This window comes from Excalfactoria chinensis, chromosome 22, assembly GCF_039878825.1.
Source record: "Excalfactoria chinensis isolate bCotChi1 chromosome 22, bCotChi1.hap2, whole genome shotgun sequence".
In the NCBI taxonomy this organism is placed as follows: Eukaryota; Metazoa; Chordata; class Aves; order Galliformes; family Phasianidae; genus Excalfactoria; species Excalfactoria chinensis.
In genome coordinates this window covers 2437399-2553877 of record NC_092846.1, presented here as the reverse complement: position 1 = coordinate 2553877, position 116479 = coordinate 2437399, and the positions used below count along the sequence as shown (strand labels likewise).

Below are 116479 nucleotides of genomic sequence, written 5' to 3'. Positions count from 1 at the left end.
CACCCCAACGGCTGCTTACATTTGCAGGTTATTCTGCTCGGTCAGACGTGGACTTTTTTGTTCTGAGCCATGTTTCTCCTTGGGCAGCCAAACCTGTTTGTTCTCTGCATGCTGCTGTTGTCCTGCAGGCAGCTGCTGCCTTCGTGGGATCTGAGCATCCATGGGAAGGTTTCGAGGTGTCTCCTGGCTATAAATTGAAGACAGCTGCCCTTCTCTGCGCTCTCATCAGCACCGTGCAGCCCTTTGAGCCCACCATCCCTCATAGCTGCCCTGAGCTCTGCAGCTTTGACTTGAGTGCATTTTCACGCTGTCTACGTCAGCTGGTGGGCAGCTCGGCCTGCCTCTGCCCTCCTGACACAGCCCTACCCTGGGAGGAGTGCTGTGATGCCCAGCTCTATAGCAAGGTGAGTGCTGGAACCTTCACTTCTTGTTTCTCTGCTGGAAGTGCAGTTTTCCCATAGGAGAAGGTGCGACTTGCAGTCTGTGCTGTGCTGGTGAGTTGCTGGGAGTTGCTTTGAGCTGCTCCTTTCTTCTTGTGCTGGTGTTAACATTTGCAAAGGAGCAAAGGTGACTGATGTGGGCTGAGCCAGCAGTGGGGAAAAGGAGCATCCTACTGACCTGAGCTCTGCATGGCACAGCCCCTGCACTTTGCATGCAAGTCCTGCTCCTCTGCCTCCTCCCATAAAGGGTTTGTGCTCTGATCAGGCATCCTGTCTGATGTAGCATGCAGCCTTCGGAGCACCAAGTTGGCTTCCTCCTATCTAGGTGGTTGTAGCATCAATGCCCACTGATGGTTTTTATGGTTGCTGTGAGTGCCCTTTTTGCAGCAACACCGATAGCAGAGGTTCCCCCATGTGCAAAGTGCCAGCTGCTCCTGCAGCTCCAAGCAGCGTTTCCGCTTCTCCTCGGGCACACAGGGATGAGCTCTGTGTTGTATTATCCCTGGCAGGAGCACAGGAAGCTGTGCTATGTCTCCGTGTTACCAAGCAGGACCACACAACTATTCAATGAGCCTCCCTGGATGGTTTTCACACCGTTTCAAACTCCTCTCTCTTACGGGTGGGATTGAAAAAGACCAGAGGAGAGGCTCTGATGTAACCCCCATCTTCAGGGCACATCTCTGCTGCTGGCTGGGGGAGGCCTCGCTCTGTGTTCTCATTGCAGAATGCCCCCAAGCATCTTCATTTAAGAGGCAGCACAAAATTAGAAGCTTTTTTTTCTTTCTTTCTTTCTTTCTCCCTCCGTGAAACAGATTTGTTTTTCCTTTGGCTCGTGCTGTGCACCACGTGCAGAAAGAATGCACCTAATGAGCGGCTGGAGCTCAGCAGCAGAGGAAGGGGGAGCATGGGGGGGAAACTAGGGGTTCCTACCTCCCCTTGCACAGCTGGAGGGGCACATCTGCTCCTGTTGGAGCTGCACATGCAGCCTCAGGTAACGATGGGTGCCCAAGGATGTGGCACTTCACTCCTCCTTTATGTAACTTGGACACTGTCGGAGCTTTCTACTCCATTCTCAGGTCTCCAAAGTGATCTGGGTCTCCAAAGTGATCTGGGTGATGGGGAAGGAATTAATGACACCTTCAGTTACGGAGCACGTCGGCTTTGAGTCAGAGCTCTGTTTTGTGCTGTCAAGTTTTGGTGCGTGACGTGTTTTATATCCAGGCAGTTTCTCTTATAAAATGTGCATGAGGACTTTATGTAAGCAGGGCAAGGAACAAGCTCTGTGTTTTAATCTTGCGCAATTATCTCCACGCCAGAGCAGCCAAAGCTTTCCTCTTGCCCTGAAGCCAGTGCTTGTTCACATCTATTTATGATCAGATGACATGAAGCACCCGGAGTGATGCACCCTGTTGTGATGCTGCTGCATCCAGAACATCCTGAAGTTGGATGTGGAGCTTCTGATCATGGAGCTAAGTTTTCTTTGAGGTGGAGGGGGGGAAATAAAGTGTTTTTGGCTGCATGGAGGGTGATAAAAGCGGCTCTGGTTGCATGCAAAGAGTTGTAGTGGTAACCAGAAGGAGTATAGCATACTGGTGTGCTAAAAAGCCTACCAAATAAGAACTGAATCTCCAGCAGGTTGGAGGCTCTCAATGCAGCAGGAGCCACTCCTGAGCATTTTCTCTCATCCAGAGCTTGTTCCCAATGCCCATGGGTGCAGCTGGAGCTGGGTGGGTGCTACCCCTGCCTCCCATCAGCTCTGCACCCATGGGTGGAGCTGTGATGCCTTTACTGTAGCACCCAGAGGAGCTGAGGAGGGGTTTGGTGGCATCCTTAGGGCCAACAGTATATTGAGGTGGTGGTGAGTTAGCAGTGGGGGTGATGCTGGGTGTGCTCGGGGTGCCCTGGGACCAAGCACAGCTCTGCCAGGGCAGTAGCATCTGCATCCCTTTAAGCAGCCACGTCTGGTTAAGATCATCTGCTGCTTCCGCCCGAGAGAGATTTAGAATAGGAGACCTCCCCTTCAAAGAGGTGGTTTTGTTTAGCAGTAAAATTGATGAATTGCTGGAAGGGATAAAGAAAACAAAGCCTTGTTGATCCTGCGGGGTCAGCCCTGGAGAGGCAGGGACTGCAGCATCTGCACCTCCCCCTGCCTCCCAGCAGCATCTTCCCAGGGCACAGCCAAATCCCTTTGGGCCAGAAGGGCTCCTGCCCCATCCTGTGGGGTTCCTGCCCAGCTTCAGGAGCTGGAGAAATGGTGGCGATAGGAAACATCCCACAAAGGGCTTTGGGGGGCTTGAGAACCTTCCATTCTGACCCTTTCTTGGGGGAGGGTGCTCTGTGAGGATGGTGTTTGCCATCTGAATGGGTGCAGGCATGCAGTTGTTTGCTGCATGGAGCACCAGCTGCTGATAAGGACAAGAGCTGCATCCTGAGCCCATTCCCACCAGACACCATTGCTTTCTGCTTCCATACCCAACCTCCACACCCAAATGGGAGCTCAGGTTCAGCAGGACTCAGGGAACCAGTGCTTGAGCAGTAGAATGTTAATTATTTCCATGCCTATTAGAGCTGCACATTTAATTGCTCTGATGCCCCATTAGCAAGTTTGTCTCCTGCATGGCCCCAACTCATTCCCTTGTTTGTCATCCAGACCCTGCTGCTCCAAGCACTGATCCGAGTTCTCTGCTTAATGTGATGTCAAACCTCTTTGCTCATCAGATGGTCCGTTCCTCCTGGACCATTCTGGGATGTTAGGAAACCCATTTTGCAGCAGTTAATGCCAGAAGAGCTTGAACTGCTGCCTTGGAAGAAACCCAGTCTTCTTGAGCCTATTTATTTACTTCTTCAGCAGGAAATCATCCCAAATTTCATATCACTTCTGTAAGACCAACAGCTCAGAGCTGGAGATCCCCTTCAGTATTGGAGCGTTTCTTCCCAGGAGTCACTGCTCTCATTGCATGGACTCCCCACCTCCCCTTTGGATCTGCAGATCTCCTCCCCATCTTTTTTTACCCTCTTTTCAGTTCCCCATCCTTGCTTCCATCTTCTCATGGCTGAGATCTCCTCCTGAATGGAGGACAGGGAGAAGCTGCAGCTCCGGATGTGCTCCATCAGCAGGGACGGTGCTGCTCCTCTTTCACTACAGCCCCCAGAGATGCTTCTACTGCCCAGATGGACTCCTTGACACCTTTCAGCTAATGCTCGCACTCAAGCCTGCCTGCAAATATAATCAGTGGTAAATACACACACGGAGTCATGCTGGGGAGGAGAAGAGGTGCTGCTTAGCAGCTCCTGCAAAGCATCGCTGTGAGGGGTTCTGAGGAGGGTTCCCAAGCCCCAAAGTGCTGCTGAGGAGGAGATGGGTGAGCTGTGCTGGTGGCCGTGCTGCAGCAGAAAAGCCCACTACATAACTAACCTCATTACAGTATTTTCCATCACACCACAACGCCGACGTAATTACTACAGGATTTTCCATTGGCCTGGCCCTAACTGAAAACTTACTTGGGGGGGAAACAGCATCAGGCTGCACACGTGAAAGTTCTCCCTTGTTTTGTTCCAGGACCCCCCTTCTGAGTTGATGCTCACTTCCAACAGCCTGCCCAGCACATCAGGTCTGCGCTGCCGCCCCTCCTCTGCTCAGCAAAACATCTCCATTCCCCAAAGCAGCGCATGGCAGTCATCTCCAACGGGATTAGTGATGGTGCCTCTCATGGCTGTCATTGCCTTTATGCTGGCTGTCACCATCCCAGGGCTCTCAGTGCAGTGCTTTGGCTCTCATACCTGGCTGAGCTGTGGCTGCCTCCAGCCCTGCACTCCCCACGTCCTGCTTCAGCTGCTCTCCCTCTGCTTGCATCATGGAAACAAATCTCTGCCTGCTCTCTGGCACAGCCCCACGCAGCCGCTCGCTGGCCCCGCTCCTCCCCTGCCCTCTTCCTTCTCCTGATGCTGCATCCCTGCGAGGAGGAGAGCAGTGATGGAGCTCCCACTTCTTCCTCCCTCCTTCCCTGCCATCCGCCAGCAAGAACCGATTAAAGCAGCCGAAGCTCAGCCCTTCCCTGCTTCCCTTTTAATTTCAGCCCCTTGGCAAGAAGGGACATGATAAAATATGGGATTAAATGCCTAATACCAAGGATTTGGGATTACTGAGGCTGGGCTGGATGCTTCGAGGGAGAGACGTCTCAGTTATAGGGCGGTTTCTGCTGGCTGCTCCTTCAGGTGCCACCTCTTCCTGCTCTGCTCCTGGGAGCTGCATGCTTGGTGTATGTGCCATAGAAAGGATGGACCCCCACATTCATGCCCCAAAGCTGTGCTGGTGTGCACAGGGATGAGGTTTCTGGGTATCAAACGATCCTTACCTCAACCCAAGAATAAATCACCCTGAAATCCCACTGCTCCATATTCGGTCCCGGAGGGTTTCAGGCTCTGATGGCTGCGAAGTTGCTGCTAATTTATTAATGGCCACTTCCCACACATTAGCTCTAACAGCTCCATCCTCGTGTAGCAGCACACCCCGCTCCCTGCCCACCATCTGCTGCCAAGGTCGGGCACGGGGAGATGCCAGAGCCCAAATGTTTCCTGGTTTCTAGATTTCCTTCCCTGCCACCAGGAACCTTTGGAACGGCTTTGAGTCTTTTCCATGCCCAATTCCTGCCCAACCCTGAGGCCACAACTGGGCCCTGAGATGTTGTTTAGGGACAAGGGAGAGATGCTGAGATGTGGCCTATGGGTGAAGGAGGGGATAAAGGCAGGGTCAGCACTGAGACACAGCTCAGCATCCCCTGACCTCACTGCAACAACAACTGCAGAGCACAGAAGGAGGCGATGGTGAACCCATGTCTGGGGTCCCCTGCGGTGCAGGGCAGCACTCTGCATCCTCCCTGTTGTGCTGTGCCCATCCCAGATGATGTGAAAGCAGAGGCCGACCCTGCGGCGTCTGAGGGAGGAGGAGAGGGATGGAAATGACAATTGTCTTCCCACAATGGCTGCGTGGAGCTGGAGCCGTTATGGCTCGTTTCTAAACGAAGCGGCAATCACCGAATATTGCCTTTCCCTGAAATATTCCATCCCAGCTTCAGCTGAAGCACTTTGCTTCGGCTGTTATTTTTCTTACCTCCACATTAGCAGGCGCTAATGCTCGGTAATTTAGAACATAACCTAAATGCCAAACCAAAAACGTTCTGATGAGTTTGCTGTGAAGTTCAGCTCTTCTGTAAAACCTCCGCCTGCCCCGATGTGCACTTTGGGATGGAGAGAGTCTGGAGATGATTTTCTATGTGCTGTTCCCTCCTGCAGCAGGAGCTGTGCCTGCAATGGGGCAGCATTGCTTTACATGGCAACAGAGCAGGGAGCCCATAAATCAGCACAGGATGCTCCATGTGATACCACCAGGGGTGAGGAAATGGGGCAGCGTTGGCAAAACAGGGCTGTAAAAATCACAGGGGGATGAGGCCTAGAGTTAAAGCTTGGGAATGCATTGAATTGGCTCTGGAGCTGATGGTGCAGCTCTTATCCCCTGCACTGGGAATCCAGCACTCTATTTGAAGGCCTGTACCACAAAATACATCTGGAAGGGCTTTGGGAGGGCACAGGTTCCCTCCTGCGCCTTGGAGTTGCTCTTCATGCCTTCCCCAGGTCTCCCCACAGTCACAGAATCCCACTCTGGGAGCAGATGGGAGCCTGGATTCTCCCCCAGGCTTCCAGCCATGAAATTCCCTGTCTCCCCCCAAAACGTGGCATGCAGAGCTTCAGCAGTGAGCGTTGCCCATCAGCAGCCATCTTCTACTCCCCACAGCCAACCAGCAGGTAGAGCTTCTCTCTGTGCCTCAGTTTCCCCATTGCTCAGTATGTCCATGCTGTGCTCGGTGCATCCTTGTGGCTCCAAGCTCAGGCTTGGCCATGGGCTGGGTGCTGCTGTGCTGTGCAGAGGTGCTGTCCCCATCCCATCCATTGGGTCAGGGAGTGACATACAGACCCGGCTCCTCTCTCCCTTCTCTGCTCACAGGGAGGGCTCTGCAGCCTCAGTGCTCGGTGCCAGATCCCTCTCCAACAGCTGTATGTTCTCCAGCATGAGTCATCCCACCCCGAGCTCTCAGCCTCTCCATAACAACATTCCTTCTCTCTGATCTAAGATCCTGGCTGTGATCAGTCGCTGTCTCCTTCCTCTGGCCACAGGGTTGCTGTGCCCAACTGAGGCAGCACAGAACCAGGATGCTGTGCCAGGAACCACCAGCCCCCAGCACTGTATAAAGGTGACCTGCAGTTCCCTCCCCTGTATCAAAAGCCAGGTGCCCCATTACCACGAGGTCTGTGGTTTTTTCCCCCTCTCAGACAGTGACATTGATTTACTTATTGTCTTTCTGCTCTTCCTCCCCATTCCTGTAGCAGTTCTCCAAGCTCCGGTCCTGCTCATTTCCCACCCCACAGTGAACTCCTCCCCGAGCTCTTCCTTCTCTATTCCTGGTGCCCCTTTGCCCCCTCTGCATTACTTCCTTCTCTCCTCTCCACTCCTCCGGGTGTTATCACACTTCTTGTGAGAAGGAGGAGGTGTTGGGGACAACGGGAACACCCACCTCCCTATGATGTCCTCCGTGCCTCCTTCTCACACCCTGGGTCATGTTTGTGGTGTTAATGACACTCGGGGTGCCAGGGGGTGATCTGGATTTGGAACGTTGCAATGAAGGGGGCTCCAGTTGGGAGGGATGGAGCTCAGTGCCCCTTCTGGCAGCTCGTGCTCCAGGAGCTGAGCTCTCATCGCTTCCAGCTCTTAATTCCTTGGCTGGCTCCACCTGGCACAGGTACAGCCTGGGGATGGAAGTCAAATTTTGCTCAAAAGCATTAATTCCTTCTGGATCAAGGAGAGCCCGGATGTTTTCCAGCGCTAAGAAAGGGAAGAACAGGCTGTTATCCTCCCTGGGATGCTGCAGTAACGGGGTGCAGGATGAGCTCCCCAGCTCACTGGGACAGCTGTGAACTTGCAGCTCCATCCCAGCCCTCCCTGCTCCAGTTTCCCCAGTGCTGCTTTACCTGAGCCTCACAGTGGGGAGGGCAGCATCACCACCTCTACAGCATAGTCCAGAGTGGGGGTTCTCTCTCCCTTGTGATGGATGCACAACCTGAGAACCCTAAAACCCTTTGCTGGGCAATGCAGTAAAACCAAATGGATGGAGTTTGCATTTGCTTACAGGCCAGGGGATGCTGCTGGTGGCTCAGAGTCACACAGGGAACAGTGGAGCCGTATGTTGTGGAGTAAGCAGGGATCTCATTTGATGCTCTTAGATTTATCCCAGCCATGGTGAAGAAGGGGAGCGCGAGTCGGGTATGTTTGTATTAAACCCTGACAAATGCAAATGGTACCAGAGCAGAACGGAGCTGAATCTCGGTGTGGTGTGAGTGTGTGGGTGACACCTGGGCACGTGGCTTTAAGCAGCGCCTGCAGGGGGATGGCTGGAAAGTGAACTTAGAGCAACGCTTTCGTTCCAACAGATGCTGTATGGAGAAAGGGAGAAAGCAAAGAGTGAAACAGAGAATCTCGCTGCTATAAACCCATTCCCAGCCCAGGCTGACCCGACAGGGCCGGAACTTTGTGCACCTCGTGGGATACGAGCAGAACGAGGGGCTCCTTCCCGGACCTCGCCTTTCTCTGGCTCCCACCACGCTGCCCTGGGCTCCGTGCTGCAGGACGGGGGTCGCGAACCCCCTCCCGGTGCCGCAGCGGCTCCACGCGAAGCGGCCGTAACTTCTCCTTCCTCCCCGGCCGGGTCGGGGCACGGTCTCTTCTCTCCCTTCCCTCCGCCCTCCTCCTTCTCCTCCTCCTCCTCCTCCCTGGCGATGCTCCGGGCCCCGCGCTCCGCCTCCCCGCGGGGCCGCGGGCGGAGGGCGGGGAGGGGACCCGGCGCCGGGCGGGACGCGCTGCCGCCCCGAGCCGAGTCGAACCGCGCCGAAGCGAGCGGAGCCGAACCGCTCTGCAGCCCCTCCATGGCCCCGACCCACAGAGCTCGGCGGCCCGGGGAGAGCGGCCACGGAGGGAGGCGGCCGCCGGTGAGTGCGGGGTTGGGAGCGGGGCGGGAGCGGAGCGGATCCGGAGATGGGAGGGAGTGTGGGATCGGGGCAGCGCTGTGAGCGCGGACGCTCGGACTTAAGGACAGACATCAGACATCAGCCCCGGGCACACACGCGGGCTTTGGGCACCCACGGACACGCGTATGGATGCACACATATGCGTGTGTGCACCCACCATCGGAGCCGGGTGCTTGGAGCAAAAGCAAATTCACACGCACGGATCCACACGCACACATTTACACGGACATATTCACTTGCACATTGCTCACACTTGCACATCCACACGCACACACACACACACACACACCCGTGCGCAGCCAGGACCCAAGACCCAAGGAAGGAGTGCTGCTGTTGGAGCCAAACTGCGGTACTTTTTGCAGCTCCCCATCTCCAGGTTGAGCCGAGGGGGGCTCACAGAGCGAATCCCCGCACAGGATTTGATTGAAGCGCTCCGGAGAGGAGCGGTGGGTGGAAATGACCCCTGGAGCTGCTGCTGGGGGGGATCAGGAGGGCCTTCCTGCAGCAGCAGCACCCTGGGGACCCGCACCTCTGCTCCAGAGTAGGTTTGAGTTCCTGCTCATGAGCAGAAGCTTTGCATTCGTGGCCGCAGGGCAGAGCAAAAGTAAAGCAGGGCACGGAGCGGAGATGTGAGCGTTCGGGTGCTGGAGGGAAGAGTGATCCCAGCTGGGAATACATTGGGAACGCCGACTGCCAGCGCTGCTCTGTATGTCAGGGATCCCTGGGTCAGGGAGGTGTCAGCAGCACCGCCGGACCCCTCACTGTGTGCTTGAGAGCACCGAGCTCCTGGCAGCCCCCGCATCCACTTTGGCAGGGACTGTTGGAGGAGAGGAAGGAAAGGAGCCAAACTCAAAGAGTTCGATCCCAACTCCGTGCAGGAAAGCAGACCTGGGGGATTCCCTTCCTATTCTCTGGGCTGCTTTGAGGCTCCTGGCTGCAGCCCCCTCTCCTGCACCCTGCAGCCCTGCATTGCTCCATATAGGCAGGAATTCTCCTAGGAAATCCCCCCCACGCCTCCTCCCTCTCCAAGGTAGCGAAATGCTGACATCAGAAATCCTTTCCCCCCCCATCCCTGTTTAAATTTAGACGCCTGCACCATCTCGGATCCGGGTTCACTAATTATTGGCATCTGGTTCCCATCAAAAAGTTGAGCAATGCAGATGTCCTCATTTCAGCATCAGCTCGGAGGGGCCGCGTTGGAATTCACCCTTTGTCATCTCATTGCACAACGGGTTCGAGTCCCTTCCCAGGGCCTGCCCTGAGCTCAGCTCCTGTCTACCCCTCAGCATCGCCTCGCTCCAGCTGGATGCAGCTCATTTCCCCGCTGTGGAGATTAGTCTCATTAGCAGAGCAAATCTGGGTAAGGCGAGCTCCGCTAATTAGCAATCACTGGGATGTTTCCACGCAGTTTCTTTGCCTTAAGGGGAAGGAGGAATGGAGAGGATGGCCCCATTTTGGGAGCGGGGAGGGAAGTTGAGGTGAAGGGGTTGGGATGGGTAAAAGGGGACAGAGCTGTGTGTCCGCTCACTGCTGCCCCGTGTCCTGTTTCCAAGTGACACTGGTGACCACAGTGCCTGCAGGGGTATTGGGAACCAGTGAGCTGTCACCACCTCTGGGCCATGGGCAGAGACTCAATGGCCACAGCTGGGGGCTGTGAGTCCTGACAGCATCTCAGGAGCTCAGCTAAAGGTGGGACCCCAAGGGCCGGAGCTGGGACCTTCACACCAAGCTGTGATTGTCACAGAAAGCATCCACGGGGGGAGCTTAATTAATTAGGATTGATTAATGGTTGGTCCCAGCAACAGCTGGAGGTGGGGAGGTGGGTTTTGTCGCCGTGCTGGGACGTGTGGGCAGAGATTTACACACAAGGACTGAGCCTGGAGGGGGGGTTTGTCCTGGTGGGATGGTGAGCGGGGCTGGGGGGTGAGGAGGGATTTCTTTTGCTCAGAGAGCCCCAGAAAGATGTTTTTGCTGCTGTCTGGACACCTGTGTAGCTTAGGAGAGAGATTCAGAGGGAGAAGAATAGGGAAGTGGGAGGGATGTGACTGCGAGGTGTAGCCAGGCTGGGAGTGAGTTCATCAAGCCCGGACTGCTGGAGTGAAAAAAGGCAGCTGGGAGCAGAAGGAGCTGGGGTGAATTGCTGGAGAGCAGCTCTGCCTCGAGGCAGCTGGAGGTGAGGAAGCAGCAGAGGTTGGGGTTGGACCCTACAGTGCTCTGGGCACCTGCAGGTGATGCTCAGGCTCAGCAGCCACGATGAGGGCTGTGCATGGGAGCTGGGAGGGAGGTGAGGGTGGGAGGAAGGCTGGCAGCAGGCACTGCTCTGCAGATCCCAGTGCTGGGGTAGAGCTGGAGGTTACACTGATGTGTGTTGTTTTGAACCAGAGCAGTTTGCTCCTTCGACACTCCTCACCTCTACCTGTGTGGAAGCCCCTGGGGTGTGCAGTGACCCACACATCCCTGCACCTATGGGGCTGTGCTGCCCAGCTGCTCCTCTGCTGCACAGAGGGCCTTTGAGGGGGGCTCATCCTCACAAGGCATTGGGCCCACAGGAGCTGAGAAGTGATCCGAGCTGTTTTTGTTGCAGCATGTGGCCATTAGTGCCGTGCAGGCTCTGGGAGGAGGGTCCTGCTGTGCCCATAGAGGATACTCAGGGTCCTGGGGAGGCTCAGAGCGGTGGCACAGCCTTTAAATGGGCTTTGCTGGGTGATGGGGTGACAGATTTCAACATCGGCTCCTTCTGAAAGCCGGGCAAGCAGCACTAAAGTCTCAGAATGGTGATTTCCTGAGCTTCTGCTCCCAGCTGAGCCCCTTCCACCCCCCTTCCATGCCCACAGGGAACACCTGGGCTGTGCCAGCCTACAGGAAGAATCACTAAGAAAGGACAGATGCGATGCTTGGAGGATCCTGATGTCTCCCACCTGCAAAAGGCAGCAGCATCTCTCCTTCCCACAAGGGCACAGATGGCACCTTCCCCATCTGCTGAGGGTCCGTGGTGCGTTCCCAGGAGCTGGGGGTGATGCTGATTCTATGCACGCTGCCATCCCCTTTTGCACACCCCTTGTCCAGAGGGAGGTTTGAGGACTAAATATGACTTTGGATAGACTGTGGCATGCTGCAAATTCACATGGACAATGTTGTCTCAGGGCAGAGCATCCCAGGGCACCCGGCTCCCTCTCAGGGACTGTCCCTTATTGTCACTGTGCCCACAGGACAGAACTGCTGCAGTTTGGTGCCCAAGTTTTGAAGCATCTCCATGCAAAGGAGGGAGAGGAGGGTTGGGATGGGAGGGAGGATGGAGCCGGCGATGTCCCTTTGTGGTGGAGTGGGTGAGAAAAAGAGGAAGGGAGCCCTCAGCACAAAGCAGGTTGGGGAGGGATGAGGTGGCAGGGTGGGGGGCTGCCCCACATCCCCTGTGTGCCTGGGTTGTGCTCCCCCAGCTGCGCCACCACGACCCCCATTGCTGCACCCAAATGTCACCCAGCTCAGCCCCTCCGCCGCATTAACACAACTGTGGGAGCGTCGGTGTCTGCCAGCTCCTGAATTTGATGGCAACGCTGAATTTTTATGTTCAACCCCCCCTTCAAAGAGCTTATATAACCTTGGGGATTCTATTAATAAAAGTAATGGTTTTGAACTCTGGGAACAACCATCTCCAGCGATGCTGCACCTTCTTGAACGCGGGCAGCTGATGGGTGGCACAGAGAGAAAGATCCCCACAGAGAGAAAGGGTTTGATGTAACATTGGAGAGGTCGAATTTAGGACCGTAACCAACAAAAGCTCAGGTGGGAACCTAAACAAGAGGGCTCAGAGCTGCAAGGAACACGGGTGACTTTTCCTATGGGCTGAGCATCCTTTTGGTCTCCTCCATCGACATGTCTGTTGTGCTTCCCACCTCGTGACGTGGGGCTGCCAGCTGGTTCAGAGGAAACACTGAGCTCTCACTCAGCTGTGGGTTGTGGGGGGGGGGTTTGTTGTTGTTTGCTTGGGAACACACTGTCATCCTGAAACTCATCTCTTTAATTCCTTCCCGGGCACCTTAAGATGATTAAGGCTGGAAAAAGCCCTCGTGTTTGATTTTTCTCCTCCCATTCGTGATGCTGTTTTGCTGGCTTTTGCTTCTTCATTCATCACAGGGAGTAAATGAGACCCATCCTCCCTCCCCCCTTCACCCTGTGCCCTTGTGTTCCCAATCAGTTTGACTTTTGGCTTCTCATCACGGTGCTGTCGGGCTGTGCTGGGGTGGATGCACAGCATCTCTCTGCTGTTGTGTCACCTTTGGTGCCCATTTTGCACATCTGGAGCTTCGACAGCCTTTTGAAAGCCATTCTACAGCTGCCCATCTCCGTGCCTCAGTTTCCCCATGTCTAAAGAGTCTCTTCCCTCAGTGCAAACAGGCAGAGCTGGCTGCTGCCACCTGGTTGCAGGAACCACAGGTGGCTCATTTGCTTTCATCTCTATGTCGGTGCAGCATGGGGTGCAGTGGGGTTGTGGCTGCCCTGCACAGCTTGGGCTTTGTAGGGCTTTGGTGGGACTGAAGGAGCTTTTCCACCACCAGCAAGCAAAGCTCCCAAGCAGGGATGGAGAAATAAGCAGAGGAAAGAGGGCAGTGAGATAGGAGACCAAAACTGCTGGACTCTGGCATGGCACGGCTTGTGGGCTGAGTGTCCCTTTGGTCCCCGTCCTCCTGGTGACCCCATGCTCCTAATGTCCCTTTTCCTTTCATGTTCCCAACACCCCTGTTGTCTCTGTGTCCCTGTGGTCCCCACGTTCTCAGCATCCCAGTGTCCCTATGATCCCCATGTTCTCACCATCCTCATGCTCCCAATGTCCCCGTTGTCCCACTGTCCTTACATCCCCTCCATCCCATACACCCGGACCTCCCTTAGATCACCATATGAAGCTCATAACACCTTTCTCCCTGCAGGAAGAGCAGCCAAGGCAGCGACGATGACTGCCGAGAGCACCGAACCCAATGGCCCCATGCGAGAGCCAACAGTGGGGGGCACAAAGCCATCAGCCCCCCCTGCCCCACCGCGGCGCCGAGGCCGAAGGCTACGTCGCAAATCACTGCCGGAGGTGGCGGTGAAGGGACAGCTTCGCATGCGCTCGCCATCGGGAGCCTTCGTCATGGTGGGCATCTCGGTGGTCTTGGTAGGCATGACCATTGCTGTGGTGGGCTACTGGCCCCATCGGGGGCACGGAGGTGCTGGGGTTGGAGCGGGGAACACCAGCACGGCGGGGGACATGAAGAGGGAGGTGGTTGCTGGGCGCCCCGCGCCCCACAATGAGAAGCTGAAGCTGATCGGTCCCGTCATCATGGGCATCGGGCTCTTCATCTTCATCTGCGCCAACACCATGCTCTACGAGAACAGGGACATGGAGACCCGCATGCTGATGCAGAAAGGTCTCTACTGCATGGCCACGGATCTCCCCAAGGAGACCAGCCCCAAGGATGAGGACACCCAACTGGCACCCAAAGCCAGCCCTGAGTGCTTGGAGGGCTGCTATGAGGTGGACCTGTCCTTGGGCAGCAAGTGGGCCGATGGCTTTGGCCCCAACAGGCTGCAGACCGCAGCTGAGCTCATGCAGTGCCCAGGGGCATCCCCAGCAGCCTCCCTCCTCAGCCTCCACTCGGAGGCAAACCTTGGGCTCTCCGCCACTGTTGGGGCCTTGGCGTTGCCCATCATCAAGCTCAACAACCGCTTGCTGGATGCCGCCTCACGGGGGGCCAGCGGGATGACAGAGGGAACCCCCCCTCCTGCTGAAGGCCCGGTGCCCTCCTGGGCCCTGCTGTCCCCCAGCGGCAGCAGCGTTGCCCCTCAGGGCCTGGAGCACCGCAGCGGCCATGTTGTCATCAACATGGAGGACGGTGGCCCCATGGTGGATGTAGGCCCCGACGCTCAGCCCCACAACACGGGGCACTCCAAGTCTCTGGACCTGGGCCGGCCGGGGGTGCTGCTGGTGGCTCCCATCAAGGACCGTAAAAACCGGAGTTGGCCCCGACTTGACCACATCAACGCGGTGGCTTATGCCAAACTGGAGAACTGGGGAGAGTCCTTGGACCGGCTCCTGGAGACCGGTGGGACATCACACCATGCTGAGCCCCGGCCCAGCTCCTGGGTGGTGGGCATGGAGGGGGGATCGCGGGTCTGACAGCCTTGGGGTTGTGGGTTTGAAGTGGACTTTTGATGCTGAGAGGTCCCCGAGCCTGGGGAGGGCTCCTGGGCTGGGACCTTTGCTCCTTCTCGCCTGCCTCCTCTTCCTCACCACCTTCCTTGGGGATGCTCTCAGCTTTACAAAGCCCTTCTGCTGGCAGCCTTCCTGGAGGAGCCCTCACTTGTAGACCCAACCGTGGACCATGGCATGGGGTCAGGGTGAGCAAAGCACAGATGGGTCCCCTTGCCCAACCCGAAGGGAAATTTGCTTGAGCAGAGCCTGACAGGGCCATTAAATGTTACCTTGATGCCACGCAGTGCTCCCTTGTCTCATCCTCAGGGTGGTAGTGTGACATCCCCAGCACTGTGGCTCCGGGCAGTGCAGGAATGTGTGTGAGGAAGGTGGACAGGGAGACAAACATCACCACTTCACTGGAGCCCATCACCAGCCCTTGCAAATCTCTGCTTTCCCTGAAATTGCCTCAAATTTGGGTACAGACCCAACTCACGCCTTGTTCCTCCAGCCTCTGTGCTCAGAAGACTTGGTTTCCTATAGGGAATGCCAATGGAGGTGGTGTGGATGGCGTTGTCCTAAAAGCAGAGGTGTTCATCGCGCCGGCCCTGTGGGCTTTGTGCCATGGTTGTACGGTGCTGCTGGTTGCTCTGGTGTTACTTGGTGCCATTGGGTTGCAGGATGGGCACTACTGAAGGGCATCACGTTGCTTCCATTAGGACAAACCATTTTGCAGCTCACTGCCTGATCCTGCTGCTGCTCCAGTGCTCAGCAGGGCCCTCCCACCCCCCCCCCATTCTTTCCATCAGCAACAATAGGGGACACATCCCCAAACCTCCCAGCCCCTCTGCAGTGGATCCCTGCTCAGAGCTGCTGCTCTTGCCAGCGACCTGGGAGGCACAACAGCACAGCATTGCTGCTGGAGCTGGATCCCTGCCTCTCCCATCCCAAGAGCAAAGCTGTGGTGTGGGGCTGAGCGTCAGCAGCTGAAATATGTCTTTGTTGCATGAGATGTTTTTGTTTTCTCCTTTGATCCCATCCCCATGAAACAAGCGCAGAGTTTTGGACCTTGGGAGCTGCAGGGCAATGTCTTTTCTTCAGCCCATCCCATCACAAAGTTAAAGCAACCCCCCAAAAGCATCTCAGCGCTGTGCAGCAGTGAAATGCTCACATCTCAGTGCTCGGTGACTGGCTGAGGTTGCTCGTTTTGTTGCAGCCTTTGTAGGTTTGGGGGTGTCCCATGGGATCCCTTTATCGGTAGGTCCCATTGGGAAGCCAAGTTCTAAAGCCTGAAGTCACCGTCAGCTGCTGTCAGCATCCCAGGTTGTAAGGATGGGAACCTGGGGCTCAGGGGTCTGTTCCCACTCCAATAAGGCTCACCTGGAGAAGCTCAGTGGGTGGCTGGCACTGTGCTGGTTCCCTCCTTTAGGACCCTTTAACTCCTGGGTGATCATTAACCTCGAGGCTCAGCTCAGTGTTAACAGCTCAGCTCCCTCTGTTCCTCCAAGCAGAGGTTCCAAATACAAACCTTCCAGAATGATGGACTTAAAAACATCCCTTTGTGCTTTCCTTCCCCATTCTGAGCCCCCCTGGATGTATCCCATGGCACCGAGATCACACTATCCCCAAGAAAGGGACCGAGGTTGGGCTGCTCTGTGGGTTTTGGAGGAGGGATGCAATGTTGATGGAGTGGACCAAAGTGATGTCATTACGTCTGAGAAGCACAGTGTGAGGCAGCAACTGGGCTGTACTGGTGCTGTGTGCCCCAGGCTGAGCCTCCTGGTGGTGCTCTGGCATGGGGGCTGTGTGCTGTGCAGAGCAGGAGGGATGCTCTGAGCCTTGAACCTTGCTGATGGGAACAGAGACCAGGCACTTATGGGGGCACTGGAGTTGCAGCACCCGTAGGTGCTGGTGCATGGAGCCCACAGATCTTGATAGGGCTGATACAACAGGGGAGTTTCCAGCCCCATCCCAACCACTGGGATGCAGGGGTTGGGGTGCAGGGCTGCCCCAGTACCCCCTTGTGGCTCCTGGGCTGTGGGTGCTGGGTGTCACAAGTGACAGCGCTGACCCTGCCCACAGCAGCCACGTTCTGGCTCCCAAAATGGCATCAACAGCCTAAAAATATCCCTATCTGGGGATGTGGATGGGAACGTTCTGCTCCTGATGGGACCAGGAAAGGGGTGGGAGTGGGGGAGCAGAGACTTTGGCTCCTCTAAATGGATGGGAGCTGTAGGATCCTTGTTGTGGGGGCCCCTCAGGTCAGCTCTGGGATACGGGTTCGGTGGTTTTCCTTTTTATTGCAATCCCTTTACATTTCCACGGTGTTTGTTTGCCTGTTTTTATCTCCCTTGCAGGCAGGCTGCGCATGGATGGAAACAGAGGCAGGGGTTAAAGGGACGCAGGGCCAACTCCTCGTCTCACCAGCTGAATGCTGTGCCAAGTTTTGCTCTTTCTACCCCAAACTCGTGTTTCTGACCCCTCTCCATCTCCCCCCGTGGCACAGGGCTGCTCCTGCAGCCATAGGGTTGTGCACTTCGGCAGCCCTCAGCCCTGGGGCAGGGTTATTTAAGGAGCATTTGGGGCTCGCTGGCACACACGGTGATCCTAATGGGGTTGGACAAAGCTCGGAGCCTGGGGCACTGCTGGCTCAGCGACCCGATGCGCTTTTCAGCTTGGTCTTTGTGCTGGGTCGAGGCCGTTTCCCAACTATTTGTGGCTGATTTCTATGGCTCTCTTTTTAAGTTCTGCCTGCAGCGGGTTGCAATTGAAAACGTGGAGCAGTTCAAGAGCCAATTGGCCCCCAGCCCCAACAGCCTCCTGTTGTTGTTTCTGCTGCTCTTAAGGATGCTGTGGATGTCAGACAACATCTCTGCTCCGGTTTGGTCACAGCCATTCAGGGCTTGGCAGTGGTTGCTTTATAGAGGTGCTCACCTGTTAAATGGTGACGCTGGGGGGGGGAAGCTGGGCACTCAGGATCTGCTTTGGGGGGTTCCCATCCCAACCTGGGGCTGCAGAGGGCATGGAGTGAACCACAGGGGAGCAGCGCTGGGAAGAGAGCTGGTAAGGAAAGCACCTGGGAGGCAGAGATGTGGTTTTGTTTGAAAATTTATTGAAAAATGCAATACAAGAAGCAATACTGAACACTTACGTCTGTCTAAACGCTACGGCAACTTTCCCTTTGATTTCACTATGAAAAGTCCAAAAGAACAGCTCCCATCACTATCCAGTCTCTAAAGATCTGCCAATAAGTTCCTATTGTTATAAAGAGTGTGACCAGCTAGCCTAGCCAATTCACCACTGCCTTAAGAACTTTACAAAGCTCCTTCATATCTCAACTCATTCCTTCTCTTTGTGTGTGTGTGTGTGTTTACAAGCTCCATCTCTAAGCTGAGGGCTCTCCCACCTCTCAGGTCACGGTACAACTAGGAAACCAGCAAACCACAGTTCGTTAAACCAGAAATGAGGCAGTTTGTGGGCAACACCCCAGAAATGGCTGGTTGGTGACTGGAGCCAGATGTAAATGGATGAGCGCGGGTCACGAGCTCCGCTCCTCCTATAAAAACATTCATTCATATATAAATAGCTTCCATATAATGTATATTATACAATCAAGACAGTCTCTGGGTGAATTTGTGGAGTGGGAAGAGCTGGGAACATTCATAAAAATAGACTTTAGTTGCTTTGTCCTTAACAGGGTGAGCTTTAACAAGCTGGTGCAGGAAGGGGTGCGGGCTGCACGCTAGGGCTGGCAGCTGGAGCAGTGCTGCACAGAGCAGTGCTGCACAAAGCAGTGCTGCATGGAGCAGTGCTGCATGGAGCAGTGCTGCATGGAGCAGTGCTGCATGGAGCAATGCTGCACAAGGCAATGCTGCATGGAGCAGTGCTGCATGGAGCAATGCTGCATGGTGCAATGCTGCATGGAGCAATGCTGCACAAAGCAATGCTGCACAAAGCAATGCTGCCCAAAGCAATGCTCCACAAAGCAATGCTGCACAAGGCAATGCTGCACAAGGCAATGCTGCACAAAGCAATGCTGTACAAAGCAATGCTGCCTGTTGCTGCCTTCAGCCCCATGGGCAGGAGCTGCTCGGTGCCCAGCAGCACTGTGCTGCCCAAAGCCACCCCAGCAGGAGCTCTCACCATAGGGAGGAACTCTGTCTTGTTTGAAGCGCTCGAGGTTTCAAAAGGGGGAAGCGTGAGGATAAAAGAACCACCCAAAATGCAGGAGGAAAAATAGAAAAAAAAATAAAATAGGAAGAAAAAAAAAAATAAAAGATAGGAATAAAAGAATGGCTATTCTATTCTGTGACCTCTCCAAAAGGGGCATGTGCAGCTGTGTTAGTGCACACTCGTGCAGCCTGTTGGGTAATGCCTCTCATGACTGCAGGTTGCCCATTGGCCAAGCACCACCAGCCTTGCATGGCACTCCCCTCAACTCTAGTGACTGCTGAGTGTCTCTTAAGTGCTTAATCCACCACTGCAAAGCTCTGAAAGGCTCCTAATGTGCACCCAGTTGCTGGCCAACAAGATGCAGGAAGGCAGGAGCAAAGAACTCAGCTCCTGGAAAAGAGATGCTGCATTACGGAAGGGCTGTGCTGCAGGGAATGCAAGGAAGGGGCTGCTCAGGTGGACATAGGAAGATGGGACCTAATGGGCAGCATAGGATGCTCCAGGAGGGCACTGAGCCCTGGAACAGCCGGAGGGGATGCTGCAGCTCAGCCACGTTCTCGGTGTGGGCTCCCATCAATGCTGACAGCTTAAGAACACGTGCACCTGAATCTGAGAAGTGGCAAGGAGCCTCAATGCAGTCTGAGGGCTGTTTGCTGTCCCAGTTAAGTCCAGTGACTTCAGAAACAAATCGTTCAAGTTTAAAAGAGCAAAGAGCAGGGGCTTTTTTATTGCCCTTCTCCATCCTTGACTGGGGAGCAGCAGCAGCAGAGCACTGCACACCTTCAGCTACCTCTGCGCCACCCTACTCTGAATACAAAATAATACAACATTGCATCCTCCAAATCTTAGTGCTCACAAGCGTTAGGCAGACTTTACACAGCTCTTATTTGTTCATGTTTAAATGCTGGAAGGAGAAACCAGGGCACGGTGATGGCATTCCCATGGAGCTCAGCAATGGGAGCCATGGAAGGGGACCAGCAGTGAGTGCTGGGTGGCATCCACTGAGTGGGGATGGCCAAGGGTGCGATTGGGGTGCCTGGGGCTTCCACAACTAAACTTCACGTTATGTGCTTTTCTTTCTCTCTCTTATTTCTGTACATGGTCTGTAAGCTCAGCCCGAAGATGCAGATGGAGCCCTGGTGTTTCATTCCAGCAAGGCAGCCACAAAAGACAGATCCTTCCCCCAGCATACAGGAGGGGAGGCAGCACTCCCAGAGTGCTGCACTGCTTTCCACATTGGCTTTATTGCAACCAGCAATGTGACATCTCCTAAGGTTCCTTCTCCCAGTGCAGCCCGTTGGCCTGGGGAAGGATTGTCTATAGGGTTTTAAATGAAATGAAAGCAGGATGCAACACCTTGCCCTGATACGTGGGTAATGTGTTCAGCTTTAAATAGCACCAGGAGGGGGGGGGGGGGGGGGAAAACAAAAACAACCCATAACAAGGGGGAAAAAAAAACCTCATTTAAAAATCAAGAACACCAACAAGTGAAAAACTATGGACACCAAAAAATCAGTCACTGTGAATGCTGCATAAGACTATCTTAATAGCATCCAGAGTCCAAATATCCTAAACGCACACTTCTAAGGGCTCTTCAATTTAATGACATCTAGAAAACACAACCAGGCAGGGAGCATTCAGCAGAGATGCATGGGAGGAGGGGGAGATATCTACCACAGTCCTCTTAAAGCTCTATAATTCACAGTATAAGGTACTCGAAGCAACTTCCAGTATTCCTTAAGCTAGCCAACTAGGAGGATGTGTGCATACGTTACATCACACAACCCTACTGCATTCAGACATTGGGGGCCCAACACCCAAAGGTGAAGAGACTCCAAAGGATGAGGGTTGGGTGGGCATAGGGGGGGGATGGTTGGGATGGTGATCTGAGATTCCCAACCTTAATGGTTCTATGAAGCTCACGGTGAAGGTAGAAGCCCTGCTCTGTGCCCGGGTGTTCTGCAGGAGTCTCACACTGCCTAGAGCTACAAATGGAGGTAATTAATTGGAAATGCTGCACGAACTCATGTTTGACCTTTTCAAGTGGCTCTTCTGGCAGAAGGACCCATTGCTTTCTGAATGTGTGCACCAACCCTGCGCTCAGGGGATGCTCTGATGCAGCTCTATCTCCACGACGCCTAACCAGGCTGAGGGAAGAAGACTTAAAAACACAAAAGAAACCCCCCCCCCCCAAAATAAACAACCAGGAAAAACCCACTAAGCAACCCTAAGAGCCCCACGGGTTGTGTCTGAGCCTGAGCAAGAAGCTGTGAGAGGGAATGCAAAACTGAAAACCTGTAAAAATCTTTAGTACAGTTAGAAATATGGCATACTGTTCATCACTATATATATATATGTATGTATATATATATATATATGTATATAAAAGAAACAACCAACAAACTATATCCAATAGGATCCAGTGCGTTCTGGACAATCCCAAGTTCAAACGTCAAAGCGTAACTCCTGCTAAGTGATATGAATGTTCAGTCTCTGAGGGTAAAGTCGTGTAGCTCTGAGGTCTCTGTGCTCCAGGCAGTTGTTTTGTAGTTCTGCTGCATTTCTTTTTTCCTGGTGTCATCTGGAAAGAACCCTTCCTAGAAAGAGAAACAGGGTAAGTTATGGCTCTTCACAGCCATCTTCCTGTAGAAAGGAATGTGCTTCCCTGAAGCACAACAATAATTTTCCATACATTTTGACCACGTTGAGCCAAACATCCCCTCGCACTGAGATCAGCTGCCTGCCCTGAAGAGCAAACAGCACTGTCCTTCACAGCACCTGGTCTCCCTACTTACTCAGCCCTGCTATTCCTCTGCAATCTCAGTCTCCTGGTGCACAACCACTTTGGTCACCGACATGTCCGGGTGCTGCTCCTTCGCTGCCTTTATGGCCTGAGCTAGGACCTGCAAGAGAGCACACGTCAGAGAAGGGCCATGGGGAGCTTAAGGTAATAAGAGCCTATTTCTAACTCTGGGCAGAAAGAAAGGAAAGCCAAGCTGCCTGGCTGCAGTTTGGAAGGAAGCATGTTTTAAAGGCATGGCAGGAATCAATGGTGCACATTACACCAAGCAGACAATTCTCATGTCCTGAAGGCTCCTGATCCCAACAGGAGCACGAGGTGATGAGATGCTGGAATCATTAAGTCAGACTGGATCTGTACACACTGCTGTGCGAGTCAAAGCTTGGCCAGGAGCTTCATGCAGAGGAGGTGTGCACGCTCCTTGGAGCTGGGCAGAGCAAGGCTTTCAGTGGCACTGGGCTATTTGTTTAAAGGCAAGATGGTTTTCTAAGAACACATCACATCTCTTACATCACATCTCTCAGCTGCCCCTGTTAGAAGATGGATGGAAGCAATTAAGCAAGCTCTGTTTATTCTTCCAGCAAGCATGACTACAAGCTGCAGACATTCTCAGACATTTGCTGTCAGAATTAACTAACTAGTTCTTGCTGAACAAGTGTTTGCCAGGCCCGTGATAGCTGCAACTAAAATTAAATGTAACGTATGATTCTCTGATGACAAAACCATCACTTCCAACACATGCTGCAGGCCAGAGGGGCTGACTCATCAGAAAGGCTCTCGCATAAAGCCTGTGAGATTTAATGCAGGCATCTCTTCTGCAGCGGTGCCGAGTGCTATGAAACAACTTCTGGCACTACACTGCAGCAAATCTCTCTTGTGAGGTCTGAGCAAATTAACGCAGATAATCCAGATAACAAGGAGAACTTCTTTCATTTTCTTGCAGGTTGATTTTAAGTCGCCCTTTTCCAAAGCAATTCTATCAGAACACTGCTGCCAATACCAGTTTCAGAGCAGAATTAAGCTTTGCTTGTCCCAGTTATGAAACTGCCTACTGTCAGAAAGGAATTTATGATCGAAATCAGCTTTAGAGCTTTATTTTTACCCCAGAAAACAATCCCTAGGTTGTTTTCTGTTTAAATTATCTTCAGCAAGGCAGCATGGCTGCAGCCTGTGCCAATGCTGAGAAGCTCTTCTGAACTGCATCCAGACTCCTACCTGGTCATGGTCCACATCTGCATCTCCCGTGATGACGATCCTCTTTTCAATCCGTGTCTCTGAAATGCCACCTTTCACAGTCTGCCACAAAGGGGAAAACTGCTGTTAGCTGAGAAGTGAAAAGGAATTCGAGTGCACTGGGGCTGCCTGCCTAAAGATGGTACCCAAAAATAGGATTACCAAGTACTGCTGTCATACCAGAGTATCAGAATCACAGAGGAAAACTGCCACTGCTCATAGACAAACACTGTCAAGCATTCAATGATCTTTTCTTGTAACTGTGCCAGCAAAGAGCTTTGACTCACAGTGCATTTCTTTCCTGTCGTCTCACAGAACAGATACAGCCAACATCCAGACCCGACTCCAGGTCATACATCACCTATAGTTTTAATACAGCACAGGCAGTTCTGGGACCCTCAAGCTTCACTTCTGGTGTTAATCACAGTTTAAAGGAACAGGAATTTAAGCTTTTTTTCCCCCTGTTACTCAATTCTGCCCATCTCTTTATCGTGTTGTTGCTTTACTTTGTTGTTCCTGTTGTCACAGCTCCATCTCATTACCTTGGTGATCTGCGTGGTGGTGGTGCTGCTGGTGGTCTCTGATGTGATGGTCTGAGCGGTGAGCAGGATGCCAGGGTCCAAATCTCCATTGCCACCATCTGTCTGTGGGAGACAAAAACAAACACCATTAACCTCTGTGGGCAGCGAGGATGGAAACAGGGGCTTCACCTCAACAGAGCAAGCTGCAATCTGAGGACAAACCCCACCTCAGAAGCAGGCTGCAGGAATTAAGAGACAAAGTGATCCCCTCTGCAGCTGGCTGAAGGACTCTCAGCTGCACAACAAGGACTTTGTGGGTCCCCGGAGGCTCAGCACAAAGCCCAAGGACTGGAAACATACAGACCCACCACCTCAATACCTGTTTCAGCATTGAGGACTAAAGGAGAATCTTCAAATGTTTCCAAAAGTGTTTATAAAGAGAAGAGGCACAAACAACAAGGAGAACTGGGGGAACCAAGCCAGCCCCTGCACAAAAAAAGCCAAATGCGCACAGCCTGATCCGCATCCCAGAGCTGAGGATCAAATCTGTTTGCATGCACGTCTTGAAAAGTAATTGCACACCTTGAAGAGGTAATGATTCTTCAGGGATGCTAAAAACGCTGCTACTCCAAAATCACTGCATGCCCCAAGTATCAAACACAACCTCTGTGCTGTGGGCTCAGCTGCTCAGAGGAAGGCAGGCAGCACCAGGTGGTGCTGCAGGATCACCCCAAGGAGCTGCACATTAAGATGGGTTTAATTAAGCTCCTGGAGAATTAATCAGAACACACCTTACCTGTGCAGCTTCGTAGGTGATGGTCTTCGTCTCCGTGTGAACAATGGGAACCTCTTTAGTTGGAATTTCACTTTTGACAGCATTGGACACATCCGAGATGGTGACTGTCTGTGTCTTCACTAGGGGTGGCTGTGAGACAGGTGTGAAAGAGCTCAGTCAATGCCCGTCAGCATTTCCACATCACAAATGCGGTCGGTTCTGACACTGATCTGATAAAAGCTCTGTGGGAAGCAAGGTCAGCCTGGAACCTTCACTGCTAAAGCCTCTGCTCCAACACACTTCAACAAGTCAAAGCTCACGGGTAAGGATTTAACAGACAGAAATCCTCCACATCCCCAGATACCGTGGCACCAACCCAGCCCAACAAAGGCAGTAAGGCTCCAAGCAGTGTCACCATGCCATAAGGAACATCAACCCTGATTACCAACTTTCTAATGACTAGAAGCTCCCCGGCCAGCTGCCAGTAAGAGATGACCCTCATTTACTGATACGATTAACAACAACCCCCGGACAAATGGAGACTTGTTCAGAGCTGAGAAGTTTCGTGGACCATCTCATTAGAAACCCTCATCCCATCGTAGGCCTTTAACTTTTATTAAATCAATGTCAGACAAAACTGAAGCGTGACATCTCAGAAGAGAAACGGGGAGGAAAGAAATCAGCCGTCCACCACCTGATAATCATTCCAAAGAAGAGTTAGTTCAGCCCCACAGAGTTTGCCCCAATCACTCCATTGCTGTTTGCTGTCCCAAATCTGACCACTGCCACCACAGTTGTTAGCAGGGGAAGCGGACGTCTATTGGAATGGAAGCAATTCACATTCAGGAACACTGAAGCAGGCAAAAATGCCTCTGAAGGTGGGGAGGAGAAAGGGATGTCAATGCCCATGTCACATGGAAGCACGCTTGACAATGCATCCAATTTGCTGTACTGCGCTAAGGCTCAGCCTTGCAGTACAGGAGATGGCAAAAACCTTAAGCCTAAATGCTCCTTTTTTGGGGATGTCAGAGGACACTTCCACTGCAGAAAGGCAAATGGCGTTGTGCTGAAGCACATCTTGTGTTTAGTGCAGGGATCAATTGAGAGGGGCTGGCGCACACCAACTGCAGGACATGGACCGGGTCCTCAGCGCCAAGACAGCACCCAAGCCAAGGAAGCACAACTCCTCCTCATGGCTCTGGGGCACCTGCTTGCTGCAGTGTTTGGGGTTCCACTCCCAAGCCGGTCAGTGAGGTGTGGGGAGAGCAGGGCTACCTGGAAGCAGCGAATGACCACAGGCAGCTCGCTTGCACTGCTCGGGCCATGACATTCGCCATCGAGCTCTCCCACCAATCTCTCTTCTCCAGCCTCTGCCACCTCCGCTCTTCCCTGGGGCTGCAGCAGAGGGGCAGCAGGGACTGCGGTGGGCTCGGGCAGCTCAGAGCCAGCCAGCAGCTCTTCCATAGCTGCACAGGGGCCCTGGGCACGGCTCGGCTCCTCCTCGTGGTCCTGGCTGCTGGCGGGGGATGCACCACGTGGAGGAGGCTCGGAGGCGTGCGGCACTGGGGTCTCGCTAAAAGCTACCGACTGCTCTGGGCCCTCCCATTCAAAGCCAGGGTTAACACTTTTCCTCTTTGGCTCTTCAGCCACATCCTCTCTGTAGAGAAAGTCATTCGTATTCTACAAAGAAAGGGATACACAAGAAGGCCAGAGAGAGAGAGAAAGGGTTAGGAAGAACAGGAAGACATGAAGCAAAACATTGGTATCTTACAGCATCTCCATCAGTGAGTGCAGCAGCAGTGGATTCTGAACATTTAAGAGCTTGAAAACCTTTGCAATGTGATGGATTTACTGACACGGTTCTCCTGGTAGGTCAGCAATCCATGCAATGACGGTGTAATGCATTGAGATTAAAACAACATTAAATGAAGAGCCACCACCTTGTGTTCTCTGCCTGGTTTGGAAACAGGAATAATTGCATTGTAGCAAGTGGAGACCTTTGTACACAGACAAAACCACCAGTGACACTACAGCTGGGCATCAATTCTGCTTTTAACTCCTTGCAATAATTTACGCTGTTTAAATTTGCACGTGTTAAGAGAATAAACCCAGAAGGACCACGCATCACCAACGTGCAGAGCCTGTGCTTTGCTGGGCTCCTTGCATTGGGAATGCCCTGCACTCAGTTTGCTGCTGGTCTCTGGGATAACAGAAACCTTTGCAATAGCTCAACCTCCTGCAGGTGCAGCATCATTGGCATCGGTGATAGCGTGCAGTAGAGAAGACCAGAACAAAGCAATGCAGCCTTCCAGGGAACAAGCAAACACATCTGTAGCACCTGGGATATTGCAGAAGACTGTCACAAGCCAGAGGTGCTTGTGCTATTCTGCCACTCTTGTCACCTTTAACTCTTATTTTGGTGATGGCACAAACAGAAACCATTGCTTCACCTTCTGTTATGAAGACTCTCTGGGCAACCAACAAACTGTAACTTGCACTTAAAGAGTGACGTCTGAAGCCCATGGGTTATTTGGTCCATCTGTGATCCATCAGAAGCTTTCAGCCTGACTGACATCATCTAATGGCACAGCTCAGTAGTATTTTAAGAAGCATAACTGCTTTGTGTAGAATAGAAGCTTATTTTAGTAGGGCTCCCAGGAAGGGCTCCTCTCCCATTCCTCTGGGGTGTTCTGCAGTGCCCAGCTTCTTTATGGAGCAGGTTACCTGTAAGATTCTATCCATTCCCATTTCCAGCCTCTTGGGGCTTCTGTTAAGTTCCTGGGTATTGCTTAGGGAAACAGGAGCAAAGTGATGGTGATCAATGCTGCGATGAGCAGATCAGGCTGCACACATGTGCTGTTTCTGATTACAAACCTCTTCTGTATGTGCTCTTCCAGAAGGTGCAGATCACAGAATCATTTGAGTTGCAGGGGACCTTTAAAGGCCCCATTCTCAAGTTGTGTAACAGGAGATATTATACTGCAAAGCTTCACAAAATAGAATGCAATCTTAGGTTGGCAGATTTGAATGCCAACGACTTAATCTTGCTTTAAAACCTGGATTCATACACTGACATCTCCTTAATTTTACATTTCAAAGCTTGCAAAGTAATCGTGGCATCTTGAGATGATGCAGTGTTATCTTCTGGACTTTAATGGGAAGTGCCTTAGAAGCAAGATTCCTCCCATACCAGACGGGGCATCCGTTCAACCAAAAGGAGGAATGTAATCCACAGTTAAAACAAAGCAGATCAAGCAGCCACGCAAACACAGATCCACTGAGGAGACAAACATCCACATACAATACAAACAACCCCTTTCACATAGAGAAGAACGAGAAGCATCTCGCATGGTGAAAGCACAGGAGGGCAGGAAAGCTGGGATGAACTCTATGGTGTGGCCATACACATCTGCAACAGAGCACAGTGCAGCTACAGACATGCAGGCTGAAATCCTGATAAGATCAACTAAACAGAAGTACTTTTATTCTCGCCTTCCTGCACCCGCTATGAAGAAGGCAGGCTAATTAAGAGCTATTTCTTTCTATAGGTAATTAACTATTTGTGCACACCTTTTCTTTTCTTCAATATGACTCTGTTTGTTCCTGTATTTACAAATGAAGTTTGCACGTAGGCAAGAAAACATCACCTTCATCCCCAACCAAACCCAACAATCCACCTCGCTGGGAATTTGGCCATCTGTTACACATTCTGATCTTATCATGATTTTGCTTCACTTTACAAATGCAAAAAGCATTCCTGCTTTCAGGGCTTGGATTTGCACGTTCTCACGGAGCCCCACAGACTGCTTCGCCCCGCAGGCACAGAACCAACCCCGGTCCATGGAGCGCTTGCAGCCACACACAGCATAAAGAAAACACAAGGGGGGATGCAGTGCCCCAGAAGAAACAAATTCAGCCACACACAGACGCAACTAAAACGTCACCCTGCTGAATACAGACCTCTGCACACCCGACTGTTGGCAAGAAACTGAGGACAGCGATGAATCTGAAAGCTGCGGTGTAAGAAGTGACACGGAATAACTCAGACTGGGGATAAATTAATAACAGGCTTTGACACCAAAGGCTGAAAGGATTATTTCTGAAGTGCTCTTTGTGCAAAGTGATGCTTGCTTGCGTTCGTCAGAGAACCTGCAGTTCTGGCTCAGGACACAACCACGTGCAGCAGCCATCCCAGCTCCTTGCACTGCCTGGGATGAGCACTCTTTGCTGTCTGCACCTTTCCCCTACTGGAATAAAACTCCTGCATGAAGTCGCAGTGTCTGCCAGCTCCCTGTAACAACCCCTTTTCGTGCTCTAAATCCCAGTGCTTGTTTCCCACCACCTCCCTGCTCACCCTGGCATTGCAGCAGTTACCAGGTGCATGTTATTAGGTTATCCCCAAACAGATGCACACAGGCCACCGGTGTGAGTGATGGCTACAGAGGCATGAGCAGATAATGGTGCTTTTGCAGAGAACCACACTCACCAGTAAGAACTCCCAGATCAAATGGCGAATGCTCAAGCCCACAGCTGTGAAAGCACTACGAGTAAACATTATTATAAAGCAGAAAACAAGACATCCTTCTTTTACAATACCTCCTGCATCTTACACAGCTTCTCTGCCCTAAAGATGGAAAGTTTAGAAGCTGTTCAGAGAAGCTTGGAGTGTGAAAGCGACTGCCATTCCTTATGGATTCCAATTTTTGGACCACTGTTTTATCCACTGCCATTGCTGGAATCACAACATCCTGACCAGCCTGCTCAGACAACAGCAAGGGGAAAGAGAATTGGACCCAAGTGAAAGGCAAAGAAAATACACAGCGTGCTTTAAGATGAAGAAAAAGATCAAACGCTGTCGTGAAGCAGAATCCCAAGGTATTACCAGATACACAGCAGCCGCTCCCAATGCACTGCATCAACATTGCATTACCAAACTCAGGCTGCTGAGGGAGACAGTTCCAAAAGCATTTCCTCCCCCCACACTCTGCTCCCTTCCCATCTCCTTCAGGCTCCAGCTCCTCTTCAGTGCTGTGCGTTTCTTATTTCAATTGCCCACTGAAGTAAGAAAAAAAAAGCCATGTGTGGCAATACAGCCACTGCATTAGATTCAATTCAGCAGCAACAGAAGACAGAATGCGGACACTGTCAGGGTTTATGACCAACACATATCAGCTCCATGATGGGTTTAACCCCAAATAACATTACTCTGGCCACTCTGTAAGCATGCACAGCTACCAGCAACAGCCCTCATGCCCCTCTGCACCGCAGCATGAAGCTGCACCAGCTGTTTGCAGCTGCAACTGTGCCCAGCTCATGGACCCACACCTGGATCCCACTGCATGAGCTGCACGTGCTCAGGGGCTGCTGGTGCTCAGCAATACCAAGGGTTACCTCAGCACAGGGCATAGGCCTTTGGTGTTAATAAGCAGTGGAAAGTAGAATCTGATTTGCAATAACATTTATTAATGGTAAATGTACATATTTACAAAGAAAAAATCTGAGAAAAAATACAAAGCCAAAAAAGTGTTCCAAAAGAGAGCATTGTAGTTAAAAAGAAAGTAATCTTAGTCCCCACAAACTGATCCAACACTACCGTGTACCACTGCTACAAGGTCACAGAGGGGAACAAATCACCGCCCCAAAGACAGACAGCCTTAACCCAGAGCCTGCAGCCCTTCCCTCCAGTGTTATAAACCAAGAGATGCCAACAGGGATACGGGAGAAGGCAACACATCAGGGTCTCTCATGTCACCAGCACGAGGAAGCTGAGACATTTCCAAACAAATCAGTGACACCCCCCCCTGCTTTGGGGTACATTTTTTCTAGGCAAGCATCCTACCTCAGCCTGCAGATCACAACAGGCACAACCAACTCAAAGCCAGTAAACAAGAAAACTGCATGGAAGGGAAACTGCTGCTATCCTTAACTCCCAAGTCTCAACACAGTCTTCCTATAGAGAATGCTCAGTTTGTTGTCCATTAACCCGCTGGGCAAAGCAGCACACAGCGGGATGTGCAGACAATACCAGCTGTCCCTTTTAGTAATGGAAATGGAAATGTGGCCACTCTAGGTTAAGCATGAAAGCCCAAGAAACTACTCTGCCATTTATCTGGAGATCAGGGTAAGAAGATTCAGAATAGAAAGTCAGCACAGAGCTGACCACCAGCTCCAGGATGGAACAAGACAAAGGGGCTGAACCTCAGCTGGTCCCTTAGTGCAGTCATTGGGACCCACACGTGAGCACCAATGAGTCCCACTGCAGCAAGGCAGGCTGCAAAGCACTGGGAAAGTCTATTGAACAGCAGTGCTGCTGGCAGTCCCATAGCAGCCATGTTTCTGGCATGGCAGATGTTACTTTCTGCAGCTCCTCGTGCTGAAGAATCAGGATTTCCCATGCAAACAGGGATGAGGTTACCTGCAGATATTTTCAGCTTCCTTTTGGAAGAATCACACGGGCTGTCAGTACTTTGCAGCGTGTTTGTTCCTGAGGAAGAAGTGAGCTCAGTACACCTAAGTTCCTTAATGAAAACCTGAGACCTCTGCCCTTGCACTAAGCCAGATGGCCCCCCTGAGCCCTAAGCCCTGCAGTCCCCCTGCAATGCCAGGCCTCAAATGGATGTCCAGCAAATGCAGTGAGAGCAGGAATCACCCAGCACAGCACAACGCGTGTCATACACACAACACATGAAAACAAGACCCTGGCAGGTTGCCTCAGGGCACTGCTGTAGCTCCATCTGCCATAGAAGCAAATGGAGAAGAGGAAGAGGTGGCTGGCAGAGCACAACGGCCCGAAGACCTTCCCAAAACACACCCAGCATCAGCCAGGGGGTATTTCTGCTCTTGATAAGCTCCCATCCTTACCTGAGCACTCTCTGAATGTACAGTTTAAGGGTTTGGGGTTTTTTTGTGCTGATGATATCCAGCCATATCTCAAGGTTCAACAACAGAAAGCGAGAGAGAAACCATCTTAATTACAGAATTGAGTGGCCAACAGAGTGCAGCTCTCAGCACTCTGGAAGAAGATCACCCTGAGCACTGTGCTCAAACACTGCACTGGGCAAAGCTTTCAGACTTCAGGTCCAAAAGCCACTGCTGTGGCTTCAGAGTATTTATCATCAGTTCAGAAAGACAGTGGGCAATAACCCAACCAGCACGCATTGATCCATGCAATGGCTTTTGGAAGGAAGCAGGAGGTGTGTGGTTAATTCTTCTCCATGAAAAACGGACAGAACACACAGAGGAAGAACAGAACGTTCCCTGTCCCCTCATGCTGTGAAGGATGAACGGTTCCCACATCTCATTACATGAGAGCTTTTTGGAAGGCTTCTTCCCTCCACCATCTTCTGCACTGCAGGAGCACCGCATGGCCTGGCTCTCCCACCTCTCCTCTCCAAGGCCCACTTATCTCAACACAGTGCTCCTCCATTTCAGCCACGTGTACCCTGAGCTGTCTGTCCTCCTTGGGGCTGCTTTCAGCTCTCCTTTGGGCTGTGGTACACCTGAACAGATTTCCTTCTGCCATTCCTGCTGCTGAAAGAGGAAGACTGTGTGTTAAAGGCAGTGTGTATTGTCACGGGAAGGATACTTTCCAAGGAATTCAGCAGAAAACTTAAGTCCTAAAGGCACAAACTGGTGAACTAATAGGAGCACGTTACAAGAATCGGGGAGAGCAGACAGATCAGAAGGATTCCTGGAGATCAGACGGAGGGTTTCACTCGTAACCCACATTTCTGACACAGCATCTAGAAAGCCTCAGCCTCTACACACACAGGGATCCTTCAGATGAGCCAGCACATGCCAAGCTGTGCACACACCTAGTTTGCCTTGCGCCTTTTTCCTGTAAGCATATTTGCTAGCTTCTTAAATCACACTGTTCGCACAGGTACGGATCTACGAAGGGTTATAAATACAGGTATTTTTATATATATATATATTCACATATTTTGGCCCCTGCAATAGAGTTGTCCTCCTTTCTCTCCTACGTTGTTGAAGCAGCTGCCAACACTGACGGCACTGGAGGCTGTTCTCAGACCTGTTCCTACACCAACACTCTACGGAAAGCAACATCAAGCACGCTGCTGCTGCTGAAGGAGAAGCAGGTGGCTCAGCTCACTCACAGAATCCCTATACACAAAGAAACCCCATGGACACAAAGCCCCATCCAGCTTGCAGACCCGGTTCTGCCCATCTTACACAGTTTGACCATGTTTGCTATTGAGTTAACTTGGATAAATAAGAGCATCACCCAGACAACTACACGGGTAGGGAGCAAACAACAAGCAGCATGCAAGGGGGTTCTTTTTGTTGTTAGAGAAGCCAAAACAAAAGATGGCTTTAACATTGGAGCTATGGCCTGAGCACAGTGGTCTTATTACAGTTCAGGTAAATGGAAGAGCTGGAACATCAACATGCTACCAAAGGCGACACGCGTTAACAGTGGGTTATCCCATTCCTGTGACTTAAACAAACATGCTACAGTCAGTTCAACACAAAAACAACCCCACACAGATGTACCAAGACCATAAGAGAGAGCAAAATGATTGACCTATGCTTACAATAAACATTTCCTTCTAATGCATTTTCTCCTGCAACACGATAGATTTGCTTTGAAATGAGAATACGGGCGCAAGATGGAAGCTGTGATGCTTTGCCAAGGGCTTCCCACTGGGAGAATGAGAAGCTGTCGGTCCCTATCTCTAAGTTAACACTCATAGCAGCACTGATGATCAATGCTGCTTATTTCAATGCCAGTCTTAGTTTCCTGGAGAAGGAGTGGTTATGGATTAGATTTGGTAGGTTGCTGAAAAGCCTCTTTAGGTTTTTGGATCCCCATCAGACGTCCTGCTTGTGAACACCGTACATTCAAAACAAGCCTAACAGCACATCTTCAGCAGTGGCTGCATGGAGGGAGACCTCCTGCCACACGTTAGGGCTGTCAGCCTGCCCTCTTACAGCCGAAGCATCTGCAATTGGGATCACATATTTCTGAGACCGGGAGCCATCCCCACATATCTGTGGCAATCCATTACCACTCCTGCCAGGCCCCACAGATCACAGCCACAAGGCGAACAACAGGATTAAAGCAAGTGTCACAGGGTGTTCCCCCTCCCCCCCCAAGGGGCAACGAGCTGTGCAGATCAGAGCCCAGGACAAGGAGGATGCAGCTGATGCTACGGCCAAGAGATTCAGGAGCTTTGGTCTTGAGGTTTCTGCGTGACCCTGTTCCCGTTCAGAGAAAGAGCAGCCACCAAACAGTCAGTGCTACCACCACAAGAAAAGACATCATAAAGGGGAGACGTGGAGACGGAAAAATCCTAGAGTACAGCTGGCACTTTTTGAGTGATTTATGCTCTTCAGGAATCGGAATAGAAACCTTTGGGAGAGTTTCTTCGCTTGCTTGCAGGGGAAATGTTGTCTCAGTTGGGATCTGCTGCTTTTTTAGTATGTCTTCATCCTGCACTAACAGAGGACGTTCCTGTGTCTGCTTTCGTGGTAGAAGATCAAGAAAGACAGAGAGAGATGAACAAAAATGACAGATGGGAAGTGCCCAAAACGATACTTGGAGGTGTGCAAAGTGTTTGGCCAGTCCAAATGTCAGCGTGGAAATGCACTGCTATGAAAGCAGTGACCCAGGGAGCTCAGCTCACACCCCCAGCTGAGCTACAAAGCACAACTCTACCTGACAGAGCTCACGGGTCTCTAAGTCATGATCCACGTGTGTTCTGTGCCTGCCCTCCAGGCAAAGTGTATGGTCCGAGCCTGTTACAATGGGTTTGGAATTGGAATGGTCCAGGATGAGAGTCTGCTTTTGTGGCATTACAAATAGAAACAGTGCAGACAAAGGACCACGCTTTGTACAACTCCCTATTCTACAGTGCCCTTAAAAATAGCATCTGTTAAATAACGGCGAGCATTTATACTTCAGTGCAGGTAGAAAACGTTTTGTTTTTTAATTTAAAATTCAGGCAACGGTATCAAAATCTCCATCGCTTTGAAAATTCTGCTGGAAGAAGTGAAAAATCTTTACATGTTCGAAATGCTGAGCGTGGAACGGTTCCAAACTCCTTTCTATTTGCTCTGCATTTCAGTCCTTTTGCTCCTGGATTCTCAAGAGTGTAAAAGAAAAGGAGTCAAGTCGTCACACAGGATCATGCAAGGGCTCTGGTGTGTTCATGGAAGTAAATAAGACTGTGGGAATGCTGCTGTGAGCCATCCAGGCAGCTCTCCATCCCTTCCATTCAGCTATGAAAGGAAGAACTTGGCTCTGAGCTCCCTTAGCTGAGCCAGCCTCCTCTGATCGGTGTGGTATTTGGGGACCGGCTCTTTGCACACCCCTAAGTGATGAGTATCAGGGAGAAAGTAGCTGGGAGACTGGGCAGCAAATGAAAAGATAAAATGCAAGAGTAACATGATCATTAAAAGAAAAACGGAAAGAAAGACAACATGAAAAGAACAGGGGTACAGTTAAACTTTCATCATTGCTTTTCTCTCCGAATACATCGTTCATGCAGCTTTTTTCCAACCAGCCATGCACCAACACAAGCAAACCGAAAAGCTGCAAAAGCTTGCAGCAGTGCACAAAGTCCTCTGGGTGTTAAGTTGTGAGTTATGAAACTACTTCATGTTGCCAAAAGAAAAATGCTACTTAGCAGCTGCTGTTGAGTTGTTTTTTTGCTTGGTGCCATTGCAGTAGCAGAACTCTGTTTCAGAAGCACATAACAGCAGCTTTACCTCGAGCCCACCAACCAACCTGTCTCTCAGAAGACAGCACAGTGACTTTCTTTACCTGGACACACAAAGCACGTAGGGTTCAGTTGCCTTGCAGCAATATGGGAAGAGCAAAAAACAGCCCCTGGCAGAATAATACCCTCTTGCCACCACCACAGGGTTAAGATACCACCATGAACAGTACAAACGGGACTGCTCTGCATTATGAATTCTCTGCATTACTTTCACCATCCCCCGAGCTTTTTTACACTGATGTGCAGATCAAGTGAATCACAGCCCCAGGAAGTGCCTTCTTTGTACATGGCAAAGAGGCATTTCTGGAATTCCACAGCAGAATGCAAACTAAATGCATTCCCAGAAATGCAAATCAAGAGCTGACATCAATCTTCACATCACTGTAGACCACTGCAGCCTTCAACGGGTAAATCCACACCATCCAGTTGCTGTGCACAGCAGCCCCCCAAAGACCCCACATGCAACCACCACTGAATAACTTCTGAATAACTAAGAACTGCATTTCTGCACTGCAGCTGCTGAGCTGGAGGGCCCTGCTCTATTCCACCTGCATGTGCACAAAGCAGCAGGCCAAGCTCTGCAGTGCTCTGCTCTGCAAACTCCTGCAGAATTTGGACTGAGACAGCAACCAAAGAGCAAAGCTCATCCATAAACACATGGATAAATCCAAGCATGACAACAGGTTCGTTTTGGTGGGGGTTGTTCTGCTTTTCTAACAGGAAAAAAGACCTGTGCTGGCCTTTGTTCATGCTCTGAGGAGCCTGCAGTGAACTCGTCCACTGAAGCCCTGTGCTTCTGCTGATAGCCCTCTACCCACTGCAGAATTACTTCTGTTTAAGGAATACCACCAGCCTTGCAATGGCATGAAGAGCAAACAGAAGTCTCTCTGCAGAGCAGTGTGCAGGAAGGGCAGAAGCTGAGCTTCATCTAGGAGAGATTCTATGGCTGCCTTCACTGCAGCCAGGATTCAACTTCTTCACTTTTAATGAAAATCTCATTCGTTATTGAAGGGACTGATGACCAGCTTCATTCACAAGCTTCAAATCTGAGCCAGGAAGCGCCAGCATTATTACGAAGGGAGAAGCTTTCTCCATTATCCAAGGAGAAACAAGCTGGCAGACGTTGCTGCTCCATCTTGGTTTCTCTAAGAAGTCCCTTTTATGAGGAAATGAGCAGGGAGATTCAGATTGTGGCCCTCAGCATGCAGACACAGCTTCTGCAGGGACAGAGACTGCTGTCTCAGACAGCCCTGCTTTCACCACAGCACACCTACATGCACTAGCAGAGCTCAGTGCAACACTAAACCCAGGGACTGGATTAAGTGGAGACTGCAGTGACATCTGTAATTGATGCCATGCTAGTGTTTGCCCACTGGATTCCTGCAATATTATCTCCATAGTGCCAATTCCATTTCATTTAGATGTGGGTTGTTTCTTTGTGTTGTTTAATATATTGGGGAGATGCATTCTTTGGTACTAAGAATAAGCCAAACCCCAAAGGAGCCATGCAAAGTGCACTGTCGGCACAGACGACGCTACGAGAAGCAAAACCATGTGAACAATGCCCATGTTCCTTCATCCAACTAAATAAAACCCACAGCTTTAGGACACTAAAACGAAAGCACTGATTCCCCCCCAGAGCCCACATAACAGTCACCCTGAATACACCCAACCTCGGGGGCAGCTGGGGCTTGACCTCAGGTAGCAGAGCTGTCCCTGGGCACCCTCCTGACCCCAGGTACTCACTCCATCTGCTCCCGATGGAATCTGCCCATTGACGTTGAGCGTTCGGAATGGGGAGTGAGTGGACAAACGTTTGTCCCATTCACTCGGACGAGGCTCGGGGACAGACTCCATGAAGTTCTTCTTCAGCTCGCTGATGTTGGCGTGATGCTTCTTTATTTCTTCTTGGGTCTTATCTAGATCCTAGTGGCGGAAACACAGAATAAATGAGGAGACAGAGAAACAGGCACCTACAGTTTGCCTATGCTGCCATAAAGCAAAGCTGCGCTCAGCAGAGTTGTTGCCAACTCCCATCAGTGGTGCTCACACTGTAAATGTACCTCTCCCTTCTTTCTGGTCTTGCATTGAGCAAACCACACTCAGAACCATGCAGGGTCACCTCCAGGAGCCAAACCTGCCATCAGCTCATCTCCAGGTGTGACAGCTGAGGTGGCACTTCATGGCCTTCCTGCACATGGGGCTTTTTAAATTGCAAGTCTAAGTTTGGTTGGGTTCTTTCATGCTTTTCAATTTGTTTCCTTTTCCCTCTGCTAGCCTGAGTGTTCAAGGATATAAGTGTAGTTCATGTTGAAGAAACTCCTTTCCAATTTCTTCTCTTCATACCTATTCTCTCTTGCCTTATCAGAAGTTATCCTTGGTTCCACAATATCCCATTACCTTTTTTTTTCCTCTCATCCCATCTAAAGCCACCATAGGAGCTTTAGATTTCAGAGCTGAAGATAAGATGCAGACCTCTAAAACTTAGCTGAGCGATTACTTCATACTGGATCAAGCAGGAAACTCCTGCTAAGATTACTGATATGGAAAGGGCCAGATTTCTTCTCTGCAATGCCAGTTTACAGCATAAATGAACAGACTTTAAGGCAAGTCAGCACCGTTCAACTAATGTGTTTAGAAATAGCCTCCCCTTGCAGGCAAACAGTTAGTTTAACACAAAGCTTTTGCATAAAATAGGCTTAAGCCAAACAACGACTTTTCTGGACAGTGCCAGAAAACAGCAAGCCTCACTCTATAGAGAAGGAGAAAGTAAGGTCAGGAAAAGCACCATTGGCAAAATTCACTCCTTTTATGCTTTGAGTTGGTAGCCAGCCCACAGACCTAAGAAGATGGAAGAGCAAGAGCTTCCTGAAGCAAACACCCCCCCCAGAGGAAGACGTCCCACTCTGGTACCTGCATCCCTGCAGCATATAAGGTGGTAGACCCCAGTAACCAAGGAGAATCTGCTCTTTTTGGCACAGTTCTGGGGAAACAAAAGCTCTGCCATCGGTCCCAGCTAAAGCACAGGGTTTGCTTATGGGAAGTGGCATGGAGAGGTGGGCTGAGGGCTCCACGTGAACTGCATCTGGGCATGGGGTCAGGAGCCCCACAGCTGCCTCTGACTTAGAGAAGAAGAGCACCTGAATCCCTGCTGCTGCTCCCAAGGGCTGATCTGAGCCTGCAGAGAGGTTACAGCCACAGAGCTATGTAGGAGACCTCAGCTGCTCTTAAAAGCATCTTAAGGAACATGCTATGACCACCAAGCTTTCCCTCACATTCTGCCTTTTTCTAAGTCCGCAGGGAGCAGCATACGGAGCACTGAGCATCAAACAGCCCTCAGTGCAATTAAGCAGCAGCTCCTGGAGCATCTCTCTGCCAGCAGCTGTGAGGTCTGCTGGAAACCACCTGCTTTGCCACGCACACAGAGTAAAGAGGAGCAGAGGGGTGAGCCACTGGAGCACCTGCAACAGAACCAGTGGGAGGGTGGGGGGAGCAGAGCCTGGTCCCTCATTAACAGGAGAAAGCTGTTTGGAAGCAGGGTGTGGGTGAGAGCTCTGCTTGGACTTGGGGAGGAGGAGCCACTCAATTGGTCTAAAGGAAGCAACAAGGCAGTGTCCTTGCAGCGGTGGCCAAACTCTGCCGGTGGGTGCATGTGTCCAAAAGCTTAAATTGTAGCAGTCATTAAAAATAAAGAAAAAAAAGAAAATCCCCCAAAGCTGCAAAACTTTTAGAATTCAGATTAGGAGAAGGCAGTTAGTACACTTTGCTTTCAAGAGATACCAAGAGGAAAACCCTACTACCAGCTGCTGGTGCTGCAAGTCGGAGTAGAAACATATAACACAGGAACAGAGGATCAGAAGCCACAGAGTCTTCTGTAACATGGTGTAGGGGAAAATATATGATCGGCATGTTCTGTTCTGAGATTGTGTTGGGTGAAGCCAGGGGAAGGGCTCCCAAAGCCAACGGGAATGGATGGGTGGGCATCCATTGCCACCAGGTCACTGCCAGCCCCGAGGGGATGTACTGCAATGCAGGCTGTCCCAGGGCATGTTTCCTTGTTTGCACTGGGCTGCATTTACCCACCAGAAATAACTGATTTCCAGCTACCAGGAACTCATAGAGGAGCCTCCCACCACGAGGTCCAAGAACAGAGCAGGCTGAGAGCATGGCTCTGCCAATCATATATCTTGAGGAGCATGAGAGAATGAAAGTCAGAAGGGGTAGAAGGCAGAATGCCTGCACATCATCATGTTTACTGTCAGCATGCAAAAGCCTACTTAAAAAAAGTATTTCATGCAGTAGCATGCAAAAAGAAAGGCAGCAGCAGCAGAAGAGGAAGAAAAAGTTGAGCACAGAACACAGATCTAGGCAAACGCAACTGAAAAAAAAGCTTTGAGTTCATACAAACCTCCAACATTAAATTGCTATGCCTGATATAAATGTTTTCACCATCTAGCCTCTTTGATCTCTTCTGTGAAAATGAAAGAAAAAGGGGAACAAAAACAAAAAAAGAAAAAGAAAAGCACAAAAAATTAAAAGGTTGTTTCTTGCAGGATCGACAAATTGGCAAATTAAAAAGTGAACTCAATGAGTGGAGCGCAGCGCTGTGCCAGTGAGGGATGGGCCACAGTCACCACCAGTGGATGGAAGGTCTGGCTCGTGGGGATGGGAAAATGCAATGAGTGCAATGAGTCCTTTAAAGAGACAGCTCCCAGGGTTTCATTGGCTTTTGCTTTGATTGGCGGCGCCTCTCTGATATACAACACGGGTCATTTCAGCCACCAGACTTCCAAATCAAGCATGGGATAGCTCTGGTTTGCAAAAAGGAACATAAAAACCCAACCCAAAGTATGCGTTAATTGGAGCACTGTCTTTTTAAACGGGTCAGGTATGCATGAGTGATACGGCAAATTTGTTTGGTGAAAGCATAAAGTGGCTGACCTTCCTCATTCTTATCAGCTCTTCCTCTTTCTCTGCAGGCTGCTTCTGTTTGGGCCGTGATAAGAAGGGGGGGGGGAAAAAAAAAAACAACAAACAAAACCACAAAAATAGTTGGTTCATTTCACTGCGTCGAACCTTAGAAAACAGTGAGCATCCTAACTGAGATATTGGCACAAACCTGGGGTCGGCCACCAGCCGTAGCGGGTACGGTGACCTCAATGTGGGTTTTCCTCACCTACATTCAAGAAATAAATGGGTAAAAACATTTCTTGTTAGTAGCTTTTTTTTTTTAATCTCGAGAGACAATTTAGTTTCCAAACGCAGCTGCATCGGGTTGGTTTTGAAATGCTGGGTGCGCATGCAAAAACCAAGATGCAGCCTTCCACAAGGAGTTAATGACACCGCAGCTCACTTGCAGTCTGTTAGTTCATTTCAGGTTGCTCTTTCAGCTTGAGAGGGACGTGCATTTGCAATAGTGCTCTCTAGTGCTGCTGTAGGCTGCCTTCCTGCTCATCAGCCCATGTTTTCAATGGGTCTTTCCCATGAAATCATGACCGAAAGCAACATGTTCAACATGAGCGCAGATGGGACGCTGTGGGATTTAATAGCCAGGAAGAAGAGACCTACCCATAAAAATGGGCCTAATGTCACAAATTAGGGTATTTAGTGAGCATGAGCAAAGAGCCCAGATTGTCTTAATGTTTTAAGGAAAGCTAAAGGGAAACTGAGATGCTAAATACTCTGAAGGTGAAAGCATCTGTGTTAAAAGAAGTGTGAGAAAGTGTTCTACGTGTGAGAAATGGCACATTTGATGTGTTCAAATCCACCATTTCCCCCAAAACCATGTTTAAAGGGGAGAAAAAAACCGAATATTTAAGCGTGTAAGGGGAAAAAAATAAACCCAACAACAACCAAACAGAAAAACAACCACAAATCTGTAATAAGTGAAATGGGATAAATAAAATCTACTTAGCCTTACTTTAAAGCTACAGGGACTGAGTGGGGTAACAGGAAGAGTGATTCTCAGATACACCCTCCTGAGGATTTCCTTTGGTATTTTCATTTAGCAATTAGCAGTCACACAGGTCAAGAAGTTTTACTATGCAGCTGCCCTTCCTCCACCTCCCAGCTGTAACTGACAGGGAATGTGTCAGATGAGACCACACGTCTCTCATGTTGTTCATACCAGACCACATACACACTAAAAACTGGCTCCGGGAACAGCTGGGAACAACTAAACATCTGGGTTGACATGGAAATAGTAATTCCTATGGAATGTTCTTGAAAAGACCTCCATTTAAATAATAAAGGCCCCCAAGGTCTGAACAGCACCGTTCACTACTAAAAGTTCAGAAACATCCAGAGAAAGTAGATAAAATTAAAGAGCATTTGCATTCTGGTATCGGGCTGTGGACTGTATCCAGGTCACTAACGGCACCAGAATTGTTCACGCCGTCCTATCAGGAAACAGCAGATAAAGTTTAGCAAAGAGTGAGCCCTGGATTCAAGTTAACACAAACTCAATTATTTGTTTGCATGCAATTCTTGTCAACTTTTCCAATGCGTCAGCCCATTGTGTTTAGTTGCACCACAGCTCCCACCAGCCAGCCCTGCTGCCTCCACCTGGCCACCCCCTTTCCCTGTGCTGTGGTCAGGGCTGGCATTTCCCTGCTATCCAGGTCCTACCGTTCCCTGCCACCCACTGCCCAGGAAGGGAAGGTGCCCAGGGCTGCAGCTCCAGCCTGGCACCAGCCTCTCCCCAAGTGATGTGGACTAACATACCTTAGATGCCTCAGCTTGCTCTGCTTTGGCTCTCTCTGGGAGGATCTCCTCACGTTTCGTCTCAGCTTTCAGTGCTTCCTTTTCTACTTTTGATGCAGCGACGACTTCCTTGGCAGCAGGTTTAGCTGGGGCTGCTTCAGCCACGTGGCTCTGGGCAATGGCAGGAGCAGAGGTGGGCCGGGGGCTCCTCTCAGGTGTTATCACTGCCACAGCTGAGGGGACACAGACAGCACAAGGGTCAGAGCAGGCAGCACTTCTGCAGCTCCACGCAAAGGGTTTCCAAATTACAGCGCTGTAGTTGTAAGGGGGGAGGGAGAAGGAGGCAAAAAGGGAAGAAGAAATCAAGATGTCGAGCAAAGCAGCTTTTGCATTTAGTATGGGGAAGTTGAGATTATTTTCCTGATGGCTGGAATTAAAAAAAAAAAAAGGAAAACCCCACAAGAGATGGTTTATAAAAAGCAAGCTTGCACTCCGCAGAGAAGCCACACCAGAAAGGCTAATCTATGTTTGACATCGTGCCATTGATTTCTGGGTCCTTTATACAGAACTCCATCAGAAGGCAACCTTTAAAATAGCAACACTTAAAGCTGCGGTGAATTCTGGATCTCCTTTGCATGTCCTCCATCAGAAATGGGTGGTTTCTAGAAGAGCAACCCAGGTTTTCCCCCAGAGCCCTGATCTCTCCAGCAATGCAAAGAAGAATAAAAAGGAAATACCCTGACAAGCTCTTAGCCATCAAACTTCACAGCAACTTTCAGGTGGCTTCCAAAGCAGACTCACGCAGTGTGCCTGAGCTGGATATCTCCTGCTGCAGCACAAGGCAGGTCTGCAAGGAGATATCCAGCATCTCCAAACCCGTGCAAGTGCACAAATGAACAACATGCTTGGGGAAAAAAAAATCGGCCTTTTGAGAGGATGACTCTGAAATGAAAGCACTACGTGAGCACAAAACCAACTGCCTGCTTCTTCCTTTGAGTTCTGACTTCCCAGCCAGACCCTGAGCTCTATAAGCCTGAAACGTCCAGAAATATTCAAGCTAATGCTGTGCAACAAAGTGAGCCCCAATTAAATCGTGGCGTTTATCTACAGGCACAACAAACTATTTAGTTCTCCCAGTGTTGCCTTTGTATGACTGTCTCACTAAAAACATCATATACACGTGGTCAGGAAGAGTCACAGCGCATGGATTTCTTCCAAGCCCATCCAGCTAATCAAAGACACCATCATTCTGGAATTAAAGAAGGAATGGTTGCTTTAAGTGGCTCCTCAGTGAGAGTTCAGGTCACACCATTCACCGAGGGGATAACAGCATTTCACCTGTGCCCAAAAAGTGTATGGAACCGAATATCCACGGGCCAGCAACACAGGAGGCAGATGGGTGAAAAAGCCAGACTTTGATCACTGAAGTGATATCTTTAAGACCAACTCCTTGACACAGGTCTTGCTGTAACTCACCCTAGAACCCCAGTTAACACTAGTTAGTGCTGCTGTCGCTGTGCCTCCTCCCACCCTCCAAGCACAGCAGTGAGTCAGGCATGCTGCTGTCCTTCCAGGGATACATCTGCTCCAGGACCTGGGTGGCATTTGTGCTTTAGAAGCGGTGACAGCTGCCCGAGGAGTTGTATGTGGGGTTGTGACATGGCAGGCATGGGAGATAAAGCTGTCACGGTCGTACCTGGCTTCTTCAGGGCTGGTTTTAGCTCTCCCATCACCACCAATTTTTCTTCCTCCTCCTCCTCCTCTTCTTCTACTGGGCATATCTCAACAGTGCCAGGGGCACGTGTGGCTAAAAAAGTTATGTGTGTGTTAAATGCCACCTCAAAGGTTAAACAGAAAAGGAAGCAGTGCCACCTGTAACTCTACAAGGCCAGCTCTCCTGAAGGACCGGTGCTCCTCACACGGTGCCTCAGAGCTCCAGGACACACAGCAAAAACCACCGAGCTCCTCCTCTGCCTCTCAGTGATGAGATGCACTCCATCCAGAGCTGTGGTACTTCAGGTTTGCTCGATTAATGACCTTTAACTATTTAGATATACTATTCCAGACTTAAACACAATAAAAGAAATGCAACTCCAAAAGGTTTTAAACATCAATCATCATCACCACCTTGGCCAAGAGGATGGTACCTACTGGGAGCAGAAGTGTCATGGGGAGGGAAAGGTGACCTCCATGGGCCCTGAGAACACCACCAGGTCTGAGGCATGGCACGTTGCCCATGGAAACTAACCCTACAGAAAGGGACAGTGGCACACAAGTGTTAGAAGGCTGTCACACACAGCTGGCATTAGTTCCAGTGCACCAAGCCACATCAAGGCACTCCACTCACAACAACAAGGGCTGGCATGCTGGTAAAGCTGGTGGTGATTTCACCAGCAATGAACACCACTGCAAACAACGCAGCCTGCCTTACAGCATCACTCCAACCCAGCAGTCCCAGCACAGGTGACTGCAGTAGGTACCTGAGGTGCCATGCACAGCCGTGGTGGTACCTGACTGCTGCTGCACCAGGTCTGGCAGCTTTGGCTCAGCAACAGGAACCTGAGCCACCTCTACCTTCTCTTCCTCCTCCTCCTCCTCCTCTGCAATGGGTTTCATCTCAAAACTTTCAAGCGTGTGCTTGGCTAGAAAGAGGTTTGCATGCATTAATGGAGCGTTTGGAGACCCACGGGCACACGGCAGTCACTGCAGCACACAGACAGGGATTGGAGGTTCCTCACCAAGGCAGCCTCAGAACAGCAAAGAGTTTCCTAAACCAACGTTGCTCAGCAATAATTCTCCACGCTGCAATTGCCTGTCAGTCCTCCTAGCTCTGATAGTCCCAATAGGATACTGGGGAAGAGTTAAATCCAAAACCAATCAGCTCTTTGGGTTCTGTCCCATTGAAGGCACAGCTGAGCTTTGAGGGTGGCATGAAAACTATTCTCGAGCACCTCATAAGATCATCCATCCATCCACCCTGCTGTCCTACATGCTAACTCCATCTTCTGCTCTTACAGCAGAGGGCTGTGTTGACTGCAGGAACAGAGGGGAAATGTGCCACATCACTTTGTGAAACCTTGGGCTGGGTTTCAGACCTGAAAATGAGTGACATCAAACACTCACTGTAGAAACCTCATGGTGGAAGAAGGGAAATGGAACAGCACACAACGCACATGAATTATGCAATGTATCACAAGAACTGCCTGTTTAAGTGAGGAAGAAAGACATCAACCTCCCCAGGTTGCTGCCTAGCAGGGTGCAAAGCAAGAGCTGAATGAGAAGTGGGGCTCTCCCAGGCTGCCTGTCCTCTGCCTGCAAAACTCTCCTTGAAAAGAAGCAAGAAAGAAAGCTGCCAGGCTCATCAGGAACAAGGATGTAAAGGCATCTCAGTGGGGAAAGGATAGCAAATGCACTGCAGAGAGTTGTAGCCACCACAGCTATACCTGGCTTCTCTCGGAACTGATCCACGGGTTTTGGTTCAGGAACCTCAACCACCACCACCTCCTCCTGCTTCTCTTCCTCTACGGCTCTGAACTCAACTTTTTGAGTCGCACGTTTAGCTGAAGAAATGGTGCACATGTTAACAACTGCCCGCACAGCGGATGGAAAAAGGCAGCAGACCTCAACGGGGACGGAAGTGTTACGTTCATGGGATGCTCCTTCTATGCCCTGACATTGGGTTACAGCATTGCAGCTGGGAGTCCTAACTTTACAAGCACCCCCTGACTCAGATCCAGGATAGCAAACTCTCACCGCTCCCCCTTTCACACTTCACCTCTCATGCTCTGTCTGCTGCTATCAGGATCCTTTAAAATGGCCAGGAAAGAGCCCATCTGATGCATGTGCCACAAACTTCAGTATTAGCATCCCCTTAACAGACACTGACCAAGATTCAAGCAATAGTGGCAAATCTCTCCCCCTCAAGGAAAGCAATGTAACTTAAGAATCTACATTCGATGAACAAAGAATCATAGAACGGCCCGGGTTGAAAAGGACCATAACGATCATTTAATTTCAACCCCATCCTATAATGCATCAACAACATCCTACAGTTCTTCATCCCCCAAAAGGAAAACGTCTTGAGGCTGAATGCGGTTATACCAGAACTTGGCAAGGAGCCTTCAGCACCAACATCCACAGCTGTTTTTTGACAGTCAGTTCCTGGTGGTACTGCTATAGGGTTTATCTTTTACATGCAGGTCTTGCATTAAAGTGAGAGGTTAAATAAGTTGGTTTTTTTTTACCAATAAAGAAGCAAATTCTAGCAGCATCCAGGGAATAGTTTTCAAAGGGATCAAAACCCTTCATTCATCAAATCAAAGCAAAATCAGACACAGCCAACGAGCTGAATCCAGGCAAGATGCTGTAGGGGCACAAAGCAGAGCTGCCCACTAACCTCCATCGAGGCTCCTGGAGGCCCTCTTGCTTGCTGTGCGCTCAAACTGGGGTGCAGGTCTGTCGATCATGGCACTCGCCTGCCTGGTCTGTGCCTGCGTCCGCCCACTGTAACGGAACTTGGAGCCCAGAGCCAGGAACCTGCTCTTAGGGATGGCCTCAGTCGAAGTCAGCCTGGAAAGCAGACATGTGAGTTAAAAGCAAGCCTCCGGATCTAGGAAGCGACACACATCAACGTGAGAAAGAAGACCTCACACAGAAGCTGCATGGAAATGCATTGCTATGTAAGCATTTCATTTCCCTGCAATCGTTTCACTCCAGGTTTTGCCGGAGCCTATGGAATGCTGAAGTTGTGCTCATTTCCAGCTGCTCACCTACAGCATTAATCAGTCAAAAGAAGCCTATTCGATTTGGAAACTCACCTGAAGAACGTGTGATGTTCAACACATACTTTCCACAGCTTCTTTGCTGCCCGGTAACTTGGTAGCTTGAATCCAATTGTACTTTCATACTGCTCTTGCTGTTGGAAACATAAGTGATTTAGGTTTGGCAAGACACAACTGTTCCAGGAGTGCAGCCCCAGCCCATCTACCTGTCCTGCCCAGGAGCACTAAGTTCACTCCACAGACATGCAGGAGGAGCTCAGGTGTGAGAAAAGTAACGGCCTGCCCCATATCTTGCCACATCTCCAGAGGAGGAGGAGGCCCTCTAACAATTTCAGCTGCGCATTGCTTTCAGCCTGGATGTGGGAGTACCAGAGTGTGCCAGCAGGTGGTGCTGGATGACATATTAAAGTTTTCCTCATCTCTCTTAGCACTTCAGCAAGGTTGCTGGGCTCTACTTGAAGAGCCGAACTAAAAGTCAAGTCAGTATCAGAAGCATAAGAGGATATAAAATGCCCCCTCAGTAGGAAGCTTGCTTCCTTCCCAAAGATATCAGGAGATAATTGAACTTAAAGCCACAACGTACCTCCCCTGGGCGAATCTTAATAAAGAAGCTGCTGCGTTTGTAGGAAATCTTCAGGACTTTGGGCCAAGGGAAGCGGTTGATTCTCAGCTTATCTTTGTAAACAAGAAGGCCACTGGAACAGACTCCCAGAGTGATATCCACTCCTTCCAAGTCCTGAGGAAGCACACGTACATTTAAGCACAGACCAGAGTCAGAGTTACACCGCTACAGGGTGTCCTCCAAATTACTCCTTTAGTCTTTCCCTCAAGCTCTCCATTAATCTCCACACCTCCCACTGATTCTCACCTTGGCGTGGTGAAGGTCAACTCCATACATAGACAGTTTCTTTGCATTCTCAAGGAATTCCAGGTCTGCTTGGGCCGGAGTCATGGATCTGGGGAAAGAGAGAAAGGGTTTGGTAATTCCATAAATGCTGCTTTAATGAGGAGATGCATCAGACCTCACAAAACCATTTACTTGTTAGACATTTTGCTTTGAGCACAAGCAACTCTGTGCCCAGATGATGAATGTATTAAGTTGCTCTGAATGCAAACATTTGCATTTTGAGACACCCCCATAAAACAGAAGCATCGTTCTTCAGTTGAGCACTACCAACACCAGGTTAGAAAGTAACTGATGTGTGAAAAAAAAAGCATGGCACAGGGTACAAAACTCGAGGTGGAGAACACTCCAATTCAGCTTGAAGGCAAGGAGTGAGAGGTACCGTGCATGTCAAGAACGGCCTTCCTAAACCCAGCTATTATTTGAGGACAGCTGAAACCACGTCGCAAATAAATATCCCTGCTGGGGCAGATGAGATGAATGAGACATTTTCTGGGAACAGATGGTACCATCTGCAGGAAAGGCAACACAACAGAACTTTGCTTAACAGCAACATCCTGATAATGGAAGCTATTATCAACGTTACTGAAGTGTCCCTGTTAATAAGTTTTAGTTGTGCAAGGCGCATTCAGCAGCTCAGCTGGAAGAGTATTCAGTTGCACGCGCTTCATTTTGTTCTCTGCTTTGATGTCCTTCTTGCTGAGCACTCACATCCATGCAGTGTGCAATGTAAATGGGGGTATTTAGCAGGGTGTAGGACAAAGAGCACTGCAAGGACAGTGTCCTGCACAGGACCTGAGAGCAGTGACTGTTTCCAACACACGCCTTTGCTCCACAAATGAGAGCAGGAACACTTTTCCACTGGAAATCCTCCAACAGTTCATAGGACACGGACCAGAGACGAGATGCACACATCATATACATCCTATTGCACACAGAAGTGCATTTAAATAAAGCTATATCCCACACATAAGTAACCCTGTAACAAAGACATGAATAATTCAGCAATACGATCTGCTGCTTCTGGCACAGCCGACGGCCTTTGACTCCAAGTCAGTCAGTGTCAGTGGCCCAGTACTTATTGCCCCTCATTCCTCTCTGTGCAAATGGAGGGGAATCAAGTTCAAGTATTGATTTGCAGGGTTGAGTGAGGCATTAATTGTAGCTGTGGTGATAGCCAGGGATGTACGTCCACCCCCACGGCTGCACTTCAGTTATTGGTTTCCACATGCTCTGCTCTCACCATCAGTGTGTCAGAGCCAGCAGCTTCCTACAAGTCAGGGGGCTGCTAGTGCAACACCTCCACAGCACCTTGGTACCTTGGAGCACTTTTATAGGCTTTTTTCCCTTAAAATCCAAAAGTATCACTGGAACTGTGCAGCCGCTTGCTGGCTATGGATGCTCTCCATGTCACTCCTCTGGGAGCACACAGCTCCATGGAGCATTTGCAACCAAAGCACTTGAGAGCATCTACAAAAATAAGGTCAAGATGGGAAGTGGAGGAGGGTCTGTCACTGTGACCCTTAGATCTGATATCAGAGCCCTCCAGCCCCACCAGAAGAAAGCACATCTGCCCAGGTCACTAATGCATTTGTGGACACGATGACAGCATAATGCATTTCTGTCCCCTCAAGCATTACCTGGAATAATTCCACACCATAACGCATTACTTGTAATGTACGGCAGCAAACTCCAAGCACGCTGCAGACCACAGCACAGACACAACAGTATGGGATCTGTTCCAATCAGATCACCACTCAAAACTTGTGTAAATCCCAAAACAAACACACAAAAAGACAAACAACAAGGTTAAAGCAAGGAAATCTGCATTTTGGTATGAAATAAACCCCACTTTCACAGCTATATTGTTGAAAAGGAGCACTCATATGGTGCACCTGTCAAAAAAGAACAATCCACAGACAGTTTTTAGGTGCCATTGCACTTTACCTGTACGTTTTATGAAGTTCCACAACCTTCTCTTCAAGCTCTTTGGTTTGGTTTGGAGCCAGTTTGAATTCATTGATGTAATCTGTGCTGTGTAGGTCAGGATCGTAGTCTCCCAGCTCGGACTGCACTGTGTAGGAACCCAGCAGAGCCAAAGTTGCAAAGGAACAAGGCAGCCGCCCTGAGATGATGTCTTGTCGAAGCTGGAGACACAAGTAATACCTTCGGCAGGAAAAGAAACATCAATGCTATTTACAGAGAATGCAGAGACCTGAGGAAATTTGCTCCCAAGCACTGAACAAAGTCATCACTTTGCACCACTGTGAATTAAGAGCAATGTTTTTTCTCCCATGTATTTTCAATTATGGGATGATCATCACACAGTCCTACACAGTGTGGAGGACAAGAGGACTTAAGGTCACCTCTGCTCTGGAAAAGAAGCAAAGGATGCTTTCTATTTCTAAGTTCCTTTTAAAACAAAAGTGCACTTTCCCATATAAAAACACAACTACAAAGACATTGTTTTTTCAGCACATGGACTTTGGTGAAGGGAGGGATCATCCCCATACATACAACCATTCAATCCAAACAAACAGAACCCCTCCAAACAGTTCTTCAGGACGTCATGAAGGATGGAGCAATGCTTCGGTATTAAAAACTTCTGTTTCAGAGGATCATGGAATCTTATAGAATGGCTTGAGTTGGAAGGGACCCCAAGGATCATTAAAGTTCCAACCCCTGCCACAGGCAGGGCCACTGACCTCCAGATCTGGTACTAGGGCAGGCTGCCCAGGGCTCCATCCAACATGGTCTCAAACACCTCCAGGGATGGAGCATCCACACTTCACTGCAGCTTCCTGAAGGTGCTGCTGAGCAAGCTCTCTATCTGCTAGCAAGATGAATGGGGTACTCACCTCGTTATATCCTCCGTCAGCTGAGCAGGATCCGGAGGATAAAACTTGACATTGAAAGTAAAATCCCAGGGGCCTCCTGAAAACACAAAGGGAAGTTTTAGAGAAATAAACCCAATAGAAGAGCTTGGCAACAGCCAACTATCAGACCCAAACAGGAGCTCCAGCATTGCCCCTCACACAGCTCACTGCTGCTGAGGCAGATGGCAGAAGGTAGAATCCCATTTAAAAGAACTAGGATACACACACAAGAAAACAAAGCAGGGCAGATGAATACATGTGAAAGATGCCACAACTAGTGGGAAAAACAATTAGATTCAAGCCCAAGAGGCTAAATGACTCAAATACTTCTTCACTGATTAAAAAAAGAAAGATTCATGAAGAGAGGTCAGACGTGCTGTAGGTTAATGAATTAGTGTTTCATCACTCGACCCAATTTTCAGACGCCTCCTAAGGAACAGATGTGCTAATTCACTCAGCAGCCTAATGTGCTGCGGCCATGTGGGCAGAGCACACTTCAACACAGCACAGGCATCAATCTGGAAGGAGCAGCAAGCATCAAGGCAGGAAGAGCTTTATAAGAGCAAGCTGTGGCAATAAAGCTTGCAGCAAACTCCATACAGCACTGCTGCACGCATTGCAGCGAGGAGCCCCGCAGCTGTGTTGAGAAGTGGCATTATTTGTGGTACAATTACAAGCTGTGGCACTTGTGTGTGCTGCCCAATGCACAAGCAAAGCAACTCCTAATTGCATCACAGAGCAACCCTGGAACTCCCTTCTGCTGTGCTTTTTAGTAGTGCAGCTCCAAAAGATCTTTGCTTCAGGAAGACAATACATGCTTGCTGCTCACTTGCTAATATTGATTAAAACCTCAAGCAGGGAGGAGTCGTGCAGTGATACGCTTCATTCTGTGCCCCCCCAAACACACCCATAGAACAGCATTGACTCATGAAGCAGTCACACCCTAGGCTGTCCCTGAAAGAAAACAAAAGCCTCACAAGTTTACTTAGCGTCGACACTGCCCTCATCTTGAATGAACTCAGAGCTAGAAGAGCTTACAACCCTTCAGGAAGCATGTGGCATCTGCGCTGATCCTGCTTGAGGCCTTTGTTTATCATTCCAGTATATCCCTATTTGGACCTTAAAACCACCTTGGAGCTCACAGTGCCTCACTCCAGCACACAGCTGGGCTCAGCTCTAACAGCCACCTCTTAGATTTTATAGGGCAACTGCTGACATCTCCCTTTCCACCCTATTTAGTAGCAGCAAGGAGAGCATGGCTTGCACAGGGCTAACACACTCCAAGCTATGTTTCTGCAAGGAAATGACACTTTCCTTAGGTGTAGAGCATAACTAAATACTTAGGAAGAAGAGAAAGGAAGCACAGACAGCTTGAACTTGTGCTGATCCTGCCCAAGCATCCACCCAGCACTCAGGGCCACACGGCCAGAGCCACATGTGTGCAAGGAAGGGGAGAAGGCACACACACACACACACACACACACACACACACACACACACACACCCCTGATAAATCCCATCCACTTACCATGAACTTGCTTTTTTATTTCTTTGGTAGGATCCAGCCACGTCTGTAAGGAGATAAAAGCATCCACAGTGTAACAGACATTACAGGAACACCAGAGCAAACTGCGAGTCATTAACAGTGCAGCAAAAAGACAACACTGGGCACGGATGTGACCACAGAAACTGAAGATGGAGAGAACGGTTTCAGAAGTTTTACTCCAGTCTGCAGCCTCAGCACATGAATTTCCAATCCAACAATGAATATGAATGTACAGCTTCCAATACGAAGCTGTTCTGACTCCTTTGAGATGACCCCATTAACTCAGAGGCTCAGCACACACAGCTGACAAGCACCCTACACCACGCAGGCAGCCTTTAAGGGGTTTAAAATGAATGAATTTATGCTGGCTCCTGAAAACACAGCAACAGCATCTGAGGGAACTCTGCACAGCACATCCTGCTCTGTCAGATCCTTTTTTCACTATCTTTTATAAAAGCAGCGTATTAGAAAAGGCTGCAACTGCATCCAGCAGGTATGGTCTCAGTCAAGCCCAGCCAAGGGGAGCACTTGTGCAACACATTTTTCCTCAAAGACCTTTGAAAACAGACAAATCGTGTGCCTGCCTTCTTGTTATGCCCCTTATCTGCCTACTTACCCTCCTCAGAACAAAGATTGCAAAGACCTTCTATTATTAGCTGTGTTCTTTAATGACCTAATCACTAAAATGGGAGTGAAAACATCCAGCAGCTGGAGAGCGTGACATAAACTCAGTCTCTTTAAAGTATGACTCAAGTTTCTAGTAATTATCTCAGCTACAGATTTAGAAATATATCCTTCTTTCCCCCCCCCCCGTCTCTGTAATTTGGGGTTTTGTGGGATGATGGTGCAACAGAAGCCTCAGAACAACACTCCTGTTTTGGCCAAGCACGGTGGGAGCAGCTCCCAGCACTCCTGTCTCTTTGCAAGAGAGGAAGATTTGCACATCTGGGTCTCCTGAGGTGCAAGAACTGACACACTGCAACCCCCGCACCAATCTCTCTTGACTAGAAGGTCTGTTAGCTTTGTGGCAGGGAGACAGCAATGCTTACGTGTAATCTTATCTTTTTATATGCTGGCCTCCCTAACCTGTAAAGCTGGCGATAGAAAACCCATCTGAGAAATAGGCATGCTGCTCCTGCACTTGCTTTCTCCCCATCTATCTGCTGGCATCGTGGCTGCTTTGGTGCTAAGCAGTGCCCTGTAAAACCTGTACCCTCTGTAATTCCTACTCTGAAAACACCCATCTCCAGGAAGGTTTCCTGCTTATGTATGGGAGAACCTGCATGCAGCCTTCTCCCTGGCCATGAGCACAGGCCTGCATCTCCCCACTGCTCTGCAAGCTGCCAGGAGGTGAAGAAGCACAGCCATAGACTTTCTATTGAGATCAGTTCCAGCAGTGCATCAGCCACTTGGTGGCAGGTCCCCCATCAGGATGAACCAGGCTTCAAGCGAGCAGCTTCCTCTGCACTGGAGTTAAAGCATACATAGCAGCTTTACCTTCCTGCACTCTCAGCCCTGATGCACTGATCTGACAGAGCTATCTGTTTTCTGTCTCTACGGTTAAAAAGCTGCACAAGCTCCTGAGCTCAGGTCAGGCAGCACCCAGAGCCAGCAGGGCAGCTTGCTGCCTGTGGCACAAACACAGCTTTGTTTTGCCTGCCTATTAAAAGTACATACTTTCAATTATTTAGTCCTTTAATAACAAATACATCTTGAAGCCGTTGCAAACTGGCCCAACAGGGATGCTATAGGTGAAGCAAGGGAACAGTCAGAGTGTGGACTGATGAAACTGCTCTGAAGGACATAAAAGTGGCCCCTTGTTTCCAATTTAGCACATTTCTGGCTAGCTTCATTAAACAGACCTTGAGTAATTGCTCCAGTTAAAGTGTAACCAGGGGTTTAAAAGATAAGACACTGCTCCGGTCCAACCAACCAGAGTCCTTAAACCAAAACCATTTGAGGAAGAATTCGGTATGAAAAGGCCTCAATTCAATCCCACCAAATGCTGACAGTAGTGCCAAGGCAGCCAGCTGGTGCTCTGTACCCCTGTCATGTTTTCCCTTTTCAAAGGCACAGCACTCGCAGATAAGGGACACACATACAGTTTGCTGCTGCAATTCCTAACAGCTCTTAGGGATTTGTGACTTCCTGCTGGGAATATACCAAAACAATTAGAAAAAAACAAACACACACCAAAATCCCCAGCCTCAAATCTTAGCCCAGGAGTCCCCCCAGGCACCACCAAGGGTGTGTTTTAGGCTGGCACATTGAAGCTGAATCTGCGCTGGGAACCAGCAGCTGCTGCAAGTTCACCCGCTGTACATTCTAAGCCTTGATTCACTCCCACTCTCCTGCCCGTGTTCCCATCACAAAAGTGATAAAGCTACCAGCATAACTCAATGTTATCATTCAAAGAATGCACTGAACCACTCGTTATTAACAGTGGCTACATTTGCTGGTGCTGCTCTGGAGGAGGAGGACACCAAGAGTAAAATAAATCCAGCATGAATTCAAAGCCCGGGATTGTTACTGAAACAAGAGGAAGAGGAGTCACAAGTCAGAGGAGGAACAGGAAAAACAAACCCAAAGCCTCTGAACACCACAGCCCAGCTCTGCCCCTATTTAAATGAACTCCATGCAATGACTCCTCTGTGCCCAAAGCAAAGCAGTCACACTCCTGCTGATAGCTCTGTGCCTTCCATGAACACAGGCTCAAGGACTGAAGTGCCCTGCAGTGTGTCAGCGTTTAGCTCCATCTAATACCATCTAAGCAGAGCTAACCTCCTCCTCAAGTAGCAATACAAAAAGCCCTTTTAGTCCTTTCTCAGCGAGGGGATCAAAAGTAGTTTTAAGAAGAGCATCAGCAGCTTATGCATCCCCACCTCCTTGGAGGATAGCTTTGCAAAGAGCTGAATCCACCCATAAAAGAGCAACTTCTTACCCTGGAGGTAGGCATGTCCCATATGGCCAAACCAAAATAGTCTTCTTCCAGGAGATTAAGGTGGTCACAGACTTTTTTAAGCAGATCCTGCCCCTTGGCATGTTTCTGCAAAGACACAGAAGAGACACCATAGGACAGGCTGCTTTTTGTCTGCAGAACGGCAACAGAATCAAACAGTAGACACTACAAAGAAAGGTGAAAAGCGTCGACTAGCTTGAAATCAGGATCTCAGACAACCAAGAGCTGATTAAACCTCAGCCAATGTGAGACACTAAGCTGCCACAGCCCTCCATGACAAACCCCCCTTTGGAGACAGTCTGGCTCAGCAGCTTCATGAAAGACTCAGTGGCTCAGAACAAAAGGCCATCATTTCCACAGCCATTTCCTCAGCCCCATCTGCTGATGAAACCTACCTTCCCTGTTTTTTGCCTTACGCACCGAAAGCTGCTTTGCACTCAACTCCTTGCCTCCAGAAACACTCTTTGAATATCTCCATCTACTCTTTTTTCTGTTTCCAAAATCCTACAGAAGCCACGTGAATGAGCTGGCCATGGGAACTGATACCCTTTTAGTCCAAAGCGTGAAGAAAAACATCCCTAAAGGCACAAAACTATGGTAACCAAAAGCAGCAAATTCTATTGGAGGATCTGGTAAAAGAAAGTGCAGTTCCAGTGACGCCAAATAAGCTTTACTAATGCATCGCTTGTGCTGGCATCTCCCCTTTTAGTCATATTTGCATGGCAACTGATCAAAGACCACAGCCGGGTTTTATTCCAGCCCTGTAAGGCTGTTAGCACACACACTGCAGCTCTACAGTTAATGCACTTCGTGTGTTAGCCTGGGATATTTCTCAAGGAACTGGCACTTGAAGACATGTTGGAATTAAAAGCTTTCTACGGCTGTCAGCTGGAAGGAACGTCTGAAAGCACTTATTCTCTTCGAATAAAGGCACTGGTGCTGGCCTTTGCCTACACTTTTGCAATTCCTTCTCAATTAAGGCTTGAATTCTCAACATTCTAGATTAGAATTACAGAATAGTTGGCTTGGAAGGCACCTTACAGCCCCCCATGCCCCAAGCTCTGCTGTGGGCTGGCTGCTCCCCAACAGCTCAGGCTGCCCAGAGCCCATCCAACCCAGCACTGAGCAGCTCCAGGGATGGGGCACCCACAGCTCTCTGGGTCAAGGCATCACTGCCTGTGGATTAAGAAATTATCCTCCCATCTAACCCAAATCTCTCCTCTTTCAGTTAAAAGCCATTTCTCCTTGTCTGCCTGCGTGAATGGTCTCTCCCTTCATTATAAGCTCCCTCTAAGTACGCAAATGATGCAACGAGGTCTCCCCAGAGTGTTTTCCAAACAAGCCCAGATTCCTCAGCCTGTTGTCTTTGAAGGAGAGATGCTCCAGCCCTCTATGAGATGATACAGGCATTAAAGCCAAGGCGACTCGTGTATTCACGAGCTGCTCATCAATAGCAGCCACTGCCTATCCGCTGCTCTGAGCCCACTGCCACGCTGTGCACATGCAACATGGCTGTGCCACACCAGCACAGCAAAGGAGCTGCCAGCACCACCCTGGCAGACAGCAGGTGTCTTTTTTGGGGGGGCTCCACATGAAATCCCCAACAAACCCCCAGTGTCGCAGCAATGCTCCGTGCTGATCCTGCTCAGCAACAATGGCTGTGCTGTTACACAAACCGCCAGCACTGACCTACTTGCCCAGGATCACCCGAGGTGACGTTCCCACAAGGAGCCCTGTGCCCAGATACCTTTTAGCTAGTGGGACGAGGAAAACAAGCTGGTGGATGAGTGCTCCACTGGTGAGTGCCCTGTTATTAATATTCTGGGCGAGCACTTCAATACTGAAATAGGCATTTCTGCTCGCTTTTTATTGCCCTGACAGCAAGGCAGCCCAGCGAGAGAACGCACAAAATAAAGCAGAATAAAAAGCTCTTAGCACTGCTCTAAGTCACCATAATGATTTTAAATTGTTTACTGCAAACATATTCAAACCCTGAGCTAAATGCAGCTTGTTCTTCTTTACATCCAAGCTACGGGAGATAGCCAGCAGCCTGATAGTCAGAGGCACTGTGGGTGAACAGAATAGCACAGATTAACATGACAACACATTTTATTCAGATGAAAGAGGCAGAAGATATTTAGACAATCCCAACGCGGCACAATAAACTGAACTCTTGTCTGGTATGAAAGTGAGAGAGAAGATGAGCAGCAAGAGGGGTAACATTCGTCTAAACTTCCTCCCACCTTTAACAACGAGGTGCCTGGAAATCACAGAAGAAACAAAACCAACTCCTTCATAACACACTGAATAAGTTATCACAGCTTACAGCAAGATGGTTGTGCAGTAAAAGCTGGTGTGCAACTCACTGGCAGCAAATCAGATCCCCATTAAATAGTGTTGGTGGTAGTTTTCAAGGAGAGGAGAAGTGAGAGGGAAACGAGAGGAAACAAACTCTGCATGTACTTACATCCACAGAACACTCAAAGATGGTGTCATCCAGCAAGACAACTTTGCAGTACATGTTTCTGTGTCTTCTTACGGATCTTTGGGCAGCTTTCAGATCCTTGTCTGCCTTGGGCTCTGCAGCCTCTGGCTTCAGCTCTGCCTTGGTGCTCTCCTCCTTCCCTTCACCTCCTTCCTTGCCCTCGAGGTCTTTGCTGTCGGGCTCCTGCTCCTCCCTCCTCTCCTCTTGCGCAGGCTGAAAACCCCAGCACATGCACACAGCCAGTTAGATGGGGCAAACAAAAACCCAGCCCGTGAAACAAGCACTGCACCCCTACGTTTGTTATCAGCCCAGATGCATAAACCCACAACCTGGAGTGAGCTGGGCAACAAGCGCACTGAGCAATGGTAATTTGTACAGCGCTTCAAGTCATTCTCTTCGTTTAACAGATGATGTAAAAACAAAAAGGGGTCGATTAGAGAAACTGGGGCAGGTTAGATCATGCCAATTTTCAGGCCACCAAAAGGGGAAGTTGCCTTTTGGCCCTGACAACCTCTCCCTTTGCCCACTGAAGCACTTTAGGAGCCAGTTTAAGTCACTCAAGTAGCAGAAAAGGACACAGTTTGGGAACAGAAGAAGGAAGGAAGTGTTGTTTTTTTTTCTTAAGCAGGTTAAATGAGTCCACAGCAGGCTCGGACAAGTGCTGGAAGTGCCCCATTGCAGCAGGAGCACGAGGCTGTGATGGAGGAAGGGAAAGCCAAACCCTGGTCTGAGCCGGTGGTGAGCTGTTAATTCAGCCCATGAAATCCCAGCCAGGCACAGCCGCACGCAGGCACTGCTGGCTGTGGTATTTAGACACTCAATAACGTCCACAAGCCGCTGACTTCTGTCCCAGCAGGGCTGGGATAATAGGGAGCAGGGAATCAAAGCCCGTAATGCCCGTCGGTCAGCATTTATCAAACAGGCAGCACCTCACAAATGCTTTCACGGCAGAAATATCTGCAGAGTGTCACAGTTCAAAAAGCCACCAACGTCAATCTGGAATAAGAACTAAAAAAAACACCAACAACCCAACCCTGAATGCTTCATCTGAAACAGCTCTTGCTAAAGGAAGGCTGTGGGTCTGCACTGTGGTCCCGGATTTTTTGCAACTCCAAGCAGCTACACTGGTATCCACAGAGCTACATCCACTCAAGATCCCACCAAGAAGTAAGAGAGGCCAACTGACTGCCTAAATGAATACCCAGCTGCTGCTTAGTGACTGTCTCACCCTCTCCCTCAGTTCCTACCATGCTCTGGCTGCTAGGGGCTGGGCTCAGCACACGTGCTGTGCAGAAATCCCTGTCTACACGATGCTTAAGTAGAAAATACTTGTATTTGGCAATTGCAGCAATGGCCCAGAATGAAGAGATGTCCCAAAATGCCACAGTTACCCCTCTTGGAGTGCAAGAAACCCTCCCACATGTTCACATTCCCTTGCAGTTCCCACCTTGTACCATTAACCTGCTTTTATTCTGCACACACCGAGGGCATCCAAATGAGAGATGCTGAGAATGATGAATTCAAACCCAAGTTGTTGAGGGAGTTTCCACACCTCAGCAGAGCACTGAGCCAGTGCAGGGTGTTTTAAGATCACTTTGAAGAGTGAGTAGTTGGCAATATGGTTTGATTGTGGAGCATGCTATGCAACACATGGAGATGACAAAGACACTTCTCAGCATCTCAGGGGTTTTTTTCCCTCTAGCTCACTGTTAATAGATAATAAATGTTCTATAATTCTGCCTAAGCAGACACACTGCCAGGCCAAGCAGGGTGTTTTACCTGTGTTTCTGCGCTGCTTAAGGAGTGAAGGTCAAGAGATGGATCAGTCTTCAGCTCCGGCTCAGGAGCTGCAATCGGGGCCTTAACCAGGATCTCCTCCTCATCAAGGTTGGCTCCTACCCCCGAGTCCTTCTGGTCCCCTCCGCCCTCCTTGGGCACATCGGTGTCTTTGTCCTCCTCAGACACCTGGGATTTAGGCCTCCTAAGAAAGGAGGAGAAGAGACGGGAGAGACCCCGGCCCTCGGAGGCACGGCGCTCTTTCCTGCCCTGCTCCTCAGCTGTGGGTGTGTTGCCGTTGGATGCCTTCTGCTTGGGCCCGGACCCCTGCTCTGGGGATGCTTCCTGCTTCTGTGTGTTGGCAGCCCCTTCCTCCTCCTTTGCCTGCTGCTGCTCCGAGTTCTCAGGGTCTGCCGCTGGGCTCTTCTCTGTTGTCATGGTGGTGCTGTAAGAGAGGTGTGAGAGGCGTCAAACACTGCAGACAGGAGTAATAGACACAACACTTTACCCACCACACCGCCCTGTCCTGCTGATTCCAGCCTACAAAATAAGGCAACAAATAACTCATTCAGCTTGTTTTGACAGAAAGCAGCTCTGTGGCTGCTCGCCCATGTATCCTTCACCACTTGGACACCACATCTACAGCAAGAATGGTTAAAATCTGGGAACAAGGCAAAGGGGAAGCAGAGCCCACATGGTCATCCTGAGGTCCGCTCCCTCGTGAGTCCCCTTCCCCTCTTGCACAGTGCCTGGATGCACAGCAGACCAGGACACAGACGTGATGAGATGTTCTTCTTCCTACCAAGCCATGTGAAAATCCCTCATGGCCCACAGGGGCTCACAGCACTGCAGCATCCCCCTACCCAGCTGCTGCTTGAGACAAAGCCCACCCAGCCAACAGGAGCTGTTTTTAGGTCAGGAGTTTCATGCCCACCTGTGTTGCTCACACAGTCCCTGAAACGGGCTGCAGAACCTCAAAATGATCTAAAAATGGGGGTGGTGCACAAATACTTACAAACACCACCCTGCTCGGCACAAGGCAGACCCAAAGAGGCCGAAAGCACTTTGGGATTCATGAGACCTCTGCGTTGCGCCATCAAGCATCTGAAAAATTTAAGACTAAAAGGCTTCCAAACAATCTCCATAATGGAGAGCAGATTTCTTCGGAGCTGTGTTATTAAGCTGATGCAATGTTTATTTCAACTTTAGCCTGGGCTGTTGACACAGAAAGATGGAAATCACATGCGGGGAATATCTATTTAAGGTATAAAGAGGCCCTAAAATAATCATGCTTTAGAGAGGATAGAACTAATCTTTGTGCGCTGCATCACATGTATCTGCAGCAATAAATTGCCACTGCTTACGCAGAGCAAATAGCATATAATCCAATACGCCTCCCAATCCCCCCAGCCCAAACCTCAGCACACAAACATTTCCACAGAGCACAAACTTAAGAAACACGTTAAGATGTCGCCTTCCTACATCTCGGTGCAGCCAACAGTTTTAATTCAGCTCTGACCAATTGCCAAAATAAACAAGAGTGCTTAAAAGACAAAAAGCCCTCCCAGCTTTCCAAAGCTCCCTAACCCTGCATTTAATGCAAAAGCTTAATGTTATTGCTAAAGCTGTGGTTTATAACAAAGCAGCATTAGGGACCTGCTCTGGCTTTCCTTCCCCAGTAATGCACAATTCAGCAATGCTGCTTTTCCATAAGGGAATCCTGGCAGCCCACTGGGCCTGTGGGCAGCAGAAATGTAACCGTGGCATTTGGGACAGGATCTCTAAACCCCCTAAATTCCATCCCCCATTCCATCAACCTGAGCTGGTGACCAACAGGTTGGCCATAAGACATCAGTGACCAAGAAAACCAATGGGATCCTGGGATGCAATGAAATGAGTGTGGCCAGCAGGGAGATGATCCTCCCCCTTTACTCTGCCCTGGCCAGGCCACATTTAGAACACTGCGTGTTCTAGTTCTGGGCTCCCCAGTTCAAACAAGATAGGGATCCCCTAGGAGGACTCCAGCAGAGGGCCACAAAGATGATGAAAGACCTGAAGCATCTTCCTTGTGAGGAAAGGCTGAGCGACTTGGGTCTGTCTGTTCACCTCTGAAAGAAGCCTTGCAGGAGTTTGTTTTTGGCTGTTCAAGAAGGCCGTGGAGTCCCAATGTAAGGTCAGCCAGCTCCCTGCCATGCTGCAGGACTGCCCCATGCTAAGCACGCAACAAACAGCTGTGCACCTGCTGCCCAGTTGCTGCTTCCCTCTGTGTTTATTGTGAATAAATGCATTTATAAGCACCATTACCAAAAGACACATCTGAAGTGCTCTGCTGTCTCAAAAAGAAAAAGGCAGAATCATGGCTCTGGAAATCAGGAGCAAAGGAAGAGGACAGCAGAAGAGAAGCCTCAGTAAGGTGGTAAACAAGACAGCCTCCAAACAAACACTTCCTCTGGATGTAGCTTTCTCTTTTTAATCACTAACATCTCTGGAAACAGCCCCTTTGACTGCCTGGCTTTCAAAGCAGCTACAACTGCTCCCAGCGTCTAAAGGTGGGACCGGCCAGAGCCCAATAAACATCCCCACATCTTTCCTCTGTCCCCCAGGAATGGCGTCAGAGTTCAGCTCCCCTCGGCCAAATCCCCCTCCCAGGGCAGGGGATGTGGAGATGGGCACGTAGGAGCACTTCCCTTCCCTGCCCTTCCCAATAAACATGGAATCGTGGCAGTGAGCCACCAGCACCGCTAACCCAAGGAGTGCACTCGAGCATCTTGCTCTAAGAGCTGAGCCCTGCCTGGGCTGGCAGCAGCCTCCCTCCCTTTCAAGTTGGATGCTCAGAAATGCTCTCAAGATCTCAACCCAAAGCAACGAAGCGAGACACACAACCAAGAGGCTGCTTGAGCCCATTCCTTCTATATTTGCTCAACGGCATTTCGTTCCCATGCAGGATATCTACAGCAAGACTGACACGAAGAGCCCGGTTCCTGCTCTGCTTATTTAGGCAAAAAGTGGGTTTTAAATATATTTTCTCCATTGCTGTTCCACCAGGTTTTCCACCTTTTGTGTGACACTGGATGCAGAAGGACTCGTTCCTTCTGGTTTTGCATTCGGAAGCACCACGCTGCTCAGCTGTTCTAACTGCCATACTTGTCACTGATGGGTTTGGAGGGGGGTTTCTGATCTAGTGGAAAAGGGCATTTTATGCGACAGAAACACACAAAGCACAGAAGAACTCAGACATGGTCCCATGCTGCCTTTAGGGATTGCAGAGTAAATGCCTCACTAGCAAAGCATTCACGTATGGATCTGTATTTGAGCATTTCTAAGTTTATCCAGGTTTTGATATGATGCTTGGTAGCGTTTGGTGAGCAGAGAGGGGGTATCCCCCATGCAATAAATAACTGCTCTTGCAAAACATAACACCTTTGATTAGAGGCACAGTTAACACGGGCATCTCCTATCTGTTGGCTTCTGGTGCTGATGCTTTGGGTCCTGAACAAAAGGGATGCCTGCAGTAATATGAGATGGGGGGGGGATCTGCCTGGGAGCACAGGGAAAGCAGCCACAACACAGATGGCACATTGGAACCGCCCGGATTTAATTCTCACCAGACCAGCCCTCATAATCTACTGTATGTCAGCAGCACCGTTCCCCTCTTTCATCTTCTGGGAGCCTAGAGCTTTCCTATTTAAATGAGGGCAAAAAATAGTAGCTTACCATCTGCTGGAAGCAAATCATTTATGTCGAATTGAAGACCAGGCTTAAACAATGACCTGACTAAATGGAGCAGTAAGTGCATTACAACAGAGCAGAGCTGGAGCCCCTCCCCTATATCCTCAGAAGCCCTCCCAGATGCTGCAGCCCTGGACGTCACCATGCAGGAAGTCATGGGCTCAGCTCATCAGCAAAGCACTGAAATTTAAATGAAAACACGTGTGTGCTTCCTGTCAACAGGGATGGCTCCTGAAAGGCCGCCCGCTTGGGATGTGTTAGGGGAAACTCGCTTGAACTTGGAAGAGATGGACCAAAAAGCGAGCAGCCTGTGGATGGATTCCTTGCAGAGGCCACCAGCACCATCAGACTGCTTCCTAATGCTGCAAGACATTAGCAGGTTGGCACCTTGCTAACAGAACTGATGCCATTCTGCCTTGAGTGCTGCAGCTCGCCCCACGCAGCAGCAAGTCTGCAAAGCACCCAATCCCCTGCAATGGAAGCAACCAGCACAGCTTGGGAGCAGCTGTTGCACTGTTAACCCTGCAGCCCTATCTGCCAAAGGAAGGGAGGGGCTGAGCACCCACCCCCACCCAGCACAGCCCCAGCACCCATGCCTGTGCCTGCAGATAGCACCCAGTCCTGCAGAGCACGGCACGCACTGCACGGGGCCAGAACCCAAATCTCAGCATATAAAAGCACCCTGGTCTCCCAAAGCAAGTTACACAGAAATGAGCAGAGATCTCCAGTGGCTGAATAGAAAGGTTTGCTATGCATTATTCAAGAGGGTTTTTCTTCCCTATGTTTACCACAGAATGGCTTAGGTTGGAAGGGACCTTAAAGACCACCTAGTTCCAAACCCCTCTCCATAGGCAGGGCTGCCCACCTCTAACTCAGGCTGCCCAGCAGAACACTGCTCATTCAAACCCTGCACTGTGCACTCCCAGCATCACAAAGAGCCCAAACTTAGACCATTTCAGAAGGACACTGCCAACATCGCTGTTACACACTGTGCATCCTCAGCACACACTCAGAAACTCAGGGCTGCCTCAACAACACCCACCCATACCGTTTGTGATGACCCAAAGTCAACCCTCCCCATAGGGTGGCTTCACAAACTGGAAAGCACAGAAGGTCCTGCTGGCATCTCAACACCTCCTGCACAGCGTGACCCCCCTCTTGCAGCCCTCCACATCCTCACCTGCAAGCCACATCCCACCAGAACCAGCAATTCCATCACTTGCATGCAATGCAAGGCAGTGGGCACCGCAGCTCTTCAATAGTGCAGAGAAGAGCCGGAGCTTGAGCATCCCAGTGGCCCTCTGCCCCACTCACAGAAATCAAAGCAGCCATTAAAGATATTTTCCTGAGCTCAATAGCCAATTACACACACATTACAGAACGGCTCAGCCCTGCCATTCCCCCCCAGAGCTTCTCTTTTCGACACTGTTTATGGCTGAGGCAGAACCACCAGAGCAGACACTTGGCCTTGCAAGTCATTTCACCAGGGTGTTTGTTTGTTTTGCCACCCTGGCAGTGAAATCAGGCAGCTTTCCCTCTTAATCCCCTTAATTAGGGGTACGCAGCAGTTTTCATTCCTTAATTACATGCATCGACACATCTGATGCAACACATTTGCAAACAACCATTTGCACTGAGGATGGCTTTGAATCAAAATTGCCGTCGTTTCCCACCCTGCTCCGTGCTGCTGACAGCACAAGACGTCAACCAGCTTTTCCAGCTTTAAAAAGGACTCATTTAGACACAGCTCCGAGAACCCGCGTGCAGTTTTCATTTAATAATCACCTGTTCTTCTAGCGGGTTTTAAGGTACTCGGTGGCCACAGCAGTGAAAAACCACCATGGGTCTGCCCAGCGGAGCAGAGCACAGCTCTAAGTTGGCAGAGGTAAAGCTACAGTTCCAGGCAGCATGCTCAATGCTGACACAAGGCATAGAGGGACACCTTCACATCCAGCTCCGTTACAGCTGGACGAGGCACACTTCATTGCAGTAGCTCAGCTGTCAGGAATCCCTTTGATCCTCCAGGAGGGCACGAGCACAAGATAATGATGCTGACACCTTCTGCCTGCCCATAGGGCCATTAGGGCTGAGTCCACGGGGTGCCCGTGATCACCTGCTTTGAATTATTGTGCCCACCACTGCCCTAATGCACTAATGGCTCACGGGGACGCAGCAGCTGGGCTCCAGCAGGCAGACTGCTGCATTGGCCACAGCAAACAGCAAGCAGGACGTGAAATATCACCTTGGGGGGAAGAGAGAGCATAGAATAAAACAAATAAAGAGCACGGCACTGCAGATGTTTTGCACTGCTGGAGAGCACTGGAAGCCTCCTCCATCCTCTGCACAGCACCGCTCTGCTCACCTCCTGCACAGCCCTCTGGCTCACAGATGTTGCAATCATTTGCATGGGGGAAATGTGCACAAATGTTGGTTTCTTGGAACTACAGAAAAGGAAGCTGCGCTCACGCTGAGCACTTGCAGGGGCAGAGTTACAGACACATTCTGCACCCACATGACAGGGCTGTTTGCTGCCACTTACAGCTGCTGCCCTGCTTTGGGTGCAATCTGGGGCTGTATGGGAAGCACTCAGCCTAACGTGGGTTTTGATGCTAGGGCAGGCACTGATATCAGCACTGCTGCTGCATCTGAGCAGTTCTCGAGCAGCTTTGTTACTCCTTCAATTCCCCTCCTGGCAACCCAGCACAGCAGGAGGGCACACTGGCACTAAGCACCACACCAGCACTCCTCGATGGCCTCTGCATTTCTAAACAGCGCACTGCAGTGACTGCATCTCCAGCTAAGCTCAATTCTGCTGCTGATCCCAATGCCCCTCCATGCAGGAATCCAAAGGCTGCTCTGTGAGATGCACTCAAACACTCCTCCTCCCATCCTCACATTCAGCTGCACTCATCCTGCACCAGCACAGCTGCTCTGCTTCTCTCTCGGGCAATTAATTGTCCCTGGCTTTGTCTCCCCACTGAGCTTTCCCCATTCCCTCTGCATCTCTCCACCCCCCGCCTTTCTCCCCCAGCTTCTCCATTTCACTTTACATTAAGCACTGCACCAGCAGCCCGGTGTCCCTGAGTGCATTAAAGAGAACCTCAGTGCAAAGGCAGACATTTGCAGGCAGACCACAGGCGTGCACCAAGGAACCTGGGGCACAGCTTTGAAGTTGAAAGCGGCTTTCCCTGCTCTCGTGGTGTGAGGCTGAGATGCTCCTAACAGCAGCAGATAACACACAGCTCTTGAAACGGGGCAATATTAAACAAACAAGTAAAATAAAGAAGCGAAACCAAACAGACCGCAGCAGGTTTAGTTTAGTATCTCCCCATCAAAATACATCATCGTGGTTACAGTCAGCAGAGACTTTCTGGATGGCTACGGGGTTCTGCGTGCTCACTTCATTGAATCATTATGGTTGGGAAGGACATCAGATCAGCAGGTCCAACCCCAACCCATCCCTCCATGCCCATAACCACATCCCTCAGTGCCACATCTCTATGGTTCCTGAATAGAGGATGGAGGCTCCACCACCCCCTGTGCAGCTGTTCCATTGCATTCCCACTATTTTGGAGAAGACATTGTTCCTAACACCCATCCTGAACCAGCCGTGGCACAACTTAAAGGCCATCGGCCTCTCATCCATTCAACATCCTGTTGACATACATTCAAGCCAGGTCTCACAATAACCCTACCCAAAGCGTGCACGCTCGCATTCACGCGCCCAACAGCACAAAGGCAGCGTGGAGTGTTTGGTTTGAGAAGTTCTGCTTATTTTTCCCTTTTTTAACATTTCAACCCCAGTTGTGCAACTGCCTCTTGCCCAACAGGAGCCTCACAGCCCAATGCCTCTTGGGCCAGCTGAGAGTCATATCTACAGGGACCCAGAGCAGCTCCAGGATGGATCGTGCACCAAACCCTGCAGGAAACGAAGAGCAGACACTGCTCTCATCATTTGAAACCTACTGGTCCCGTGCAGCTGACAGCAGTGCTGGAGGCAGAACCCCACGTGCCCCATCTGCACCAGACACACGGCCGGCGCTTCTCACCGACAGCGGAGCCTGCAGAACAATATTGCTGAAATCCACATTCATGGAGCACAAGAGAGCAAAATGCCACACAAATCCTCTTTTCTGCAAGCTCTGTTGGTATCATTGTTAGGGACAGAGCTGCGATGAGAAGAGCCTTCAAACGACGCCAGGGCGAAAAGGTGAAGAGAGCAAAAAGCCAATGTGATCTCACCCGTCTCCACCAGACAGATGGCCCATGCAAGCTGCCTCGCTGTCCTCCAACAAGCGCACCCTTAAGCTTCCTCCTTTGCATTTTCTCATAAGCAATGGCTTCAGGTTCTCTTTATAAACTGCTGCTGAAAAGAAATGGTCACTTGTTCCCTGTTAGAGGTTCAGTGAGGTGACAATAATCAACACGCTCGCAGTGCACAGCAAGGAGCAGAGCTGAGCAGGCATTGCTCTGTGCAGCTGCAGGAAGGATGGCTTTGCTGCCTGAAGAGGGAAAAGTAAAGAAGCACAATGAAAAATGGACATTTCCTCAACGTGCTGATCTCTGGTTAGGAACTGCTCACCAAATGCACTTCAGTATGTGCATGGACAATCCAAGTTGGTTTCCAATGCTCAGTGCTGCAGAAACTGCTCCAAAGTGAATTAAACCTCCTTCCTTAAGGACATTCCACTACCTTATCCCTAACAGAGGGTGATGCTTCTGAACCTGGATGAGCACAGCTCCGTTTCAGCACTGTTGGGCTCCTTGCTGAAGCACACAGTGAGTTCCAGCACAGAGCTGGGATTTACCCTTCCCGGGCATCTCACCTGCTGCCATCACACTTCTGAGCCTGTTTATTTAACCATGCTCCTACTCTTAAGCTCCCATCCAATTACTGCTCCCAATTACTCAGCACTCAAGAGCCTACATTAATTACAGAGCACACCCCGGATCGCGGGCGGCACAACGCAGTTAGGAGCTCCACTTGCAATGAGCCCATGGATGAGATGAGCCTCTCCTCTGCAAAACGACAGAGATCTGTGGGACAGGAGGGACACAGAGCACTAAGTGAGCTCCTGTTCAGCCAGGGATGGGCAGCATCTGAGCTACGTGGAGCTGGAGCTGTTTTGGGACAGAGCACAATGCCTTCATCAGCACATTGCCTGCTGCCATTACCACTGCAGGGAGGTATTCTGCAACTTGCATTGCTCAGACCCTGCTTAAAAATAGGCAACTGCCACCCAAACAGAACCCCTCTGGGGCCAGCAGACCAGCCCATCACATGGGTGTATCATAGAATCATAGAATCATAGAATTACTCAGGTTGGAAAAGACCTTGAAGATCATCAAGTCCAACCGCAGCCTAACCAGTAGCCTATCTCTTAAAAAACAACCACAAAACAATACCACAACAACAACCTCTGCTAAATCATATCCCTGAGTACCACATCCAAGCGACTCTTAAACACATCCAGGGATGGCGATTCAACCACCTCCTTGGGGAGCCCATTCCAGTACCTAACCACCCTTTCTGTAAAGAAGTTCTTTCTAATATCCAACCTAAACTTGCCTTGGCGCAACTTGAGGCCATTTCCCCTCGTCCTGTCACAAGTCAGTAGTGAGAAGAGACCTGCCCCACTCTCACTGTAAGAACCTTTCAGGTACTGGAAGACAGCAATAAGGTCTCCCCTCAGCCTCCTCTTCCTCAGACTGAACAGCCCCAGCTTCCTTAGTCTCTCCTCATAGGGCTGATTCTCCAAGCCCTTAACAAGCCTCGTTGCCCTTCTCTGGACCTGCTCCAGTACCTCCATGTCCTTCTTGTGCTGAGGTGCCCAAAACTGGACACAGTACTCGAGGTGAGGCCTCACCAATGCTGAGTACAGGGGCAGGATGACTTCCTTAGTCCTGCTCACCACACCATTCCTGATACAAGCCAGGATGCCATTGGCCCTCTTGGCCACCTGGGCACACTGCTGGCTCATATTCAGCCGACTGTCCATCAGCACACCAAGGTCCCTTTCTGTCTGGGAGCTTTCCAGCCACACCTCCCCAAGCCTGTAGGGTTGCCTGGGGTTGTTATGACCAAAATGCAGGACCTGACACTTGGCCCTGTTGAAACTCATTCCATTAACCTTGGCCCATCGATCAAGTCTATCCAGGTCAATGTATCCCACACATCCCTGTTCACAAACATTCAACACCAAAGGTATCCTGCTATGCAGATGGCAAATGCCGTGCTGCTTTCTGCTCACAGTAAATGCAGATTGCAAATATGGTCATTGCAACCACACAGAGCCATAAGGGCTGTGCCAGGTACCACAGGGACTCACGGCTTGCATGACAAACCAGCCACTTACAGGCCAAATATCTGCACTGCTCCAAGTCCAACTGGCTTTCAGTTTGCACTTAGAAAACACAGTTCATTGCTTGGAGAGGCAGAGGCAGATTTTTCTGGACAAGCAACAGATTACAAGCCTTAGTTCTGAACCTGCTGCTAAACATGCTCATCAATGCCAATACCAATACACATAGATCATCTCTGAGTTATAATCCTTCACCTTAAGCTTATGCAAAGACTTGGGTTCGCCCTGACTGCTCCCATGAACCCTGCACCCTCCTGGGCTCTGTGACTCATTGCCAAATGCCTGCAGCATGCAAACCATGCACCCAAAGAGCAGCCTGCGACTGCACAACACCCAGGCAATGGGTGGGAAAGCAAATGCAACAAAGAGGCATCAAGCTCAGCCCAGAAATGCACACAAAAACCACACAGCGTCCAGTTGCTTCCTCCTGCAGTGATGGATGTGGCTGAGCTGGAGCTCATGGGTGTGCTGAGCCCTAAGGAGCAGCTGGCTGCATTTATGCACCACTTCCCAAATCCCAGATTTGGTAGAAAAGCTCGGGTGGTGTTTTCCAGCTGAAGGAGCACAAAAAACGTTCGTGCTTTTCTGCTTTAAACGAATGACAGCACGTCTCACAGGATGCTCTCAAGGAGTGATTCTGCTGCGGTGGATCAGGGCAGAGAGGGAGGAATTCCAGCACAAAGCCCACACTTGGCCAGAATCAGGTGAACCCATTTCCAAGCCGAGAGCCACTGTGCTTTATGGGGTCTGAACTGATGGATGGGACAGCAGAACGGCTTCAAGTTGCAATGGGGGAGAGGCAGGTTGGGTGTTTGGGGTGCTCCAGGGTTGCGGGGAGGTGGCACTGAGGGTTGTGGTTATGGGTATGGTGGGATGGGTTGGGGATCCTAAAGGTCGTTCCCAACCTCAGTGATTCTGTTGTATGATTTTCAGCCACATCCTGGGGGAGGGAAAGGAAGTGCACAGGCAGGAACAAACAGAGCAGAGAGTGCTGCACGTAAACACAGGAAGCGTTTGTTGAAGGGAGCAGTTAGGTGGGCAAGGGGGGAAACAGCACTCGAAACAAAACACATAACAACAGCCCCAGAGGAAAGCTCTCCTCTAGTGACACATGCATGCTGGAAACGGGATCAGGAGCAGCCATGGGCAGAGGAATCCAGCACACCCTTCCCATGTTGATGCCATCTCTCTCACTGTTCCTCCTTGTGACCCTTCCCCAGTGCCCATCCCTCAACAACATCAAATCACCAGTCAGAAACTCCCACAGACCAAAGGCAGCTGATCCTCATAATTAACTCTGCAAAGCAGAGCACCTGGAGGAGCTCCTTTCCAGCACATCTGAACACACCACAGGGCCTGGCTGCACGTGGGAATGAATGGAAGAGCAGCACTGAGCCTGGATTCTTCCCTCCCAAAGGAGCTTCTCTTCCTGGCTGTTTCTCCTCTCCAAGAAAGCAGGGAAGCCCTCAAAGCCTTCAGACTAGAGGTAGATAGAAACCAAACACCCAACAGACCTCGAGCTGAAAACACCCATTCTGTGTGCAGCCCAACTCCTCCCTGAGCCCCAAACGCTTCTGATTTGTACACAGATGAAAGTTATTTCTGCAGCTGCCAGCAGGCAGCCCACACTTCAGTTCTACACTCCCGGCTCTCGGTGTGTTCAGCCCGTGTGTCTCTCACCAGGTTCTCATTGCACACGCTTGCTTTCAAGTTGGCAGCTGGAGAGATAACAACAGAGAGGACTGAGGGTTGTTGGAGCAGCTCTGGGGCTCACTACCCCTGCTCCACGGCTGCACAAAACCCAACTGCAACAAATCCAAACTGCAACAAATCCTTGCTGCTGTCTTGCAAGCTATGCTAGACCTTCTTCCTTCAATGAGTTCAGGAGCTGGAAGGCAACAAGCAAGGCAGGGGGCTGCAGGAGGAGAACAACTCCCAGCCAAGGGTGGCAGGGTTCAGCTTGGCATGTTACCATCCCAGCAATGCCCAGCCCTCAGAGGGTGAAGGCCTTTCAAAGAGCATGCACCCATAGGAGGTGATGGAGGCGGGAGGAGCAGCCCTGCACCATCTTCTGCCTCCCAGGGTTCTACTCTGCAGCTCCGTTCCGCAGCCCGTGAGCAGCTTAGTCATTTATTTAACGAAAAGCTTTTAATTATCTCTCTCACACACACGCATGACGTGGGGCGGGGAAGGGGAGGATATAATCAGCCTACAACGGGTGACCTGCCTGTTCAAAGGAATTGTGTTTTTCATAGAAATTGCCAACTAGACCAAAGCTGCTGCTGTTAAGCTGTGCCCCGGGCTGCAAAGCTCCATCCGTGGTGGGCTCTGCTGCAACCGTAACTCATGCTGAGCTCATGCCTGGGGTTAAGCAGGGAGGCTTCTTCCAATGCACGTGCTGCAGGCTGCAGGCTGGGTGAAGGAGGTTTGCACCTGCTGGAAGCCGGGCTGATGCAGTGACAGCACACAGCACTCACTCCCAATGACAGATGGAAGGGAGAACTCTGCAGAGCAGTGAGCTCAGGGGCTGTGGGGGGCTCAGACCCCCTTGGCAGCAGCAGTTAGAATGCTGTGCAGGACAGCAATGGGGACGTGCTGCAGGGCGCGCTTGCTGCGGACACAACAACTACAGCAAGTTTGCACAGGAGCGTGTATCAGAATTGCAGCAAAACCCAACAGAGAGCAATTGCTCACACCCAGAGCACACACAGTTTCCCTCTCTGTGGAACTGCTGCATTAAAACAATAATAACAATTAAACTATAAAAATAAGGAAGGCATTGAGTGCAGAATGATGAGTATTTTGCTTCGATGCACAATGTCAGCAGCGTTACAAAAGCAAAATAAACAGCAAACAGGAGTAAACAACCGACTGAGCGTAAGGAAACTAATAATATTAATCTGGATTAACTGCAAGCCGTGGACGTTCCTACCTAATCCACCCGATGGACAGACACAAATCCCCACCACGCAGCATCCTACAGCTCCTGGTAACTTAAGGAAGCACAGAACTGATGGGAACAGAGCAACAGATGAGAAGAATAGAGCAGAATCTTGATGTGTGGCTGCCTGCTTAATCTACAGAGGATTACAACGAAAGCCAAGCGCCAGGAGAGCAGAACGAGCATTGCAAAACATCGCCGAGCCCCAACTGCGAGCTCCACTTGATACAGAAAGCACAGCATGGGGCTTCCAGCATGGGAAGGTGGGATAGCACAGACCCAGGTGAGAGCAGTGGGAGCGCTGGCACCTCTCCATGCTCTGAAAAGCTGCACTGGGAAGAAGTGCAGATGGGGAAGAGGAGGTAAATTCAGAAGTATCAAAGCACAAAGGGTGATGAAGAACTGCTATTCGCACCCATAGGACTGCTGTAGTACCCCCATGAAGGACCCCTTGCATTAAACCAATGCCTATAACTACTCCACTTTGTTGCCCTTTGCTGCCAGGAGCCCAGGACTCAGCAGAGAATCACAGCATCACCAAGGCTGGAATAGACCTACAAGATAAAGAGCACACACACATCTCCCACCTAACCCCCCCCATACACACACAGGCCACATCCCTACGCTCCCTTCAGAGCAGAGCAGCTGACATCCCGGGGCTCAATGCCTGCGAGCTGCTCAGCACAGCCACGCTTTGATCGCTAATGAATGAATTTGTAAACGAGGCTGCTCACCACGGAAACACAGCATCTATCAACCCCGCTCCGCATCCATTTCAATGTTTGCTCAGCAAGCAGCAAATGGAGAATCGGAACAGACACGGCGCGTTTTGCTGCTTTCCCCAAATCAAATGCTGTCAAGTTGCAAGCATCACCATCCAGAACTGCTAAGCTGGAGTGTAATTGGTAAAGCACTTCTGGGCTGGAGCAGCACACGGTGCTCAGAGAGGGGCAGCACAGAGCTCTCCCCCCCTCATCCCTCCCCAGTGCAGGTGCTGGGAAGGAGTGCTGCCCCCATCTCTGCTGCTGCACTCCAGGGAGGGATTTGGTGCACATTATGAGTGGGAATGCAATTGCTTCTGCTCTTCTAACCTGGATTGATGCAGGAGGAACTAAAAACCAAAAAATACTCGACATTTCTCTCTGTTCCATAAGTCTGATCCGGCTTTAAAAGTAAGAAGCCTTGTATCTCTCCCAAATTCAACCTCAGCAGCAGACGATGTTTGCCAGAGAACCCCAGAACACAGACAGCATCGGGCACTTTGCCATGTCAGCAGAAACTGATTGACCCCGCAGCCTTAATTCACACCAACCCACGGCAGAGATGCGCCCAGAGGCGCTCCAGGTTGGCACCATTTGCACACAACGTTCAATAAAAGCACCGTCTGCAAGCAGAGCATCCCCACTGCAACAACCACAACCACGTAGAGAACCTTGAGCGAGCTGCCAGTGCCGCCATGGCACAAAGAGCAGCTCCACGTCCACATGGGGCAGAACCTGGAGCAGCAGGGCAGCAGCTCCCACCCTGCAGGTCTCTCCCCTGGGGTCTCACAGGGATTATTTGATGCTCCTTATTGAAAAGTGAAACTAAAATCTGCCCTGGAATTGGGACAGCCTTTAAGAGCTGAGCTCTGTGCTGCCAGGCGTGCAGCTCTCAGCACACCAAGCTTTGGAGGGGAGGAAAAGGGGGGACCCTCCATGCAGCCCACCCCAAACCCACGGAGCAGGCAGCAAGTGCAACACATCACGCACCTCCCCGCGACGTCAGCTCCCTCCCAGCCCTTCTAACACCGCAAACCTCGCATTGCCTACGAGAAAAGCCAGCAGCAGCGCTGTGCTGCAGGTGCACCGCTGGGACCTCCATCCACCTCGGCAGCCCCAACAGCAAGTGCTCTCCTGCTGAGCCGCGGCCTTGCAGCATCACACACACACACACACCCGTGCACACACAGCCTGCACCGTGCAAGCGACACCCCAGACACGCAGCGCTTGCACAGCACGCGCACGCCACGCCGCACGTGCAACGCGTGCATCACCCACGCAGAGAGAAGCCCCGTGCACGCCCGCGTACAGAGCCGTGCACACACGCAAGCCGCGCACAACGCATGCACCGAAGCGCCCACACGGCCGCGCCGTGCAAAACACAACGGCGCGAGCCCGGACGCGCCGTGCCCGCGCACGCGGCCCCGCGTGCACGCGCACTTACCCACCCGCCTCTGCTGCTCCTCACGCAGCGCACCGGGGCCCCGCGAAGAGCCCTCGGTGCGCTGCCTCGGGGCCGAGCCGAACCGAATCGAGCCGAACCGAACCCAAGCGATCCGAGCCCCGCCGCGCCCGCCGGCAGCGTCCTCCAGCCCTCCTCTCGCCCTCCCGCCCGCACTCTGGCTCTGCCCCCGGTCCCGCCCCCACCCACAACACTGTAGTAAGTTCCCATTGGTGGATCTCAGGGGGCGGGACGCCGCGCTGCGCTCCTATTGGTGGAAGGGAAAAGGCGGCTGTCGGGGAGGGCGGGGGGAGCGGCTGCGTCTCCCCCACACACTCACTTTCCCCTCGGGGCTCCGACGGGAGCGGCTGCCCGCCCGGCTCCCTCACAGCCCCGGCGGCGTTACGGCCCGCAGGGACCGGGCTGGGCTCGCACACAACGGGGGACGGCAGAAAGAAGCGTCCTCGCCTCAGTATATCCCAAGCGGCCAACCTCCTCGGTGACCCAGATTGAGGAGCGCGGCCTCTGAGGGAGAGAGCGAGGGGGGTTACCTCAGGGAGGCGGAGGAAGGAGCCGGGCTGAAGGGAGGCAAAAGGCGCTCTAAAAAGGATTTTGTTGCTTAATTCAACCCCAAATCCTTCCGGGTGTGCAAACGGCAGCGCCGACAACACGTGTGTGTTGGGAGGCTTCGATTCTTCCTTCCTGCACTGCCCCAAACTGACCCCTGAAACCTCATAGGAAGCAATGGAAATCTCTTACATTCCTCACTATAGGAACAGTTTGCCCCTGTGCCAATATTGCAGGTATTTAAAGAACTGCCCCCCCCGGTTTAAGTCGCTCATAGGAGTCCCTTCGAGATGAGGAATTATTTTAATAAGTCAGGATTTCTTGGTATTCAGCTGCTGCATACGGGACTAAGGAAAGGAATTGTATCCATGCGAGGCATTTGTTTGTGATCTCTAAGGCAGGAGCCATTCCTTGAAGCTGAAGGGCTGCTGTGGGGTTGCTCTGATGCTCAAGCGCTGCTCCATGCAAACCAAGCAGCACTGATGCACAGCACCCTACCCGTGTCTGTGTGATGGGCACACAGCTAGCAAACAGCTCCAGGTCCGCCTGCAGCACCTTAAGAGCTCCTCGGCACCAGATTAGCTCCAGCTGAGGTAAGTTCTTCATAAAAATATCCTTTGTAAGGTGATCCGATGCACTGCCGGTAGGATTTGTGCATTAAGACACAGCTCCCACTTTGGCATTGCGGATGAACAATGCATTCAAAGCATTACCAGCACAAATAATAAACTTCACGTAGCCCTCCATACCCCGAGGAGCTTCTCTAAATGAGGAATTCCCAGTCTAAACAAAGGAGCTATGTGGCGTGCTGGTATCGGTGCTGCCTCCCCCAAAGCAAGGAGAATTTAGGATGAAGAGAAATAGTCAGGATTGCTCCAAGCTCTAAGAAAACAAGGAAAGGAAGCTGGCCGACTGGATCATTTATAGACCACTGTTCTAAGCAAGCTGGTGGTACGTATGCTGTATGTATTGCACCCACAGCAGACACGTTCAGTTTCCACTTTGCTTAGCAAGAGAGCATCTCGAAGGCAGCAGCAGCCATTTCACAGAGCAAACAAGGTGGGAGGAGAGCAGGTGGCTTTGCTGGCCCTCTGCCCTTGGCTCCTCTTCCCAGATTTAGTGTCACCATCAGCAGTGCAGAGCTGGCCGATAGCAGAGGGATGAGGCGTAAAGGAAATCTCCCTTTGGCTTCACAAGCATCGTTTTACTGTAAACCAAACAGTGATGGAGAGCAAAGACAGCTCTGATAAAAGATTCACCTAGGAGGAAGAGACGCTTCAGGGTGCTGAATTCCTCCAGTGCTCTCATCTTGATTTAGTGGTAGACAGCAAAAAAAAAGCTTGCAGTAATTCACCTCCAACAGACTGAACTGCAAAGTGAAGAAACACTCACAGGATCACAAAGGAACGGCATCACTTTGCTACAACATGTGTGCATAGCAATGGCAGCCTGGGATATCCACACTTAACCAGCTCTGTACCGAACGTTGCTGCAGAGATAAACCTCCTCCAGCCTGCTCCAAAACCAACAACCAGCTCATTGTTGGGCAGGTTATTAAAGGGACCAACAGCACGCTCCACAGTCAAACAGCCTTAGTGACTTTGCTATTGTGAATCCACTTGGCAGCACAGCAGTGAATGCCAAGTTGTGCTTAAATCCAAGCTGCTTCTCCTAGTCTTTTTTCTATGCGGATCCTCTGTTGGAGGGTTTTATTCTTTTTGTTTTAAACCACAGGAGTTGTGCCATTTAAAGGCTGTTGTTGCAGAATTAAAACCACATGTTTTCTTTTTTTGTGGGCACGAGAATCCAGCCACTCTGTATTTTTGGAACTGGGTTGGTGTACGTGGGTGCCTTCTGGGGAGATGAGGAGGGCAATGGGGGAAAGCTGGGCTGGTTCCTCTACACACAGGAATTCCAGCCCCAGAACCCTGGTGATTTTTAAGCCCAATCACTGATCTGAAGGAAGCCCATGTTCATCCCATACAGTGTTTTGCTACACGGCACACCAGCTCCAAGAAGGAGGAGGAGTAAAACAGACATAGAGGAGGACAGGCTCTCTCCAGGCTGTGTGCCAGCACAGGGAACAGCTCCCTGGAAAGTCAGCTTTGTTCCAGGGCTTAGAGGCAGCGTGCAAAGCATGTTTCTGCCAAGATGCCCCATGTAAAGATTAGAGGAGGTCAGCTTAAGATTGCAGGATTGAGTTTTCATATGGCGAGTGTTTCTATGCCGAGAGGGAAATATTTTTTCCCCTGAAGTTTGGGTAGGAAGTATTAAACATACAAGTGGCTGCACTTAAAGGAGATAGAAAGTGCTTAGAAACCCCTGTGCATAGATTATAAGCAATGCTGTGAGTACAACTAGAAAAGACAGAGTCAGTGTGGGGCTGTCATGGGAAGAGCCAGCACAAGAGATGACACACACTGAGCACCAGGCCAGGAGCACTCCCTCATTTCAAGCACTTCTCACTTTTTCATTCCCTAACAGCCTTTGTGGAAAGAAGACAGGACCAGAAATAAGAGGAGCGTGCTCATAGCGTGCCCCTGCTCCCTACACATCACCACAGATTCCAGGAGATGCTGCTAAAAACCCTGGGTGTTTGGGCAGCAGGAAGACACCGCAGCCCTGTGCCAGCCTTCTACACCAAACGCAAGCAGCCAGCTTGGCCAGGGACACAGCTGTCACTTCAGCAGGGGACAGGCTCAGCTATGCAGCCTTTGTTGAAATAAACCTAAAAATAACAGTTAGTGCCACCTAGGGACCAGCTCTAAGGCAGGGACGCAGAAGAGCCGTACCACAAACAAAGAACGTCAGTGGCTGATTTACTCCATGCACGGTTGAGAAGTCAAACTGCAGCAAGGAGAGGCAGCTTAAACAACACCAGGAAGGTGTGTGTGGTTTGCACCGCAGCTTCACCCCCCACGGTTAGGTGCAGCTTTCACAACAGATTGTTCAAGCACAGATTGGACTCTGCACTGCTGCTCCCCTGAGCTGGGCAGAGCATCCCTCAGCTCTGAGCGTTCTAGTTCAGCAGACAGAGGGAAGCAACCATTCCTAGGTCAGGGTTTATGGAAGAGCAATGTCAAACGAGCTACAGCCAGGTGCTCAGAAGAGCCCTCTCACCTACAACAGAACATCACAAAGAAGCTGGACCTGCACATTAGTGGGAGATACCTGCCCAGAGCTAACCAGAGACATTCACCATGGAGCAAATACAGCTTGTAAGCAGAGCACAGCCCACCTCGTTTCTCCCATAAATAAGAGCTGAAGCACTCTGCTCCCCCACACACCTCCTTGGACCTTGTAGGGTTTGTCTTAAGCTACTAACGGGATCAGATTTGTCACCACCCTGAGTCCTCTCTCCAGATGATCCCGCAGCCTAATGCAGCATAGCCAGAGCCTGCTGAGAGAGGCAGTTCTGCAGGTGCGCAGTGATTAATTGGTGCACATTTCCATATCACAAATGGAGACCAAAAGAAAAGAAAGACTTCTAAGCTCGGTTGAAATACAGTATATTAACCTTTGAAAATGGCAGTCATGGATACCAGCTTCAAAAAGATTAATATCAATAGGGCAAAATCCCAGAGGGCAGCATCACATCGCCACCAGTTTCTCTGAAGCTTTACAAAATAAGGTGTTTTGGGGGCTTTATTTAAGGTTGTATATTTCCCCGCTCGTTTTAGGAAGGGAACCTGAAGCAGACCTGATTTATAGGCAGAACACAAGCAATGGGACCAGGAGGAAAGGAGAAATCAGCAGGCCTGAGGAAAGCTGTGGCTATGGATGAAAAAGCAGGAGGGGAAGGTGCCACAGCCAACTGCTGACAGTCACCCCGCGAAAAAGGTTTGTTACTGAAACAAACAACGCAGCTCACTCGTGTGCCACACACTGTGCTTCCACAAAGGCACAGCTGCAAGTTAACACGGTGCACACAGCAAACCTGCCGGGGGAGAGATGCAGCAATAGCTGCAGAAGCCAGATCTCACCCTTTCGTCCCGCTTCCACCGCAGACCGCATCAGAAAGAAGCTAATAATCATTAAGCTGCCATCTTTTATTTCTAATTATTTGCCTCCACAGCAGGGTTCCTGCAGCCATCAAGGAGGAGGGAAGCAAGTCTCAAGGGAGTAACTGTTTTGAAGGGGGCTCGCAGCTGCCACTGTGTGAATGGCTCTCCAAGAACAGGAGCAACTGCTGCAAGCTGCCCACAGAGCTGGGAGCAAAGCATCTCTGCGAGGGCTGGATTGCAATGTTGATTTTTAGGTCAACTAAAACAGCTTTTCTTATGCAACAAGGGATACAGAAAGCTCACACGCTTTGAGGTTGCTTTGTTGTTGTTGTTGGGTTGGTTGTTTTTTCTTTGCTTTCATTTAATTAGATGGTAATTCAGAAGGCAGCGCTGCTATTTTAAACACCACAATGAGAAGTATTTCACTGCCTTGCAAAGCGCTGAAGTGGAAGCAGTTAGCAAAGCCAGCCCTAGAACTTGACACTGCTTTGGATTCTGCCCATCTCTTCTGATGGGACAAACAGGAGGGAAGCCCTGCTGCCCCAGTGCCAGGAGGGACTGTGAGCAGAACATCTCATTGGAAGGCAGAAAAGCAAAAGACCTCGTTTGCTCTTCCTCTTTGAGCTATACTTGGAATACAAATGACAGGAAGGCCCAAGTTTACAACGCAACAGCTGTTCAACAGCTCCATGCAGCAAGAACCTTTTCTAGGAGAATACCTCAGTCAATTAAACAAGAGAGAAACGATTTCACGAGCAGGTAAACACTGAGATGACAACATGCAGCTCACGGCACCACCAGGACCAACACACAGAAGGACACACCTCTACAACAAACAGCCCTGAACATTCTTCTACTAGCACACACCTCCCCTGACCTCACAGATCTGATGGGCTTCAAATGATGGCAACGTATGTGAAGGCCCAGAACACAACCCCAAATGGCAAAGGTTCCTCTTGCTGTTCCTGCAACTCAGCTCTTGTCTGTTCCTGCTCCCCAGCTCTTCTCTCATCTCCCCCTAGAAGCTGACCGTGGTACTCTCAGCACTGCTGCCCAACACTATTAAGCCAGGAAAAGACACTGACCTGCCACAGCTCCCATGTATTTTGTGTTCACCTCAGAGATAAGCCAGGCTTAAGGATGGAAGCCAACCTGAGCCATCTGATTTCTCTGCTAGGTAAGGGTCAGGGTTATCCCTGACCCACTGAAACTGTACCACAGAGCCTTTATCTTGGCCTTGTTTGCTGGGTGAGATTAACACCAGGTTTCCTCCACCATCAGGAATACCGACATACACACATTGCATTTTGCTAACACGTTTCTTCAAACTCCAGCTCCAGGCGAACACGCTGCCTGCATCTCTCACAGTTAAACCTCTTGTGCAGAAGGGTTTTATCCTGCATTCAAATGACTGCTTGGGGTTTGGGTGGCAGCTCGGCACTTCTGATCAAGGCAGATTCTCTGGTTAATTAATTCTCCTTCTCTTAGAGACTCAGTAGCAAAAACCACTCATTCAGAACAGGAGACAGTCATGCAGATAGCACTTCACTGGGTTCTATGTAAGAACAACAGGTTCATACTTGGGTCTGATTCATCTCCAGCCCTCCCTTGTGAGGCACCGTGTAACAACGCTGAGTGGAGAATCAAACCATCTGCTCCCAGAGCCTTCCCCTGCCACCAAACCTCTGCTGAGAGACCACACGAACCCACTGCACTGCGAGGATTTCCCCCCACACAAAGAAGGATCTCCATGACCATAAGCTGGAAGTATCAGCACGCAGGGCACTTCTCCAAGCTCGCAGTGCATTTCCTGCAGGAAGAGCCCCAGGCTGCTGCCTGCAAAGCCACATTTCTACCCAGGGGAACCCAGCACAGCTGCAAACCTCCAGGGAGGCTCTTACACAACTACAGCACTGATTTAGAAGCAACAGCTCTTGGGAGGAATTTGGGGAGAAACGGGGAACGCTGCTTGCTGCTACCAGGGAAATTTCAACCTCCACGTGTTCACGTGCCATCAGCTCAGGGTCAGTGCTCAGCCTGGACACTGCTATATGAAATGCCTTTCACTATCTCAAACATTCACACGTACACACGATAAATCCCACTTTATTTAAACACAACCAGCACTCCGGACTTTGAGATGGAAGAAACAAGCCAGCTCGTTATTAAAGCCTAAGGGCTTCATTTCAGCTGTTCTTTGAAACAGGACTTACCCAGAGACGAGGCAGCAGGGCAGCACACGCAGGCCAGGCACCAGGATCCATGGCAGGGCAGTGCATAGGAGAGAAAGGAGAAGAGACAGCGGTCAGTAAGCAGTTCCAGCCGCACAAGAAAAGCCCTTCACACACTGCAAATATCCCTCCAGCCACAACGTGCTCCTGTTTGTACTTCATGCCATCCCCGCCGCGCGGAGTTCGCGTAAGTGAACCACAGCATCTGGCTTTTCTCAGAACAGCAGGTGGAACCGGACTATCACGTTGGGCCACTTCTTAGAAACGTAAACACCGAGTGCAGAAGGGGGGGGGGAAACAACGTAATAAATCAGCCTGTTACCCAACGCTGATAAAGCAGAAGGCGCTCAGACCGCCGTCCTGTGCTCAGTGTGCTCCAGCAGTGCGGGGTGCCTGCGTGGCTCAGGTGCCCCCTGGCACAGCTGGGCTGGAGGAGCAGTGAGCTCAGCTCCGGTTCCTACGGGCTTGCATAACTTCCAGCTTCTCTTTTAGGTTTCAACAGGCTGGGGGTGGACTTGGCACGGCGTGCCTCCAGCCCTCCGACTCCAAAGGGCTTCAACTGAGCCCTCTAGTGGGCTTTAAGAACTCAACAAAACACCCATAGACCTAATTTAATTAACACTCTGCCAGAGGCCTCTAAACCCTAATCCTCTCAACAAAAGGATCATTAACTAAATGAAAAGATTCAAGAGAGCAACGGGGCTCTCAGCCACAGCCAGGCCAGCAGTGTGCTCTGCTGGGCACACAATAGAGCCTTAAAATGCCCCAAAATGGTCCTCAGCTCAGGGTACGTCTGACACAAGCACAGAGCAGCACGTGTGGGAGGGACACTGAGCTGCACCAGAGCGATGGGAACAGCTTCATCCCCATCCTTTGGGGTGTGGATGTGTCCATGGGCCATCGCATCCACCACACCATGCTGACCATCCCTGTGCAGTCAGCTCTGGTGAGCATGGGAGCCCTCGGAGCTGGAGCGGGGGGATATCAGCACAGTGCTGATTGATTCCAAGGTTCTGCTGTGTCAGAGCCCAGCAAGCAGGCAAAGGGAGCTCTGAAGGCTGGGACAGCATCTCCATCCAAGGGCCATTTGGGGGCAATCCAAGGCCTGCATGAACAGCAGGGAGGGTCATCCCCATAGAAGAAAGCAAGAGATGGGGTGTACATTGGCAGACCAATTCATAGCATGCAAGGATACATTCCATTAAAGTACAGTCAAGAAAAACATATAAAGTCAGAGGTTCCCAGCCCACACAGCTCACTTCAATAGGACAGAGCTGATGGAGGTTTGGAGTTGCCCTTTGCTTTCATGGAAAGCAACCTCCAGTTTCTAAGCCACACATGGGACCCAGAGGCTGCAAAGAGCGTGTCCACAGGAGTACTCATTAGTACGGTGAGCAGAACAGAGCTTAATTACAGAGCAGAGACAGCTCCCTCCGGGTTGGACGAGTGCAGGCTGTGCTGCCCCACAGGGAGGGCATTCCTCATGGACCTACCCCCGGCCACCCTCATCCCAATCAGGACCCTCGCAAGAAGCTGCAGAGCTCCAGCCCACAACCAGGAGAAGCCAAGAAGAGTAAGACTTCAGGTGTTGCTTGCTTCCATCAGCAGCCTACACAAGTCTCATTGGAGATGCTACTGCAGCCCCCCCACAGGTACCGGTGCCCAATGGAAACACTTGTCCAGAGGAGCAGAGTCTGACCAAAGCCCAGATCTCATCTCCACCCACGGTGCTCACCAGGGCAGAGGCTGCTCCACACCCCAAGGGCTGATTTAACCTGGGCTGGGCTCTAAGAAAGGCCAGAGGTGCTTTAGCACATTCCTTCTCCACAACCCAGCCCATCACAGAGCCTTGCTGGGAAGCATTTATGCAGCCCCCCACTTTCAGCAGACACGTTTCCAGGACAGCTGCTGCCACGCGGAGCCCGAAGACACGGGAACAGCCGTTCCCAGAGCTAATGAGGCTGTCCTGCTTTGACCCGGGGCACTTTTCAACAGACACAGAATAAACAGCCCTCCCTGTGTTCACCTCCCAGAATAAATCCCACGAGCTCCCATCTCCCCAGCGCAGGCAAGAACACAGATGGTCACGGAGATTAAAACATACAGAGAATTAACAGCCCCGTGCAAATGAGCTTCTCCATCCAGCCCAGTGCTGCCAGGTGGCACGAGGAGCAGCGCTGGGACACAAGCAGCACGCTTTGCTGAGCTGCACTCACAGCCCCACATCCAGCAACACAAGGCCAGAGCCTGCATGGGAAGGGAGATGCAAACTGCCAGAGGATGCGCTGCAATAACCACGTCTGCTTCAGCCCGGCTCCAGTCGGTGTTTCTAAGGGGCAGCTTTCAGAGTCAGCATCTGAATTAGTGCAGATTCACGGGGATGACTCAGGACGGGCTCTCAGACCCCTCCTGAAATGCCAACAAGCAGCTGAACCCACCTGCAAAAAGGTCTGGAGGGAGGGTACAGAAATCCAAGCCCTGAAAGGCTGGTGCTGCCTGGCAAGCAATAAAACCATCACTGCATCCTCCTCCTTGTGCCGCTTACCAGGATGCCAAACCTTACCGCGTGCTCAGTAAACTACCAAGTGCTCACCTCACTCTTTGCTCCCCCAACAAGGCTTTCCCAGGAACTGCAGGTTCCTTACTCACCTATTCACAACCAGCAGCAGAGAACACTTTAATAGGATTCATTAATTTAATTGAACGCTGCAGAGGATGTCGGTGATTTTGTGTTTGCAAAGGGCTTTAGGATGAGCAAAGGGAAGAGCAAAGACAGGCCCTGCTCCCTAAAATGCTTCAGAGGGGCCGAGCTGGGGCTTGATGGTGAGCCCCAATAGCAGGTGTTGGAACTGGATGCTCTTCAAGGCCCTTTCTAACCTCAGCCATTCTATGACTCCATGAAGCCAAAGGCTCAGCATCCTCCAGGCGTGTTTTCCCAGCTGCCTCCAAACAGAATCACACGGAACCACTGAGGAGGAGGCAGAAAACTCCAGCGCTGCAAATCCCAGCTCCCTTCCCACCTCTCCTTCACCCAAAAAGCTGCAAACGAGAGACAGCTTCAAAGCTCTGCCTTTCTGATGGCTCACGTGAAGCTCAAGCAACACAAAGCCTCTTCTACCTGCCCCTCCGTGCTGCTGGGTGCACACATGGAGTGGGAGCCCAGATGGTGCACGTGCTGCTCCTGGGGCTCTGCACACAAGCCTGACTTTGCAGGCTTCTCCCCAAGGGTAGCAGGAGGGGGCTGCAGACAAACCACGTTAATTGGATCGACCGAGAGCCCTGTAAGGCAGGGAGCAGCTGCTCAGAACCTCTTGTGAACAGCAAAAAGAGTTTCCATCTCAGGAGCAGGCAGGGATTAAACACCACCAACCAACAGCCCTTTTCACTGCGCAGAGTGCATTCCTTCCTCCCCCCAAATTAATCAGATCTACAAAAAACAACCAGGAAGTTCAGCAACTTGGAGCAGTGACAGCAGCAGGAGGATTTTCCAGGCCTTCCAGCTTGTTTTGCAAGCCCTGTGTTATGTAAACCACTGCCGTGCCCATCGTGGAGCCGGAGCCAGCTGGCAGCCACCACAGCAGGTTGGGTGCAACATTCCTTCCCAGGCACCTTCCCCCATGGCTCTCAGCAGAGAATGCCTTGTGCTCCACGTCTAATTGCTCAGCAATTCATCATCTTCCCAAGGTTTGGGGTTTTCCAGGACGCTCCAACCTGTCCCAGCACCAGCTACCGAACTGCTGCCCCAAGCAAAGCCTCCCTGCTGGGCACATCCCATGCACTGAGGTGTTCCCTACACCATGCAACCAACCCTTGGCTTTGCTGTGGAGGGCTGAGCAGCTCACACAGCCATTAGTGTCCCAATAGAGCCCACAGCTGAGCCCCTCTGCATCCTAATTGAGACCTAACAACGTGCAGAGAGTTACTGGGGGCTGGGCAGGAGAGCAGACATGAGGGGCAGCCCTGAGAACTCCAGGCCCCCATTGCCCATCCCAGAGCCGAGGAACGCCGATCCTCTGTCCATCAGCAGCCTCTAGTGGGAAGAAACAGACCCACAGAGCCCACCCCGGGGTGGCAGCGCTGATGGTTAATGGGTGCATCACCCCGGCTGGGGGCCGCCCCCACGGCTCCGCGCTGCTCCTGGCTCAGCAGCGACTGCAGCACCAGCCTGACTCAGCCGCACCAACCAAAGCCAAACACGAGCCAACCCCAGACCTTCATCCGCCGCAGCGCTGAGCCTCTGCCCAGAGAACGAAGCCAAAACGCCGCCCTGCACCACAGCACGGACGCGGCGCTCCAACAGAAGCACCGGCGGCACGACGCTGCTCCCCGGGGTACGGCTGCAAACCAGGAGCAGAAGCTCCGCTCCACGTGCGATGGATGCTCCAGCTCCGCCCAAAGGGCAGCTGCCTCCGCTCAGCCCCCAGCGACGGGACCGCGAGACGCTGCACTGCAGGCAGCTCCGCTGCGGATGAGGCGGCACTTTGCAGCTCGGCGCTGTCAGACCCTCCATTCAGCCCGGAGCTGCTCTTAAAGGAGCGGCGAAGCGAAGCACAGAGCGCAGGGAGCAGCTGCAGCGCAGCCCTGAGGATGCAGCTCCACGAACGGAGCAACTTTTCGCTCTGCTCCCATCGTGCCCCGTTCTGAGCGCAGAGCCGAGCAGGGGACGCATCCCATAGGGTCAGGGAGCGGCCGAACACCTCGATCCAAACCCCACGAGCTCCGGCCGGGCCCGGAGGGGCTGCAGACCCAGAGAACGTGCGGGATTAAACGGAGCTGGGAACCTCAATCCTGTGTCACCTGAAACTCTGGCACGGTCGCAAGTGACTCCCACGGCCAAACCCGATTACCGCCCGGCCCCGCCGCTCCCCCGCGTCCCGAGCGAAAAGCCTCCGGTAAATCAATCCCCAGCGAGGCGGGCAGCGCCGGGCCGAGCCAAAGGCGGATCGCTGCGCTGCAACGCGGACCTAAAGATAGAGAGCGGCCCCTGCGACTCTGGCTCGGAGCCCAGCGGGACGCGGGGAACCAGAAGCCCCCGGAACGGAGGATGGGAGCGGGCAGGGAAAGGCGGGATGAGATGGCAGGACCGCCGGACCCGGTTCGGAGCCGGTTCGGAGCCGGTTCCAACACCGGCACAAAGCGGAGCGCTCCGAACGGCGACGGACTGTGAAGCTCCCCACCCCCGTACGCTGCACCGGGAGACCGAACCCCGCGGAGCCCGGCGCTCGTACAGCGGCCCGAGCAGAGAACGGAGTGACCGAACGGGGCAGCCCCGAGCGCCGCAGCACAGACCCGGCCGAGCTGCAGCCCCGCAACAGCGACAAGCGGCAGCCGGGACCCCCCAGCGCCGCCCCCCTTCGCGACCCCCCGCACTTACCGGGGCCGCTCCGCGCTGCCTCCACCTGCGCCGCCGGCCCCGCCCCCTGTGACGTCACGCGCACCGCCCCCGCACCGTTGACCACGCCCACTCCGTGCAGGCCCCGCCCACCGGCGCGGCGTTTGGGGGGCGGGGCCGGCGGCGGCGCTGCAGTGGGCGGGGCGGGCAGGTGCGGTGTGACGTCACGGGTCGCTGGGCAGGAAAGCTCCGCGCGGGGGTTTCGGGGTCGTGTCGGTGGGTTCCGTGACGTCACCGCGCCATATAAGGCAACGGAACGACCCCCCTCAAACACACACATACACATATACACACATACACCCCCGTTTCGGTACCAGCGGTGCTTTGGGCCTCGCGGTCCGGGCTGATAAGGACACACCCGGCCTTATCGCAGCTCTACACGCGGCCGCCGCCGATACGGGAAGGGCAGCGCCGGGGGGGGCTCCTCCCCGACACCCCCCACACCCAGCGAGCGGCTGGAAACGGCTCCGACCGGGCGGTAAAGGGCTGCGGGGATCCGGGATGTAGAAAGGGAAGGGATTTATTGGCGTGGAGTAACGTGCCACCTCAGCTGCTGCGGGATGCGGGAAGTGAGCAAAGCCCGGAGCTGGAGGGCAAAGGGAATTTACAGCTGGGATATAGAAAGCATCGATCTGTTGTTTGCAGCTTGGGGGGGATGCACAGCGGGATGAAGGTCACGGGATGGGAGCGGGATTGGGGCCGAGATGGGGGCTGCATCAGGGGCTGCAAAGGGAGAAGAGCTGCTGTGCGTTTGGATCGGCCCACTGCTTTGCTTTGGAATGGGAGCAGGGAAGGAGCAGGGCTCAGCACTGCAGCGTGGCCCATAATCCTGCTGGGCTGCAGCAGTGGGGATATAGAGAGGATGGGGGGGATGGAAGGCGCGAGGTCGGGCCCTTCACTCTGTGTTTCTCCTCAGATCAGCAGGAAGCAAATGAAAGAGGCTGCTGAGCGCCCTGTGGGCTCAGGGGTGGCTGTCCTGGATCCTCAGCGCCATGAGATGGAGTGAACAGCTGGAGAACCCCCGGCTCCAAGGGCTCTGCATCACTGCCCAACTCAGAGCAGAGCTGGGTTGATCCTCCACCTCCCAGCCCACCATCAACAGAGCTGAGATGCAGCTCCAGCCCTGCTGTGTGCCCTGGGCTACCTGCACGGTGTGGGCAGCTGAATGGCACAGGGTGCTGCGCCCACCACACTCTTTCTGGAGCCAAGCTGGAGCCAAATGGCTTTAGTCAGCTCTCCCACCCAGTCTATGGGAGAACAGATCAAGGTGGCAGCTCAGGTCTGCTCCCAGCTCCTCTGCTGTCAGCCAGCAGCACAGGACAGATGGGGCTGATCCCTCATCCACTGTATTAACAAGGAACGGTGCCGTGATGAAGAATGCGGCCCCTCACAGAGCAGGGGGAGGCGGTGATGCCCCACGGTGCAGCCATGAGAACGCTGCAGGGCCCTTCTGCCACCCCGTCCCATGGGTCTGGCACACAGAGAGCTACTGCCTGTCTGTTTCGATGTGGTCCCCGACCATCCTCCTATGGAAGGTGGCCAGGAAGACGTCGTTGTCCCGGGGACAGTCGTAGTGGCAGGAGCACGACTTGATGAACATCATCTTCCTCAGGAAGGAATCGCCCTCGGGGCAGCGGAACTCCACCTCAGCGGTGCTGGTGATGTATGGGGTGCAGCAGCGCCCGTCCATACAGCTGCCACAGAACTTGGGCCTGTAGGAGCGGGTGCTGGTGCAGCCTGAGAACTCAAAGAGAAGACGCTGGCGGGGCTTTGGGGTGCGCACGCATTTCCTCCCCTTCTAGGGAGAGAAGAGCAGCAAACAGCTCAACGGGAATGTGACAGTCAGACCAAAGCTCACCTGGCTCAGAAAGGACCTTTAGGATCACCAACCCATCCCGCCGTGCCCATAACCACGTCCCTCAGTGCCACATCCCTACCTTGGCTTTCTCCCAGGGGGAGTCACAGGGCCGCACCATGCAGAGCCGCGTCTCCTTCTCCAGGTGGCACTGGGGGTTGTTGTTGGTGACCCTGGCGGAGATGCCCATGCCGCAGCTCTTGGAGCACATGCTCCACTCGGTGGTCTGCACCAGGCAGTTCTGCTGCAGGTTGTTCAGCTCCGGCTCCTGCTCAGGATCCTCCCTGAAAACTGAGCCGAGAAGAAGAGACGTGAAGGTCAGGAACCCCACGGGGCCATGGATGGCCTGATCCGGTGGGAGGCAAAGCCGAGGGTCTTTAAGGTCCCTTCTAACCCAGCCATTCTGTGATCCACCCCCCCAGCCCAGCAAACACCCAACAGCTGTGCAGGATGCTGAGCAGGACGCAGTTCATCCCCTGCACTGAGCAAGAGCCTCCAGCTGCAAATAAAGCAACTGCAGGCAGCCAGAGAGAGCCTCCATCCCCCAGCAACCCCCTCCATCCCCCAGCAACCCCCTCCATCCCTCAGCAACCCCCTCCATCCCCCAGCAACCCCCTCCATCCATCCGCCCATCTCCCACCTGCCATGACGGTTTCCTCGCTGTCCTCCTGGCCGCCCTCCTCACAGACCCACTCCTCACAGCACTTGTTGTGGATCTTCACCCTCCGTGGCTGAGGGCAGTCAGGAGATGGCAGGCGCAGGTCGGCCGAGCACAGCGGGATGCAGCCGATGGCCCCGTCCAGGCAGATGCACTGCAGCTTGCAGGTGGGCTGGAAGCTCTCCCCGTTGTGGTACACCTTGCCCAGCAGGTCACACGTTGCACCTTCACGAGCTGAGGAAGGAGGAGAAGGAGGTGTGGGAGCAGCAGTGATGCTCTAAGATCCGGCCCTGCACGGCGCTGGCTGTTGTAAGGGAGCAAAAGGCACCGTCCTCCTAAGAGCAGCTGCTTCCCCACGTCTGCATGTGGGCTGAGAAAGGAAAATCATGCACTGAGTTGACGAGCTTTGGGCTCCGCTGTGATCGTCCCCTTTGATGACCATCTTCCTTCCTTCCTTTCTTTGCTCTGATCTCTCATCTCCTCGGAGCTTTTCACTCCTTCCCAATCCAAATGAACGGAGCAAAACAAGCAAAAGGCATTTCCACCCGTGTCTGTTGAGGGCCGAAAGAGAAGCACACGAGGACGGAACGCGCGGCTCTCACCTAAGCAGACCCCGCTGCCTCTGTGGATGTTGGAGAAGTCGCAGTAGAGCCCCTTGTGGTGGTCGCAGGGCTCCTGCAGCGAGCACAGCTCGCCCAGCTGCCGGGCGCACACCTTGCAGCAGCCGCAGGCATCCAACACGTGGCTGGTGCCAGCGGGACACTGCAGGGGCTGGGAGGGACACCGGCATGGGAACGTGCAGCCCTGGGCTCCTGCCTGCAACAGAGAAAGTGAGTGTGCAACAGTGCGACTGGAGACGTGAGAACATCCCATTGGATCATCCCATCGTCTGCACAGCCACCCCATCCCCCCCACACACACACACTGTGTCCATTGCACCTCGTTATGCCCATAGAGGTCCCCTCTGCCTTCTCCTTCTCATATCTTGGACACTTGGTGAGCTCCAGCTGGCTTTTATGTCACGCTGGGTGCTACCCAGCCCTGTCTGAGCAGCTTCCTGGGATGCTGTGTTTGTTGTCAGTAATGGCAGTAAAGCATTGAATACACTGCAAATGCAGCAGCGATGTCCTGCTGGTTTCCATGCATGCTGAGGTGATGTGTTATTTAACCATGCAGCCACGTGGATGGGGGGGGGATGAGATGGTAGAAGGGTAAAGCATTGCTGGCACCGGGCCTGCATTAAACTACAATCCACGCACTGAAAGATACGATGACAAGCAGCTTTTTCCAGCTCAGCCACAGGCCATATAAAGAAACACCCCAAATCTCTCTCCTGCTGCAAACCAAACCAAACCAAACCAAAACAGCCTCTTTCTGCACAACACAGAACCCGAATGAAACCCAGCTGAGTTTTAGTTCTTGCCTTCATGAATCCTCGGTTGTGCTGTTTGTTTCCTTAAGAGCTCACCCCAGAAAACACCCAGCTTTGCTTCCCCAGCAAACACAGCATTTCCCCACCACGGCTATGGATGCAGAGGGGTTCCCCCTATAGGACTGGCACTTGATTCCCCTCTGCTGAAGGGTCTGTCCTTAAAACCACCCTATAACGTCACTGAGTGGGATCCCAGCTACAGATTCGCTCCAGCTTTGTTCTCCTTTCTGCTAAGAGTGCATTGCTGGGAACTCCAGGAACAGCAGAACCAGCATCAGAGCGAGGGGAAGGTTCAGGGAGGTGAGAGCCCAGACCTGGCATGCTGATGCTCCCTGCTCTGCTGGCAGCTCCCATTGAGCCTGGGGAAAGGAGCAAGATGTGCTCCCTGCTTTGCACGCACCCCAAACCTCTCCCTCTGCTCCCTCTGAAGGTGTGAGTGTGGGATGTGGGCTCACACTGGAGCAGCTCTGCAGCTCCTGGACAGTTTGCAGTCGGGTGTAGGGAGACAGCATGGCACTGCCTTTGCAATCTGCACTCACAGAGCTGGAGAAGGAATGCCTGGGAGCTGGGATGGCAGTTTGCTTTGGGAGCCAGGGGTTAATTCAATAAGCACAGAATTGGTTCCGTTCCACGCTCCAAGATTGGCAGAAGATAAAGCAGTCAGAACACGACCATTCCCACACAGGAACCTGATCAGAAGCTTTATTGCACCCATTAACACAAACAGGCACTCAAAGCAGCAAACTCGACTTCTTCACCGACCCGAAAAGACGCTGCAATTAGATCCCATGCTCACAAACACATTAATTATGCAGCAGTGTTCCCACTCGTACCGGCACTGCATTGCACACAAACGTCCCGAGCAGAACCCGCTGCTCTGTGTGTGCAGTTGGACACAGAACAGACCCAAACCCTGCAGGGTCTGTGGTTTGATTTCTATCTCAGGTCATTGCTCCAGGGGCAAATAGGTATTGGATGATGATGGTAATGATGTGGGCTATGAGATCCACTCCTCGCAGTGCTGCAAACCCAGCGGCGTCACCTCTTGATTCTCTTCCACTCTCTTCCAAGGCAGGGCTGGCTCTTGGCTCAGCAAAGCGAGCTCTGCTACCCTCCAGGCATCTTGCACAGTGCAGCTCTGTGTGCACCCACAGGGCTCTGCCTGCATTGCTCCATGCAGCCGGGAGTGGACAGACATCCCCAAAGCATCGCATGCATCGAAGCAAGAAGCTGCAGCAGCCAGAGAGCAAACAGCCATAGGTACATACATACCCAGTCAGGGGCAAGGAGCAGAAGAAGCAGAGTGTGAGCAGCTGTCCCTGCGCTGCCAGACATCCCCAGTGAGGGAAGGGAGGCGCTCAGCCCGCTGACCCACGCACTGCTTTCTGCTTCGGGATTTCCAGTCTCTCTTTGGAGCAAGTTGCACATCAGCTTCTCCTTAAATAGCCTCTCGGAGGAGGCGTGCCTGCCCTTGAGTGACAGTGTGCAGAGCAGCCCCAGATGGGTGCAAGAGGAATGCCCAGATTCCGGGGAAGGCGAACAGATTCCTGTGGCCCTGGAAGCTGCGGAGCCTGCAGGTCGGTTTTATTCCACGTGGGGAAACCAAATCCCAGCCAAAGCAAAGTTCTTATGGTTTTAATTCTTCCTTCTAACACCAAAAGTATGAAGTCCGGGTCGGCTTTCCCTGCTTACATCCGTTCCTTTTTGGCTGCAAGAGGTGAGGACTTGAAGAAGCACAGATACAAAGACTGACGCCTGCACTCCTGCAGTGAGGAGCTGCTTGTTTTATGGGGCAACAAAGAGCTGCAGGGTGAAGGTTGTTGGTAAAGCACAGCAGTTCCTGCCAGCACTTGGTTTGTGCCCCAGGACTGATGCAGGACAGCACACAGCCCTACCCCAGGGAGTGAGTTTTTGCTACTGGGAAAAGAAGGAGTGCAGCAGAGGGCACTGTGAGCCCTTGCTGGCCTGGGTGGGATGGAGCAGGTTGGGCAGCGATGCTCTGCACTGCAGGGAGCAGCAGCAGCACATAGAGCCGTAGCTCTGGGTTAGGGATGGGTGTAGAAGTGCACAAACATCTTTATACTGGGCCACTTTGGGCCATCAGCAAACAGGAGGCAGGAACAGCTGATGACAGTGTTGTATTTGTGCCCTTTCTGCACTGAACGTGTAGCTCCATCCACACGCTGCTCCATCCACGCAGGCAGGAGGGTTTTGCTCACCTAGGGAAGAAGAAGCTGCAACAAGAACCTGCATCCTGCTTGTTTGCTCTGCTACAGCAAGGACGTGGCACAGCCCCAACCTTCCCAAACACCACCCTGGATGCAGAAGGAATGGAACACGCACCGCTGGGAGCAGAGGTACAGTTGGTACAGGAGGCAGAAGTCTGTGCTCTGGGCCCAGCATCTCACATCAAGCTCCTCCAATTAAAAGCTCATGGGCAATGCAAAGCTGAGAGCAATTTCCACGCCTCCAGGGCCACGCATGTGGTGTGCATGGAGATGCAGGAGGAAAAGGCCCTGGGAGGAAGCAACAAGCTGCACCCACCTGTGAAATGGGTCCCTCCTCCCATTTGTTCCACTTCTTAACTCACTGCATGCTTCATTACCCTGGAGGAAACCTTCAGGGCTGTGTGTGGGGGTGAATTTAAGGTGGAGTTGGGCAAGTCCATGTAAAGAAGCTTCTTGATTCCAGAACCTCTGGGAAGCACTCGGTTCTTTATGGGATCTGGTCCTCACAGGGAGGTGTATTCAGGACTTCAACCTGTTGCTGTGGGGCTATTTTGTTACAGTGGTACAGGCTGCTTTGTTTAGCAACAGGGTACGTTGGTTCAAGGATAGATGTATTGGCTTAATAAAAGCAACCCATGAGTGCCAGCTCCAAAGCTTTCCGTCTCAGCTTTGCTTGGGGTGTGAACAGCCCTTTTTGATCCCAATCTGTGTGAAATCTTGTTCTCCTCAATGATTCTGCTTCACAAGGAGCACTGCAGCCATAGGAGCCTGCTTTCATCTTCTGCACCCAGCAGGAGCATCTTCCATCCAATGGAACCTTGTCCAACCCAGCCTGATCCTGCAGGACAGTCATGAGTAGGTAAAAGAGTGAGCTGTGGATGGACCCATTTCTGTACCAGGCAAACAGCCCCGAATCATCCCTACTTTAATGCCTTTCTCTGCTGTCATTTCACAGCGTTCTCCCTTGTGCATTAGACTGGAAAGTAGCGACTGGAGACTTTTGCTTTACCAGAACACAGATGGGGAAGAGCTTGTGGGATTATTGTGAGCCTTAGGTGTATCTCAATGGAGTCTCATCTGAAGAGCCCAGGGGACAGTGCTGAGTCAGAAGGAATCCCAACAAACCAGGCTCACGAGGAAGAGCTAAGACCCCTTTTCATGCTTCCCATCAGCTGTGTTATGAGACGAAGAAGAACCTTTAAAGCAGCATCGCTGTGAGCAGAGAGGCTTTTCAATTCCTGAATCACCACTGAAACTTCTTGCCTGCTCAGTGCAGCAGCTGCTTGCGTGCCTTGCCATCAGCAGCTGCTCTTCACACTGAGCCATAGCAGCAAGCAGACAGGAGAGCCCTTCCTGAGGAGGGGTTCCCATGACCGCAGAGCTGTGCCAGCACCAGGTTGCAGGGACCTGGAGTTGGACCCAGCGCTGAAGAACAAACCCATTCTCTCTTTTCATAGTCTCAGGGCCTGAAGTGGTGTTTACTGCACGGCCTCCCACGGTTTGGCTGCCTGCTGGCTCTGCATGTGCCAACATCTGCTCTGCTCTTTCCCACACTCAGAATCTTATTTCTGCTCTGAGGGCTGCAGCAAAATCAGCCTTTAGGGGAGACGTGATGGTGCCTGCGAGCCTGCTCTCACTCACTGCCATGTACTCCCAGCCAGCACCCGGAGGTCACTGCCTGCTGTGGGTTCCAATGGCAGAAGTACCCAACGCAGCTCTAAAGCTGGCACTTCCATAGGAGCCCCTGAGAAAGGATAAGCTGTGCTGAATTGTTTTGTTTTTAAAGTAGCTCCCTCTCGTCCTATTTTTGTCAGGGAGCTGTTGAAATTGGACAGCTCTGAAGCTCTTTGCAGCTCATTCAGAAGGAGAGACAGAGAGCAAAGCCTTTTACCCCTTCCCTGCAGAGGAACTGGAGCTTGTTCCAAGTCTTCCAATACAGTGACCTACCAAACAAAAAGGGACGGTTCTTGGTCTGTGCTGGGGGCTCCAAAGTGACGTGGGGCACAGCAGGGATGAGAAGGAGGCAGTGGGAAGGGGCTTGGGGTCTTCCCTCCTGGAGTTACCCACTGAAGTCATGCCCTGTAGGTGCTGCTGGGGAGGGTGGCTGGCACAGCAGGGAGGCAGCAATGTGGGACATCACACTGAGCTGGGCGAGGAAGCTGCTTGAGAGCTGGAAGGAAGAATAACGGCATCTCAAGGCACCTCAAGGTCATCTTGTTGCTGGAGACTCTGAGATGAGGCTGCTAAGTGAGGCACGGCCATTCCCATCTCATTGCAAGGGTTGTAGCTGTGTTTGGCATCATCCATCCCCACGTTTCTTGTCTCTTCAGATGACATCAGGGACCAGGTACAAGGCAGTAACAACCCTTCCCGGGTGCCTTATGCTTGTCCTTTTCTTAGAGAACCACAGAACTTGGGAAGGAAGGCAACAGCATTTCTCCTGTCCTTTCCTACAGAGGATAAAGCAGCCAGGATATGACCCCGCTCTTCCAGTCCCAGCGAAGTGAAATGGTTCCAGGATCACATGGATGAGATGAAAGTGAATGCAAGGAAGGGCAAGGGCTCTACAGCAGCCATATTATTCTTCCACATCCTTCGCAGGAAGTTATTCACTCCATAAATATCGTGGGTTACTGCTGGGTCTGGGGTTCATATTGAGTTCAGTGGGCTGTGCTAAGCAAGTAGTGTGAGCAGGGATGTGTGTGTGCATTTCTTCTCTCTAGGCAGAGGGAAGACGCTCTGGGTTCTCCATACATGACTGACAGCTTCAAGGAGCTCTGCAGCTCAGCTTAGGCTAAACTGGCATTGGAAATAATGCTGGTATATTTACGGAGGGGATGCACACAAAACCATCTGGAACTGGTGAGCATGAAGTTCATTTATGGGAGCTGTGGGAACCTGAGATCCAGAGGGAGCTAGCACAGGATGACCACTGGGCAGCCCTGGGGAGGTCTGCACCAGTCTGCACCATTGGAGTCCCTCAGGCTTTGGGCACTCAGACCCCTTGGGTTCAGCTCTGCATCTCACTTTCTTCTCGGAGCTGAGGTTGTTGGCATCAAGCTTTTGGCCTGTCCAAAGGTTCAGCTGGCAGATAAATCACAGCCTGCATTGACAGAGCTCAGTCCCATTACAGCTCCCCCAGGACCCACTCAGCTGCCCTGCTTGCTGTGCCCATGGCAGAACAGCCCCAGCATCACCCCCCAACCCCCCCAGCCCTCATCAACACGCTCCCTCCTCCTGTGTTTACAAACTGGAGGAACCCAAATTCCTGTGTTACTGAGAATTTCCGCTCAGCTTTGGATCACATTTTAAGATTCCGCTGTTTTTCTTTCTAAGTAACAAATGTTTGTTTTGCTGCAGAAAAGGGAGTGATTCTGCTCCGCTCACGTGGGTGTAAATCAGGCTTAATTCCATTGAATTTAAAGGCTAAGAGCCAGGAAAGCCCAAGAAGGAGAATGCATGGATTTACTGGTGTTTTTGACTTGAAGCTGTTCAGACAGACAGAGGATAGCAATGAATGTTGCAGGTGGACCCTTACAAAAGGCACGTACTTTCCCAAGGTAGATGCTCGTGACGCTTTGTGCTCTATTCCCTTCCTTAAACACAGCGCACTTGGTTGAAAGCAGCTGGATTTGCAGCAGTATCAAAGGGATGATGGGCTGTGCGGGTTTTGTTCTGACAGTTGCAGGTGTCAAAGATAACAAGGAGCTTTTTCTTTTGAAGGTGCAAAATGGAAGCGGTGAGAACGCCGCGTTTCAGACACACGCACAGCTTCTATATTGGAGTGTCTGGGCACGTTAAGATCTCTTTCACATGGCTTAGTGTTTCCTGGTGTCAGAGGTGGATAGCCTCAGAGCAGCTGTTTGGCTCATTAGTTCTCAGATATGGAGCATGTTTGTCCTGGGAACAGTATTTATAACGTTCCTCAGCAACGAGAGCCAAGATATTTCAAACCATGGTTTGTAATGGAGCGATCTCCTCCTCCCAGTAACCCCAGCACACAAGTTTCTATTGACTGGGGTAACCAATGCGGTAGGGAATCCAGGAGAAAAAAGAGTCCATTCTACATTTTGCAAACCGGTGTTGGTTTTAATCTAAAAAAACCTATGAGAGAAGGAAAAGATGTGCTTTGGGATCACATTCTTGCATGGCCTCTTGAAGGGAGCACTGCGAGGGTTGCAGCCATTAGCAAGGAGAAAGTGGCTGCTCTCTGTAAGTGCTCAGCTGCTGCAAGGAAATACTTGTGGAACAAAATCCTTTGCCATGCTAAGCCTGCCCCGGTTTGGAGCTACTTGTTTTGCACAGGAACTTCAGAGCCTGTGTGGACCAAGAACCTTCCACGAAGCAAAATCCCTGCTTGGCTGCTCGTTGGCTTGGACAGATTGCTGTGCTGCAGTTCTTGGGTCCTTCCCGACCTCTTTGAACAAAAACAACCTGAAAGTCTTCCAGGAAGAAATAATTTTCGTTGACAGAAAAAGAAAAGCACAAACCTGTTAATGTAACTCTTGCTATTAATAATCTGAAAACATCCAGCTTGACACTGGGGAAAGGCCCACGGGAAGCTGGGAAGCAAACTCCAGGTCCTTGTGGCTGGCGAGAATTTCCTGCCTTGTCAGTGCACGTTTCCTCTGCCCTGGGGAGGGGCAGCAGCCAAGGCAGTGGCATTCCTCCTGCTCACTGAGTGCGGCAGCATCCAAACCCGAGGGCTCCTGATGCTGACAGATGGCAGCTTAGAAACTGAAGCGCTGGGAGAGCCGCACCAAAGCAGATATGGGACCTGGGGGATGCTGCTGGGAGCTCAAAGTCATTCTGACTGCTGCTTCCCTACAGCAGCTGCATCCAGCAAAGCAAGGAGCGTTTCGCGCTGCATGGAGACCCCCATCGGCACACAGCGGCCCCACTGATTGCTCCCCCAGCAGTGCTGCAATGGGGCACAAACCCTGCAGGCTGTGGGATCACACACTGCTGCAGTGTCAGGGTGCTGCAGAAGCTGCATGGCAGGAGATGTAGCTGGTGAGAGATGTCCCACGATGGTGCTGTTTTCACAGCTACGTCCAGCTTGAACACATTGCCATCACGTTCTGTTTCAGCAGCAAACGTCTGGGAGTCACACCGTGTTCAATTAGAGGCCCACACGTGGATGTAGGAATCCGGGCAATCAGGTTTGTAAATGTTTAGGGCAGGATTTTTCAGAAGCATTTGAAGCACGGGCTTGTGCAAATCCGTTCCGCAGCGGAACAGACGGCGAGGTGCTGCAGGAACGGCCTTTAATTAGCGCACACGATTTGGGAGGTTGAATCATTTCTTCAGCCCCGTTTTATAGATGGGAAAGCCAAGGTACAAATGAGGCAGCGTGTTTCCCAAGGCTACATAGCGTGCTGGTGCTTAAGCCAGAAACAGACCCGACTGCTCCCGACTTCCAGCTTCTTGCTCTAATTACCAGAAAATTCCTCTCTTCTATGGCACAGCCAACCGGTTCCAATAATAAATCCAAGCTGTTGCAAAGATCAAGTCCGTTTTGGTTTTGTTGTTTTATATTCACTGCTTAACCCAAAAAAAACATTTGATTTTCAAAACACACGTTTGGCTTTTCACCAGGGAGGGGATTTGGTTTCCATTATTCATCCGGGTTTTTGTTGTTGTTGTTGTGGGCTTCTTTTCCCTCCCCCCTCCCTCTCTTTAAAGGCCAAACATTGAAGCACTCTGCTCCATATAGAGCTCCTAAGAGAGAAGCACTGCAACCATCGTTACCCCATAAATCATCCTTCTTGCTATAAATACACTTAAGTATTTCCCATTTTGTTGCCTCTATGGCTAAACGTGGCACCTTGAGCAACCCTCAGACTGCTTCCCACAATTGAGAGCTTTGACTCAAGTTCTGGAGGCCTTATTTCTGAGAAACAATGGGGAAAAAAAAGGGTAACATTCCTTGGTTTAGACCCAAAGCAACAACCCAAACCTATGGCTTTTCAGCGCTGGGTTCATTACTCCTGTCTGCATTGGCAAAGATAACATGTGCCTTATTTTGACACAGTCCTGTTGTTGGAATGGTACCTTATGTTACCCATTATAACACGGGAATCATTGTGGCTGAAGAGCAGACAGATGTAGAAGGCTACAATCATCTGTAAATATTACACTGACAAAAAATATCCCAGATCTGTTTATCACTTTAAGCCTTGTTATGTTTATTGTATACAAAACATGTGCTCGACCAAAACATAAGGCACGCTACCTCGTGCAACCATGGAGACTTCACTGTTTGTTTTCTCCTGAGTTGCTAAAAGGACTTTCAGGGTCCTAGAAGCCATTCCAAGCTCAAGCTTTTGCTTTATGCATCTTTATTTTGTGATGTTCTTTGTTACCTTAACTATCCCTGGCCAAGCTCATTCATGATCTCAACCCATTGGCTGCAGTTGCCTAAAGGTGAGGGACAGACCCGGAGCCTGTCACTTCAGATATAGGACAGAATATAACATTCTGACCTTCTCCTCGTCCAACACAATCATATGATCCTGGCTTCCTCCTGCATTTTTATTGCTCAATATCCATCTCGATGGATTATCCCAGGACAATGAGAAAGAAGCAAGTCCTGCATTACTCAGCTGGAAGGAAAAACGGAAAGGAGTTATTAAAGATGCTGGCCTCACTTCACCGAGTGACAAAGAACAAACGATTCACTTTGAGTAGCTGTAAGTTAAGAACAGAATGAGCAACAGCTTCTTGGGGCTCTCCAGTGCATTAAATGCCATGCTGGACAAAAAACAACCCAGAAAGAGCCTCAGCAGGGTCTCCAAAGAGGATGAGTGTGTAAGAGGTCAGGTTGCCGCTGACATCCAGGCACAAAAAGCACCACTTGACAGCTTTATCCAATGGTTTAACAGTGGTGGCTCTTGCCAGCTGCCTTGATTCTATGCCACGTTTTGCAACGTTTGTAGGAAAGAGTTTGGAAACACGAGCTGAGGATGCCCGAGGGGATCAAAAAGGATCCCCAAGGGGAGAAAACAAACGGGCTGTAAACATGTTTTTAAGCTCACATCTCTTACACACTCACAGTTTCTGATGAGGTAATATTCTGGGCTACTCAATAACTGGCCATACTGAGGATTGATGATAGAGATACAGACTGTGCCCAGTGTGAAGATAAAGGATGCTCACAGTGTCCTGCAAAAACGTAGTGACAGCCACTGCTCACCTGCAGGGCCAAACAGTTTGATTAACATTTCTTCCCATTCCTGCTCGGTTTCACACGTTATTCTGGCATGGGGATGCTGCAGAGCAAGGTTTAAGTGAACGTCCACACGTTGCTTCTCAAGGAGTTGCTGTTCTGCCCTGCGCAGCTCACAACAGATGCCCAGTTTCGAGGCTATAAAAGCTCCAGCCAACAACCCGCAGCCTTCTGCTGCCCTCTGACGGGCTGCAAGCAGCAGAGCAGCATCTGCCCAGACGCAGAAGCAATAAATGCAACAGTCCGGAGGGCTGGGAGCGTCTCTGTCATCTGCCCGATTTATGGCCGTGCTGCAGTGATGCAGAACACAGGCAGTGCTTTGGCAGCTATGTGTTTGCTTTCTCATACACAAAACTTTGGAGGTTGCAATAAGCCCCGCTTTCTTCCCACTCCATAGGATACGGAGAGAGGTGGAAACTCGTGTTCTTCTTGCAGGAAGAGCTCCTCGGGCACAAGGCAGGAGCAGGGGGGTAATGTGATGGGAAGCTCCTATTGAACTGAGGCCAGGCCAGCAATAACAGCACACGGGGCCTTCCCAGCCCTGCTCCTCACCCAGCTCTGCCACCACCAGACCCACCGCCCAACTCCCACCGCATCTCAGCCTTCTCCAGCCCAGGGTCCGGCTCATCCCCTCACTTCAGGTCTCCTCACAGGGCTGAGCCCCATCAGACACCTCAAACTTCCCCCCGGAGCTCTAAAATCGCCCACACAGCATCCTAAACCCTCCTCATAGAGCCCCAACAACCCCTCCTCCCGGAACCCCAAACCCTCCCCATACAGCCCCGACTCCCCCCCCAACCTCAGCCCGCCCTCGCTCCTCCTGCCGGCAGGGGGCGCTGCCTCGGCCCTGCGCTCCCGTGGCGGCGGGGGCGCCGCTCTCTCCGCCCGACGGGCGCCGCGGAGGAGGCGGCGGGGCAGCGGGGCGGCGGAGCGGAGCGGGCTGGGCGCCCGGCGTCAGGCGGCGCCGAGCCGGGAGGCGAAGCCGCGGCCCCGCTGAGTCCTCCGCCCCGGGCCTGCGAGAGCACTATGGCCGCCAGCCTATGGATGGGGGACGTGAGTGTCCGGCCGGGACCCGCGCGGGGTGTTGTGCGGCGGACAGCGGGGCGGCCTGGGCTGAGGGCAACGGAGGGGAGAGGGGCAACGCTGGGGGTCCCTGCGCCGGGGCTGGGGGCGCTGCTGAGTGAGTGACAGCCCCGCTGAGTGACTGACAGCCCCGCTGACGGCACCACGCACTGAGTGACACTCGTGCTCGGAGCGACGCCTGTGCTCGGGCTGACACCGACACGCACCGAGCCACGCTCGTGGTCGGACACGCTCACACCGTCCTGCTCACACTGACACTCGTGCTCGACTGGCACTCGTGTTCTGCCTGGCACGCTCACACCGACACTCACACTAACTGTCATGTGAACGCTTGCATGCTTACACTGATGCACGCTGACTGCCACACGGCATAACTCACACTTACTTTCAGACCTCCTGACGCAGCAGCTGACACACAGCTGTCCCTGCTCACGCTGACCCCCGCAGGCTCTGTCTGGTTGGTCACACTCATAGGCAGTCGCACAGCCCCTGGGTGACCCCCTTACAGCCACACTTGTGCCGCTTACCCCCTTCTGCCTGCACTCACTGCTCACACTTTCATGTCCGGGCTCTCTGGGCTCTTCCACCCTCACAAGCTGTGTGCTCACATGCTTAAGGGGACACAGACTCTGGCACTCACACTTCTGCCTCTACACTTACCCACACAGAGGGTTATATACTTATATACAGTCTCTCCACTGTGAGGACTTCACCTCTCTCACAAGCTCGTTGCTCTTTGGAATGCACATCCCAGCAGCCGTCACCTGTTGCTTTAATGAGTCTGTCTCTCATGGACACACATAGCACAGGATCACCCTCATGACACGCAGGGCTCCCTCCTGCTGCTTGCTGGTGTAGCAGAATCCTTGCTGCTTGGCACTCCTCTGCCTCCTTTTGCACACACAAGTGCAGTGTGGTTGTGTGTTATCAGGCACACTCATACACAATCCTACATGCTTTGCCCCATCTACACGTGAAGGAGACACCTGGTTCCCAATAGATATGAGAACACTGCTCTCCAGTGCCTTCATACACACAGCACTTCACATTCACCCCAACACCCGCAGTGCTGTTTCTCATGTGCACACTGCAGCATTCAGCACACCTTGCTGCAAGCTGTGGTTAGAGGTCTCCCCTTCCAGTGCTGCCCCATGTAACTCCATGGTTGTATGAGGTTGTCACAGCTCTGCAGCCCCCTACCCCAGCTTGATGGAGGCTGTGCTGCCTTATGCACAGCAACCATCCAGCCTAGCACCTGGGGCTGTGCTGCGCCCCTGTGCTGTTATTGCTGGCCCAATCTCTGCACACAGAGATGGAGCTTACCATCACTTTATCCCCTGCTCCCGCATAGCAAGTGCTCAGTTTGTTGCTGTATGTCTCTGAGGGGCTTTTGTCCTTCTGTGGAAGCTCTCTGTTCTCTGAAATTCATACTGTCTCTTGGGTTCCACTTTGCAGACTGTTGAGCCTGGTTCATGCATGCCTGCTGATTTTGAGTGGCATCGACCCTCTTAAATGAGTCTTCTTTTTGAAGCGTTAAGGGTAAAATACTTCTCAATCATGTTTTAACTGCTTAGGGGGACATTGGCACAAATACGTTCCTTCTGGTGGACGCTCTGATCTAACTTATGTTTTTGCTTTTGTAGCTGGAGCCGTACATGGATGAGAACTTTGTTTCGAGAGCCTTTGCCACCATGGGAGAGCTTGTACTGAGTGTAAAAATCATTCGAAACAGGTTGACAGGGTAACTCTTTATCCTTGTTCTCAATTCATTCTAATGCTGTGTCACTATGCTTGCACTGAACTCTGTGCAGTTCACATGGCATGCACACTCAGGGCAGAGGGCTTCAGAGGGCACAGCTATGTGATGCTGGCGGAGGTGGGAGGCCTAACTTAGAGAGTGCATCTGCAGACAGTGACTGTAAACAAGATAAAGTATTTTTATGTTCTTCCAAGCGCTGCCATTTCGTTTCTTCAGTTGCTCAAACTTGGGTGGGAATATTTATGGTCAGTGAAAGGAGGAAGGGGAGTAATTGTGAGCAGAAGTATCCTCTGTGTTCTTATATTGATGTGACTTACTGGTAAGTAGGAGCTATCAGTTCAGAGGAGATCCAGTGTTACTGTCCCAGGTTCTGTTTGTAGCTAACGTTTATACTTTGAAAAAGAAATCCCTCCGTGTGTTGCTGCTGGAGCAAATTTTCTACCAGTGAGCTGAAAAGAGAATGTTTTTCCTCAAATGTTTTCACTCTGAAATCTTTGTTCTCTCCTGTCCTGTGTCTGTGTCCAGAATTCCTGCAGGCTATTGCTTTGTAGAATTTGCAGATCTGGCTACTGCAGAGAAGTGTTTGCACAAAATCAATGGAAAACCTCTTCCTGGTGCTACGCCGGTGAGTAGATCACATCAGTCAGTAGGAAAGCAAAACTGTGAGAGAGAAGTAGAGTCGAATATGTGCTTGGAGTAATGGTGACAGATAAATTAAGTAGCAAACCGGGGCTTTTCTTTCCTTTAGATTTAATGACCACGGAGCTGTTGATGTTCTTGCTCAGAAAAGCATTGGAAAATGTTAATTTTTATGTGAATGTGGCTTTCAATTTCTGAGTCTTTCTGCCATTAGCAAAGCTGGAACAACAAGAAACCAGAGAATAAGGAAAACATAGGTTGAGCGTACATGCCACAGTCCTTCTGTCTCTTTGCATTTGTGGCTCCATATAAACTGGTTGCAATCTGTATGCAGTGATAAATACACAAGATGAGCTCTCAAGCTTACACTTAATTTTCAGTGGCTTTGATTTGCAGAAGTGACTTTAATACATTGCGTTATTCTTAGCCCTTAGTAAACAAAAGTCATTTAGACCCATTTACAATGGAGAAAGAACTGGTCCATTGTATAACTGTGACATGTAACAAGTACCTCAAAGCTAGGTAGATGGGAAGAAAAGGAGGAATAGTCACAGAAGCTGATTTTAGGGGGTTGACTTGAATGTGAGGTGTGTTAAAGAGGGATGGCTGACACAGCTGTTCATTGTATCCACAGGATGTGGCTGCAGTAGTTAGGATGGCTGGTTCATAAAGAAACTCGGGAATCACTTGTGTTGTAGTATGATGTATGAAGGTGTGTTGATGGCAGTTTCAATGTAGTTGGTCCCTTGAGTTGGAAACTGTGAAATCTTGAACTATTTTGGAAGGAAGCAGCAGTCAGTGCTGCACTGTGCAGTGAGCCTGTGGGTCATTGTGCACTGAGCATCGTGTGAGGGTGCCTGTGGGATTGAGACTCACAGCATTTCAAGGCATCAGCTCCTTCGGTCCTGGTCAGACCTGTGTGTGAGCTGGACATGAGTGGTTGAACTGTGGTAGGATATGGGGGAGGTGTTCCAGTAGCACAAATGTGTGTTCCTGGGAAACTAGTGTGAAAAACAGAGGGTACATCTTTCAGAAAAAGCTCCTCCCCATCCAAATAAATGAGCTCGTCATGCAGAGCAAAGTATTTAACCATACTTCCAGAATCAGGGATTGGTTCCATTTCCCAGTGTGGTAGGTTTTGCTTTGTCTATATTCTGGTAAATGATAAACATCGAACATCCAACAGTGTGTGCTCTCATTTCACTGTGTGACCTTAACATCAGAAGTCATGTAATACTTGCTGTTGGAACCTCAACCTTCCTGTCTTATATAAAGATACGCAGTTGTGGTACTGGGTAAGGTTTGCTCATCTTTCACTAGCTCAGTGTTGAAATAAAGGCAGAGCAATCCCTTGGTGCAGGTCTTTTGCTGCTTTTCATTATTATAGCTGTATTGATGGGAAAGAAAAATGTCCTAGATACCTGAACTGAATGGCCTGACAGCTGTGAATGCCTGCCAGCATGAAAAGAAATAGACACATAAAGTAAGCTTATTGCATTTTTCCTAATTGCATGGATTTACATGGGAGCATTTGAATGTATGGATTCATTTTTGCCTTTTTTCAGGCAAAGCGATTTAAATTGAATTATGCAACGTATGGAAAACAGCCCGATACCAGGTAAACACCCGATATTCAAACATTACTTTTGCCTGTTTAATGTCCCTTTATCAATTGCCTTGCAAAGAGTATTCAAAAGATGTAAACCCACAAGTTTGTTGGTGCTGGACAAGATGTACAGCTAGCAGATTTGGACAGGAGAGAGTTGATGAGATGCATACGACTCAACCTTCTGCCATTTTGCTTAGCAGTGCCAGACAGCTAAATCCCACAGTTAGAAACGTGGATTGCAATAAACTGCCTTGAAACGTACCGTAAATATTTGTGATGCTGCAGCATGTTAGGACTTTGTCTGAGGATGCAGCCCATCGTAATACTGCATTATGCCAGGAGTGTGTTTGGCACCTGAAGATGGGTGCAGTGGTTTCACAGCACCTGGCTTAACTGGCTGTGGTACCACAGCAGTCAGCAAAGGGAAGGAGAGGTGCTCTGAATTGCCTTCAGGAGGAGCCCATCCCTCTCCATGGGCAATGAAAGGCCCACGAGGAGACACAGCAGCTGAATGGAGTTTCAGGAGTTGGGCAGTTCAAATCGCTTTCCTAATGGCCGTAAGAAGTGCTTACACAGTTGGAGTAATAACAACACGGTGTGTTCAGGTAGGTGTGTACCAGGGTGCAAGAACACCGTCCTGCAATTTAGGAGGGTTGTGTTAGTCATATCTCAGCAATTCCATTTTTAGTTTAGGTAATTATTTCTGAATATTAAGAAAAAAAGAAAGGAGAAAAATAACTTCAGATTAGAATCAAGGCGTGAGAGATGGGGCCAAGAATGAGATTTACATCTTGTATCATGCTTGCAGTTCTGTTTGCTCTGGAAATAGTCACGTACAGCAGATGGATAACACAGCCTTTCTGACTCCAGCAGCCTGCCCAGGAGTCTAGCAGAGGGAGGATAACTCAGACCACCTGTCAGTTTCCTGCTTTACCTTCTGTGTGGCACAGCAGGTTTGTCAGGGATGTCTGTTGAAATATTTAAACTCTGTAGGATCAGAGTATAATTGATGTCTTATAACTTCAAGTCAGCATGCAGGAAATAGCAAACCTATAAATGAGACAGTGATGCTTTCTGGACACATTAGAACTTGCTGTGCAGTGCCCAGCTCGGTGCATCTGAGAACTAAAAACTGAAATCCCCTTTAAATCCAGAGCAGTGTAACATAGACTCGTTGTGCTGCTTAACTCACTGTAAAAAAGCATCGCTGATGAAAATGGTCCTTTGAGATCAGTTTTCTCTGAGGTCACATTTTTGAGCTCGTCACACTTTTCTTTGTGCATGTCTGTATTCGTGCCTAAGAAGTTTTCTTTTGATTTCTTTAGTCCAGAATATTCCCTTTTTGTGGGAGACCTGACCGCTGATGTGGACGATGGGATGTTGTATGAGTTTTTTGTTAAAGTTTATCCATCGTGTAGAGGTGGAAAAGTTGTTTTGGACCAGGCAGGAGTATCCAAGTAAGTCATCTTTTATTCCTTCTTTTCTTTAACTCCCCATTCTAGCATAGGAGATATGCAGCAAGGAAAGAAGAATGGTTTTGAGTAGAACACACACCTGCTAAAACTGCAGCACTGTTCCTGGATGTGTGCAGTGTTGGGGTCAGTGTTGTGCTCTGTGTTGGCAGTACAGCGTTGCACTTCTGAAAGTGCTGAATAGTGATCTAGGAAACCTGGATCCCGGACTTTCAGATAGAACTGTGCTTTCACAGTTTCTAGGCTATTCAGTATGTATTCCTATGGAAGCTTTGCAGGTTTTTGTTTCAAATAGGGCAGGGCAAACAGAGCTATGATTCATTAGCAAGGAGTTGGGAGCCACAAGGTGTAGAATGTGGCTGTAGATCTCCCTCTTTCTCATGTAAGTTTCTCACTCTAAGATACATTGGTTTGAAGGAATATCTGGAGCTTTCATGTCCAGCTGGTTGCTGGGAGAGCACAGCAGTCTCACCCAGCAGTGCTGGGGTGTTGCTTCCAGCTCCTTTATGACTTCTGCACTTACTCAAAGCTGAGGCATCTGCAAGTGTCAGGGTGATATGAGAATGGATCTTGGTGTTTGAGGATGTGCCCAGTGAAGCTCTGAGCCTGTAAGGGTTTTCTCACCACCTGCTGTCCAAGCAAGAGAGGAGTCTGGAGCCTGATGCTGTCGTGCTGTGCCTGCTTCCTTGCTTTCTGCCATGGGTGCTGGCTGGGAGTCCTCCTGTTGGGACAGGGCAGAATGGTGGTTCTTGTTCGGTCTGGAGGTGTTGGGTTTTTTTGGTGTTTTGTTGTGGATGAGGTTCTTCCTCTTTTTTCTTTTGCCTGTATTAAAATCTGGTTTAGCCACTGATATGAGAAAGCTGAGCATCTGGAAATGTTGGAAGAATCACCTTCTGCCTTGGCGCAGCCATCTATCTGTACCCACACCCTCCACCTGCTTTGTCCACCTCTCATTCAGAGCTAGCAACATCCCTTCTTGCACTTACACACTTCTATTCCCATCTGTAGGCTGCTGCAGCCTCTGTAGCTGCTTAGAAACCTACTGTTGTGTGTGAACAACCATAGCTGATGTAGGTGTTGACTTACACTGATTTGATTTGTTGCTGTGCTTTCACACAGGGTAAGTTGAGTTAAGGTCACCAACTTGAAACAGAACGTGTACCCATGTAGAGTTTTGCTCTTGGTTAATGATCCAGTTTGTATATAGACAAGTTTGAGCTTTGACTTGGGCTCCTTTATAAGGGCAGTATACGTATGTGCATGCATAGATGTACACCTAAATAAAAATTCAGATCTACGTTTGTAGCTTGCTGTGCAAGGTATTGCATTTTATGGGGTACCAACTGTTCTGTAATAACTTCCAGTGTGGATGCGTTATGAGTGCTTCGTGATGACACTTTCAAAACCATTGTGTATGTTCCTTTGCATTTAATTGTTCCCACAGAATAGATCATAATGCTGTAAATTTACACCCTCGCTCAGGGCTCGTTCTTTTCCTGGGTAGCCAACACCTCCCATGCTCCTTCAATCACCCAGGTGGATTCCTCTTCCCCTCCCAACCCAAGTCTTTGATCTTTGTGCTGCGTGAGGCGGCCCATCCCATGCTGGGATCCTGGCACTGCCCTCTGGGCTGCTGTTGCATTGCTTCTGACTCACGGCAGCATCGAGGCCCACGCAAAGGACTTTTGGGATCAGGGAGGGGGAAGGGAATTGATGGGGTTGGTCCAGCTGATGTACGCTGTGCTGTAGTGCTCGCAGCTGAGGGCTTGCTGTCTGAATGCTGCTGATGCTCAAGCTGTGCTCTCAGAGCAAGTTTTAGCAGCCTGGTGTTGAGAACTCATTTTCATTCACTGTTGACAGTGCTGATGGGATCAGGTGCTTGTTAGGAGTGACAGAAAGTCCAATTGGTGTTTCCCTGTTGGATTTGATTAAAAAGTGTGTCTCAGCCTGTCCTACAGAAAAGCAGCTCTGTGTTCCGTGTGAGGCAGCTGTAGATGCAATGGCAATGCCTTTGTCTTGGCAGTCCTGTGCCGAGTTGCATCCGTTCATGTTACCTGTATTCTCCCAGTGGAGATTTGAGGCTTTGCTGCTGTCTGTTTGTGCACTTTGACGTGTCTTGTGTCAGCTTGCTTTGAGTTCCCTGGGATCAGCTGGCAGAAGGCTTGGCTTACTTCTCTGCAGCCCTTGGAAGTGCTGCTGAAGCTGAGATCTGAGCATTCCAGCTCTCTGCAAAGAAAGCAAAGCAACTGGAAGAGGGAATCGTGTAACCTCTACTAAGAGGCCCCAGCGGAAGCGTTTCATTGACCTGTGTTTTGCAAAGCCAGTTTAGATTTCACAAAAGCAGTTGAGTCTTTGTTTGCTTCTGTTTTGATACAAATTCTTCCACATCTCCACAGAGGTTACGGGTTCGTGAAATTCACAGATGAACTGGAGCAGAAAAGAGCACTGACAGAGTGCCAGGGAGCCGTGGGGCTGGGCTCCAAACCGGTGCGCTTGAGTGTGGCTATACCCAAAGTGTGAGTATGAGAGCACCCAGGTGGCTGTGGAAGAGCAGCATCGTGTGAAATCACACGCACTGTTAGATATTTGATAGTGCTTTGGGTGCATAGCCTGCATGTTTCCATCACAAAGTGGAGGAATGCACACAAATCTAGTGAAGTAGCCTGACTATCTGAATGCACAGGCATTAAAATTTATGCTGTTAGATCGAGACTGAACATTTTGCTCTGTTTTTAATTATATATATGATTAAACACACACACAAACACACACTCTATTATGATTATATTAAAAGTCTGTGTTCCTTTGCATTTCATTGAACTTGCCTAAATCTGCTGATTGACTCCTGGATAGCAAAGCTCAATTACCTTGTTCATTCTATTACAATGTCTGCTAAATATAAAACTTCTGGGGCAGGGATTAACTTTCTTTTCTGTGTTTGTTCAGAACCTGATACAATGAGATCCTGCTCTGACTTGGGGCTCGTAGCAATAGGGTAATACGAATAATAGTTATTGCTCCCTATTTGAATAACATGTAGATTTGCAGTGACCTCAGAAACCTTTGGGGTGGGGGGATAAGGGAGAGAAAAGGGGCTGTGCTGTGGTGAGAAGAATGATGTTTCCCTCTGCCTGGTTCTCACTGATTGTGTTGTTAGGCACAGCTTGGTGCACAGTGTTCTCATTTTCAAGCAACGTTTGTCATCTCATTTCAAATCTCAGTGGTGAGGTGGGATTCCCAGCCTTTTGGAAATGCAGTCTCTTTATGGCAAGGAATGAGAGTTTCAGTTAGCTCGCTGCTTGAGGTTAATTTTTAATTACTCGTAGTCCTTTTTACTTAAGAACTCCTTCAACTATTTGCATTGAAGGTCATCCAGTGAAGTGAGGATGAGGACAGTCTGCTGTTGCCTAGACTTCTCTATGGCGGTGTCAGAAAGGAGAGGTTTGGGACCTTTCTTACTGAGAGAAGCCCCAGTTCTCCTGCGAGGCTCACAGCCTTTAACTCTTCATGAGAAGCAAAACTCCGTATCTCGCCTCTGGAGGCTGCAGAATCCTTTGTCTCATTTATCAGAAGGAAAAATGGACCCAGAAATGTGGATCATGGTTCAGGATGTTCTAAACCGAGGCTCGTAGTCCCAAACTGTTCCCTTTCCAAAGCTAGGAGGTGATCCTAAATTACTCATACAGAATTAAAGCAGTGTTTGTGAATGAAGATGAATATGAATACAGGAAGGAGGTTTGAATATAAACCACTTATTTCTTTCTGCATATGTATGTAAATGATAAAGATTTCTTCATTCAGTAGGGAATGCATTTTAAAGGCTGAACTGTGCATGTTAGGATAAAGCCTGTTAATGTACCATACTGTGCCTTAAACTATTTCACTTCTGCTTTTACATGACTGTTCTGCATTATATGTAACTTATTCCTGCATTATCTTTTTAAGTAACCGCATGAAACCCACGGAGTACAACCAGATGTACAACTATAATTACCACCAATATTACCAACAGTACCACAGCTACTACGCACAGTGGGGCTACGACCAGAACACGGGCAGCTACAGCTACAGCTACCCCCAGTATGGCTACACACAGAGCACAATGCAGGTAGGACAGCGTGGAGAGCTCACCCTGAACTGAATGTCAGCACAGAAGCACAGCACAGCTTGCAGAGCTGTGATGGATGCATGATACCAGCAGGCTCTGGTGTCTCAGCATGGCTCCTGAGCAAGGAAGCAGAACTGTTCAGCAGCACCTGGCTTGCACTCTTGTCTTTCAGGGGGTTATTGCTCAGACCAGGTGGGCATAATGGGGATCTGAATACAACTGTTGTGGTAGAAGGCTTCTAGGATCATAAGCTTTGTTTTAGAGGTTAAAACAGCCGTTTCAAGAGCTACTGCCTCTGTTTGAGGCACCCTGAACACTGCCAGGAGGAGATCAGAGGGCTTGGATGTGAAGAACAATGTTGTAAGCGCTCAGGTTTAAATTCAGTGAATGACAACCATAATCAGCAGTTGGTGTTTTTGGTTTTTTAATACTTTGATCTGCTGTCCTAAGGGTTTCTTTGTCCTTACAGACATATGAAGAAGTTGGTGAGGATGCACTGGAAGGTATGTTTGAATTCTTTGTTGGAAGTCCTGCATTTCCTTTGATTGGAGATGGCCTTTCTCAAACTGGCCTTTAGGATCAGTGAAAGGAAATGATATCAGAGAGCATACTGATGAAGTGTTAGTTTTAGCAGGCATTGGGTGAAACGGGTCACTGAACACTATTAGGGCTTTAGATAAACATAGGAGCTGTTGGGTGGTCGGGCTGCTGGGAGCAACAATTGGCACCAGGTTTGCAAACTGTTCACCAGTTAGCAGTGAAACACCAGTTAGCACCAGGTAGCAGTGGAATGGATCCCACTGGGTTGCTCTCCAGCCCCCCGAACGCTTTGCAAGCACTTCATGCAGCTGTAAAACAGGACACGTACTTGTGCTTAATGCTGTTGCTGGCACTTCTTTGGTTACTAACTGTGCGATGCTTTGAGATGTTTGAGGCTCCAGCAGGTGAGCTCTGGTGACTGTGGCTGCAGAAGCAGAGGCTGCCATCCCCATCCATATCAGAGGGAGCAGAATGGAATGTTGTGCCTGCGCCTCCGCAGCTCCGCTTCGCAGGCCGTGCCGTAGTGCCAGCACTCCTCCTTTGGCAGTTTAAGTGGCCACACGGCGCTGCGAGGTGCAGGTATGCGTTCTCTCTGTTGACTCAGCTGTTGGGGCAACGGCACTGAAAGCAGGGGCATGTCTGCTGTTAGATTTAGCCCATTGCTGAAAGATCTGCTAGGGCTGCACTTAGGCGGGTCGTGATTGGGCAAGTGATGGGGATGATCTGGGATTTCCTCCACATTACTGTGACGTGACTGTGGGGTGTGGGTTTTTCCTAACCCATTTAACACACAACCTATTTGTTTGCCTTTTCTCCTTTAGATCCAGCGCCTCAGTTGGACATTCATGAAGCAAATAAACAGTTTATGGAGCAGAGTGAGGAGCTCTACGATGCCTTGATGGACTGTCATTGGCAGCCTTTGGACACTGTCTCGTCAGAGATCCCAGCCATGTTATAGCCTCGTTGCTGATGCACTGTCTGTGTGACGAATCCTCCGGTGTGCTCTGTTACACTGCAAATGGATCCTGCAGGAGTGAGGGGTGGCCCCATTCCCACTCAGGTCTGTTACTGGAAGTACAGGAGGAGTGTGATGTACCCTGTACGACACGAGTACCGTGGGAGCATCGTGATAACTTCTATTTGTGGTGGAAGTTTGGACTGCAACGGTTTTATTCCTTTTGTCTTGAAGTGAACTCTGAATACTGCTTGTAATTTATAAACTCGCAACAGGATGGCACAGGGGAAAGACTCCAACGTACAATAAAGAAGTTGGTCTTTTAAGTAAAATTGGGTTCTTTTAAGTAAAATTGGGTTCATTTTTGATTCGTGCCCCCCTTTCTGTTTTGCTGCCCCTTTAACTGTCTTTAGTCATTTGATCCAGCTCTTGTCCATGGGTTGTTTTGGTTTTTAAGAGTCACTGTCAGGTACCACTAAAATGTCCCAGGAGCTTCTTAGTGACTGGGTGAAGTTGCTGTAAGTTGAGAGTGGAAAGGAATCACGCAGATGAAAGCCTATGATCTGCTTAATCTAAGCTGTGATCTTGAACTAGCAAGTTTACAGCCTGGTGTTCCTAAGCATTTTGGAGAGCAAAGACAGGAAAGAGTGTTAGAAAACTACAACAGACTGATGCCTTCTGCTTGATGGCCCCCAGCATGGTTGGCTTCGCCTCTCCATCTGCGTGTGAGGAAAGAATTCCCCACCAGCCAAGCAGTTTAAAACACTTCTACCAGCAACCTTGTTTAAATATCACTGTATGTACGATGCCTTTTTCATTGTGGACAGGCCTCGATGGGCCCTTTATCACGTCAGGGTTTCACAGCGTCTTCCACTGTCAGAGTTAATATGGTGAAGCTGAAGATCTTGCAGCAAAAAACGGGTCAGAGCAATCCAATCAATATATTGTGCAGCAAACTGTTGCTGACTTGGAAAGCGGTTTTCTACTGAATGTTGTATAAGTTGGATGGACAAGCAATATATTTAAGCGAATATGGTAGCACTTATGTACATGTTATAAGCCCTTTTCAGGCTTTTGTGCCTTAAACTCTTTGAGAAATAGGAAGAGAGAAACTACCTGTAATAAATGTCTGTCCAAGAAAGAGTTTGGTAACTGAGATTGCTCGTGCACAGCATTAAGTTGCCTCCCTCCCCCATTATTGATACAGAGATTTGCCACAAAATGTGAATACTTTCATAAAGCCTACTTCTGCTACACCTTTGTTTGCTTGTGATGTATTTGTCAGTCTGTGGTCATGTTTATCACCTGCAGTGTTGGACGTAACCGTGGATATGAGGGTAATGGTGAGCTGCACTGGATTCAGGATATTTCTGGTGTGCTGAGAGGACTCTGCATTCTCATCAGCTGGGAGCTTTTATCCCCTGCTGTGCTCTGGGCAGCGCAGTGGACTGTAAACAGCAATCTGACCTTCACTTGCTCTGTACTTAAGGAAATGAATGCTCCTGTTGCGTGCTGTAGCATCTCAAGGGCAACGCAGAGGCGGAGGAGAAGCTTCTTCCCTTCCATGAAGCTGCTCAGTGGTGCTGAATGCTAAAAGGTGGTGTCACTCTGCTTGAGAAGCCCTCGTTCAGGAGGGAGGCGATGTAAAGGCTTTTATGTTCTGCTGTTACTTGTGTTCTACATCATTGTTGATGTGCTGTAAGAGTGCTGCTCTGTGCACCCTTCGTTCTCTCTTTTTGGCCTGCCCCCCCCCCCCCAGTATTTCAGCTCTTATAATACATCCCTCCTGCTTGAAGGCACTCTTACTTTATCAACAGAAATCTGTGCTGCTGTTGAAAGGCTGCCCAGCACTGCTGTCCTGTTCAGTGTCCCCGAATGCACAGATAAACCGTGCCCACAGAAGCTGTGTTACACACTGCTGACTGACACAGCCCAGTGCTTGCAGGAGGTGGAGAATGAAGGGAAGCCACACTGAAGGTAATTGCAGAGCAGCTCTTGCAGAGCAGCTCCCTTTGCAGGCAGGAGCCTTTGGGCAAGACTGTTTCTCTGTCTTCTTTTAGATCTGTGGCAGAGAGAACGTTGGGAATGATTGGTCTGATCCATCGTTATGGCATCCCCAAGCTTCTGGGATAGCTGTGTGCACACAGGAGGGGATCAGGACAATAGCAGGGCTGGGAGCCAGACATGGAGAGCTTCCACCAAGGCCTGCTGACCCCGCAGCCCAGCACTGCAGCACAAAGTGACTTTGTGTTGCTCTGCTTTGGATCTCTGTGCGTTGTCTTGCTTGGGCTGCAGTGGGCTGAATCTGCTGAGCTGCAGCTGGATTTCACGTTGACCTCAGGGGATTTTCCCCATTTAGAAGATGATCTCCCATAAGCACAACGTTGTCTGTGGGGGTTTTTGTGGTTACAACGAACTCAGAGCGCACACATTCATCAGTTACACGCGAGATAATTAACACAGACGCGCAGTCTTCTATCCCACGGTCTCTTCTCCCGCCTGGTGACCGTTCAGCATCACGGCAGCCCAGCCAGCAGCCTCGCACTCCATCAGTGCTCCTCCTAGATGAACTTCCCTCGCTGGGACACGTTCAGCAGCAGAACTGCCTGCTGTGACTTACAGGCACCGACCGCACGGGGCAGCAGTGCCCTCAGTAGCCAATCAGCGTGCGCGCTGCCGCCCTATAAAACCCTATTGAGGCCCGTCCCCTGTCTCTGTTTGCGATGGCGGCCGGTGGTTGCGTGGATGTGCTGCGTGGACAATCCGCCGCCATCCGCCCTCTGTCGGGGCCGTCCCGCCTCACAGCCCCGCCGCGATGGCGTCCCGGTGGTTCAGCGACATGACGAGGCTTCATCCGTGCCGATGGGGCTCGGGCCGCCGTGGGTGAGCGCCTGTCCGGGGTGTGCTGGGGGGTTCCGGGCCCAGCGGGCCCACCCGGCCCTATCGAAGCTGCGCCTGCCCTGCGCTGTGGCAGCCGCAGTCAAAGAGGAGCCGAGAGCCACGCGTTTCCCTTGACGGTCGCTGTGCAGTTGGGTCCTATGTGACTGCCCAGCAACACATCGGGAAAGTACAGGGGCCGGGCTGCGGTGCTCTGCGGTATCGGTGATACCGAACCGGTGCTGCTAGGGCGCTCGTTTGGAGGGCTGCTGCTGGTGGGTGGGCACAGCACAGCGTTAATGTGCCTTTAAATGTTTTTCTCCCTCAGGAGCGATGTGGAGATGCTGCTCACGGCATCACGCGGTGCAGGAGTTGGTGCTGGGCAGGTGAGTGGTGCTGGGGGTCCTCACAGCTGCAATAGGAACTCAGTGCAGTCCGAGATGCTGGCTTCCCCTCACTGCATCCTCTACCCAAATTATGTCTGTAGGGGCAGAGGTTTTCTGAGCATCCCTTGGCTCAGAACTGGGAATCAGATGCAATCCAAAGCCAGCAGACTGCTCGGCTTCTGTTGCGTCTGCTGCTTTGTATGGCTTTTCCAGCTGTAACAGGCCTTGGCCAAACCCACCTGCATGTTAATCCAAGAGCTGTGGCTCTGACATAGCTGCAGGTCTCCAACAACATGCAAGAGTAACAGGAAGGTCTTTGACTGCTCGGCCTCTTCTGCCTGTTGCTGTCACTCACCCCTCCTATATGTTTTTCAGCTTCTAGCTGGGGTGTTGCTCCCCCTCCTGTGAGGGCTCTGATGGTTTGGGGGTTGGTTGTGTCAGTGTTGATATCTGAAGCCTCTTGCTGATTTTGGGGGTGTTGTTGCATTGTGTTCCAGGCTTTCTTGCTGTTTGGAGCTCACTGCCTGCCTGCTGATGGACCCAAGGTGAGAGCATGTGCCTTTGCCAGAGCTCTGTCCCTCCAGATCCCTTTCCCATCAGATCTGAATACCGATCTTGTGGTCGAAACAGGAGGAAAAGTAACATTCTGACTGGCCTTGGCCTCTTTGCTGGCACAGCCCTGCTCTGAGCAAGGCCAGTTTGAAGACAGTGTTTGCTTTGCTGCACTGGGGATGGCAGCAGAACAGGGCCATGCAGTGAGGGTTCGTGCTCTGCTGCATCCTCGTGCCCTGATTCTTAGTGCCCACTGGCTGTTAAGCTGGTGATGCCTACCTGGGGCTCTGTTGTCTTTTTTAGGAACTGCACGCTTAGTGGAAGAGGCTGAGAGAGCTTCTGGGACCCTGTGGAGGGTGTTGGTCTGCTTTGCTTAAGGCTGAAATGGTGGAGAAACTGGAGTGTGTCAGTGTCCCTTGTGAGTAATGGCCCAGCATTTCGGGGTGTTGGAGTGAGTTCTTGTCAGTGCTTGTTGACAGAGGGCAGCGGGAATGGGGTTTGAAGATGGGAATTACAGACTTCGTTAAAGGTCTGTAATTGAGTGGCCTCATTTGTAGGGCAGAGCTCACATGGGATGGGCTGTTCTGTAGGGTTGCTTTGAGCACAGCCTGGTCAGTGATGACACCTTTCTTTGGAGACAGCTGGATGAATCCTGCGGATATGGGGCTGAGGCCGGGCTCCAGCATCAGCTGAAGTCACTGCACACTGTCAC

General features: G+C 50.9%; 4 protein-coding genes, 1 long non-coding RNA gene and 4 other non-coding genes across 30 annotated transcripts in view; 7 read left to right on the top strand and 2 right to left on the bottom strand.

The window, feature by feature from the left end:
• Nucleotides 1-8305: 8305 nt before the first annotated feature.
• TMEM200B (transmembrane protein 200B) lies at nucleotides 8306-15789 on the top strand. Its single transcript, XM_072355395.1, has 2 exons — nucleotides 8306-8477; nucleotides 13442-15789. Exon 2 carries the CDS (start codon nucleotides 13465-13467, stop codon nucleotides 14668-14670), a length of 1206 nt encoding a protein of 401 aa, XP_072211496.1. The 5' UTR covers nucleotides 8306-8477; nucleotides 13442-13464; the 3' UTR covers nucleotides 14671-15789.
• A 2242-nt stretch (nucleotides 15790-18031) lies between these two features.
• On the bottom strand, nucleotides 18032-86483 carry EPB41 (erythrocyte membrane protein band 4.1). Of its 17 annotated transcripts, none has more exons than XM_072355387.1 (23): nucleotides 86369-86483; nucleotides 58962-59386; nucleotides 57165-57395; nucleotides 54680-54784; nucleotides 51721-51763; nucleotides 50175-50250; nucleotides 49264-49482; nucleotides 47281-47368; nucleotides 46996-47148; nucleotides 46449-46546; nucleotides 46028-46200; nucleotides 45075-45191; nucleotides 44112-44273; nucleotides 41653-41864; nucleotides 40049-40105; nucleotides 39871-39915; nucleotides 39338-39400; nucleotides 36676-36855; nucleotides 24209-24337; nucleotides 23434-23535; nucleotides 22874-22954; nucleotides 21654-21761; nucleotides 18032-21455 (listed from the first exon to the last, which is right to left on the bottom strand). In XM_072355387.1, exons 3-22 carry the CDS (start codon nucleotides 57216-57218, stop codon nucleotides 21663-21665), a joined length of 2256 nt encoding a protein of 751 aa, XP_072211488.1. In that variant the 5' UTR covers nucleotides 57219-57395; nucleotides 58962-59386; nucleotides 86369-86483; the 3' UTR covers nucleotides 18032-21455; nucleotides 21654-21662. The 17 variants fall into 17 exon arrangements, with proteins under 17 accessions (XP_072211488.1, XP_072211481.1, XP_072211480.1 ...); XM_072355380.1 differs by lacking the exon at nucleotides 86369-86483 and adding an exon at nucleotides 74196-74372 and having other exon boundaries at nucleotides 58962-59403; XM_072355379.1 differs by lacking the exon at nucleotides 86369-86483 and adding an exon at nucleotides 74200-74348 and having other exon boundaries at nucleotides 58962-59403.
• Nucleotides 86484-87872: 1389 nt separating this feature from the next.
• Nucleotides 87873-91759, bottom strand: LOC140261830 (CCN family member 2-like). The gene is made up of 5 exons (XM_072355678.1): nucleotides 91604-91759; nucleotides 89502-89715; nucleotides 88882-89133; nucleotides 88324-88532; nucleotides 87873-88184 (listed from the first exon to the last, which is right to left on the bottom strand). The coding sequence occupies exons 1-5, from the start codon at nucleotides 91757-91759 to the stop codon at nucleotides 87873-87875; spliced, it is 1143 nt and encodes a 380-aa protein (XP_072211779.1).
• Nucleotides 91760-100689: 8930 nt separating this feature from the next.
• TRNAU1AP (tRNA selenocysteine 1 associated protein 1) lies at nucleotides 100690-113207 on the top strand. 6 transcript variants are annotated; one of them, XR_011905777.1, is made up of 10 exons: nucleotides 100690-100840; nucleotides 102514-102611; nucleotides 103155-103254; nucleotides 104834-104886; nucleotides 106203-106334; nucleotides 108746-108865; nucleotides 110295-110457; nucleotides 110927-110960; nucleotides 111383-111576; nucleotides 111819-111958. XR_011905777.1 is itself a non-coding variant. In XM_072355721.1 (10 exons), the coding sequence occupies exons 2-10, from the start codon at nucleotides 102383-102385 to the stop codon at nucleotides 111953-111955; spliced, it is 864 nt and encodes a 287-aa protein (XP_072211822.1). In that variant the 5' UTR covers nucleotides 100706-100840; nucleotides 102326-102382; the 3' UTR covers nucleotides 111956-113207. The 6 variants fall into 6 exon arrangements, 4 of the variants coding, with proteins under 4 accessions (XP_072211823.1, XP_072211821.1, XP_072211824.1 ...); XM_072355721.1 differs by lacking the exon at nucleotides 111383-111576 and adding an exon at nucleotides 102326-102409 and having other exon boundaries at nucleotides 100706-100840; nucleotides 111819-113207; XR_011905776.1 differs by having other exon boundaries at nucleotides 110927-111576.
• Nucleotides 113208-114664: 1457 nt separating this feature from the next.
• LOC140261791 (uncharacterized) overlaps nucleotides 114665-116479 on the top strand; it is a 2335-nt gene continuing 520 nt past the window's right edge. The window contains exons 1-4 of the long non-coding RNA XR_011905771.1: nucleotides 114665-114835; nucleotides 115158-115215; nucleotides 115713-115760; nucleotides 116071-116185. This is a non-coding gene — a long non-coding RNA (uncharacterized lncRNA). The remainder of the gene's footprint in view (nucleotides 114836-115157; nucleotides 115216-115712; nucleotides 115761-116070; nucleotides 116186-116479) is intronic.
• Nucleotides 114885-115027, top strand: LOC140261876 (small nucleolar RNA SNORA16B/SNORA16A family). Its single transcript, XR_011905789.1, has one exon. It is a non-coding gene; the product is annotated as a small nucleolar RNA SNORA16B/SNORA16A family (small nucleolar RNA).
• On the top strand, nucleotides 115455-115583 carry LOC140261877 (small nucleolar RNA SNORA44). The gene has a single exon (XR_011905790.1). It is a non-coding gene; the product is annotated as a small nucleolar RNA SNORA44 (small nucleolar RNA).
• On the top strand, nucleotides 115791-115925 carry LOC140261867 (small nucleolar RNA SNORA61). Its single transcript, XR_011905780.1, has one exon. It is a non-coding gene; the product is annotated as a small nucleolar RNA SNORA61 (small nucleolar RNA).
• LOC140261873 (small nucleolar RNA SNORD99) lies at nucleotides 116375-116445 on the top strand. Its single transcript, XR_011905786.1, has one exon. It is a non-coding gene; the product is annotated as a small nucleolar RNA SNORD99 (small nucleolar RNA).

Coding starts and splice junctions, on each gene's coding strand:
- TRNAU1AP (XM_072355720.1), top strand. CDS start 100,814: ATGGCCGCCAGCCTATGGATGGGGGAC. Junction 103,255..104,833: donor CTCTTCCTGGTGCTACGCCG/GTGAGTAGATCA, acceptor GCCTTTTTTCAG/GCAAAGCGATTTAAATTGAA. Junction 108,866..110,294: donor AGTGTGGCTATACCCAAAGT/GTGAGTATGAGA, acceptor TATCTTTTTAAG/TAACCGCATGAAACCCACGG.
- LOC140261830 (XM_072355678.1), bottom strand. CDS start 91,759: ATGTGCAACTTGCTCCAAAGAGAGACTGGAAATCCCGAAGCAGAAAGC. Junction 89,716..91,603: donor TGCTCCTTGCCCCTGACTGG/GTATGTATGTAC, acceptor TCTCTGTTGCAG/GCAGGAGCCCAGGGCTGCAC. Junction 88,185..88,323: donor CCCCCTGGGAGAAAGCCAAG/GTAGGGATGTGG, acceptor TTCTCTCCCTAG/AAGGGGAGGAAATGCGTGCG.
- TMEM200B (XM_072355395.1), top strand. CDS start 13,465: ATGACTGCCGAGAGCACCGAACCCAATGGCCCCATGCGAGAGCCAACA.
- EPB41 (XM_072355376.1), bottom strand. CDS start 85,504: ATGGAGGGTCTGACAGCGCCGAGCTGCAAAGTGCCGCCTCATCCGCAG. Junction 54,785..57,164: donor TCTTTGAGTGTTCTGTGGAT/GTAAGTACATGC, acceptor GTGTCTTTGCAG/AAACATGCCAAGGGGCAGGA. Junction 50,251..51,720: donor AATAAAAAAGCAAGTTCATG/GTAAGTGGATGG, acceptor TTGTGTTTTCAG/GAGGCCCCTGGGATTTTACT.